The sequence below is a fragment of the Schistocerca serialis genome, chromosome 7 (genome assembly GCF_023864345.2).
Source record: "Schistocerca serialis cubense isolate TAMUIC-IGC-003099 chromosome 7, iqSchSeri2.2, whole genome shotgun sequence".
NCBI lineage: Eukaryota > Metazoa > Arthropoda > Insecta > Orthoptera > Acrididae > Schistocerca > Schistocerca serialis.
This window is the reverse complement of record NC_064644.1, coordinates 395967813-396100262: the sequence shown is the minus strand read 5'-3', so window position 1 is coordinate 396100262 and position 132450 is coordinate 395967813. Positions and strand designations below refer to the sequence as shown.

The 132450-nt window shown below is 41.5% G+C and overlaps 1 protein-coding gene across 1 annotated transcript; it reads left to right on the top strand.

The window, feature by feature from the left end:
- Positions 1 to 78706: 78706 nt before the first annotated feature.
- On the top strand, positions 78707 to 104751 carry LOC126412519 (NADH dehydrogenase [ubiquinone] 1 alpha subcomplex subunit 9, mitochondrial). Its single transcript, XM_050082148.1, has 7 exons — positions 78707 to 78825; positions 80574 to 80785; positions 84228 to 84521; positions 85277 to 85410; positions 96762 to 96923; positions 104051 to 104237; positions 104326 to 104751. Exons 1-7 carry the CDS (start codon positions 78786 to 78788, stop codon positions 104503 to 104505), a joined length of 1209 nt encoding a protein of 402 aa, XP_049938105.1. The 5' UTR covers positions 78707 to 78785; the 3' UTR covers positions 104506 to 104751.
- The last annotated feature ends 27699 nt before the right edge of the window (positions 104752 to 132450 follow it).

Sequence of the window (132450 nt, the reverse complement as noted above, 5' to 3'; positions counted from 1 at the left end):
AAAATCGATTTATTATCGACTGAACCGTCGATCTAGGTCTACCGACTACTTTAGCAATCTTGTAAGAAGATTTGCACACATTATGTAAGCGCAGAATAAGTTTTCTTTCGATCAGCGTCGTCTCACTACACTTACGGCCCATGGCGCTAATTGCACTGTATCGGTGGCATTCAGAACTACAACAGGCGATAGAGTGGGGCCGCACACGGTTGACTCTAGTGTGTGCCGTGGGTCAGCCTTATAATTTAATCACTGCGCGTAGAATTTCGGCATGTTCGGATGGTGGACGAATACTTTATGAACTAGCTCTATTCTGTTACCTTGTTGACGCTTTGGATGTATTTCTTTCCTTGCTTTTCAACAAAAAATGACTCACCAACATTCTTCTTACATGACTGGCTCTTTAGATTTTGTATACATTTCTTTTCATGTCACACCAGCTTTGTTTTCTAAAAGATATGCAGCTAGACAAATACTTTTTGGGCTCACTGTAGGTTCCATCCCTAACACATTTCTCTCCATCAAGAGCTGTGTGGAAACGGTTAAGAGAATCGTGTTAACTTCTGTACATGAGCATTAAAAGAGCGTACTCCAGATGTATCATGTATCTTGTTTAGTGATGAAGCCACGTGTACCAATCATGGTCAGGTAAATCGTTAAAACATGTACTATTGGTCCGTTAACAATCCCCATTGGCTTTGTCAGATGGAGTGTCAGAGTCCATGAAGTGTTCACATATGGTGTGGGATAGTGAACCATCAGCTCATAGGCTTGTTTTCCATAGACGGAATACTGAATATCTCCGCTGAAAAGCTAGCACATGTGCAACAGATGTTCCATACTAGAAATGGAAGCTTGTACTGTCGCTGTCTGTGGTCATTTTGAACAAATCTTGTGATAGTCAATTGTCTCAGTACTGGTCAGAATTTATGTAACTAGCGTATGCACTTGTGTTGTTCATTAGTGTGTGCTGCCTCAGGTAGCGTACAAGTGTCAGCGTGGGAACTTTTTAAAATACGATGTCTTGTAAACGATTCACACTAGAATCCTGCAACAAACACCACTGACATTTTAATTTGTCCCAAATTGAGTCTGTTAATGTCAACATGCATTGTTCCATTTAAAAAATTCAGTGTATGCGCCAAAAATACACTTTATAAGTATTATTAGAATCCGTTTATTGGGCAACAGTACGAGCCCCTGGCTACCAATCCACTCTGTGAAAGCCGCACATCAGCAGCACTTTCCATTTCTGCAACATTTGGGGTGCAGGTTCTAGGTGACTCCGTCTGTACATTCAGGGTGACCCTCCTGAGATTCGTCAGGGGCATCTTCTCTGATGTTTCGACAGGTATTTGCAATTTCGTTTTCGCAATGCGTAGCTGGAGTCAGCCCAAACAGTACTTCTGTACTCATCACGTCTTTCTTGCTACTCTCAGTGTCAACGGTTAGCGCCCGTTTGTGTCCTGTTATAAACAAAGTTATTTTTAAAACGTTATTTTATGTGCGCATTTGATAGAGCAATCCCATGTTAGTCTAATGCGACATTTATTTAATCGATATGCATTAACAGAGAGATTAAAACATGAAGAGTTGATGTGACGTGACGTGATGTCCAGTGTGACATGACGTGACGATCTATTGTTGTATATTATGTACTGGCCTTAATTCTTCGTATTGTACTGTCTCTGTTCATACAAGAATTATTCGAAAAGTCAGGCCTTTTGACGTCTGCAGTTTTGTTGCTGCAGGATAATGACAGACCACATTTTGTCACTCACACCCAAAATTTGAACATATCTTTTGGATGGGGACGGATTGTCTACTCATATTGCAGTCCAGGCTTGGTGCCAAGAGATTTTCATTTGTTTCTCGGTGGAAAGTCGTCTATAGTGTAGGGGTACAAAAGCCTGTAGAAATGTTTAAACGAATATGGAATTAACTAAAAACATTTTTTTAAATAATTGGGTCTGGTTCAGGTTCATTGATGATGCCTTCATGATCTGAACTCAGTGCCAAGACACCATATCCTCATTCCTTCACAATGTCAGCCCCTTTTCTCCCATCTGCTTCACATGGGTCTCCTCAACCCAACGTGCCACCTTCCTAGACGTTGACTTACACCTCTCTGATTGTACCATCCACATCTCTGTCCACATTAAACCCACCAGTCACCAACAGTACCTACATTCTGACAGCTGCCATCCTTCCACACCAAAAACTCCCTCCCATACATCCTGGCCAGGATAGTATGTCTGAAGTGACAAGAACTCCCTTTTCCAGTGGGCTGAAGGTCTCACCAAGGTCTTCACAGACAGGCGCTATTCCATGGACATAGTCTGCAAACAGGTTTCATGTATCCTTTCCTCACACACCCCCAATCGTCCCACCACCCCCAAGAGCCAATTACAAAAGAGTGGCCCCATTGTCACCCAATACCACCTCGGACTGGAACAGCTGAATCACATCCTTCATCAGGACTTTGATTGTCTGCCATCATGCCCTGAAATTACTGATGTCCTACACAAGGTTCTTCCCACTCCTCATAAATGGCATTCCATCACCCACTGACCCTCCAAAACATCCTAATCCATCCTTACACCACTCCCAATACATTGCCACAGGGACATGATCCCTGTGGGAGACGTAGGTACAACAGCTGCCCAATTCACCCACTGAACACTTATTATTCCAGAACTGTCACAGATTTATCTTGCCTCATCAAGAACAGGTCACATGTGAAAGCAGCCATGTTGTACACCAGCTCTCCTGCAACCGTTGCACAGTTTTTATAGAGGTATGACTAACAACCAGTTGTCCATCAGGATGAATGGCCACTGCCAAACTATGGCTAAGAACAGAGTACACCATCTTCTGGCACAGCAGGCAGTTTAACATAACATGCTTGATTTCAATGGTTGCATCACAACCAAGGTCATCTGGGACTTACCCTCCACCAGTTTTTCTGAACTAATCAGATGAGAGTTATCCTTACAACACATTCTTCACTCCAAAAATTATCCTGCCCTCAATCTACAGTAACCTGCTGCCCCCACACCATCCGCCCGATAATTTCGACCCCCTCGTCCTATAACCTCCTCCCTTTCCATACTCACTCATCCTCTAAATCTGCATCTACAGCTACATGATTACTCTGATATTCACAATAAAGTGCCTGGCAGAGGGTTCAATGAACCACCATCAAGCTGTCTTTCTACCGTTCCACTTTCGAACGGCGCGAGGGGAAAAACGAGCACTTAAATTTTTTGTTCATATGGTTCAAATGGCTCTGAGCACTATGGGACTTAACATCTGAGGTCATCAGTCCCCTAGATTTAGAACTACTTAAACTTAACTAACCTAAGGACATCACACACATCCATGCCCGAGGCAGGATTTGAACCTGCGACCGTAGCAGCAATGCAGTTCCAGACTGAAGCGCCTAGAACCGCTCGGCCACAGCGTTCAGCTTTTCTGTGCGAGCTCTGATTTCTCTTATTTTATCGTGATGATCATTTCTCCCTATGCAGGTGGGTGCCAACAGAATGTTTTCCCAATCGGACGAGAAAACTGGTGACTGAAATTTCATGAGAAGATCCCATCGCAGCGAAAAATGCCTTTGCTTTAATGATTGCCACTCCAGTTCACGTATAATGTTTGTAGCACTATCTCCCCTACTTCATGATAATACAAAACGAGCTGCCCTTCTTTGTACTTTTTCAATGTCATCCGTCAGTCACATTTGATGCGAATCCCACACCGCATAGCAATACTCCACGATAGGGCGGACAAGTGTGGTGTAAGCAGTCTCTTTAGTAGACCTGTTGCACCTTCTAAGTGTTCTGCCAATGAATCGCAGTCTCTGGTTTGCTCTACCCGCAACATGATCTATGTGTCATTCCAAGTTAGGGTATTTGAAATTGTAATCCCTAAGTATTTTGTTTAATTTACAACCTTCAGATTTGTCTGACTTATCGTGTAAGCGAAATTTAGCGTATTTCTTTTAGTACTCATGTGAATAACTTCAACTTATCTTTATTCAGGGTCAATTGCCACTTTTCGCACCATACGGATATCTTATCTAAATCATTCTGCAAGTCGTTTTGGTCATCTGATGACTTTACAAGACGATAAATGACAGCATCATCTGCAAACAGCCTAAGACGGCTACTGAGATCTTCTCCTATGTCGTTAATATAGATCAGGAACAATAGAGGGCCTACAGCACTTCCTTGGGGAATGCCGGGTATTACTTCTGTTTTACTCGATGACTTTCTGTCTATTTCTATGAACTGTGACCTTTCTGACAGGAAATCACGAATCCAGTCGCAACAACTGAGGCGATATTCCATAGGCACACGGTTTGGTTAGAGGACGCTTGTGAGGAACGGTGTCGAAAGCCTTCTGGAAATCTACAAATATGGAATCAATTTGATTCCCCTGTCAATAGCACTCACTACTTCATGAGTTTAAAGAGCTAGTTGTGTTTCGCTAGAACGATATTTTCTGAATCCTTGCTGCCTATGTGTCAATAAATCGTTTTCTTCGAAGTACGACATAATGCTTTTGTATGTTCATCCTTTTAGCAGGACGTCTCTGGGACGACGGCCGTTTACTATCGTAACAAAATTTTTTTAAAAAAAGTTGATGGTTGGAGTGCTGACACATTATCTGAGAATCCAGTAATGCTGGCAACTGATGGGTTATGCATGGGTATCGTATCAACCTGTGCCGCATCAAAACAGCCTGAAGATGACGCAATGAAGCGTTGAAACTGGTAGCGACAAAATAAAATCAAATCATAAGGACGGCTGTAGGTGTTTTCATTTTTTGTCACGATACATCATAATGTTCGAATAAAGTATATGTTCCAAAATCCTACTGCAAATCGACGTTAGTGATATGGGCCTGTAATTCAATGGATTACTCCTAATTCCCTTTTTGGGTATTGGTGTCACTTGAACAATTTACCAGTCTTTAGGTACGGATCTTTCTGTGAGCGAGCTGTTGTATATAACTGCTAAATATGGAGCTATTGTACCTTGATTGAAATTCAGGGATATTTACTTCCTCTTCTTTGGTGAAGGAGCTTCAGAAAACCGTGTTTAATAACTCTGCTTTAGTGACACTGTCATCAGTGGCTTCACCGTAGTTATCGCTCAGTGAAGGTATTGATTGCGTCTTGCCACTGGAGTGCTTTATGTATGACCAGAATCTCTTTGGGTTTTCTGCCAGATTTCGAGACGGAGTTTTGTTGTGGAAATTATTGAAAGCATCTCGCATTGAAGTACGTGCTATATTTCGAACTTCGGCAAAACTTTGCCATTCTTGGGGGTTTTGCGTTCTTTTAAATTTGGCATGCTCTTTTCGCTGCTTCTGCAACAGCAATATGACCCGTTTTGTGTACCATTGGGGATCAATACCAAATTTACGTGGTATATACCTCTCGTTTGCTGACGATACTATCTCTTTGAAATCATTCGACAACTTTTCTACGCTTGCATGATCATATCGGAAGGAGTGAAGACTGTCTATTAAAACGGTGTTACGAGAATTTTTGTCATCTTTCTTTAAATAGATATACTTTGTGTTTCTTTTTGATGGTTGTAGGAGTTGCGGTATTCAGCTTGGCATCTACGGCCTTATGGTCGCTAATCCCTGTGTTCGTCATGATAATCACTACTTGTCCAGGGTTATTTGTTGCTAAGAGGTCAAGTATGCTTTCACAACTATTTACACTTCGAGTGGGCTCATGATTTCTGAGAAAACATTCAGTATAATGTCGGATGACGTTTCATGCCTGCCGCCAGCTTTAAACGTACACTTTTTCCAGCATGTCGAGGGTAGATTAAAGTCACCACCGAGTATAATTGTATGGGTGGGGTACCTATTTGAAATGAGACTGAAGTTTTCTTTGAACTGTTCAGCAACTATAGTATCTGAGTCGGGGGGGTCAGTAGAATGATCCGATTAATAGTTTATTTCGATTGTCAAATATGACCTCTACCCATACTATTTCACTACAAGGCAAACTATTTCTGACAGCAATCTATACTCCACCACCAATTGTATTTAGTCTATCCTTTCTGAACACTGTTAGATCGTTTGAAAAAAAATTCAGCTTAACTTATTTCCAGTTTTAGCCAGTTTTCTGTACGTATAACATTTTGAGCTTCAGTACTTTCTATTAGGACTTGGAGCTCTGGTTCTTTCCCAACACAGCTATGGCAATTTACAACTACAATACCGATCGTTTCTGCAATTAACTTACTGCGTTTCACCTGCCCCCCTTTTAGAAGGATGCCCTTTCTGTGGTTCCCTGAGGCCCTCTAACCTAGAAAACCGCCCCGCCCCTTCCACACAGCCCCCGCTACCCATGTCGCCACTTCCTGTGTGTAGTGGACTCCTGACCTATTAAGCGGAACCTGGAAACCCACCACCCGATGGCGCAAGTCAAGGTATCTGCAGCCTACACGGTCACAGAACTGCCTGAGCCTCTGATTCTGACCCTCCACTCGGCTCTATATCAAAGGACTGCAGACGGTTCTATTAACGATGCTGCAAATGGTGAGCTCCGCCTTAATCTCGCAAGCAAGACTTTCAGTCTTTATCATTTCCACTAGCCACCCATAACCAGAGAGAATCTCCTCCAATCCAAAGCAACACATGTCATTGGTACCAACATGAGCCACCACCTGCAGTTGGCTGCACCCTGTAATCCTCATGGCATCCGGAAGCAGCCTTTCCACATCCAGAATCATTCTCCCCCCCCCCCCCCCAGTATGCACACGGAGTGCACTCTGGCTTCCTTCCCCTCCTTGGCAGCTATGTTCCTAAGGGACCCCCTTATACGCCTAATGTTGGAGCTCCCAACTACCAGCAAACCCACCCTCTATGAACGCCCAGACGTTGAGGGCCGAGAAGCTTCCTCTGTAACAGTGTGGATGGCTACATCTGGCTCAGAGACATCGTCAGCCACAGATAACGTCCGAAACCTGTTCGTCAAACGAATCGGGGAGGCCCTACAATCGGCCCCTCGGTAAGTTTTCCACTACCTGCCAGACATTGGAATGATCACCCACTCGACCACGGGTGAGGGGTCAATCTCAGTGCAGGCAGAACCCGGGGCGGCTACAGCTGTGGACCGAACAGGGGATACGTGGGATGTTCTCAATGTCCCTCACATCCCCATATCCGACCACTCACAGTGATGCCCCTTGGCAGCAGCCTCAAGCTGTGTGGTGGAAGCCAATACAGCCTGGAGCTGTAAATGAAGGGTCACCAACTCAGGTCACATCTGTTGTTAATTATAACATATAGACTGAATATTTTAAGACATAAGGTTAAGACAGTTCAACTTAACCTTATGTCTTTAAATATTCAGTCTATATGTTATAATTAACAACAGCACTTTACAAGTTATTTACATACATCATACTACAATATTTCCAAGTGATTACAGTACTACAAACATACTAGTAATAATAGGATTTTTCATTCTTTACATACATAATTCTCTACACTATAGAATTCTGTTTCCATCAAGTAATCCTTTTGAAGTTTCTGGAGTATCCTTTCACTTATACTGTCCTGTAGACACTTAGGAAAATGTTTCACCATTTTTACACCGGAGAATTGAGGATACTATTCAGTAGCTCTCATTCTGTGTGGTATACTCACCTAGCCTATATTTCTTGTGTCACATGAATGAACATGTGCATTTTTTCTAGTAATACAGGGTATATCAAAAAGAATCATCCAATTTGGTACACCTATATTTCTGAAACTAATAAACATATACAATGAATTTTGTTTTTTGATGATCAGGAAACTCAAAGAGTTTTTTATACCTTTTTGTAGGTGTTCATTTCACCCCCCTTGAGATGCACAATATATGCCAATGTGGTATTCAAATTGTTCCCACACTGCAGCGAGCGCATCTTGAGTTACTGCTTCCACCACTGCTATTATGCGATAGCCTAATTCATTCATTGTTGTTCATAATGCAGGAAGACAAACCGAGTGTTTCATAAACTCTCACAAGAAATAATCACATACAGGTAGATCCAGTGACCTTGGAGGACAGTAATGTAAGGCCGAATCATTTGGTCCAGTGTGATCAATCCATCATTCAGTCATCCTTTGATTTAAAAAATCCCCCACTTTCAGATGCCAGTGTGGCAGTGCCCCACCCTATTGGTGAATGAAGTCGATCGAATCAGTTTCCAACTGTGGGAAAAGGTGGTTCTCAAGCATATCGAGATATGTGCTTCCTGTAACAGTGTTCTCAGCAAATAAAAATGGATCATACACCTTCTTCCATGAAACTGTACAAAACACATCAAATTTAGGAGAGTCTCATGTTGTACAACTTCATGTAGCTGTTCTGTAGCCCATATTCTCAGATTATGAGGGTTCACCTTTCCATTTAAATTGAAGAAAACTGTCATCCTTCATCTTATCAAGAATAAATTACAGAACTCCACAAGTTCTTGTTTGTCACCTTCACAAAGAGCTTGCAGTAGCTGAATTTTGTATGGTTTCATGTGTAAACTTCGACGCAACACACGCCAGACGGATATCGGGGGCATATTGAGCTGTTAAGCTGCATGATGAACGGATTTCTGTGGACTCCTTGTGAAACTATGATGGTTGCATTCGACATCTGTGTCAGACACTAGAGGACAGACCATCGATTTGCCTTTACACAAACAACTTGTTTCTCGGAATTGTTCATTGCTCTGTGATCTGTAGGAATCAGCATGGGTTTCGAAAAACACGATCGTGTGAAACCCAGCTCGCATCATTCGTCCACGACACTCAGAGGGCCATAAACGCGGGTTCCCAGGTAGATGCCGTGTTTCTTGACTTCCGCAAGGCGTTTGATACAGTTCCCCACAGTCGTTTAATGAACAAAGTAAGAGCATATGGACTATCAGACCAATTGCGTGATTGGATTGAAGAGTTCCTAGATAACAGAACGCTGCATGTCATTCGCAATGGAGAGAAGTCTTCCGAAGTAAGAGCGATTTCAGGTGTGCCGCAGGGGAAAGTCATAGGACCGTTGTTATTCACAATATATATAAATGACCTTGTGGATAACACCGGAAGTTCACTGACGCTTTTTGCAGATGATGCTGTAGTATATCAAGAGGCTGTAACAAAGGAAAATTGTACTGAAATGCAGGAGGATATGCAACGAATTGACGCATTGTACAGGGAATGGCAATTGAATCTCAATGTAGACAAGTATAATGCGCTGTGAATACATAGATAGAAAGATCCTTTATCATTTAGCTACAATATAACAGGTCAGCAACTGAAAGCAGTTAATTCCATAAATTATCTGGGAGTAGGCATTAGGAGTGATTTAAAATGGACTGACCATATATAATTAATCGTCGGTAAAGCAGATGCCAGACTGAGATTCATTGGAAGAATCTGAAGGAAATGCAGTCCGAAAACAAAGGAAGTAAGTTACAGTACACTTGTTCGCCCACTGCTGGAATACTGCTGACCAGTGTGGGATCTGTACCAGATAGAGTTGATAGAAGAGATAGAGAAGATCCAATGGAGAGCAGCGAGCTTCGTTACAGGATCATTTAATAATCGCGAAAGCGTTACAGAGATGATAGATAAACCACAGTGGAAGACTCTGCAGGAGAGACGCTCAGTAGCTCGGTATGGGATTTTGTTGAAGTTTCGAGAACATACCTTCACCGAGGAGTCAAGCAGTATATTGCTCCCTCCTACGTATATCTCGCGGAGAGACCATGCGGATGAAATCAGAGAGATTAGAGCCCACACAGAGGCATACCGACAATCTTTCTTTCCACGAACAATACTAGACTGGAATAGAAGGGAGAACCGATAGAGGTACTCAAGGTACCCTCCACCACACACCGTCAGGTGGCTTGCGGAGTATGGATGTAGATGTAGATAGGAGGATCCACACCATACCTAGTACCAAAGTCATGATGAACCGTAATTACTGACCCACATTGCGCAGAACGTGGAACACAACACGTTTTCTATTGTCCCTACACCATTTTTACTAGAACTGAGGTGAGCACACCCTGCTGGTACCTGGCAGGAGCCATGTAAAAACCGAGAGTTTGCTCTTTCCAACAGTACATTGTTCACATATATATTAAATAACATAATAGTTGTGATTTTTTAAAATTGGATGATTCTCTTTGATACACACTATATATTTCCTTTGATTAATGAAAGTATTATTCAGTGTATGTGCATGGATTGAGAAGTTAACATTTTTGATTATGGAAGGCAGTTCTGCATGAGTCCCTTTATTTTATCTTCAAAATGGTCCTATTGGCTTTTTTAAATAGATAAATTCTTTTTGTGTTATCGCTGCTGGAGTTTTACAAAATAGTAAATCCAAGCAGAGCATGGTATACTGTACACAGGAGTCATTTATTAGTATAATGCGCGATTTGTTTCATAATAAATATTACAATGCTTAATTTTCAACAGACATTGTCTATATGTTGTGTCCATTGGAGCATATTGTCAACCATAATTCCCAAAAATTTTATATAGGTAACTTGTTCCAGTCCTGAAACTTCCCGGCAGATTAAAACTGTGTGCCAGACTGAGATTCGTACATGGGACCTTTGCCTTTTCTTGGAAAGTGCTCTACCAACTGAATAACTCAAGTATTATTCACGACCCATCCTCGCAGTTTTGATTCCGCCAGTACCTTGTTTCCTAACTTCCAAGCTGCACAGACGTTCTCACGTGAAATTTGTGGGATCAGCGCTCCTGGAAGAAACGACAGCAGAGTGTACACTGATGTAAAACTTCCTGGTAGACTGACACTGTGTGCTAAACATAGACTCGAACTCGGGACCTTTGTCTTTAGCAGACAAGTGCTCTGCCAACTGAGCAACCCAAGCTCAATGCATGACCTGTCCTAAGAGCTTTACTTCTGCCAGCACCTCGTCTCCTACCTATCAAACGTCACAGAAGTCCTCCTGTGCAACCTGAAGAACTAGGATTCCTGGAAGAAAGTATATTGTGGAGACATCACTTAGCCACAGCTTGGGGGCCGTGCTTGGCTACCTCAGTTGGTAGATCACTTGCCCACTAAAGGAAAATATCCTGAGGAGCCTTTGTCTGACCCACAGTTTAATACGCCAGGAAGTTTCATATCAGTGCACACTAGGCTGCAGAGAGAAAATATCATTCTGGAAATGCCTCACCTGGCTGTGGCTAAGCCATGTCTCTGCAATATCTTTTCTTCCATGAGTGCTAGTCCCACAAGTTCCACTGGAGAACTTCTGTGAAGTTTGCTTGGTAGGAGACGAGGTACTGGTGGCAGTAGAGCTATGAGGATGGGTCAAGAGTCATCCTTGGGTAGCTCAGTTAGTAGAGCACTTTCCCACAAAAGGTAAAGGTCCCACCTTTGAATCTTGGTCAGGTACACAGTTTTAATCTGCTAGGAAGTTTTGTGTCAGTGTACAGTCCGCTGCAGAATGAAAATTTCATTCTGTTCGAGTTTTGTTTCATCTTTGAACATATCGGTGTGATCTTTCTTTTCGCTATTCATGGACAGAATGAACATTATCTTTTTTGGATTTATAAGTAAGTCATTCTGTGTGAGCCACTGTCCTGTGTTAGTTGTCGATATAAGTATGCTTTTTTCCAGTGTTTCCAGATTTTCATCTGATTCACTAATGTCATGTCAGTAGCCCCAAGTACTTTTTGATCCTTCTCACTGCTTCAGTATTGTTTATAAATAAGTTGAACTGAAGTGGGCCAAATTACAGATACTTGATGTACACCACACTTGATATTCCTAATTTCAGATCTGAAACCAGATTCTGTTGTCACTTACCGTTTTCTGTTACTGTTGTACGATTTTCTCCATTGTTCATGGCTTTGAAGTTTTTCAATTAGTGCAGTATACAAATTGAGAGGCTGACAGACACAGAGTTTCTTTTGTGTAATACATCTATAACAGGTTCTGTTATATGTGAGATTGCTGCATCATCATGATATATTCTTAGTTTCTGAGTTACATTGTCTGGGAAATCATATAGCTAGAGAATAAGTACGAGGGTTTGCTGAAAGGTAATGCTTCTGAATTTTTTATGTGAAAGCTCTTAAACCTATTTAAATGAAACAAATTTTATTAACACTCTACATCTTGATGTTTACATATTTATTTCCCACTGTAGTGGTCCCAGCGACAAACACATTTCTCCCAATGAGAAACCAGTTTGTTGATATCATCACTGTAGAATACTTGACTTAATTCATGGAGCCATAACCTCACTTCTGCTTGCACTGCTTCATCACTATCAAATTAAACTCCTTCAAGGTGTTCTTTAAGTTTTGGAAACAAATGAAAATTGAATGGGGCCATGTCAGGACCCTATGGAGGATGATCGGGTCATTGTCATGCTGAAGGAGAGGGTGATCCATGTATTGATGAACTCTTTGAATTAAAAACTCAATTAGAGCATGCTGTTTCTCACACATCGATATAGTTACGTTACACACCACCTTGTTACACACTACAATTTGGAGCTCTCTAGTGACAGAGGCCTGATAATATGTAGACATGAAGTAAGGATGTAGACTGTTAATCACATTTGTTTTATTTTTATATTTTTAAAATTTATTTAAGAAGCTTTAAGAATTTTTAGATAAATAATTCATAGGCATTACTTTTCAGCATGCCCTCGTAGTACTGGCATGCCATTGGCTTTCCATATTTGACAGTTTGTAGTTCAAATATGCAATTAATTTTATTTCCTTCACTGGTAAGCTTAATTTTAGGGCACTGTCTGGTATAAGTCATGTACGATCTTATGAAGTCACGGCATTTTCTTCAAATCATGCACCGATACAATTTCTCCATTAATTGGAAAGATTCAAGATTCACATTCAAATGGTTTAGATAGATCTGTGGCGTGTGGACTATGGCAAGGATAACCACTGGTTTTGTGTTCAACTCTATGCTGACTTCTTTGGTTCCTCTATCTTCTCTGAATATTTCGTGCCATGCTTTGTAAAATATTGTATTATGTTCTCATGTAGAATAAATCTATCCAAATCATTTTGCGATTAACTGTCGTTTGCTTTGTCTCCGCGAAACGTTTTCGATCAGCAGCTTTGTTTACTATGCTCAATGGACCTCCATTCATTACCAACACACTTCCAAGTAGTTCCACAAGGCATTTCACACCAAGATTGTGAGAACCCAATGCAACATACAATGCAGGCAACCATTAAAATGGAACATGAATGTGCACCTGTCATTTCGCCATATCCACGTGGGCTAAACTATATGATTTCACAACAACGTGGTTTTGGCATCTCACATTCAACATCTCCGCTTGGACTGCCTCAACCTCAGTCTCACGTGTGTTTCAGACCTAACGTTGCCACACAGTGTGGCTGCAGTTTGTGTTTCTCTCTGGAACAGACGTTTTGTGGCCAGGACCACACAAACTGTTATGCACCTTATACTGAGCATGAGGCTACTTGCACTCTGCACACATCTTCTGTTTTCTGTTACCATTCTGTTTTCGTCATCCGCAGCCACGGCCATGCCTGCCACACTGGATAACCACGTTTCCACACACTAACCCCACCCCACCTCCCCCTGCACTGGGGCCTCAGGCAATGCACCACATCTCGCACTTTCACCCTAGTCGCACCTAGCGATACCGGTCGCCTCAGCCACGCCAGTCGACCTTGTTGGTTCAACACCTGTTCTGTGCCCTGCATGTTGTTACCATCAAACTGAGACCAGGAAACTGAGACGCACTCTGTGATGTGTTTGCATGCTCTCCATTGCCACATCTGATGAGGGGGTCACCTTCTACCATTTAAGTCGACCTTGTCTCCATGGCTACTACTCCCCTGGGTGAGCACTACATCATGGCGGCCAAGGGTGATGACTCCACTGGACAACCTGCTATACTCAATCAATATTTCACCTCTCAACGCCAGCCCTGCTACCTCCAGCGGTGGCCTGCTTACTCACACCACTCACTCAGGGGCACCACTCTCAGTGGACAACCCACACATTTGGATTGCTTTCATCGAGAACTTATTCAACTTGCATGCTAAATTGGATAACATACTCACTTTGTGTACCCAATCACCCATCTTCACGACCATACAGACCTAATTAGTGACTGGATGCTTTGAGCCCCTTTCATTATAAATACTCTGTCACAAAGAACACAGTTATGAAGCACCTTTCCTGTGCTCCATCGGAAGTGCTTTATCAAATAACACATGAAGAGTCTCTGGGGGATAGAACTCCTTCACAGCTGTGGCGCCATCTTCGCGCCCTTCTTGATGCCGCCTTCATGGCTGATCTGATTCTATTGACCGTCTGGTTCGTTAAACTTACATCTGAATTTGCAGCTTCATTTGCTGTCACATGTGTCAGAACCTCTAGACTCCAGATTGCGCCTCGCCGACCAAGCTTACACCTTACTTTGACACTGTCAGTTGGCCCATACTGTCACCGACATCAAGAAATGAGAGGCGGGAATTTCCGCTCCCCTCTCATCCCCCCCCCCCCCCTTGATGAAAGAGGATGTGGAAGAGTGAGCTCACGGCCCACGTGCAATACGCAGCCACCTCGCAGTAGCCGACTCTCACTGCCTGCCCCTGATCCTCTCCAAGAGCTGAAGAACCACAATCCGGCAGCGCTGCTACCCAAACCACTCTACCAACAGATGGCACATGTGCAGCAGCCAACACCACACACCAATTCTACCCACGGTGTTGTTTTCACTCCACATTCGGCGATGCTGCACGTAATTGTCGTTCGCCTTGCGCGTTACCAAACTCCACACACGGTCTGGTTAAGTCACGGTGGACTGAGTGACTTCCTCTCGACGCCTACAGATGTAACAGTCCGCATCTGTCAGGAGAACCACAAGTGCTTGGATGGTCAAAAATGGCTCTGAGCACTATGGGACTCAACTGCTGTGGTCATAAGTCGCCCAGAACTTAGAACTACTTAAACCTAACTAACCTAAGGACAGCACACAATACCCAGCCATCACGAGGCAGAGAAAATCCCTGACCCCGCCGGGAATCGAACCCGGGAACCCGGGCGTGGGAAGCGAGAACGCTACCGCACGACCACGAGATGCGGGCGCTTGGATGGTCCCCCAGCTACAATTTTCTGATCGACATGGGTGCTGACACCAGTGTGAACTCGTGCACTAGCTCTGACATAAACGACACCTACTAAATCGACATTATGTGCCGCAAATAACTCTATTATTAACGTCCTCGGCGCTCCTGGAATCATTTTTACGTGGACTTTCCATGTGGTTTATATTGACCAATCCATCTAAACATGGACTTTCTAAAACATGTCGGCTTTTCGCTGAATATTCGAGAAGCTGCCTTGCTGCATCATGCTTCAGGAACTTTAATTCCATGGTTGTTTGGCCCTCCCTTCCGCCTGTTGAGCATCCACTCACGCTATATTCGGTCGAGCGTTCATCTTTAACGGCTCGCCTTGCGACACTGCTTGCTCGCGTTTCTGCCCAGGACGCTGCAACTGACGCTCTGTGCAAGCACCCCAACTTCCTCTGGCAACGGATCGATGTGGCATCTGAAGAGTTAACTGTCACCCACACAACGATGTCACAACTACATCGCGACAGTACCGATTGTGGACCTCACAACCGCTGCCTTAACTACTCAGGTCATTAACACTACACTTTCTGGTACCAACTACAGCGTTTTCCCCCTGCGCGTGAAATTTCCGTATTAGCGCAGGATGACTCTCGCCTATTGGGAAATATTACCGTAAAATCAATACCACTGAGGGATCTCCTGTTCGCCACAAAGACCTTCGGCTCAATAAAAGAAAAATAAAAAAAATACTACTTTACACAGGTAAGTATTGCAAAGGTCTTATTATAGTTATCACACTAATAAGAAGCACATCACATGTTGTAACAAAAAGTTAATTTCATAGGGGTAATTTACGCTGCTGTATGGCAATATATTCATGAGGCAACGATTATAGGAATTTGTTAATGTGGGAATGTACTGAATGTCAATTAGTTGAATGTGCACGCATTTGGGACAATGTTCTTCTGCAGATAAGATTTATATATGACAGACTGAGTCAGATTTTTCAAACCATTGTGCTTATTTTAAAATAGTCACATTAGGAAGCTATACTAGTACTACCTACGACACAGAGAATGATTATGAGTGATTAATATTTTACTGTCCCTAAGAAAGAATGAAGATTAAAAATGTGATACCAGAATACTAAAATGAAAGAATTTAGTCCCTAAAAATATTTCAATATATGCTAAAACCTCTTTAGCAGTGCGTGTTTTGCTGGGAAGAAGTCTGCAGGTTAGTATGTCTAATTTGAACAGCAATATTACTGACACAGATGAAACATCATCGAAGAAAAAAATTAATGAAAATTTTACCAATAAGTGGCGCTGTAAGTTTTTTAACGTAAATTTGGTCGGCTATAAATGATAGATGAATCACAATATGATGACTATGATTTGAATTCCACATTACACTATCTGTACTGTTCAGTGTGTATGACTAGTTCAGCAGTCAACAGTCTTGGCACTGTTAGCTAGGTAAGCCCAACTACCATGACAAGTCGTACCACATAGCTTGGAAAAAATCGGCTTTTAATTGTTCTGAGGCCAAAAAAACGTAAATAGCAAAATGCGATCGGTTTTTAATTGTGAAATTGGCGCAAGACACGATGAATACGCTGTCCACCGTTTTCTTCCACAAGCTGAAACCGAAAACAGCATGTTCCACAACAAATGCGAGTGTCTCATGGGTCACATTCGGAGTGCGAGGCGCGATACCATCACTGGTACACGTTATGAGAGTCTTTTCACATCAATGTCGTTCGAGCTCTTCAACGGCAGTTCAGTTACGGTCGTAATTGGAGTACTGAACAAAACATCTATCAGATAACCCCCAGCCAGAAGTTATACAGATTAAGATCAGGTGATCTGGACAGTCATGCTGTAGGGAAATGACGGCTGATAATTCTAGCATTTATGAAATGTCTCTACAACAGCCACTTCACTGGGTGTGCAAGGTGTGGGAGAGCGCCATCTTGCATGAAAATGATCCTAGGCACACATCCATGCCGTTGAAGAGCTCGAACGACATTGATGTGAAAAGACTCTCATAACGTGTACCACTGATGGTATGGGTAACAGGACCCACAGGAAACAACTCCTCGAAAAAATACGGCCCCACGATAAACAAAGACGTCATCTGCAACACACAGTCACCTTTGCAGAATGAAGTGCTACCATTTGATGTGCACACGGATTTTTCATTGCCCACATTCTGCAAATCTGCGTATTGACATGACCTTGGAAATGGAAATGTGCTTAGTCTGTCCACAGAATGTTCTATGGCCATTCACTGTACACTTCCATGGGAGCAAGAAATTCCAGAGTGAACGTTTGTATTGCTTGAGGTCTGCAGGAAGCAACTCCTGAGCATGGATTATTTTATATGGAGCAATGCAGGATGTTTCATAGCACTTTGTGCACCGTGTTTTGCATGCGAATTTTGTACGATTTTATACACTGTGCTAGCAGTCGTGTCCAACGTTCAGGCAATTTCTGCAATTCCCCTTGCGCTGCATATTCGCACACCACAGCTCGACCACTCCTGCAGTACCCTGGGCACGTCAGATCAACTGCCTGCCTCCCCCCACCACACTGCACTTCACAAGAACCTGTCCTTTCGAATTTGTAATCATTATCTCCAGACCCTTAGCGGACATGGGAACAATGACTTTTCTCGTAACCTTGAGTGTCCGGAACTTCTGCAGGGCTACTGGCATACCGTCACCGTTCTTGTAAAAGAGTTTTATCAACACTATGAGGTCCATCATGGAGACAATAATGTTGGGCCTCTCGGACGCAAACTGAGGAACAGCCGTGTACTGTTCGTCTGTTGGTGTGCATATTCTGACGCTCATAGCGCCATATACAGGGTGTTTATAAATGAATATCGGCGTTTTAACGCTTTATAATATTTATTACAACAAATACAGTTATAAATGATGTTGTTGTTGTGGTCTTTAGTCCTGAGACTGGTTTGATGCAGCTCTCCATGCTACTCTATCCTGTGCAAGCTTCTTCATCTCCCAGTAACTACTGCAACCTTCATCCTTCTGAATCTGCTTAGTGTGTTCATCTCTTGGTCTCCCTCTAAGATTTTTACCCTCCACGCTGCCCTCCAACACTAAATTGGTGATCCCTTGATGCCTCAGAACATGTCGTACCAACCGATCCCTTCTTCTAGTCAAGTTGTGCAACAAATTTCTCTTCTTCCCAATCCTATTCAATACCTCCTCATTACTTACGTGATCTACCCATCTAATCTTCAGCATTCTTCTGTAGCACCACATTTCAAAAGCTTCTATTCTCTTCTTGTCCAAACTATTTATCGTCCACGTTTCACTTCCATACATTATAAATGACATGTCAAATGAAATAACAACTCAAACAGTTGTGTTTGGCACCAGTGTGCATGCACAGAGCTCAGTGTTTCCGCCGCAATCACTGTACCCAAGAGCTGGATAGGCCGCAAGGGGCCCAATGACGGGGCTTGCTCTGCATGGCCTCCACGTTCACCCGACCTAACACCATGAGATTTTTTCCTTTGGGACTTCATCAAGGATCGTGTGTACGTGCCTCCGCTACCAGCAGATCTCCCTGAATTAAGAAACCGGATTGAAGCAGTTGTTGCTACAACGACTGAAGACACACTTGTCAGCGTTTGAGAAGAACTCGGCTATAGACTTGATGTGTGCCATGTGACACATTGAACATTTATAAGGTTCTTGATAAAACTGTTTGAGTTGCTCTTTCATGTGACGTATAATTTATAACTGTAAGTTTAATATAATAACTATTTTAAAGCGTTAAAACCCCGATATTCATTTATAAACAGACTGTATTGGTCCAATTTTCGTTAATTTTTTTTTAACTGCTACGTCTCCCCCTGGGTCAATAATATGCTGTTCAAATTGGATGTCATTCTGAGCAGTGATTCTCTTTCCACAGCGCTTTGTAACTGGAACTTTAGTTATGAACACCCTATAGATGTACATACACACACATTCACTTGCAAACTTCTTCCCACTATATCCCACTACATATTATATATATATATATATATATATATATATATATATATATATATATATATATATATATATATATATATATGTGTGTGTGTGTGTGTGTGTGTGTGTGTGTGTGTGTGTGCGTGTTCCACATCTCCTACTAAACCACTGGAGTGATTTGAACCAAACTTGGTACATGTATGCTTTACTGTCAAAGAACAATCGCTGTGGGGGTAGGAAACACGTACCGAATAAGTTCAGGAGCTATGACGTCATAAAAAATTTGGTGCATGAGAAACTGCCGCATTATTCATGACGTTTAATTGTATTACTTCTGTGCTACTACCTGAATTCGTAATAAATTTCGCCGGCAGTATCAACATAAGCCGCTAAATCGACCTGCAAAAGTACATCGTGGTATCACATATAGTTCAGGATGTATTACAACATAAATGCACGAAAAACTGCTGCATCATACTTGACGTTTAAACTTATTACTCCTTTGCTATTTACTCTATTCGCAACATTTTCTCCAGACAGTATCAACATATTCCTCTGAATGTTCCTACACAAATTCATCATTGTAAGAAACATAGTTCAAGAGATATGATTTCATAAGCACTGAGGTACTTGAAAAATTGCAGCATCACGTGTGAAGTATTAATACCAGTACATCTACTCTTTACTTTGAAGACATTCGCACAAATCCGTAACGCCTAGCAGCGCTTTTGACAGCTTTCAACTGCGAAACGCAAACGGTTGCAGGCGGAAAATAGAGCTATGAATAGGCGTCGCCATACTGACATTTACAAAATCGTGTTGTACCCAGTGTACAGAAACTCTCGGGAGCATGTTTCTTAATTTGTATACCGCACGTTATCGTACATTATGCGTACGATTGTTTCGTAATTTCAAAGATGCTTTCATGAATAAAAAAAAAAAAAGAAAACCAAAACATGGAAATGAAATGATTTCTATACTTCACTACAAAAATAGTTCATATTTTGGATTCGTTTCTAATAGAAAATCTGAGTTAATGCCCAGGCAATGCTGCGTTTTTCAGCTAGCATAGACACAACAGACATACATAATGGAGACTGCCGGCCGGTGTGGGTGAGCGGTTCTAGGCACTTCAGTTTGGAACCACGCGATCGCTACGGTCGCAGGTTCGAATCCTGCCTCGGACACGGCTGTGTGTGATGTCCTTAGGTTAGTTAGGTTTAAGTAGTTCTAAGTTCTAGAAGACTGATGACCTCAGATGTTGAGTCCCATAGTGCTCAGAGCCTGTAATATATTATCCTTCACTATTTAAAACAGTCTGCCAACGTTGGGGTACCTTTTCGAAACCGCGACTGTAGAAACTATGTGGTTTTGAGGAGAAGAACTCGTCGCGCCATGTTCGAAGCAGGTTTTCATCCGGAACGGAAGTTCCTTGGATGTTGTTTGACAGACAGCGGCAAAGTGAAAATCTAAGTGTGTGAGATCAGGTGAATAAGATGGGTGAGGAATGATTTCCCAACCCATCTCCTATATAATATAATGTTTTTTTTCTTTTTAGGTATAGCAGAATGTGGGTGGGCGTTAGCCTGGAGTAGCATCACTTTACACAGTCTTCCTGATCGTTGTTCTTGGATTGCATCTGCAAGACGTCTCAGTTGTTGACTTTGACTTTAAAAGTCAGCAGTTATGGTTAAACCTTGGGGAAGCAATTTGTAGTTCATCAAACCATCGGTGTTCCATCGGATGCCTAACATTATCTTTTGTGGATGTTCACAGGTCTTTGTTGGGTAGTTGCTGTTTTGTTCCCGTTCAACCACTCCTTTTGTTATCATAAAGATACCATTTTTCGTCACGAGTAATGACATACAATTGGAATGTTCGGTGTTATTCACGAGCCAATCGGTGACAAGCAAGCAAAGGTGCACATATGGCCATGTGCTGATTTTTGTGGTTTTGGCTTAGAGCATGCGGTACCCATACACCTGATATTTGGACCTTAACTACTGCATGCAAATGTCGCACAATGGCGGAATGATCACAGTTTATCACATTTGTCAGTTCTCGAACACACTGATCGTTGTGAATTAATGCATTTAAACGATCTTCATCAAACCCAAAATTCGAGGAATCATTAATGTCAAAACGATTCTCATTAAAACGACAAAGCATTGTCTTGCCATGCTCTGTCCAATAGCATTATCCCCGTACATGGCACACATGTTTCTGGCTGCATTCGTTGCTGTCACCCCTCTATTAAACAGAAGAACATGTCGGAAATGTTCATTTGGCATCCATTCTATAACGTCCACAGCTCCATTTGCTATCTTCAAAACACAAAGTGTAAATATGTAAACCCAAATAACAACAGTGAACTACAAGTAAAAAATTCCAATCGGAAAGTAAATCCATAACAAATGGAATACCAACATTTAAAACTAAAATACTAATAAAGGTCCTTTCCACTAGTATTCTAGGTATGGACATCACTATTCTTCTCAAACTGTAATCGATTATTTATGGTGAATTTCACTAGCGAGTGTATGTATTGTGGAAATGCATTTAAAATGTCTAGCTCCTTGAAGAGGTATCTGCATGATGATAGCAGATGAACACTGTACATCATTGCTCTCATTTGGACAATCAACATTTTTTTTGTAAGTCATGAGTTTCTTTTGAAAGTTATACCATAAGAAATTATGGGATGAAAATATGCAAAATATGTGTGGAGGTTGATTTTTCCCCATAACAAGCACTTACAGGAACAACAAAAGTAGCTGAACTATTGTTTGACCAGCTCAGAATACACTACTTCCAGTTAATCAGCGTGCACACCTAAAAATTTAGACCATTCTAAACCGTTGTTTTTATTCCTGTTCAATCGTTATATCAATTGCTACTATGATTCAGTTTAATGTATGGATTGAATATAGTCTGTTTCCTTAAAATTGAGCGAGAGTCTGTTTTCAGAGAACCACTCACTAACAATTCCTTGAAGAACATCATTAACAATCTGTTCTGTCTTTGCTTCTCAAATGGAGTTTATTACAACACTACTTTTGCAAGCAAAAAGTACCAGTTGTTCTTGGTGAATCATAAGCGAAAACTCATTCACATGTATAAGGAATAGGAGTGGACCCAGAATTGAAATTGTGGCACTTGCTTTGTGATTTTTCACATCCAATAACATTTTTTCTTCTTCAGACATCGTTTGAATTATTCATAACTACTTTTACTAGCAAAAAGTATCAATTCTGTTTGGTGAATCATACATAAAAAACCGTTCACATATATAAGGAATAGGAATGGATCCAAAATTGAATCTTGTAGCAATCGCTTTGTGCTTCCTTCTCAGTTACTATAATTTTTTCTCCTTTGAACACTGACTGAATTATTTGGAACAACATTCTGTGTTCTGTTTCTTAACTATAATTCAAACCTGTGGTGTGTCATTCCAGAAATTCTATAAATCATAAGCTCTTCCAAGAGAATAACATGCTCTACACAATCGGACATGTCGGAAATATTTTATTGTTTAGGCTTATAATATTTGTTGAGTGAATGTATAAACAGCATTTTCAGCCGAAGAATCCTTCTGGAATCCAAACTATGATGTGCTAAGAAAATTGTTTCTCTATAAATGTGAGATTAATTTCGTCTGCATTACTTTTTCAAGTATTTTGGAGAAGGGCATCAGCAAGAAAGTGGGATGATACTTATTTAAGTCTTATAAAGAGCTTCAACTATTCCATGTTTTAATAGTCTGGAAATAATCTCTGTGCCAGTGATGTATTACATTTATCACAAAGGACATTATTTATTAGGTTAGAACAACCCTTAGAATTCTGTTTGAAATTCCATCATCACCGTTGAGAATAATAAGGCTGTACCAGTACTAGCAAAGGCTGCATTGTTGCCAGAATTTTAATTTTGTCATTAATGTCATTATTGTTGCCAGATTTCCCCCTATCTCTTCCCACCCCTTGCCCTCTGATGCCACGGTGGACCTAGATCAATTGGTCTATGTATAAAATGGCCATAAATTTTTAAAAATTGGTAGAAGATACAAAATAAATCAATTTCCTAAGCATAAAGTGCCAAACAAGAACATCTTTCATTGTTGTTAGATTTCCACTGATGTCATTTTTTGCTGTCACCATCCGTTTGACATCACTGCAGACAAAAGTCAATTCCCCTATTTATAAAAAGCTAGGAAATTAAAAAATCCATAATGGCGAACCTAGCCCAGTTTTCCTAAGCGCAAAGTCCAAGTTGATAGATATGCGCCACTTGTGCTGAGTATAAAATGGCAAAAAATTTAAAAAACCCAAAACAGGAAATTGTCCTATGGGGTTTTTCCTGGTCCTCTGAAGTCAGAATCCAAGATCACGGATCTATGGACACTGGCGCAACATAAATTCTTGGTTGCAGGTCACTGTCAAATCCAAAATGTCGGACCTTGGGATATTGGCACGTTCTGTATGGTTGCCAGGTACTCCCCGAACATCACAGCTCACTGGTGCTGTGTACATAGTGCCAGGTCACTTCTGGTAACTGCCAAATTGTCTTAAGTATAAAATGGTGGGAAACAATTACCCCTACCCAGCCACTTGCCCACTTGTATGTTTAAACATTTTCCACCATAAGTTACAACAGCTGACTTGCCCTAATTTTAAATGGTGTGTTGTTGAAACCTCTGCAGTGCATGTGTTGTAAGATAGGATAATTGTGTCTTTATTTAACCAAATGTGGGACAACCAGGGATGATTCCAGACCCCTGCCACCGAGAGATGGGTTCGCTGCAGCCCTCCTTAGGCCAGTGATTGCACTGTGTGTTGCTGTTGCCAGCCAGAAAAGTTGCATGCCAACAGACTCCAGCAGGGTAGGAAAAACACATCCATGGCACTGTGGCTCCCATGCCAAGACAGGACGTTATGCCACTGTTTCCCACACTGCTGCCTACAGATATCTATGCCAATCAGTCAAAGTGTGCAGGTCAGTGTAGCCAACTTACGACTGTTGACTCATCAGTTGCTTGCAGGCTTAGCTCTGCATTGCATGACATTATTCGTGTCACATTAGTGCTGACGTAAAGTCTCAGGTTGCTCACTTTCACCTCTGGAATATGGTGCAATCTAAGCTGAACAGTATCATGTCATGCAGTTTGTAATGTGACCTTGTATCTGTCACCTATTAGACACAACACTTAGTGCACCACATCACAGCCATTGTGCTATCAGAGACATTCCTAAGGCTGAAAACTTTACACTTAACTCTGCTCTAATGTATAACTATCTATTGCACTTTATAAATGCAATGGATGTTATTTGAGACAATGCTATTAGCATGCAATCACGATAAAGCACTATCTCTGATTTGAAGTTTTATCTGCATCGGTGCCAAACAAATCCTACCATTGATATGTATATGTAGGCAGGCTGCCATTGCATCGGCCAATAGACATCAAATGTTCAAATGTGTGTGAGTTCCTAAGGAACCAAACTGCTGAGGTCATCGGTCACTAGACTTACACACTACTTAAACTAACTTATGCCAAGAACAACACACACACCCATGCCCAAAGGAGGACTCCAAGCTCTGCAACCCGTGACATGGCACCTCGAACTACGGCCACTTTGTGCAGCAATAGACATCCATTGCCATACTAGAGTGAGTGCTGAGGCGAGACTCATCACCACTCCAATCACTGCAATTGTCTGCACTTCATCTAGATGCTATAACGCTCAGTAGATAATTACCCAAAACTGCTTTTCTTCATGAACTTGCCTCACTGTTAAGAACAAAATGCTATTTACTAAGTACTCTCCAATCTAGTTATAAATCTATCCTGGTATTTTGTTCATGTGATGATACCTTGGAACTTCGTCGAAAGTAGCAAACTATGCACAGGTCTCTATTACTTACAGGGTCTCATGGCCAAACAGAGTGAGCTGGATTTCACACAGTCATTGTTTATGAAATGCCTGTTGATATTTGTCTCCAGAAAGGCCATTAGACGATTTCTAAAATTTCATAGCCGACTGATGGCCGTGATATAGGCCTATAGTTGTGTGCATCAGCAAAGTGACAATTCTTAAAATGGGAAGAACTGCTGGTCCATCACTTCTACACAACACAATGTCGATTCTTAGTTACAGAATAGCATAACAGTGGGATTTCTAGCACACTAAGCATCGCTGCCAGATTTTGTCCTGCCCTCCCCAATTACATCAAATTGCATCGTTGATTATGTTACATAATGTTGCCAGATTTCCAACTTGCACCCTCTGATACAGACCACTTTCCTTACATATAAAAAGATGAGAAATACAAAAAAAACAGAAATGGCTAGAATTTCATATTAGTCAGTTTTTTCACCTACTCTAAAGACATCATTGTGAATATAGAGCAGTTATGTAAGTAACGAAGTGAGTAAACCAAAATGGTGCATTGTCCTGTTGATGTGAATTTCAGAATTCAAGTTGGTGATCCACAGTGGTTGACCTGTGATAGTAGCACAGGTGCATGGGATATTAACACAGACTGTATGATGTCTGAATCCAATATGGAGGTCCAAGATGGCTGACCAGAATTACTGGTGCAGTGTGCATTGTTGTCAGACTTACTCGTACCACTTTGGGTCTGCATGGGCGCTATTCACAGGTCCAAGATAGGCTGAACAGGTACACTGGTGCGGCTCTATGATGTCAGAATCCAAGATGGTCGACCAGAAATACTAACACATCATGCATTGTTGTCATATATTCTGTGTTTTTCTCAACCCTGGTGCCAACCTGAGGCTGCATGGGCTGGCATTCACAGCCAGGACAAATGTTATTTTCCTGTGCAGGATCACCATACCTGTTAGACAAAAGATATTTTCCTCTTGCCAGTTTGAGCCCCTTGGCTATTTTAAGGATATGTAAACATTTCTTCCCACCTAAGGGTAGTAACCAGCCTGAAGTTGCCAGCTGTTCATTGCTGAGATACTTCCAGCAACATGTTTTCCCTATTATTACTAAGATGTGTAGAGGTCTTCAGGGCTATTTAAAGTAACCACAGTTGTCAGGTCACTGGTTCTAAGTATAAAATTCAATATGGCCTCTGGGTTTTCCATGGCATCACACATACTTCTTGTTGTATGTTAAAGTCGATTAGTGCTATGTTTAAGCAATATTCCCTTCTGCCATTACAGTTTAAATAATTTTCATCACAAGCCTGAAGCTGACTTGCCTTAAGTTCAAGTCCACTCAGTATCCGCTACAGCCTCACAGTCCACACCAGACATACAAGTCCAGCTCACCAGCTACCCACGAGTCATGTGTCTGCTGGCCGATAGCCCCAGTGACAGCCAGTTGTGCCCCATTCACCCTCGAGTTGTACCACTCTGACAGCTCAGTGCGCGAAGATGTTGCACTCATACTGCTAATGCATCTGCCTCACGCGAAGTGCATAACAGTAGCACTGATTTCTGCCCCTAGTATGCTGTCTGTGATGGCACTGCAGCCACAGCCCAATGTGACCTAAACCAAAATGGTGGGGGAATTCTGGAAATTCATCGAAGTTTAAATTGAACAATAGCCGAAACATATACTGATGAACCAAAGAAACTGGTACACCTGCCTATTGTCGTGGAAGGCCCCTATGAGCACGTAGAAGTGTCACAACATCACATGGCATGGACTGAACTAATGTCTGAAGTAGTGCTGGAAGGAACTGACACCATGAATTCTCCAGGGCTGTCCATAAATCCGTAAGAGTATGAGGGGATGGAGATCTCTTCTGAACAGCGCGTTGCAAGGCAACCCAGGTATGTTCAATAATGTTCATACCTGGGGAGTTTGGTGGTCAGCGGAAGTGTTTAATCTCAGAAGAGTGTTCATGGAGGCACTCTGTAGCAAATCTGGACAAATGAGGTGTCGCATCGTCCTGCTAGAATTGCCCAAGCCCAAGTCCATTGCACAATGGACATGAATTGACGCAGGTGATCAGACGTGTCACCTATCAGAGTCGTATCTCTACGTTTCAGGTTTCCCATATCCCTCCAACTGCACACATCCCACACCATTACAAAGCCTCCACCAGCTCGAACAGTCCCCTGCTGAAATGCAGGGTCCATGGATTCATGATGTTGTTCCATACCCATACACGTCCATCTGCTCTATACAATTTGAAACGAGACTCGTCTGGCCAGGCAACGTGTTTCCAGACGTCAGCAGTCCAATGTCGGAGTTCATGGGCCCAGGCAAGGCGTAAAGCTTTGTGTCATGCAGTCTGCAAGGGTACACAAGTGGGCCTTTGACTCCGAAAGCCCATATCGACGACGTTTCGTTGAATGGTTCGCACACTGACGCTTGCTGATGGCCCAGAATTGAAATCTGCAGCAATTTGCGGAAGGGTTGCATTTCTGTCACGTTGAACTATTGTCTTCAGTCGTTGTTGGTCCCATTCTTGCTGGATTTTTTTCCGGCCGCCGCGATATCGGAGATTTGATGTTTTACTGGATTCCTGATATTCACAAAACACTCGTGAAATGGTCGTATAGGAAAATCCCCACTTCATCGCTACCTCAGAGATGCTATGTCCCATCGCTTGTGCGCCGACTATGACACCACGTTCAAACGGACTTAAAATTTTAATAACCTGGCATTGTAGCAGCAGTAACCGATCTACCAAATGCGCCAGACACTTTTTTGTCTTATATAAGCATTGCCGACCGCAGCGCCGTGTTCTGCCTGTTTACATATCTCTGTATTTGAATATGCATACCTATACCAGTTTCTTTGGCGCTTCAGTGTATATTCTGTGGGGAAATTCAAAAAACTCACGAAAGCACATTCATCCTCCCCAGGGAAGACTTCTACCGTGGCTCAAGATTGCAAAAAATAGGTTGAGGTATTATACTTGTAAAATTACCACAAAACATTTATGTGTGAGATGGATCACAATCGTTTCACTGGCAGCAACCTAGCCAGCCACCACAGCTGCATCAAACATGTCAGTTTTAAGCATTAGGCATATAACAACATTTGAGAGCTGAACATATTTATATGAAGTGAAAAAGTGAATTGTATCTACTAAAACCCCAGCAGATATGTATGAAATGAAAGAATGACATATTGATGAACATAGGGGTCTGTAAGGATTTTTATCGAGTTATTTCAGGACAAATATCTCAGTTACCATCAGCAACAGAGCACAGCACTATCGAATGGATGGAAGGTGAAATCAGTGGTCCAGAACGTGTACACAGTAGTATGTGTAAACACATTCCAAATGTACAAGTCATGCAGTCCAGATATGTGCAGGAGGGTGTGGTGTTACTCAGTAGCTCCCCCCTCCCCCAACTACACAAACTCTCCTGTTTGGATACAACAGCCAGCTGGTCGCTGTAAGTGCTAGATGTGGAGGACTACATTTATTATTACGAAATTCTAACAAACGGTCCATACATCACTATGTTACAGCAAAATTGTAGCAAACTGGCCCATATATCGATGTATGCTTTCTAACATTGTTGCTTGATTGTCATACAATGTGTGTCTGTGGGAGTACCTAAGTACTGTGAAAATATACTACAAGATCACCACTCTTGACTTTCAGGAATCTGAATTCAGAAACTTGATATATGCTAGAAACATTATCCAGCAGACAGTGTACAACTGTAATGATATGCACTCTGACATGCATGGACTTCGTGAAAATGTTTGCCATAGCCTTACAAAGCTTACCCATCAGAACACTCTAGAAGAAGTCTTAGCTGCAAATTTCGATGCATGTTGTGCTTCAGTACATAGTCTGTTTGATACAATAGTATCACTCCCGGGCATTGGTGAAGAACTACACAGATATTTGGACTTATGTGCATACCCAAAAATATTAAACCAAATTAAAAAAAGAAAAATGAATTACTATCTCTCTAAACAAGTGTTTCAACACAGCCAACCTGGCAATATGCATCTCTGATTACCAAAGTATGAAGGGTAACTTGAATGAATCACATGTTCAGCTATCTAGATAAAGAAGTAGTTCAGTCATATCTCAATGAGGAACTAGAAACATTTATCTTTCGGCAGGCTTGTAAAAGAACTGTAAATCAAGTTTAAATGAATAATTTACCATACGTTGAATATGTGTTACATATACTGAGGTGACAAAAGTCATGCGATACCTCCTAATATCGTGTTTGATCTCCTATTCCCAGCATAATGAAGAAACTTGACATTGCATGGACTCAATGTGCGTATCGCTATCTCATGACTTCCGTAAGTGTAGTACGAGGCATGTTTTTTTAAGTAAGTATCACTTTGAAATAAAAATAAAACAAGTAGACTTCTCTTAGCAATTTTATTTTTACATGAAAGCTAGTACTTTAATCTACTTTTCTACATAATTTGCAGCAATATGAGGGCACTTCTCATATCGTACAACCACACAACCAGCTTTGAATACAATCCTCATAGAAAACTGTCGCCGGAACGTAACTTTTAACAATTTAAATGTTCTGTAAAAATTGCGTAAGGCACACTTCTCGACACTTATGAGCGATTTGATGGTGTGAAAATAGATGAGACTTCTAAAAATGGCTGTATGAATGTGCATGATGAGGAATAAAGTGGACGACTGTCACTTATTACTGAGGATGCAGAAAATTAATGAGAAAGTTAGAGAGAACAGATACTTTACGATGTCAGAGTTATGTGATGAGTTTCCTCAAGTGTCAAGAAATATGTTTTATGCAACTCTTACAGCACGTTTAAATCTGGTTTAGTGGTACAATAAGTGCCTTAATATTGGTGGGTATTAGGTAAAAATATAGATTGCAGTACAGGCTCTGATGTAAAAATAAAATTGCTAAAAAAGTCCATTTGTCTTAGTTTTATTTCAAAACGGCATTTGCTTAGAAACTTGCCTCATAGAACAGCTCATAATGTGATCTTCCTGCCATGGTGTACCATCACTGTAAAAAAAAACTTTAAAAGAAATAGCGACTACTGCATGTTAGGTGTAAAATAAATAGGACTATACCTAGGGTCACAATCTTCATTAACTAAATTTAGTTATTCTTTTCATATTATATTTAGGAGATGAAGTTCCTTATCAACAATGTATGCTGCCATAATACCAGGTACAATACCTCTAGCAGATTTGCAACGATTGTCCGCTATCTGCCATCATTCCAAGTCTGTTAGGTCCAATATTACAGATTATTAACGCCACCATAATGGGTAGCAACTACAGGATCAAGTCTGTGCCTAAAGGCAGAGAAGAGGTATTACTCATATCACTTCTTACTTTAACTAACTTAAATAATTATGTGTTGAACTTTCAGCTTCCTAGCTGAGGCGATTTTTAGTTTGTGACAAGAAAGGTGCGGTTTTGTTGGAACTATGTACATATTTCTCTAGCAAATTGATTGACAGTCATTGCGAGAGGTCAGGATGAGGAAGTGTTCAGTTCACGTTCGTGACCCGTTGTCAAGGTATCGCACTAATTCAGGTTGGGAACCAACTGTAAACTCCCCTGGATACCGTGACATTTACGCTGGTATCTCAAGATTTGGGATCACCTATCTGTTTGTGTATGCACGCACAACTACTTTCCTTTCCCCTCCATTCACTGTTCTGTACTGGCCTCACCATCAGTTACAAACGTGAAGGCACCATGGACAGAGGTTATACCAATGAAGGGTACGCTGACACAAACTACATGTATGGCTAAGAGAATGGCAGTGCCCTTGGGGCTGTACAATTGTATGAAGAAGCTTTTCCTCTCTGCAACCAACTCGACAGGCATATATTTAGCAGGTTACATCAGCGTCTTAGAAAAACTAGGAGATTTGCACACCATATACGAGAAGGTCGACCCAGATCCATAACACCCGATGTTGAGGCAATGGTGTTACGCATTGTACATGAACATCTGAAAACTTCCCAAGAGTGTGTCCTGAGTCATAGCAGTGTGTGGCAGGTTTTACTTCAGGAAATACTTTATCCCTATCATCTCCAGCGAGTGCAAGCCCTCAACGATCCAGACTTACCCCCTAGAGACAATTTCTGGCAATGGTTGTAACAGCAGTGTACCCTAGATTCCTTGTTTGTAAGCAGTATTCTGTTCACTGATGAGGCTGGATTTACCTGTGACTGCCATAACTACACATTTGGGCTAATGTCCATCCTAATACACTCCTGGAAATGGAAAAAAGAACACATTGACACCGGTGTGTCAGACCCACCATACTTGCTACGGACACTGCGAGAGGGCTGTACAAGCAATGATCACACGCACGGCACAGCGGACACACCAGGAACCGCGGTGTTGGCAGTCGAATGGCGCTAGCTGCGCAGCATTTGTGCACCGCCGCCGTCAGTGTCAGCCAGTTTGCCGTGGCATACGGAGCTCCATCGCAGTCTTTAACACTGGTAGCATGCCGCGACAGCGTGGACGTGAACTGTATGTGCAGTTGACGGACTTTGAGCGAGGGCGTATAGTGGGCATGCGGGAGGTCGGGTGGACGTATCGCCGAATTGCTGAACACGTGGGTCGTGAGGTCTCCACAGTACATCGATGTTGTCGCCAGTGGTCGGCGGAAGGTGCACGTGCCCGTCGACCAGGGACCGGACCGCAGCGACGCACGGATGCACGCCAAGAACATAGGATCCTACGCAGTGCCGTAGGGGACCGCACCGCCACTTCCCAGCAAATTAGGGACACTGTTGCTCCTGGGGTATCGGCGAGGACCATTCGCAACCGTCTCCATGAAGCTGGGCTACGGTCCCGCACACCGTTAGGCCGTCTTCCGCTCACGCCCCAACATCGTGCAGCCCGCCTCCAGTGGTGTCGCGACAGGCGTGAATGGAGGGACGAATGGAGACGTGTCGTCTTCAGCGATGAGAGTCGCTTCTGCCTTGGTGCCAATGATGGTCGTATGCGCGTTTGGCGCCGTGCAGGTGAGCGCCACAATCAGGACTGCATACGACCGAGGCACACAGGGCCAACACCCGGCATCATGGTGTGGGAGCGATCTCCTACACTGGCCGTACACCACTGGTGATCGTCGAGGGGACACTGAATAGTGCACGGTACATCCAAACCGTCATCGAACCCATCGTTCTACCATTCCTAGACCGGCAAGGGTACTTGCTGTTCCAACAGGACAATGCACGTCCGCATGTATCCCGTGCCACCCAACGTGCTCTAGAAGGTGTACGTCAACTACCCTGGCCAGCAAGATCTCCGGATCTGTCTCCCATTGAGCATGTTTGGGACTGGATGAAGCGTCGTCTCACGCGGTCTGCACGTCCAGCACCAACGCTGGTCCAACTGAGGCGCCAGGTGGAAATGGCATGGCAAGCCGTTCCACAGGACTACATCCAGCATCTCTACGATCGTCTCCATGGGAGAATAGCAGCCTGCATTGCTGCGAAAGGTGGATATACACTGTACTAGTGCCGACATTGTGCATGCTCTGTTGCCTGTGTCTATGTGCCTGTGGTTCTGTCAGTGTGATCATGTGATGTATCTGACCCCAGGAATGTGTCAATAAAGTTTCCCCTTCCTGGGACAATGAATTCACGGTGTTCTTATTTCAATTTCCAGGAGTGTACAACAAAAAAATGTTCAAATGTGTGTGAAGTCCTATGGGACTTAACTGCTAAGGTCATCAGTCCCTAAGCTCACACATTACTTAACCTAAATTATCCTAAGGACAAACACACACACCCATGCCTGAGGGAGGACTCGATCCTCCACCGGGACCAGTCACACAGTCCATGACTGCAGCGCCTTAGACTGCTAATACAACACACGTATCATGATATCAGCAGCATTATTCTTTGAACGTCTGGCAGGACTGCTCGGAGACCACCTAATTGGACCACACATCCTAACACAGAGACTAACTGGCCAGCATTACGCTTGTGGATTGAAGCAGCCTTCCAGCGTTTACAGAATTCACCAGGACTGTCTGTGAGGATTTGCAACTCATTTCAGACATGAGTTCATTGTTGCATTCAGATGCATGAACAACATTTTGAACACCTACTTTAACGCTTAAAGATTCCATGTATTCCTGGACACCAATGAACCACAACAGAAAATGTGTTGTATCTCAACAATGGTTGAGTTGTGGACCCATGTTTATTGGAGCTTTTTAGCTACTTTTGGCCTGTACTTTCTATTTGTGGATTGTTGACCATTGCCCTAAATATTCTCTTTTTTCAGCTTTTATAAACTGGTTAAGCACATATGTGGTAATAATAGTTACAAAATACGTTTTTAAAATCATGCGAAACACTTTACAAGAAGACATTTGTGTTACAGTTTATAATGGAAGCAGAAAGGTGTCTACACATCATCACATCAGTGACATACTCAGCAAATCGATGAAATAAATTTTGAACACCTCGATCAAGCTAGTGACACAAAAACAAATTTTCAGAACATGAAGAAGTAGAATAATAGGCAAATTTAAAAAACAGCTTCATACGATACCTCAAGATAGGTAATTCCAACATTAATAAAACCACATAGTCATGTATAAAACCATTACATAGAAGTCAAACACAAAATAGTGGTAAAATAACACAGACAAGTACAAATCATTACATAAAATTGGAAATAAAAACAACTTAACACAATATGACAAAAGATAATAAAGTCTAATATGAATAAAACCACACTGTCAGTTGCAAATCAACTACATAAAAATCAGACATAAAATAGTGATAAAAACTGTTGCATAGAATCACACATGAAATAGACACATTAAAATTATGGTAACAAAACCCTATGCTGACAGAAAAAGCATATATATCCCTAAGCATTGTAAATTATTGTATGCAAACATAATTTTTTTTCACATTGTGGAACTCTGTTCTCTTACCTCATGAAGAATGAGTACAGAGAAGAAATAAATAATAAAACATTGAAATATTGATGTAACAACATATTTCTAGCAGAACATTACAATAGTACTTCACCACTAAAAGACAGCTTCATGGCTATAAAACTTAGGATGTCAAATGTTGTAAAACTAAATTTATGTATGATATTGACTATGAACCCAAAATACACTGTAAGTAGGCTGTTTATGTTTTCTCTATGCAAGTAGGCTGTTTATATTTTCTTGTTGGCAACGTTAAGTAGGCTGTTTATGCTTTCTCTATGTAAGTAGGCTGTTTATGTTTTCTTATTGGCAACGTTACGTAGCGCTCAATATGAAAATCACTGGCTGTGCTGTGTGCAGTCTGTGGCTGCTTTGCATTGTTGTAATACTCGCCATTGTAGTGTTAGGCAGCTGGATGTGAACAGCGCGTAGCGTTGGCAGTTGGAGGTGAGCCGCCAGCAGTGGTGGATGTGGGGAGAGAGATGGCGGAGTTTTGAAATTTGTCATGAACTGCTATATTTATATATGATGATATCAAGGTAAATACATTGTTTGTTCTCTATTAATATCTTTCATTTGCTAACTATCCCTATCAGTAGTTAGTGCCTTCCATAGTTTGAATCTTTTATTTAGCTGGCAGTAGTGGCGCTCGCTGTATTGCAGTAGCTTGAGCAGCGAAGATTTTTGTGAGGTAAGTGATTTGTGTAAGGTATAGTTTAATGTTAGTCAGGGCCATTCTTTCGTAGGGAATTTTGAAAGTCAGATTGCGTTGCGCTAACAAAATATTGTGTGTCAGTTTAAGCACAGTCTTGTATAAATTGTTAAAAGGGGACGTTTCAACACCACTCTTGCATTAGTTACATAGCTTCTAAAAAAAGTGATAATATTCTCATGCCTAGTACAGGAAGGTAAACTAAGACAACCAACAAAATTAATGGATCACAGGAATGGATATATATCATATTATGAAATCCATTGCTGACTAGTTCTGTAAAGTGCAGCACTAACCTGATTTGTCATAATATATCCTTGACTGGAATGTACACAAGTGGTGGAGGGGGTGGGGGGAGGAGGTTGGAGGAAGGAATGGATGGGAAAGAGGACAGAAAAGAGGGGGAAAAGAAACCACATTTCCTTGAGTCCTCAATGTCTCCAGCACCAGCAGCAGCAGTGGCAGTCCATCAGTCATCAACATGCTTGGGGGCTGCAGTGTTGAAGTTAACATCTCAACACCTAGCACTGTGCATGTATCTAAAGCGTCCAAGCACAACGAGCTTGTGTGGTTTGTATGCTGAAATATGGATCAGCATGGACAGATTCAATCTATGGTGAGTACATGTCAAAACATGTGATATTGTTGAGTAGGTGTTGGAACATAAAGTTTATGAGAAGGAGGAACTTAGACAAATGTTAAGTTCATGTTATTTTGTTGTATTTAAGTTTTCCAGTATTACTTCTATAAACACAAATTTCATATAAGGATGTCCAACAGGCACAATGTTTCGGCGATCATACATGTCGCCATCATCAGGTGAACTGACGGACTGAGCTTGTGTGAATGTGCCGGTATGGAGATCTGTGCGCTATGGCTGCTCAGGGGGAACTGGGTTCGGTCGCGGCGCCGGCCGATTTAAATACCCTCCGGCCGCGGCACGCTCCCTCCGCCGCCCGCGCCCCGCGCCACGGTCGCGCGGTGGAACAGATTGCGACGGCGTCTGAGATGACGTCGGTGTGATGGCTCTGTCCGCCGTGGTAGTCACAACTACACATTTGCTTGATTTACTCTTGATTAACCCAATCGCTGGTTCCCAAGTCTTGCTAAGATTATAGCCACAGTCACGGTTTATGAGGTCGTCTTTGGTGCGAATGTCGATAGCCTCTCTAACAACGCTGTCCCAGTATCTCGACGTCTGTACCAGAATCCTCGTGCGTTCATACTCCATAGCGTGGTTTCCGACAAACAACGTTCAGCGACCGCCGACTTGCTCGGATACATCAGTCGAGTGTGCCTCTGGTGTTCACGGCATCGATCCTCGACGGTACACATCGTCTGACCAATATACGACTTGCCACATTGACACGGAATCTGGTACACGCCGGCCTTCCTCAAACCGAGGTCATCTTTGGCGCTCCCCACCACAGGCGTCTAAAGCTAGCAAAATGAGGGATGCTCAACTACCGGACCTACCGATAGATGGCTCTACCAGCTGATTACTGTCGTCTGTATTGCCCGCCATATTCGAATTTGGCAAGAAGTTTCTCTCGGTCTGTACGGTGTATAAGGAATTACGGACTATCGAAATGGTGATTTCTTGTTCCGCTTTCAATTGTACGAAGCGATGGAGTAAGGAGAGTGACTTACCATTTCACAGGTAATACGACTACCGATACAATACGAAAAAAATACATACTTAGTGCGTTTGCTAATTCGATGTTTTTGAACAGGTTTCCTCTAAAGCACCCAGAGCTAGTAAAGACATGGATTACTTCCGTGAAGCGGAAAGATTTTAATCCTACGTCTTGCAGTTTTCTTTGCGGAAACCGTTTCCAAGAAGATGATTACGTAGTGAGCCCTGGAACGTGGGAGAAACGTTTCAAACTCGAAGCAGTGCCATAGTTTTTGACTTTCCGACACATTTGATGCACCAAATAAACAGCCACGACGACAGGTTGTTAGGATTTTGAGTGACAACGATGATTCTCCATTTGAAGTAGCTAATTACTTTCCTTGCTGTGTGTGCGCTTTTTACTTTTGTGAATTTATTTGGTACGCTACATAGGTCTAAGCAATGTTGTAATACAGGTCCATATTTTTGTTTTTAGTGTTCTGTCATGGAATCCGTGCTCGATTTGCCCAATGCAGACACAACTGATTGCGTGGAGAATGTTGTCAATGAGAATTCTTCCGTGGAAAGCATGTCCCACTTATCCAATGCAGAAGCTGCGAATTGTGTCGAAAACGTTAGTATAAGGATGTTTTCACACCCCCAACGTTTTCTTATAATATTTTTTCATCAAACCTTGAGTTATTTCAATCGTATATAACGAAATTATTTCCTTATTTAGAGTGCAGTTGGTTCTTCAGTAATTGATTGTGGTATACAGTCGAAAGTATAAATGGAAGGCAAGGCGACCGAAACTTGCTTTTTTTTTTCTCAGACATTGTGCACGAATTAAAACGTAAACTGAAGTGTGTCCGTGAAAAAATTCGAAGAAGAAAGTGTTTCCTGTGGATGACATCATAAGTTCATTGAAGGAGAAGGGGCATCTTCCTGAGAAGTTACATAACTTCCTCAATCATCAGAAAGGAACACAAGTGGAATTAGTGTGCAATTTAGTGAACAACTCTCTCTCATCAAAGGGTAATAGATACACAACAAATGTGAAAATGTTTGCGATGACTGTGTACTTTTATTCACCAGCAGCATATGAACACATGAAAAAATTAATGCCTCTGCCCCATTGATTTCAAAATGGGTGGCAAGTGTAGGCTGTGAACCTGGCTTCTTAAAAGACGTTTTCAAGTACATTGTAAGGGACCAGTTCAGCCATTCATGTCTAATTGTAGACAGTGTGGCAATTAGGAAGCAAGTAGTTTGGGACCAAGGAACTAAGCAGTACACAGGTTTTTTAGACTTTGGTGGGGAAGTGCCTCAGTAAAAGAAGTAATAGAGCCATCTGAGGCTCTGGTTTTCATGCTTGTCTCTATTAAAGGCAAATTTAAATGCCTGATTGCATACTTCTTTATCAACGGTGTACACTCAAATAATCAGGCCACACTGATAAAATCTGCTTTAGAGAGGCTGCATAGTTCCGGCATTAGGGTTTGGTGTGTTACATGTGATGGCTGTAAGGTAAATATAAGCACTTTATGTTCACTTGGCTGTACTTTAAATTTTTACAACGGTGATTTTAAAAGCTACTTTCCTCATCCTGTGGAAAAATACAATGTTTAGTGTATCTTGGACATGTGCCATATGATTAAGTTTGCCAGAAATGCTCTAGCAGAAGTATCTGCTATTGAGTCTCCAACTGGCATTATTAGATGGCATTTCATTGAGCAATTGAACAAGGTACAACAAGAAGAAGGTATGACATTTGCCAACAAACTATCAGGACAACATATAAGTAGTGTAAATAGAAAAATGAATGTTTCATTAGCTGCACAGACTTTGAGTTCTAGTGTGGCAGATAGTATAGAGTTTTTGAGGAGGGTTTTGATCCAAATTTTAAAGGAAGTGAAGCAACAGTAGAATTTTTGTATTATATTGATAGTATTTTTGATATTCTGAACTCTAGAAATCCATTAGGTAAAGGGTATAAGAGCCCCCTGAGACTTGACAACAAATCTTATTGGCTTGGTATTTTCAGACACTGAAAATTATATCAAAAGCTTAAAAATCATTGGTGTTCCATTCCTGCTCCATGCAAGAAATGTTAAATCTGCATTAGAATGTATTTATCTCTATGCTTTTCCCAATATGGCCAATAAAAATGCATTTGTAAATTTTGTTAACTGGGGAAAACTGTTTAAAACAAGTGACTGTGTGTACTCTGTTGTAGAATACTCAGAAACTGTTTCAGATGTTTGTGATTGCTGGGGATATGCGACAGAAATATATACAGGCCAAGATTTTGTATTGTGTTAAAATTAAATTCGTAGATTACCCATTTCCTGCTCCTGCTCTTGGTCATGATTACCATTATGAAATTGGGATTGAGGATTTACATCAGACTCAACTTGTTTGTAAGATTGCATCCCTGTACTCCTGCACATGCTTAAAAACATATGGAAGAAAAAGCCTGCTGAGAAAAGTTTAAACAACAAATCACGTATAAGGCAGAAGTTAAATAAACTCATATTGTTTAATCATGTATAGTGCTCAAATTGAAAAGATTATGTATTGGGACATTTCATGCAGATGGGTGTGACATTTTGACAGATTTTTTGAAACTATTTTGTCCATAGATTTGTTGTTGTATAATGATGAACTTCAAACGATGAATCACATTGAAGTAAAATTAACTCTTTACATCCTGTGTAGATATTGTAACAAAATTATAATTATTTATTATATAAGCTTATTTTAAGATGTTAGGTGTTACAAAATATGCACTTGCATTAAAAACAGGTGATTTGTGTGAAACTGATGAAAAAAAAAGTTCTGAGACTTATTTGACAGATAGCTTTCAGTGTGAGAAAATATTTCCCTCAATAACTATGTTAACTTGAATTTTTCACTTTAAGAAAGCAGTTTAATCACAGAATGGGTGTGATCTAATGGAGTATGCAGTGGCCCTATGTTTCAAACAGTAATGTTTGTGGATACTCTGCAACATAAGAGCAATAAAATTGTTACTCTCTTAATTCTTGTTTTAATACTTCTTAGAATGAACACAATGTTCCAATTGATTGTAAGCATTCTTATTACTTTAGAACCATTCTAGAATAAGGTGGCCTGATTCAGGCAAAACCTAATTTTGTCTTTATTTTGCTAGGAGGTCTTTCTATTATATTTTCCTGTGCTGAGGGAGGGGGGAGGGGAAGAGAATGAAAATAATCGTATAGAATTATCTTTCTAGCACTACAAAGTACTGAATACAGTGATTACAGTTACACTTGGAAATCTAGGAAATTTCAAAAAATGGTTCAAATGGCTCTGAGCACTATGGGACTTAACATCTATGGTCATTAGTCCCCTAGAACTTAGAACTACTTAAACCTAACTAACCTAAGGACATCACACAACACTCAGTCATCACAAGGCAGAGAAAATCCCTGACCCCGCCGGGAACCGAACCCGGGCGCGGGAAGCGAGAACGCTACCACACAACCACAAGTTGTGGATGAGGAAATTTCAGTATTCATGTTACATGCCTAATTTTCATCAACATTTATCTTAATTATACAGTTACACTTTTTGCTGATTTGAACTGTGTACTACATGTTAAAAAGATTTTGTTTGGTCATAGTAATAAAAGCATTTCATTTTTTTAGGTCATATGTCCCATATGGAACTGAAATTATCAAGTTACAATGACAAAGGAAGGAATTAACATTAAGGAATCTGACTTCACAGAAATTGTGTACAATGGTTACACTTTTTGCAAGTTAACTTTAACATACCCCATTTAGTTTTCCATTAAGAGTGAAAGCAGTTGCACGAGTCACGTAAACAACAAAGTTTCCCATATGGAACTAAAGTATTTTACGTTTGACTTATTGCAGACCCAAAGTATTGTGATCTTCATATTTCTATTTTAAAAAGTTTGTAACTCAAATTCACAGACATTTTGGAATCTGTACATACATGTGTGCAACAAGGTACTTTTCATGTGTCATGTGGAACCTTTAATTTTCTGGTTTAAATATAATTTATTTCATGAATCACCTTTAATACCGACAATGTCTGAATGCAATATTTACCATTTAGAAGAAGAAATATTAATGTACAGAATAACAAACCTCATGAAAAATGCGAGAGATTGTAATGTACTGAACTTGGAATGGCTCTTTATCAATAGCAGGTAAAATAAAGGCTTCTATTAAATGTTCAACGAAACCAGTCAGTACCTCTTAATTCACCATAGAGGTGATACAGTAATAAAAGAATTTGCTTTTTTCAGAATTTCTGCTAAGTATTAAAAGTGTGAAGACCTATTCAATAAGTATTTGCTTTACCAATAACTTGTAGTACAAGCACAAGTATAAGCAGGTAATTAAGGGAGTCAAGACTTATGTTAAAATACTGACTGGTTAAAGATACTGACTGGTATTACTTGCTCACAAAACATTGTAGTTGCTGTACAGTTTATGCTGTAAGTGGTGTACCCAATGTGATTCCTGGAGGACATAATATTCTGTTATCCTATGGGAATGCAATGCTACCACACCTGTTGAAAGCAAGTTTTGCTGTGGAATAGTTGTATCAGACGTCTGTATCAGAAAACAAATTTCCACTGTGACACCCTCATGTTCTTGGTATGCTATTAGCTATAATTACAGGAATACTCTTCACATGGAGGAGGGAGGGGGGGAGAGAGAGAGAGAGAGAGAGAGAGAGAGAGAGAGAGAGAGAGAGAGAGAGATGGGAGAAAATCATGTTCTTAGGAGGAGCAAGCTTTACAGCAACATATGCTGTTAAAAGCATAGTGAGATTTTCTTTTTCATCATTTCCAATATTGTACACAACTTTCTTGCACTTTTATTTTATCACATTTTTCCCTTGAGAATGGAGAAGAGAGAGGAAGAAGAAAAAAAAGAAAAAGTAAGCGAGCTTTCATAAGAACTGAAAACTCTACTTGTGTCATTTGTTATTTTCAAAATGTTACTCTCTTTCCAAATGCTGTTCTATTTCTTCAAACCAATTCTGAATGTCTCAGGTTATTACATGTTATTTACTGTACATTGTCCAGCAATACTTCTGTTGTTACTGGATAGTTTGTAATTTGGCACTACCTTTGTACCACTGGTATTGTCTAGTGTACTTTTGCAGATAAGAAAATCGATTGGACTAGAATGTCCTGTCAGTATAGGACAAATTCAGACAATATGGAACTTTTTACACTAAATTTGCAATATAATGTCACCCTTGTCTAACACAGATTGTAGCAGCCATTGGGGTGCCTGTCTGGCCAGCTTCTACAGCTTTCACTTTCAGGTTTGTTTTTGGCACTTATGCAGTTTAGCAGGTACGGAAAAAATTTTTCATTTTTTTTCAAAATTTGATCGATTATAGTCAAATTTGATACGCTGATTAGGAATACGATATTTATTTTCGCCCCAGTCAGTTATTTACATCAAAAAAATTGTTTTAAATTTTTTTTATTTTTCAATATTTTGTCGATTACTTTTCAAATCATAGGCGGCCGCTGCCGCGGCCGCATTCCAAAAAAAAAACTCCCAACCTAACCTCAAGTGGGCTATGCTACAGATCAATTTATGCAGTTTAGCAGGTACGGAAAAAAATTTTCATTCCAAATGTATCTGGCTTGGAGAGCTTTGTGGGTGAATATATAAAGTTTGTTGGTGATTGTACTTTGTATTTTCATAAATAAAGTGATCCGTAGCGTAGCCCACTTGAGGTTATGTTGGGAGTTTTTTTTTTGGAATGCGGCCGCCTATGATTTGAAAATACTGATTAGTTAGTGTATTACGCAATGTTGCGTCATCGGCAGCGCCGCGCTTATCGGGCAGAAGATATCGCCGACGGTCAAGGGAAAATGAAAATGGATGTTATATTCGAAATCAGCGCATCAGAATTCACTATATCGACAAAATATTGAAAAATAAAAAAATTTTAAAAAATTTAAAACAATTTTTTTGATGTAAATAATTGACTGGGGCGAAAATAAATATCGTATTCGTAATCAGCGTATCAAATTTGACAATAATCGATCAAATTTTGAAAAAAATTGATAAATTTTTTCCATACCTGCTAAACTGCATAAGTGCCTTGTTTTTTGCTTGGGCCATATTATGACAACCAGTCATTCCAGTGATTGACACCATGTCAAAGACTGGAACCAAGATTCACAGAAATAAAATTCCATGGTTGTAATTCATAGTCTAATTAATTTTGCTCACTGACATGTTTTGAATTCAATTTTAAAATAAAACCATGGTACCAGCCATTATTTGCGTGTCAGACTGGAAAATTACAGTTTTAAGACACTCCAACCTTAAAATTAACAGCTGTGATCGATGTTATTTTCAACAAGTTCTTTCACTTCCTACATCATCATGGATCAGTCCAATATAATATTATTACTACACTTAACTTCCAAATGATACGAGTTATGCATTTAAGAGGAGCCTTAACGTTGGCCTTTGTGTTTCTCATTTAAATGTATTTCTTGTCTCGTATCGAAGACTGAAGCACTGTCAAAAACTGGTGCTTCTACCTTATCACTCAGTTAAAATACACTGTGTCAAGTACAGGCGTTAATAAAACTAAGGCATTTAAATTTATGATCAAAGAGAGAGCCAAATTCGTAAGTGAATGTTGCAATTACAGTGTCAGCATATATGCAGATCGGTAATGCATCACTTCAGATAAAGAAAAATAACAGTTTTTCCATTTATAACTAAGTAATACTTTAATAGTTCAGTTGTAATTTCTGCTGTCAGTAAAGATACCCCTAAGCAAACGATGTCAACTTTTTTTCAAGACACGTCTTCACAGTTTTCCACATTTGATTTTCCGAATTATACCTGTAGTTAAAAGCTTTGGCAACCAAGGTAATTTGTTGAGCTCCACTGAATCTTAAATAGTATTTTAAAACGGGCAAATAAGTAAAGCACTCATAAAATTAATAGTAAACAATTTATAGGTCAGCTTGTCATACTTCCAAAACACACTCGAATTTAGGAATTTCATAGCAGAACTGTCACTGTTTTTTCTCACTAGATTAGAAACACTTCATTATGTTGATGTGTAGATATCTAGAACATCCAATATAAAAGACTTATCAGGGCGCAGAACGAAAAACATTTTCATCCGTGTTTTGACACTTCGTTTTTCGCCAAATTCAGATATGGCGGACACTCAATGATATAATCTTTAGCCGGCACGCGCTAGAGCCATCTATCGGTAGGTCCGGTAGTTGAGCATCCCTCATTTCGCTAGCTTTAGACGCCTGTCTCCCCACCAGTGCACGAGTTTTATTCGGAGGACAAACCACAGTTCCAGCACGGTGTTTCTTCAAAATGCGGGCGATTTTCCCCTAGAGTGCGCCTGTATATGGAATAAACGCAGTGCCTACCTCCTCCCTCGTGATTTCATCCATCTCCACAGGTTGTGCTGTAGTGGTTGGGCGGAGAGCACGTTGAATCTGCCACTCTGAGTACCCATTTTTTCGAAATACAGTTCTCAGATGTTCCAATTCCTGGGGTAGACTCTTTGCATTAGAGATAGTGCGCGCCCTATGTACTAGAGTTTTAAGCACCCCATTCCTCTGTGAAGGTTGGTGGCCGCTGTCTGCGTGCAAATACAGATCAGTGTGCGTTGTCTTCCGATACACCCCATGACCTAGGGTGCCGTCAGCCCTTCTCTTGACCAACACGTCAAGGAAAGGTAATTTGCCCTCCTTTTCAGTCTCCATAGTGAATTTGATGTTGGGGTGTATGGAGTTTAGATGTGTAAGGAAGTCCAGGAGTTTATCCATACCATGTGGCCAGATGACGAACGTGTCGTCCATGTAACGGAAAAAGCAAGTAGGTTTCCATACGGATGACGACAGGGCTTCCTCCTCGAAGTTCTCCATGTACAAATTCGCTACCACTGGTGAGAGTGGGCTACCCAAAGCGGCTCCCTCCGTTTGTTCGTAGTATTCTCCATTAAAAAGAAAATACGTGGAAGTCAAGACATGAATAAAAAGTTCAGTGGTCTTCTCGTCAAACTTCTGACTAATCAATTCTAGCGACTCTCGCAGGGGTACCCTCGTAAACAAGGAAACGACGTCAAAACTCACCATGATATCTGACTCATCCAACCTGAAACTATCAAGGCGTTTAACAAAATCCACGGAATTACGGATGAGGTGAGGGCATTTACCCACATAAGGACTTAATATTCCCGTCAGGTATTTGGCCAACAGATATGTAGGTGCCCTGATGTTGCTGACAATGGGACTTATGGTACCCCCTCTTTGTGAACCTTCAGGAGTCCATATAGTCTAGGCGGTACCAGACCTTGGGGTAACAATTTCTTAGCGTCACCCTCCGGCAAATCTGCCTCCTTGAGAAGCGACCTCGTCTTGTTCTCCACCTTCTTTGTAGGGTCAACGCTGATCTTCCGGTAAGAATCGTCATTTAGCAGGCTCTGCGGGAGAAAACAACTGTAGCATTGCCTTTGTCAGCCGGTAAGACAACAATTTCAGAGCGCTCCCTCAGATCACGAATTGCCGCTCTCTCTTTACTGGTGATATTTGACTTCATCAGCTTGAATTTCGTCAACGCACGGTAAGTTTCACGACGTATTTCCTCAGCTGATTCAGGCGGAAGTCGAGCTGCAACCTGTTCAACAGCACTAACAATTTCTGCGACCAGAGTGAACTTGGGGTGGGAGTGAAGTTGAGACCTTTCTGCAAAACCGAGACCGCATCATCACTCAACACCATGCCACTCAGATTGATGGCAGTCTTGCACGGAACCTGCAGAGATGGTCTGTCAAGGAGACGTGAGAACTTAGCTGTTTGACGTCCCGTTGCCCTCTTATGGGCGGAATCAGCTGCAACCCAGGTGACACTATCAATCCAATCCCAGGAAAAAGAAGTGAAATTACTAGCCAGTTGCAAATGTAGTTTGAGTAATTCCTGTGAGATAAACTCTAGGCTCCGGCGGGTGAATTGCACTCTCTCACGTACCAATGCGAGGCTGGCTCGTTTCTTGATTCTCTTAGCTGCTGCAGAATCGATGTGGTGCATAACCTTATCAAAATTTGGAACAACATTCTCGGAACGACATCTCTTTAGAAAGGCAAAAGTACTTAGCAAACGACATCTACAGTGGCGCAACTTTTCAAATTTCTTCAGGCTGCGATACATCTCCTCCCCATAAAGGTGTATGATGTGATTCTTGAGTTTCTCCCAGCGTATTTGATAATCAAAATATCCACGGGTGTACTGCCGGACTACAGTGTCCAACAGGCACAATATTTCTGCGATCATACATGTCACCATCATCCGGTGAACTGACGGACTGAGCTCCTGTGAAATACGCCAGGAGAAACTCAAGAATCACATCATATAAGGATAGTTTACAAATTGCACACCTGCATTTGTTAGTGCTCGAAATTGTTTGAATCCAATATAAACTGAATTTATAGAAAAAGAGTTATTTGAAAAATACTGCAAAGTGACAACTGACATTGATGTAGAAAAAAATAATGAGTATGTTTTAACAATAGTGATTTATTTTCCGTAGTTACCAAAGTACAAACTGTACATTAACAATGAATAAAATTGTTTTAAAAAATAAGTAATAATAATTAACATTTCACAAGTTGCTATATCTTTTATTCAATCACATGTATTTCCCATGATACTTAACACTTGACTTGCTGGAGAGAGATACTTAACAGTTCATACATTCGCAATGTCAGAGAGAAAGAGTTTACAATCAGATTGTTATTATGTTGAAGAGACTTAGCACATGAGATGAAACTCAACAGTTCAGGCGTTGCAATGACAGAGAGAGAAAGAGATTTAAAATTTTATACATTTTCAGTTGCTGTGAACTTGAGCAGAACAGACAAAAAATGTGTGGTCATGATAACCCAGCTAGTTAGAGGGAATGATAACCATTTTATGCATCAGTGTCAACCAGTTATCTTGAGTTTAGTGGATAGTAATGGAGTTAACCTACTTTTTGCTTAAGAATGTCTCAACTCAATGGCTGAGCTATAGCACCCACACATCTTTATGACACTTTTCCATCTTAAGCTTACTGCAGTTAAATAGTACTTTCCCCACACACATACTGTGCAATGAACTGCAGAAGTTGCAAGTGTCAGACACTGACAGAGCAGTGTTCTGTGTGGCTGTGTGTGCAATATGTCGGACCTAAGCGAATTCGAATGTGGGCAAATTGCTGGTGCTCATACAGTGGGTTCTTCTGTAACCAAGATAGCTAAAGTGTTTGGTGCTTCAAGAGGCACCACCTTGAAGACAGATACTGCATACAGTGACTGTGGGAGCAACATCATCCACTAAGTCACAAAGTGGACGAACGTTTGTGTAGATTTATCGTGATGGACAGTCATTAAATACGACTATGACGATAAATAAGAGGACAACAGCTACAAAAGACACTGCATAACTGAATGTCTCACTCTAAAACTCTGTCAGCAATGAAACAATATGAGTGGAGCACCATAAAACGGGAAGTTGAGGGTGAGCTGGAATTCGAAAACAACACATCAGTGATGCAAACGTCCTTAAGAAAAAAACGTGGTCACTTAGACATAAAACCTAAACTGTGGAGCAGTGGAAGAATGTCATTTGATTGGATGAGTCTTGATTAATGCTATTTCCTACTTCTGCCCAAGTTTATATCCAAAGAGTAAAACATGGCATGGGTCTGGTGATAGACTGGGCACTCACATCGTCATATTCCATGGGCCCCATGATGATTCTGGAAGATCGCATTACTGTCAAGAATTATCAGATCATTTTGGCTGATCAGGTCCATAATATGGGTTAATATTTGAAACTTCCTGGCAGACTAAAACTGTGTGCTAGACCGAGACTCGAACTCGGTACCTTTGCCTTTCGTGGGCAAGTGCTCTATCAACTGAGCTGCCCAAGCACGACTCATGCCCCGTCCTCAAGCTGTGAGGACGGGGTGTGAGTCGTGCTTGGGTAGCCCAGTTGGTAGTGCACTTGCTCACGAAAGGCAAAGGTCCCGAGTTCGAGTCTCCTATTTCATCTTCATCTACATTCTCTTCCATTTCTATAATGTTGTCCTCAAGAACATCGCCCCTGTATAGACCCTCTATATACTCCTTCCACCTTTCTGCTTTCCCTTCTTTGCTTAGAACTGGGTTTCCATCTGAGCTCCTTTTATGATTCTTGAACCAAGTGTTAACTATGATTAAGTTATGCTCTGTGCAAAATTCTACCAGGCGGCTTCCTCTTTCATTCCTTGCTCCCATTCCATATTCACCTACTAAGTTTCCTTATCTTCCTTTTCCTACTATCGAGTTCCAGTCACCCATGACTATGAAATGTTCGTCTCCCTTCAGTATCTGAATAATTTCTTTTATAACATCATACAGTAATCTCTACGCCATCTGCTGAGCTTGTTGGCATATAAACTTGTACTACTGTGGTAGGCGTGGTCTTCATATCTGTCTTGGCCACAATAATGCGTTCACTATGCTGTTTGTAGTAGCTTACCCACACTCCTACTTTCCTATTCATTATTAAACCTACTCCTGCATTACCCCTATTTGATTTTGTATTTATAACCCTGTATTCACCTGACCAGTAGTCTTGTTCCTCCTGCCACCGAACTTCACTAATTCCCACTATGTGTAACTTTAACCTATCCATTTCTCTTTTTAAATTTTCTAACCTACCTGCCCGATTAAGGGATCTGACATTCCACGCTCCGTTCCGTCGAATGCCAGTTTTCTTTATCCTGACAACAATGTCCTCCTGAGATTACCTTTCAAATTGATAATGGAAGACCGTGTTCTAATCTTCTTTGATACAGAGAGTGTTCGACTGTTGCTTTGGCCAGCACAGTCTCCAGATCTCTCACCCATTGAAACATCTGCTCACAGTGTGTTGAGCATCTATAATGCCATAAGTTGCCAGCCACTACGACTAATGAATTTTAGCATCGAGCTGAAGTAGCACAGAATGATGTCTGTTTGCAGGAATGGATTTTGGGCAACTTTCCAATTGAAATGGTAATAAGCAATACCTATTACGGCTAGAAGTGTGCTAGCAGCCGAGGTTTGGTTTACTACAGCTAAGAATTAGCGTTGATGATTGTAACATCTTTACACATGATCAAAAAGGTACTCCATTGATATGCAGCCATTCTGTGCAGATAACATCTGATATTGGGAGGCGAGTGAGTTCAGGTCTAAAGTATTATTAAAGTAAGTCACGTTTTCAACAGGCAAGATCTCTAAGGTTAGGCAGGGATGGTAAATTAATGTGTGGATTATATTTGAGGTGGTTGGGGAAAATATCGTATTGTGTGCAGTAGATAGAAACCCCTTTACCCTATAGATCTGTATCCTGCTAGCCATTGTAACGTCCTTACCCATAACAAAAATTTAATGGTACAGTTGATGTCTTACTGCAAAATGCCTGCACTGTTACCATAGAAAAAGAAATTACCACTTGGAATGAAAGTAGCAAATTGCACACCATATGGGCTTAGGTCTATAGATAAGTGATGAAGTAGCAGTGAATTATGTTTAATTTTCTGTTGGGTTTCCTAGATTAATATAATTTGTTTTAGTTTGCTATAGTTGTTTCCTATGAGAAACTTCAGGATCTGGCGCAGCAGATGACAGAGATAAATCCCCAAACATTAGTACGAAAGAAAAGAAGTTGGTTAGATGCTTGTGGGAAATTATTAAAAACGATATTAAGGATAGTAAATAACTATGAAGTCGCAGATTTAAACAATGCGGTATGGACAGTACAAGAAATGGCAAGAAGCACAGAAATAACAGTTACTTGTACAGCACAAATTACAAATATGAAACAAAGAGTGCTGAACATAACAAAAACTATGTACGAAATAAGAACTAAGTTACATCAGTATACGAAAGGAATGATACGAACATTAAACAAAGACTTAAAAGAGATACAGAAAGAGTTGAAGGCTTCAGATGAGAAGCTGATAATATCCATATTCCTACAAGAATAGCTTGGGGCATATGAAAAATAGAAACTGAAAAGGTACAAGAAGACTGTGAAGTGCAACATTGTTAACACCATAGCAGTTTTTATTGGGATTGTAACAAGCAGAGAAAGAATACCCAGCAAGGAAAAAACTTGTTGTATCATTACTGAGAAGTAATAGAGAATTCTCCGTTCATGTTTCTACAGTTAAGGTTTACTCAGATCGAGCTAAGGCGCATATTAACATACAGTTTCTAATTGGAAGTTTAAATTCTCGTTACTAACGTTTCATGGTACATCCATACCTGGTCAAATGGAAAATCATTGTTAAATGGGTACAAGTGCAAACTAATGAAGTGTTACTTGTGTTAGAACAAAGAGATACACATGTTGTTACATTAGTAGGAGACCTTAGGAGTTGTGTCAAGGAATTAATCACCATTTGTCCAGCACAGGTGTTCGAACCAACAAACAATCGCATGAAATTTACTTGTTACTAGAAAATAAAGAAGCATCAGTGTGTAAAAAGGCAGTATCAATGCTGCAACTACATTTTCAGGGAATGGTAGGCGTTGGTTCTGTTCTATGTTTTCGCCAGAGACAGAAGTAGTGAGTTGCTACAGGGATGACAAAACCAGAGTCAAAACAAATTGGATTATTAGTAAATGGAACCAAGAATGAATTAGCTGGAACAAAGGTTCACCTTCCTGTTATGGTTACAGATACCACGATAAGTATGGGAAATCAAATAGACAGAGAAAACTTTTAGCATATTACCCATGCAAAACCTAACCTCCCTTAATAGTACTATACACTACACTTTACTTATGGCAATAGATGAACCAGTCATTGCATAAAAAGGACAAATATCTGTAGAGCAACTGTTATAGCTTGTAAGGAAATATCAAGACAAGCATAAACAAAATGTCATTGCGATCAGTGTCTCAACCACTAATGTTATGGTGATACTAGGTGTTATTTGTGCAGTCTACTTTTGTCTCAGAAAGGGAATGAATCCAACAAAGGAGACAACCATTCATGAAACTCCTATGGAATGGATTCATACCAGTAAGTAAGATATTTTAGAGTAAAATGTGAAAAGAAGCAAGCTATAAAAATAATGTTGAGCACAATAAGATTTTCTTTTCAATTAAAGGAAAAAACGTTCAACGTAGATGTAAATATTTAAGATAGTTAACCAAACAGACAGATAAAAGTAAAATTCAGGACAAATTGTGTTAAAGTGAAGGGGAATGTGCCTCGACAAATTAGTAAGGAAATGGCAGAGTAAAATTTTCCAAGCTCAGGCAGCCAGTGTTAATCACATGCTAGCCAGGAAGCACAAACCTTTCAGCACTGTTACTCGGTCAGGAACACAGCCACCTTGACACTCTTGAGTGAGACTGCGAGGGATCTCAGCAGGCCACCCGGAGTGGCCAAGCGGTTCTAGGCGCTACGGTCGCAGGTTCGAATCCTGCCTCGAGCATAGATGTGTGTGATGTCCTTAGGTTAGTTAGGTTTAAGTAGATCTAAGTTCTAGGAGACTGATGACCTCAGATGTTAAGTCCCATAGTGCTCAGAGCCATTTGAACCATTTGATCTCAGCAGAAATTCGTGAGAAGAACCCAGAGCAAACTGCCTTTGTAACATTATGTATGAGGCATTAGGTAGAAAGCAACATCGTCTAGCAGGTGTTTGACTAAACAATAAACACACTGTAACAAATTCGCTAAGTAAATATAGTGACAGTGAAGTTCAATGCCGGCCGCGGTGGTCTAGCGGTTCTAGGCGCGCAGTCCGGAACCGCGCGACTGCTACGGTCGCAGGTTCGAATCCTGCCTCGGGCATGGATGTGTGTGATGTCCTTAGGTTAGTTAGGTTTAAGTAGTTCTAAGTTCTAGGGGACTGATGACCACAGTAGTTAAGTCCCATAGTGCTCTGAGCCATTTTGAACCATTTTGAAGTTCAATGCCGACTGAAGAAGAGCAGAACCTATTTGGGTATTATGGCATAGAATGGAACCTCTGCTCTACTACATAAGTACTCCATCCCCACTATCCTAGAGTACACGATCAGTAGGACTGATGGTGTTCATTTTGTTCACACTCTGTTCTCTGGTTATGGTATGGTAACACCTTGTGTTTGAGATTGTTCTAGTGGTCTTACACTTGCTACCTTACAAGATCAGTGATTCTTAGCCAAGGGTTATGAAGTCCAGCATTCTGTACTGAAGCCAGCACAGTAGTCACCACTGATGGATGGTCCAGGGGTCTATCAATATGGATCCAGCCCAGAGGAAAAGCTGCAGTATAACTCCTGTGTCACATGAGTCAGATGGCCTGCCATACTTGTGGGCCAGGTTCAGCTCAGCACTCAACTCGACATCACAGCATCCAGAATCGCAATACTCCTCAGGGGACAATGCAGGCCGTGATCTGGGAGGAGTAAGTACTCCCCAAAATTGTGAGTAAGTGAAACACACGTCACGGTCACAGTCGTCTCCAAGCAGAGCTACTGACAGGTTGTGTCTATCTCGCCAGTGGGCGGCAAACGCCACACCAGGGTGTCATCGACATCCACTCTGAGCTTATGCAGCATCGTCAGCAGCTATGATTCCACTGTCAGAGTCTATGGATTCCTATCTGGATTATGTAGCCACCAACCATCGTAGAAGACATGCAACGACTTGTATACTGAGTAATAAATGGAATAATCTTGAATACTGTTTTACTGCATCTAACGGCCTTAAGCAGGTCCATGGTCTGCATCCTGACAAAGCAGTAGGGGTTTCCATCCTGGCAGTGAGCAACTCCTACAATTTGTATGAGAGATACTATGGCAGTAAGTGTTTGGTCACAAGTAACACTGAGATATCTAGCAACTGGATGCTTCTTTATTATTACTTTAGTATGCTTAGGGCATTACCGAAAGCAGAATTTGTAAGTTAAGTTTTGGACGATACTTACAATACCTCAAATGTACCCCAGAAAGCAATGATGTTTATTATATCAACATTTATGCTTTACTTTTAGAATCAGTGATCTGAGAAGTAACGGGTACTGTAAATATAAATTTTCTGTACTTAATTTTTTAACCAACCTTGGAACTATTTTGAAGACCTAGCCGTCTTTTAGTGATTCCCACTATAAGAATGCTACTTTATTTATAAAAAATTTTATTTAGATCAAGATTAGCTTGAAGTCGTTTAAGGCATACATATATATCATTGTAATATTCAGTCTGAATGACTAAAGTAAAAACTTATTATCATTATCCAGGTTTCAAAATGCATTGGTGATATACATAGTTCTGCAGTAATGTGAACAGCTGGGAGTCTACATTCTCAGTTACAATACTTCTGGCATATATTGTGTTGCTGTGCTACTGTGTGAAAAAGAAGTGAATATAATGATTTTCTCAAGGATAGCATGAAATTCTTACCACATTGTTTAAGAACATTTTGCCACTTTAGAAAGTATTCATTTACTTAGTTGAAGACAGAGCCCATTTTTTGCCATGATGCATACTGTTCTGTACACAACAAATGAATGATGATGTGTGCTGTCAAATGAATGATAGTAGATTGAGAGGGAATACATTATGCAGCAGTTTCTGAAGCTATTGGATGGTAGGGGGAGGGGTAGGTGCATGAGGCCAGCAAGTTAAACAGTTTATAACTTTTATGACTGTCATACTATCTGGTACGACAGGAAGCCAGCAGGAAATTAATGCAAGCCAGTTGAATAGCCAGTGCTGTGGTGAAGGAAGGTGAGAGCACGTTTTCATTGACTGTGGAAACGAGACTGAAAGCCCAGTTCACACTAGATTACAACAGAACAACAGGCAACATCACTGTCAATGGTGCTCTGTTCGCACTGGATGAAACATCAACACAATGTCAGTACTTTGCTTAGTTCAGTACTGAAAGTGATAAAAAAAGTCATAATATATTATCAGAATGAAGGAAGTAGCAATGATACAGTTGAAAAACTTTATAAGCGATGTTCTTTTTAAACTCTGAGTGATAAACTACTGAGAAGTGAAAGAACAGGAAAAGTGTCGTCCAAACATCTCCAAACATCGATATTTATTTTCTAGCAAAAATATTTGCAAACAAATATATTACACAATATTTTAAGGCAATACATAGAACCTCTCTACGTTATTTATTGGGTTTTTTCTTTCTAAGTACCAAATAAGGTAAAAAGACTGTATTTTCTACTTCAATGTAACAAACTTACTTCATTTTTTAAAATGTCATTAAATGAGAGTTGTTTCATCAATTTATGTTCTGATTTATACACAGTGTAGGCTTTATTTGATCTGGGTATTGTAAAACAAATCGTTTTTGCTTTTAGGTATATAGCTACATTCATAGAAGGATAGTCAATGGCAAATACAGGGTGAGTCACTAACTATTGCCATCAAGAATAAGTCCAAAAGTATGATAGAATCTTCAGAGCATGTGCTTCGATAAGTGTCGAACTGATAAGGAATACCACTTGTAAGATGGCAAGAACTATGCCCCTTATATGAAGTCATTAAAGAACACCTAACTCACATTGACCGAACAGTAGGGCTGAACAAAATGACTGACAAGGCACAATGCATCTTGTAGAGGGTATAGTATGGACATAGTGGAATAATTAATGTCGGGTGATGGTTATAAAGTAATTCACAAGACATGGAAATTTTGTGGAAACGAGTCGCTTTACTGGACGCTAGTTTACCCCAGGGAAGTATTTGACCGTGGCCGGCTGGGGAAGCGGCTAAGGTAAGCGACAATAGGCAGCTTAGGGCGGCTCAAGCTCTGAGAAAGTGGTAACGGTGCGCAACCTCCAGCCACCTTAAGATGAGTGACAGTGAGTGGGTGGTTGACCCCGACTCCATGCTGATGTACCGGGAAACAGAAAGATAACTTGTACACCTGTTGATAAATGTCCGTCGTTCCGTTTTCTGTGAAACACGCGAGAAAGCCGTGCAAAGCTACGGTGGAGCAGTCAACAGAAGTCAAAATATGCGTGTTAGTGACTATAGCAACTTCACGCTGAATTCACGGTCCGCAGAGCCTGATGTAAATGCGGTGAAGAGCGACAGCATGAAATACACCGGCCTCCGATGGGAACGTAGGACCAAGGAATTTGAAGTACTCTCCTGGGAGTCAGAATTCCGGAAAATTTTGTGTTTGTACAGACGCTAACCTTGATGGGTGGCCTGGGGGGGAGCTAAACAGAAGCAGTTTAGAGGAAGGGAAATTTTGTGGGAATTTGATCACTTCCCAGAGCAGGCATTGGTCGGCGCTGGGAAGCGATGCATAATTAACGCGACTTGCACTGCAGTTGGCGTAAGTGATTTTGCTGGAGGGGAAACCGAGGCGAAGAGCAGACTGGCAGAAGTCTCAGTAGAGGTCTTCTGTTCCCAGCTTGCCTAGAGTGCAGATGTGGCGTTCTTTACTCAGCTTGTCTGAGAAAGAGTGAGCATCTCTGCAGTTTAGGACTTAGCAAATGGAACGATTGAGCTTGGAGATAGAAAGTTTTGGTTCAGCTATGTACTGAGCAAGATAGCTAGGAGTGAATAGACGAGCGCAGCCTTGCAGCACCATGAGGTCGGCCGACGTCCACACAACGACGCCGCTATTCGGCGATATTGCGCCCGCTTCGGCCACTGATTAATTTGTTGGATCACGTCGGCAAAGTTTCCATGAGGGTTTTATGGGCCGTGTACTGTAGAATTCTTCTCACACTTCGCATTACGCCTGGGTCAGTCGACAGAAATTACTTTTGAGTTATCGAGCTTTACTCCATGCAAACGCAATTTATTACCACTGCCTGGTAGGAGAGTCATGTAATGTGACGATTGAAGGTCGTGAGTTAAAATAAATTTGTGGTAATCGACTGCATCTGTTTTCAATCAAGTAGTTGGAATCCCAAGTCACTTTCTTAATTAATTTTATGTTCAACATTTGCATCTGGTGTTCAATAGCTGCATATAACATCAATGTGCACCCCTTTTTAATTAAAAGTGATCAATTCTGAATCAATTAATGTCAGCACTGCCACCGCAGTTCAATCAGGAGTCACAGGGTCTTATTACTTTCTTTGTGTTATCCGATATTGCGGCAGTTTTGCACCCTCTGTTGATCTGTTAGTCAATTAGCTGGGGTGAACACACGCCAAAACCAGATAAGTGACAGGTGGGGTGTTACACACTCAATCCATGACAAGAAGCTTGCAGCACTGCATTGATACCAATGGTCACCACTTTGAACACCTTCTGTAAATGGACGTTGATACCACCTTCTTGACCTTCATTGACCTTCAAAGACCTTACTGTTACACATCATTGGATTCGTGTCGATAGCTGCTATCAGAAAATAAGTACCAAACTATAGCATCCCATTTAAAAAACAAAGTTGACCTTCATATCTCTGAAGTGGCCTCACCTAGCAACAAAAAACCAATATTATGGCTCCCATTGTCTCATGCAACATTTGTCCCACAAACATTTCAGCAACTATTTTACTTTTGGAGTGGAAACGCCATGTGGCTAGGGTCTCCCATTGAGTAGGATGTTTGCCTGGTGTAAGTCTTTCGCGTTGGCGCCACTTCAGTGACTTGCGTGTCGATGGGGATGAAAACATGATGATAAGGGCAGCACAACACCCAGTCCCTGAGCCGGGAATTGAACCCGGGCCATAAGTTATGACATTCCGTGGCACTGACCGCTCGGAGTTAGTCTAGGTGGCAATAGACAGTGACTCACCCTGTATATCAGAGCAGTCTCGAAACATTTGTAATGTTTTACAAATACAAACCAAAATTAGCAAACATAGCTCATGAAACTGTAACAAAGACAATATCAAAAGTTAAATTTACAGGAGAACTATCCCAAATATTTAAAATAAAAGCTGATATTAGATAAGGGGGCGGTTTATCACTTTTTATCACTTTTACGGTTTAACTGCATTTTACAAAAAATTGTAAGGATATGAAATTTGGAGCTGAGGAATCACAAAATTGAACCAATAACTCTGGGAAAGAAAAAAAATGGAATTTAAGTAAATTACCTGGCATTTGCAGATGATTTTGCTTTCAGAAAATCTGACAGATTCAGTTAATCAAATAAATCTTTTGAAAGAAATAAGAAATAGAACTGGTCTCAAAATTTCAGCTGAAAAAACAAAATTCATGACAAACCTGAAAATGCACAAAAGTTAATAGAAACAGAAATAGGGAAAACAGAGCTGGAGAAACTACACAACAGAACTGATTAGAAAAAACTGCAGTAGACGCAACAATTGATAAAATGGAGAATATTTACAAAAAGAAACCTAAAACATTACACTACAGTGGTACGACTAGACTGTTTATATGGACAGAATAGAGGTATTGATAGGCAGTTAGTCAGAAAAATAATAGGTGCAGTAAAAACAACAGATGGCCAAAAAAAGAGAAGTAATGAGGAGATCTACAGAAATATAGAGAAAATATCGGAAGTAATGGCTAAAGGAGATTAAATAAGGAAATAAGAAAAGATCTAGGAAGGAACAGAATCAAAGAACCAGCAGTAACAGACCGAAATCTTTTTAAAAATAAAATACTAAATTTAGAAGGCAATCATGCAGAAAGAATAAGAAACCAGGAACAACATGAACAGAAGAAAAGTGAAGATAACATGGAGAGAAGGTGAAGGAGTACTGCAAAAACAAAAAAAGACAGGGAAAAAAGAGGAACTGAAGTTGTTACATGATACTTGTTGGTGAATATGAAAATAAAAAAAAGCAGAATAACCTTGACTTTAATGGGACATTCTGCCTCATTCTGTTCTGTCTCGTTCCATTCTGTTCCATCACATTGATGGCCTGTACAAATGCCAAACTTTGGAATGTTTTGAGATTCCTTTCCATTCCAAAGCTGTCTATACACAAGACAGAGACATGAGAAGTGGCAGTACTGTGAAGACAGCTCACTACTGATGCAGTTCTGTATTTCTGTGTATACAAATTGCGAATATTTTAACTTAAATTGTTGTGAAATGTGCAAAATCTGGTAAAATGTTCCCTTAGACCTGCATAGACCACTGATTTGTTTGTAAAGAAGAATTTTCTTATTGCTTAGTTATTACAGGCACAATATTTAGAGGCAACATGAGAATATAAATGCATGTAATAAAAGACATAGATGCAACTTGTTATTATTGTAAAATGTGGTGTGTTGTTAACAGTAAATATACATTATTATTAGTTAAATGACATTCCCAGATACCAAACAAATAATATGTCTCAAAATGTGAAATCACTTATCTTAAAAGTGCCAATAAGAGTAAACCATGGTATTTTGGTTCACACAAAACTTTTTGAAGAGGAGGGCGTTAATAACAAATGATATTTGCAAAGGTTTACAAGGAAATGTGGAGAGGTGCCCACGATCTGGACCAAAATTACTTGAAGTTGCGATGACAAGATTAAAATGAACGAACTCTTAAGCAACAGGAAGATCTTCATAAGAGAAATTATGAGTATCTTGCAGAAAATGTGATTACAAGCTTAATGCTGTGTGTGATAATGTAAGAAGTGTCAATATTGTACCATACTGTAATAAACCATTTATTATGCTTCTACGGCTTATCAGCACAAGGAGTTCAAAAATTGAAGCTAGTCTACAGATTGACAGTTGTAAACCTGATTGATTGACTCATTCATTTAGTCATCTCTAGAACAATACACATTGTATGAGTGTCAGAAAATATTTGTACAATAATTCTTATTAAAACAAAGTCCTCTTACAATATTTATAGTTCCTATACTTAATTGTTAGTTTTACTTTTCTAAAGGTTCCATAAACTGTTTCATAGTACAATGTTCATGAACATTAAGTTACTATCTATAGCTATTGTAAATATTCATTTACAGTGTAGTATCTATCATTTAGTAAAGGTTTTTTAGGCTTTGGCTAAACGTGTGGGGAACATTTGCATCTCTTATTTCTTGTGGTAGTCTATTGTACAATTTTATTCCTTGGTATAACACACTATTTCATCTTATTTACAGATTCTTTTGTTACTTCTAGGTAGAACAATTACAAATTTAAAGTTGAATAACAAGTACACAGTTTTTGTTCTACCTATTTTTATTTATTTCAAGCTAGTTTCCAGATCATGGTCATCTTCAGGAAACAACTGATTAGCATCAGAAAAAGACACTAGTTCTTAGTTTACCAGACATTATGAGAAAACATGCAATCCACCTACATAGAGTGTTGCACATTAAACTTATTTCTTAATGTTGAGATTACAATTTACATAATGGACAACGTTAAGCACAATAAATAATTTAACTACACAGTTTTACAGATTAAATGATTATACACTCCTGGAAATGGAAAAAAGGACACATTGACACCGGTGTGTCAGACCCACCATATTTGCTCCGGACACTGCGAGAGGGCTGTACAAGCAATGATCACACGCACGGCACAGCGGACACACCAGGAACCGCGGTGTTGGCCGTCAAATGGCGCTAGCTGCGCAGCATTTGTGCACCGCCGCCGTCAGTGTCAGCCAGTTTGCTGTGGCATACGGAGCTCCATCGCAGTCTTTAACACTGGTAGCATGCCGCGACAGCGTGGACGTGAACCGTATGTGCAGTTGACGGACTTTGAGCGAGGGCGTATAGTGGACATGCGGGAGGCCGGGTGGACGTACCGCCGAATTGCTCAACACGTGGGGCGTGAGGTCTCCACAGTTCATCCATGTTGTCGCCAGTGGTCGGCGGAAGGTGCACGTGCCCGTCGACCTGGGACCGGACCGCAGCGACGCACGAATGCACGCCAAGACCGTAGGATCCTACGCAGTGCCGTAGGGGACTGCACCGCCACTTCCCAGCAAATTAGGGACACTGTTGCTCCTGGGGTATCGACGAGGACCATTCGCAACCGTCTCCATGAAGCTGGGCTACGGTCCCGCACACTGTTAGGCCGTCTTCCGCTCACGCCCCAACATCGTGCAGCCCACCTCCAGTGGTGTCGCGACAGGCGTGAATGGAGGGACGAATGGAGACGTGTCGTCTTCAGCGATGAGAGTCGCTTCTGCCTTGGTGCCAATGATGGTCGTATGCGTGTTTGGCGCCGTGCAGGTGAGCGCCACAATCAGGACTGCGTACGACCGAGGCACACAGGGCCAACACCTGGCATCATGTTGTGGGGAGCGATCTCCTACACTGGCCGTACACCACTGGTGATCGTCGAGGGGACACTGAATAGTGCACGGTACACCCAAACTGTCATCGAACCCATCGTTCTACCATTCCTAGACCGGCATGGGAACTTGCTGTTCCAACAGGACAATGCACGTCCGCATGTATCCCGTGCCACCCAACGTGCTCTAGAAGGTGTAAGTCAACTACCCTGGCCAGCAAGATCTCCAGATCTGTCCCCCATTGAGCATGTTTGGGACTGGATGAAGCGTCGTCTCACGCGGTCTGCACGTCCAGCACGAACGCTGGTCCAACTGAGGCGCCAGGTGGAAATGGCATGGCAAGCCGTTCCACAGGACTACATCCAGTATCTCTACGATCGTCTCCATGGGAGAATAGCAGCCTGCATTGCTGCGAAAGGTGGATATACACTGTACTAGTGCCGACATTGTGCATGCTCTGTTGCCTGTGTCTATGTGCCTGTGGTTCTGTCAGTGTGATCATGTGATGTATCTGACCCCAGGAATGTGTCAATAAAGTTTCCCCTTCCTGGGACAATGAATTCACGGTGTTCTTATTTCAATTTCCAGGAGTGTATATAAATCATAATACTGTAAGATTTTGTATTATAGTTACTGTGTATAATACTATCCATTGCCTAAAGTTTAGTTTACAATGTTAAACAACATGTTCATTGCGCAACATAAATGAAAAGCTTTCAGTTTAATAGTTTCTCAGCAATGTCAACATCTACAAAATTTAGCATTATAAAAAGTTAACCTGTAATATTGTGTAGTTTAATTATTTATTGTGCTTAACGTTGTACATTGTGTAAATTGTAATCTCAATGTTAAGGAACAAGTTTGATGCACAACACTCTATGCAAGGGGATTGTATCTTTGCTCACAGTGTTTTGTAGCCTAAAAACTAGTGCCCATTTCAGTTGTTTCCTGAAGATGGTCCAATAGGCTGAAAACTAGTTCTGAATAAACAATAATCAGCAGAACACGTTGTTGCACCTAAGACAATATTTTGACATTTTTTGTTCCATAGTCATGTATTATGCTGTTTGTGGTGTACACATTAAGATTTTTTCTTATACACATTTTTTGTTATACATGTATTCACACAGAACTGTCAGAATTGTTAACTTTATGAATAATTCTTTACAGTGTGCTTTGTTACTAATATTCGTTACTATTCATACAGCTCATTTCTGTTTCTTGAAGATATTATACCTTTTCCCAGCACATATTCTCCAAAACATTATCCAATAACTGAAGACAAAATGCATATATCGAAGAGGCTACTTTGAGGCATGAAGTAGTGCACACTGGTGCAAGGTTCCACAGGGAATAGCACACTGCAGATAGTGTCTTTGCCAAAATTCTCATATGTTTTGTCCAAACAAGTACTGTACCAAGAGAAACGGGGAGATAGGACCCCATCAGAATACTGGCGTCATTTACGCAGCCTGGTAGATAGTTCGACAGTCTCTGATAGACTGTTACTCCACGTATGGCAACAACAGCTACCAACGCAAGTAAGAACTACACTAGCTATATACGACGAAAGATCAGTTGACAAACTGCTGCTCGCTGCAGACAGAATCTACGAGACAGACGAGCCTACTGCAACAGTCGCAATGACGTCGACAGATCCCACGTACGGTAACTACCATTACCAGCAAGACCAAAATGACGATATAACAGTAAACTGTGCCGCGGTCGCAACGCGACAAACAACAAGAAGTTCAAACGAAATCAGAGATTTAAAAACTGCAATAGAGGATTTGCGAGCGCAGCTACGCACGCTACAGCGACCACAAGTTATCTGTAAGCGCAAGAGAGACCGGGCTGGGCGTGAAACACGAAGTCAACAAGAGGATGAGCGTAAGGTGTGTTGGTACCATACACGTTTTGGGAGAGATGCTATAAGATGCACATCACCGTGTACCTACTCAGACAACCAAGGTATGCACAGAAACAGTGCAGTCTTTTCACGGCAGCGACAGCAATCGTCAATACATATGTCTCCTGCTTTGAAGATTGTATGTATCAGACGTACTTACGGGTACAAGGTTTTTGGTGGATACCGGGTCAGACATTAGTTCGCTTCCTGTCAGCCATGCGCCACACAACGAAAAAGACATACAGCCACGTTTGAAGACAGTGAATAACTCGGTGATTAACACGTATGGATGTAAAGTGTGCAAGATTGATGTGGGTTTTTCCAAATAGTTTACCTGCTCTTTTGTGATAGCTGGTGTATCAGAACCTATTTTGGGCGCTGATTTTCAGGCACATTTCGAGTTGGCGGTCGACTTACAAGGAAAACGTTTGTTAAATCTGACAGGCAACAATGCAATATCAAGCACTAAAGGATATACAATTTGTGAGAAGCTACAGGCGATGGGCAACTCCGTAGCCGAAGAGCTACATGACGAAGAGAAGAATCGGAGATGTTCTGACAGACAGACAAAAGAAGTTAAACATAGTACGGTTCACTATATTCGTACCACGCCAGGACAACCAGTTTCACGACGAGCACGTAGAATCGCACCAGAGAGATTGCAGAAACAAAGGCGATATTCGAGGAAATGTTACAGTCGGGAATAATTCGCCGTTCAGACAGTCCGTGGTCTTCACCCCTACACTTAGTACGTAAGAAAGATGGATCATGGAGACCATGTGGGGATTACTGAGCATTAAACTCAAGAATCGTTCCAGATAGATACCCAGTACCTAATATACAGGACTTCACATGTGCTTTGGCCGGCGCGAAAATTTTTAGCGTCCTCGATTGCAAGAAAGCATACAACCAGATACCGGTGGCTCCAAGAGATGTTCAGAAGACAGCAGTGATTACACCATTTGGATTATTCGAGTTTTTATTTATGCCTTTTGGCCTTAAGAACGCAGCACAGACTTGGCAGCGTTTTATCGACGAGGTGATATAGGGATTTTGCTATGCTTATCTTGATGACACCTTGGTTTTCTCTCCGGATAGTCAAACACATGAACAGCATCTGTGTCGACTTCGCAAGCCTCTATCTGACTACGGAGTCGTTTTAAACGAAAATAAATGCGTCATGCACAAGAGCCAAGTCACTTTTCTCGGCCATATTGTGTCATCAGAAGGTATATTGCCTCTGCCAGAGAAGATCGCGACGATACAGGCCCTTCTGAAACCGACAAACTACCAAGAGCTATGACGACACATGGGAGTGATAAATTTTTATAGACGTCGCCTGCCAGCAACGGCTACGGTGCAAGCACTACTCACTGATGCACTCAAGGGACGCGACGCCACAGGTCGACGAGTAATTAAGTGGACACAAGAAATGGACAAAGCATTAATTGATCTTCAAGCAAGCCTCAGCAAAGCAGTGTTGCAGTTCACTACGTTCATCTATTGTTGTAGACGCGAGCCAGTCAGCAATAGGGGCGGCGCTGCACCAGCGTGTAGAATGGCAATGGCAACCACTACGGTTTTTCTCTAAAAAGTTACAGACTGCACAACAGAAGTGGAGCGCGTATGACAGAGAATTGTTCGCGATCTACGAATCAATTCGATACTTCCGCCCACAAATAGAGGCTAGACCAGTGACTGCGTTTACAGACCACAAACCCATAACATCGGCTTTTAAAAACACCAGTGATAAGCGCTCACCAAGACAGTTCCGTTATATTGAGTTCATAAGTCAATTCACGACAGATATACGCCATTTAAGAGGCGCAGAAAATTTAGTGGGTGACCATTTTTCACGATTTGCGGGATTTCAGAAATTATAGACTATGATAAACTTGCAGTGGAACAGACCAAGGATGCAGAGCTACGACAGCTGTTAAACGACCCGTCTACAGGTCTGAAGTTTGAGCAAATTCTGGTGCCTAACTCCAAGCGGAAGCTGTGGTGCGACTTTTATCAAGGCAGACCGAGACCATTCATTTCAGAAATAATGCGTAAGACGGCATTCGACAGTGTCTACACACTACCGCACCCAGAAGCCAACGCTACAATCAAGCTGCTGACAGACCGCTATGTGTGGCCTTCTATGAAAAGAGACTCGCGCCTTTGGGTACGTTCCTGTATTCCTTGTCAACAAAGTAAAGTAGGACGACTTGTACGTGCTGATATTGGAGATCTTCAAGGTACCTCTGCTAGATTCGCACACGTTCACATGGACCTAGTTGGACCTCTCCCACAGTCAGAGGGTTACATATATTTGTTTACGGCCATAGATAGGTGAACAAGATTGGCAGAAGCAACTCCAATAGTCGATATTTCAGCCGAAACTACTGCGAAGACGTTTCTGTGTACGGGGGTTGCCCGTTTTGGATGCCCCCTTCATGTCACAACTCATCAAGGGCGTCAGTTCGAATCTACGTTCTTCCTCGAGCTATCCAAAATGTGCGGTTTCCAACGCCACCACACGACTACCTATCACCCTGCCAGTAATGGTATGGTCGAACGATGGCACAAAACACTCAAAGCAGCATTGATGTGTCACCATGAGAGATGGACGGAAGCATTAACAGGCCTGCGGACAGCTCACAAATCCGATGTTGGTGCATCAGTTGCCGTGATGGTGTACGGCCAGCTGCTACGGATTCCTGCAGATTATTTAGTACCAACCTCACTACCTGGATCAGAGGGCCTCACACACTGGGTGCAGCAGCTAAAACGTCACTGCACAAATATATGTTGCCCGCCACCTTCTCGCCATGGCAACTGTAAGGTGTTTGTGCACAAAGACTTATACAATTGCTCTCATGTAATACTGCGAACAGACTCAGTCAAATCGCCTTTACAACCACCATATATGGGCCCTTTTCAGGTGCTGAGTAGAAATAAGCATACTGTAGACATAATGTACAATGGTGTTCTGACAAAGGTATCAATTGAACGTGTCAAGCCAGCATGGGTGTCTACACACCCCACTCTCCGACCTCTGACACCACGCCTGTGCATCAACACATGATGGACGCAGAGCATACCAAAACACCGCTCAGTGCATCGTCCGAGACAGGTGAATCACCACCACAAACAACAACGTCACCGCCCCCAAGACACCCGGCGCACACCAGAGCTGGACGTGGAATAAAATTCAAGTATCAAGATATCCCTGGGACTCCGCACTTTAAGGGGGGGGGGGCTGTGTGGCAGTGATATTTTTCATGTCTGGTGCAAAGTGATATCAAAAGTGCACGAGAGTTTTTTTTGGTCATGTGTTGTTTTTTATCTTTGCTATAAGACTATAGAGTCTCCTAGTTTTTGTTACTTCTCTGTGTTTTTTTAGTTTCTTCTCATTGTGAGTTTTTGCGAATAAATATTTTTTCATTAACTCGTTATACCGGATGGCTATGCAATTATTTGTTGTAGGCAAGTCGCCTACATGTTTTTCATTATTTACTATAAATTGTTCCATTTCGCTATTTCTTTTGTAAACATTTATAGTAAATGGCTATAGATTAATTGAAGCAGTGAGACAGCAGACTGAATTGTACATGAGCATACTAAATTACTTGCCTTCAACTACGCTTATTAAGTTTATTTTCATAGACATCGGTACCATATTTAATATTTTACAATGAAACGGATTATTGCATGAAGTGAAAAAGTTGTGTGGGTAGAATCAGACTGATTAGCGCGTGGGATTTATTTCTATGTCGTCAGGCATTTGTAGTGTTACATAAAGAAATGCACAGAAATCTTCAGAAACTGCAATTGTTTGTTTAAATACGTATTTGTGGCAAAGCTATTTATTGTTAAGCAGCTCTCTGAATTGTGTGTGAAACAGTTTCGTAAGCATAAGTGGTCAATACATCTACCTCTACATCTACTTCATATTTCGCAGGCCACCTAATAGAGTGTGGCAGACGGTACTTTCGGAACCACTGATCCCTCCAACCCTGTTCCACTCGTGAATAGTGCGTGGGAAGAATGATTGCCGGTAAGCCTCTGTATTGGCTCTAATTTCTCAAATTTTCTCCTTGTGGTCAATACGCGAGATGTATGTGGGGGGAAATAACACATTGCCCGACTCCTCCTGAAAGGTGCTGTGCCAAAATTTCAATAGTAACTCTCTCTCTGTAATGCAAAACGCCTCTCTTGTAACGCCTGCCAATGGAGTTTGCTTAGCATCTCTCGCTAGCTAAGCGATCCTGTGACGAAACGCGCCGCTCTTCGTTGGATCTTCTCTATCTGCTCTATCAGTCCTACTCGATAGGGATCCCAGAAAGATGAACAATACTCAAGAATTGGGCGAACAAGCGCCTTATAAGCCACTTCTTTCGTGGATGAGTTTCATTACCTTAACATTCTTCCAATGAATCTGAGTCTGGTATCAGCTTTTCCCACTGTCTGTTTTATGTGGTCATTCCACTTAGTGTCGCTCTGGATAGTTATGCCTTGATATTTTACGCCCACCACTGTCTCCTGCTGTTTGTCATCAATAGTGTGGCTGTGCTGTAGTATGTATGCGCAATATGTTACATTTATTTACGTTCAGGGCCAACTGCCAGAGCCTGCACCATTCATCAATTCTCTGCAGGTTTGTTCTGCAAATTCTTACTATCTTCTGGTGTTGCTAATTTGGTATAAACAACTGCATCTTCTGTGAATATCCTTAAAGAGCATCCTACTACATAATTTATACATATTGTAAACAGCAACGGTCCTATCACACTTCCCTGTGGTACTCCAGATATTACCTTTACAACAGTCGACTTTGTTCCATTAAGAGCGACGTGTTGAGTTCTATCTGCAATAAAGTAATGAATACAATCACAAGTCTGCCCTGATACTCCATAAGATCGTGTTTTCTTTCATTAAATGGCAATGCGGGATGGCGTCAAATGCCTTGCTGAAATCAAGGAACACGGCATCAACCTGAGCATCATTGTCCACTGTGCTCTGGATCTCATGGAGGAAAAGAGCGAGCTGAGTTTTGCAGGATCTCTGTTTGCGGAATCCATGTTGATTTTTATAGAGGAGATGTTGATTTTCCAAAAACGTCATGAATCTTGAGCATAAAACATGTTCCATAATTCTAAAACATATTGACATCAACAATATGGGTCTATAATTGTGTGGAACAACCTGCGCTTTTTTCCAGTCGTTGGGTATCTTTTGTTGCTCAAGCGATCTACGATAAATTACTGCTAGAAGGGGAGAAAGTTCTTTCGTATAATCTATATAGAATCTTATAGGTATCTCATCTGGTCCTGACGCCTTTCCACTACTAAGCGACTATAGCTGCTTTTCAGTTCCGCTATCGGTTATCTCAGTATCTGCCATTTCGACGTTCACATGACGATTGAAACGAGGGACAGAGTTACGATCTTCTGCAGTGAAACAACTTCAGAAGACCAAATTCAGTATTTCGGCCTTCTGTCTGTTATATTCAGTTTCGGTGCTGATGAGGTCGCTGGGAGAATGAATAGATGATTTTGACCCACTTACTGATTTTACATACGACCAATATCTCTTAGGGTTTTTATTCAGGTCGGTTGACAACGTCTTACTTTCAAAACCATTGAACACTTCTCTCATTGCTCTCATCACGCTCATTTTCGCTTCGTTCAGCTTTTGTTTGTCAGCTAGGTTTTTACTTCCCTTGAATCTGAGATAAAGTGCTCTTTGTTTACGTAGCACTTTGGTAACATGGCTATTAAACTATGGTGGATCTTTCCAATCCCTTAAAACCTTACTCAGAACATACTTGCCTAGGGCATATTGAACAATGCCTTTGAGGTTTTCCATTTCTTCTCCACATCTTCGTCCTCATCACTGAATATTTGATGCTGGCTGCTGAGATGTTCTAAAATTTGTGTCCTGTTACCTTTGCGCAGCAAATATATCTTCCCAACTTTCTTAACATTCCTTGTAGGACCCGTCATCACAGATGTTGTCACAGCACTATGATCACTGATACCTTCCTCTACGTTCACTGATTCAATAAGTTCAGGTATGTTTGTTGCCAGGAGGTCTAAGGCGTTACCCTCACGAGTTGGTTCTCTAACTATCTACTCAAGGTAATTTTCGGAGAAGACGTCCAGAACGATGCCTCACGAATCGCTGTCTCCGGCACCAGTTTTGATGGCGTAACACTCCCAATCTACACCTGGCAAGCTGAAGTAACCCCCTCTTACAACGGCATGATCAGGAAAATTACTAATAATATTCTGCAAGTTCTGTCTGAAGCGTTCTACATCTACTGATCCTGACCCAGGTGGCCTATAAAAAATCCAATCACCATTTTTGACCGTTCTTTGATACTCAATTTCACCCAGATTAATTAGCATTAGGAATCCATGATAACCTCGCTAGATTTTATCGATTTTTTTACTGCAATAAACATGCCGCCACCATTGGCGACTAACGTATCCTTACGATAAACATTCCAATCTGAAATTAGGATTTCGTTGTCATTGATGTCTAGTTTCAACCAGCTTTCTGTTCCCAATACTATCGGTGCATTATACCATTCAGTAAGTGATACTAATTCTGGGGCCTTTCCTTGGATGCTCCTGAAATTTACTAAAATCGTATTAATCTTTTCTATCTCTGATTTACGTGGACCAACATTATTTGAGGTCACTGTGGCTGATTTAATAGGCAAATCGTTTTTGATCCCAATGAAGGGGTTCTCTAACCGAAAAAAGCCCCATGTGCACGCAACATGGTATTTGAGAGTTGTAGCATCGCGTTTTAGTACCTGAATAGTGTAAATTCGCGTAGTCGTCTGTCTTCTGTTTTTGATTTGAACGGCCAGTGTCGGTTGGTCACAACCAGTGTGCTCCCTGCCGCCGCTAGATAAGCAGCTGCAGCGGCAAGTCGTATACTCTTAGCTCACTTATTTGTTACGTAGTTTAATTCTTAATTTCTTTGCGTGTTTTTGGTATTTGCGTTGTTTAATTCATAAATTTCGGGCCTATTGTAGTATTTGTGAGGTGTAGCATCGCGTTTTAGTACCTAAATAGTGTAAAATCACGTAGTCTCCTTCCGCCGTCGAGCAGTGTGTCAGCAGTGCGCAAGTAGCAGCATTACTGCATTTACAAGGCGATCTTGTATTTTAATAACCGTTTAAATTTTGTGTCGAATTGTTTGTGCTCTCTGTAGATTAGTTCAGACGTTCTTTGCGCAACAGTTTTTAGCATGGATAGGGACTGCAACTGCTGTGTTCGGATGCAGGCTGAGTTGGCATCCCTTCGCTCCCAGCTTCAGGCAGTGTTGGCTTCGGTCACACAGCTTGAGGCTTTTGCCAATGGGCATCACTGTGGGGGTCTGGATGGGGGTTTGTCGGGGACGGCCAGCTCGCCCCATGCATCCCCCGATTGGACTAAGACTGTGGCTGCCCTGGATACTGCCCACATTGAGGCTGATCCCTCACCTGTGGTAGAGTGGGAGGTCGTCTCAAGGTATGGCAGGGGGCGAAAGACATTCCGGAGGGCTGAACGGAAGGCCTCTCCAGTTTGTCTGACGAACCGGTTTCAGGCTGTGTCTCAGGCTGATACTGATCTTCGGCCAGACATGGCTGCTTGTCCTGTTCCAGAGGTTGCCCCTCAGTTTGCAAGATCCGGGCGGTCGCAGAGGGTGGGCTTACTGGTATTTGGGAGCTCCAACGTCAGGCGTGTAATGGGGCCCCTTAGGGATATGACAGCAAGAGAGGGGAAGAAAACCAATGTGCACACCATGTGCATACCAGGGGGAGTCATTCCAGATGTGGAAAGGGTCCTTCCGGATGCCATGAAGGGTACAGGGTGCACCCATCTGCAGGTGGTCGCTCATGTCAGCACCAATGATGTGTGTCGCTATGGATCGGAGGAAATCCTCTCTGGCTTCCGGCGGCTATCTGATTTGGTGAAGACTGCCAGTTTCGGTAGTGGGATGAAAGCAGAGCTCACCATCTGCAGCATCGTCGACAGGACTGACTGCGGACCTTTGGTACAGAGCCGAGTGGAGGGTCTGAATCAGAGGCTGAGACGGTTCTGCGACCGTGTGGGCTGCAGATTCTCGACTTGCGCCATAGGGTGGTGGGGTTTCGGGTTCCGCTGGATAGGTCAGGAGTCCACTACACGCAGCAAGCGGCTACATGGGTAGCAGGGGTTGTGTGGCGTGGACTGGGCGGTTTTTTAGGTTAGATGGCCTTGGGCTAGTACAGAAAGGGCAGCAGCCACAAAGGGTGCGGGGCAAAGTCAGGACATGCGGGGACCAAGCAGCAATCGGAATTGTAATTGTAAACTATCGAAGCTGCATTGGTAAAGTACCGGAACTTCAAGTGCTGATAGAAAGCACCGAAGCTGAAATCGTTATCGGTACAGAAAGCTGGCTGAAGCCAGAGACAAATTCTGCCGAAACTTTTACAAAGGCACAGACGGTGTTTAGAAAGGATAGATTGCATGCAACCGATGGTGGCGTGTTTGTCGCTGTTAGTAATAGTTTATCCTGTAGTGAAGTAGAAGTGGATAGTTCCTGTGAATTATTATGGGTGGAGGTTACACTCAACAACCGAGCTAGGTTAATAGTTGGCTCCTTTTACCGACCTCCCGACTCAGCAGCTTTAGTGGCAGAACAACTGAGAGAAAATTTGGAATACATTTCACATAAATTTTCTCAACATGTTATAGTCTTAGGTGGAGATTTCAATTTACCAGATACAGACTGGGACACTCAAATGTTTAGGATGGGTGGTAGGGACAGAACATCGAGTGACATTATACTCAGTGCACTATCCGAAAATTACCTCGATCAATTAAACAGAGAACCGACTCATGGAGCTAACATCTTGGACCTACTGATAACAAACAGACTCGAACTTTTCGACTCTGTATGTACAGAACAGGGAATCAGTGATCATAAGGCCGTTGCAGCATCCCTGAATATGGATGTTAATAGGAATATAAAAAAGGGAGGAAGGTTTATCTGTTTAGCAAGAGTAATAGAAGGCAGATTTCAGACTATCTAACAGATCAAAACGAAAATTTCTGTTCCGACACTGACAATGTTGAGTTTTTATGGAAAAAGTTCAAGGCAATCGTAAAATGCGTTTTAGACAGGTACGTGCCGAGTAAAACTGTGAGGGACGGGAAAAACCCACCGTGGTTCAACAACAAAGTTAGGAAACTACTACGAAAGCAAAGAGAGCTTCACTCCAAGTGTAAACGCAGCCAACACCTCTCAGACAAAAACAAGCTAAACGATGTCAAAGTTAGCGTAAGGAGGGCTATGCGTGAAGCGTTCAGTGAATTCGAAAGTAAAATTCTATGTACCAACTTGACAGAAAATCCTAGGAAGTTATGGTCTTACGTTAAATCAGTAAGTGACTCGAAACAGCACATCCAGACACTCTGGGATGATGATGGCATTGAAACAGAGGATGACACGTGTAAAGCTGAAATACTAAACACCTTTTTCCAATGACGTTTCACAAAGGAAGAACGCACTGCAGTTCCTTATCTAAATCCTCGCACAAACGAAAAAATGGCTGACATCGAAATAAGTGTCCAAGGAATAGAAAAGCAACTGGAATCACTCAACAGAGGAAAGTCCACTGGACCTGACGGGATACCAATTCGATTCTACACAGAGTACGCGAAAGAACTTGTCCCCCCTCTAACAGCCGTGTACCGCAAGTCTCTAGAGGAACGGAAGGTTCCAAATGATTGGAAAAAGAGCACAGGTAGTCCCAGTCTTCAAGAAGGGTCGTCGAGCAGATGTGCAAAACTATAGACCTATATCTCTGACGTCGATCTGTTGTAGAATTTCAGAACATGTTTTTTGCTCGCGTATCATGTCGTTTTTGGAAACCCAGAATCTACTATGTAGGAATCAACATGGATTCCGGAAACAGCGATCGTGTGAGACCCAACTCGCGTTATTTGTTCATGAGACCCAGAAAATATTAGATACAGGCTCCCAGGTAGATGCTATTTTCCTTGACTTCCGGAAGGCGTTCGATATAGTTCCGCACTGTTGCCTGATAAGCAAAGTAAGAGCCTACGGAATATCAGACCAGCTGTGTGGCTGGATTGAAGAGTTTTTAGCAAACAGAACACAGCATGTTGTTATCAATGGGGAGACGTCTACAGACGTTAAAGTAACCTCTGGCGTGCCACAGGGGAGTGTTATGGGACCATTGCTTTTCACAATATATATAAATGACCTAGTAGATAGTGTTGGAAGTTCCATGAGGCTTTTCGCGGATGATGCTGTAGTATACAGAGAAGTTGCAGCATTAGAAAATTGTAGCGAAGTGCAGGAAGATCTGCAGTGGATAGGCACTTGGTGCAGGGAGTGGCAACTAACCCTTAACATAGACAAATGTAATGTATTGCGAATACATAGAAAGAAGGATCCTTTATTGTGTGATTATATGATAGTGGAACAAACACTGGTAGCAATTACTTCTGTAAAATATCTGGGAGTATGCGTGCGGAACGATTTGAAGTGGAATGGTCACATAAAATTAATTGTTGGTAAGGCGGGTGCCAGGTTGAGATTCATTGGGAGAGTCCTTAGAAAATGTAGTCCATCAACAAAGGAGGTGGCTTACAAAACACTCGTTCGACCTATACCTGAGTATTGCTCATCAGTGTGGGATCCATACCAGATTGGGTTGACGGAGGAGACAGAGAAGATCTAAAGAAGGGCGGCGCGTTTCGTCACAGGGTTATTTGGTAACCATGATAGCGTTATGGAGATGTTTAGCAAACTGAAGTGGCAGACTCTTCAAGAGAGGCGCTCTGCATCGTGGTGTAGCTTGCTCGCCAGGTTTCGAGAGGGTGCGTTGCTGGATGATGTATCGATTATATTGCTTCCCCCTACTTATACCTCCCGAGGAGATCACGAATATAAAATTAGAGAGATTAGAGGCTTTCAGACAGTCGTTCTTCCCGCGAACCATACGTGACTGGAACAGAAAAGGGAGGTAATAACTGTGGCACGTAAAGTGCCCTTCGCCACACACCGCCAGGTGGCTTGCGGAGTATTGATGTAGATGTAGATGTAGATGTAGAACATGTACTCCGCTACCCTAGTAGCCGCTTCCTGCGTGTAGTGCACGCCTGACCTTTTATGGGCAACCCTACAATTCTGCACCCGATAGCGGAGGTCGAGAAATTCGCATCTGATAACGACGCAGAGTCGTCTGAGCCTCTGTTTTAGACCTTCCATTCTGCTTCAAACCAGAGGACCGTGATCAACCCTGGGTACAATGCTACAAATAGACAGCTTAGCCTGCACCCCACGTGCATTACTAGTTGCCTTCATCAAATCAGCCAGCAGCAGAAAGTTGCCAAGGATGGCCTCAGAATCCAAGCTGCAGGCAACATTCGTGCCAACATGTGCTACTACATGCAGCCGATTGCACCCAGTGTGCTCGATAGCTGCCGGCAGGGCCTCCTCCACATCACAGAAGGGAAACTTGGAAACCATACCGAATGCACACTGGAATTCTTTCCCGCCTTGCCTACTATCTCTCTGAGGGGCTCCAGCACCAGCGTACATTGGAGTTCCCAATGACAAGTGTACCCATTCTCTGTACCTGTCTGGACTGGGCAGGAAAATCGACCTCTGGCCCAACAGGAGAGGCGTCCCATGTTGGCTCACCAACACTGGGTAGCACCTTGTACCTATCGCTAAGATGTAAGGAGCCAGCCGCACGGCCTGCTATCTCTTTCGCCTTCTGCCCAGTGACATGCGAACCCACCTCTGTCTGCCACCCACTCTGGAGTGAGGTCGGACTGTTTAGATGTTGTGTATCAGAAGCCGCAGTGACGTCGGGGTCACCAGGGCATTCCAGTGGCACCAAGGGTGTCGCAGGTATCATCATTGGCGCCCCGACGTCACCGCAACTTAGAGCATTGACTAGAAACTTGTCGACAGTAGTCAACGCAGCTTCCAGCTGTTTTCGGACAGCAGCCAACTCTCCTTCTGTCCGCTCACAACAAACAGAGTCCCTAGCCATATCGTCCTGCGTATAAAATATATATAAGGTCTCAAATGGCGCTACTGAGTTTGAAATGTGTACAAAATATGCCAAAGGAGAATAAAGTAACACCAAAAGTTGCTGTGCAGATTTCTCACTGTACTCTAAGACTGTGAGCTATTAAACAGAAATAAATTTCTCTATTGAAGTTGATGTATCTACAGATACCTGTTATTAGAAATCCTATTTACCGAAAAGTTACTGCATTAGTTAAATATTCAAACTTGAATACACTGATTGAAACTGTATGCTGTCTACTAGGGCAAAATTAAAACTTTGTGGCGTGAGGAAGTTTCTGGCGAAGGGAAAATTTACACTAGGAAGCTGCCCTCCACAAGGATATTCACAAGACTTAAGCAAAAACAAGAACTACGATTAATTTTCTAGCCACTAGTCCACACAGTAAAATACACATGTGTAATTCACTTCTTTGTGGAAGCACATGAAAAAAAAGACTAGATTAGTTTGCTATTTATCAGACAAGTGCTTCTACTGCTGCGCGTCTTCTCGGCTCGGCGGCTGCCACTATACTGATTTTTACTTGGTTTCACTAGCTAACCCCAGTTTATTTTATTTAATCGTATAGCTTGGGCCCCCGTCGGGCAGGCCGTTTGCCGGGTGCCGGTCTGTCATTTTCGTACGAATGTGGACTACAGCATCCATTTATATAAGCCACCGCGTCGGCTATGTGTACTTCGCGCGTAAAAACAGTTGAAAATCATAGTGTGAAGATTATAGACCATATATAACATAGACGACGCATGACCCTATCTTTGACGTGTTAGAGACTGGAAACCAACATTTCAGTCCCGTGACTCGGCGCAGGAAGTCGAGTTCTTGTCTTTAAGCGCTGTGTGAAGTGGAGGTGACAGTTACAGTTCTTCCCATTTATAGCTGAAATCAAACACTGATTTTGACAATTCTATGAGCCATCATACTACTGTAACACATGTAGTACTGCAATTAACGTGGTTTCTCCGAAATATCTGATAATAAAGCAATGGTTATCGTTTTTACACGTGGTCAGATTGAAAGTATTGACAGTTCTTGTTAACAAGAGACAGAATAATTGTTGTTTATTGAATACTCTTTTTTGGCATTGTGAATTCTTGTAGTGCATCACGTCCACAGGAATGGAAGACAAAATAATAATTCGGCACACACCATTAGTTTTATAACGATTTCACAAGAATGTGTGTGAAATGTTATATATTTCTGTAAGAAAGGAAATTCGTTTATGTGCATAATGTAAGATATTTACAATAAATAAGTTCATATATTTTCTGACTTTTTCTCAATCCAGTACAAATACCGAAACGATATCAAAATAGGAAGCGTAATATATTACAAAACATTGATTATACTTGTGTAGTGAGCTAGATATTACCAATACGTCATCTTAAAATCATAGTCATTCATCAAATTTTGCATCCAAGGACCAACATCCATCTTAACTTTCAACTCACGGAAATACCTCTGCAAGTATTTTGAAATAGTTCCCTTTCAAAACTGAAATTTTCATCCGTTTGTGAAGAGCGTAGGTTCAAAACAAAAGTTTTCTGGGGATATATTCCATGAAGAACTGTAATTTTGTTACTTGTAAACAGAACTGTCAGTACGTTTCACCAGGCCACATGCAGAAATGGTAACTATCTCATTAATGTTAGGAATTTCGAAGAAATCTGATTAAATGCATTACTACATTTGCAACAGCACTAAGGCAAATTATTTTCTTGCTAAAATCAATGCTTCATTTCAGCTATAAATGAGAAACACTATGTCAGCTCAACCTCACACAGTGCTTAATAGCAGAAACTCTGCTTCTTGCCCTGAGTCTTGTGACTTATATGTTGGTTTCAGTCGAGGCCCTCGAGAAAGACAGGCCGCGACATGTACATCACGAAGACAGGCCAGAGCCTGTTCGCTCGCTTGCTTAACTCTGCAGACAAAATACGTTTCTAAATCTGTTAACTGGGTATGTACGTCCTAATGAGAATGGCATCTTCTACTGGAATCTGATGTTATAAAGTCTTACTGATTGCTATTTGCACAACAAAATTTAAAATCAGTTCTCGATATAAATGGTATAACGGCTTGTTTGTAGCATTTAGTCTCTTCTGCATTACAGTCCTCATTAAATGCAAGATGTGGTGCCTCATGCAACTGATAATGATTTTGACATGATTTTAATTTTATTGTGCAGCAGTACAGCTGTGACAAATCATTACTAGGCCCATGCATTTTCTATCATTGCAGGACTAATAAGAGTAAAATTCCATAATAGTGGATTCCAATAGAAGATGCACTTCTCATTTGTACTTACAAACCCAATTCCGAGTTAAAAGGTGTAGAAACGCAGTTTTTCTGCTGAGTTGAGCGAGCGAGCTCGGCCTACCTTAATGGCGCACGCGCCGCGGCCTGTCTTTCTCGTGGGCCTCTGTTTCAGTCACGGCCGCCTGTATTAGAGGCCGTAGTTGTCAAGCTGACAACGTCGTAGCCTGTGACGTCAGTAGGCCGGCTAGCGTGAGCAGCTAGGCCGAAACTGAAGTTTAGATTTCGTCGATTGCAGACGACGTATCAGATATAAATACGCAATCACTTTCTTTTTTTTGTAGATTTGGTCCCTATAAGTAACACAGTAACCTATAAAAGCTAATTTCTCGCAGTATTACGCCGACTTTATGTCGGAATTACGCATTTTATTCTCGTTTCCTTGCAACGATGAACTTTACAATAACTCACATGTGCTTCATAGCAGTATATTATGACGTTTCGTACCCGAGATTTGGAGATACAAGTTCAGCAAACAATTTTGTGAGATGCCTACTAACATTATTTGCAGACTTGCAATTATTTCAGTCTGTTATTTGAAATATATTATCATGTTCCTTCCTATATAAATGACAAACTAATATAAGAGTTTCTGACAGCTGCAACATATCTTTCACACCTTTATATACGAGGGTGGCATAACAACAATATTTTTAACGAGCGTTTTTTTGTGTATTGTTCATTAGTAGGTTAGATTTTTTTTTAATCACAGGTCATACACAATCTACACATCTTTCTGAGTCAGAATGAACTGGGGACCTTGCTGTAGGATTTACATAAGAAGCATGACTGAAATTTATCAGTGCATTAAAGTTTATTTCATAGTGGCCACCTCCTCCTTGCCAGTACTAATCAGAGCATTTAAGGACTGAGGTTATGGGTAAGAAAAAAGTTTCATAATTTTGTGTCAAAAGTTATGTAATGTTTTTAATTTTCTATTAACTTCTTCCTTCTTGGAACATATTAAATGATCATTTTGGAGTTTGGTGTAATTATTTAACAATATGTTACACATAATGGAAACCAGCTTTTTGTAGATATCAGTAAGTGGCCTTCCACAGAGACATTAATCTGTTAGGGAATCAGTAGGGAATCTGAACACTGAGATGTAACCCTCTTCCTTGCTGGATTTGTAGTTGCTGTTGCAACCAGGAACACATTTTTCTGGCATCTGCAAATAGAATGATGCATTAATTGCAAACATCTTAAATCAACATACTATTATGTAAAAATAGCAAATGAGAATTAGGGTGGACTGGTTTTTTCTACTGCTTGGACATCACGAAACACAAGTCTACAAATAGAATCAAATGTGTAGAAATATTCATAATATTAACACAAAATCACTTAGGAGAAGATTCTGATACTAAACTTATGAATTCAAAACTTTATTTTCAAATTATATCTAGAATATAGTAGAACTTTTGTTGCAGTTGTATAGACGAAAGTCGATCACGTAGCACAATTGCACATATACATGTAAAAACGCTACAAACTTCACAGAATTGTATACTTACATTGTGTTATATCTTCGACTGTAGTCACGACTACTTGCTATAATTTTTGCAGCGTCCAGTATAGCATAATTACACTGTAATGTCGGATAAAACAGACATCGCAAAAGTATGTAAACAACTGCTTCCGTTTGCTACCTTATAGCCACAGCCATACGGTAGGCCTTAACGTAACGTTGCCACATTTCAGTCCTCCGGCCTCTAATACAGGCGGCCGTGTTTCAGTGTAAGGACGTCACGCCCAATATATGTTATGTTTGGTCTGTGGTGAAGATCGTAATTTTTGCGAAAAGAACAGTTGAGGACAGCATTGAGAGTTGAAATCACGTGACATGAATCGACGCGCCGCGACGTGGCGAACAGTCACTCCATTTACATGGGGCTCCCAAAACCGGGTTTCGTAAACAGATTTCCCAATACTACTTCTGGGTGGTCATGTAAACAGTTCAAAATCGATTCTGGAAATCCGTTTCTGATTGCCTATTCTCCAATCCGTAATCGATTTTCGCCTCCATACAAAGCCAACCGGTTTTTGAAGCATGCTCAGGTGTCAGATTTCGTTTTGTTTTTAAAAATTTTCGGCTAATTTGTAGGGAGTGGCTTTCTGTACAATGAAGGATCAGAAGAAATGTTGGACTAAAGCTATGAGTAAATAGCGAGTGTGCTGGCTAAGTCATAAACTATGTCAGCTATTTCCCGGCGCCATATTTAATTCGGCTAGCATCCCCCCTTCAGATCTTAACAAGTAAACACGACAGCGGAAAACGGTTTGCGAAATGCGGTTTTCGTCGTTCAGAAGATGTCACCTGTAAACGTAGTAAGTGCGAATACACATTGACGTGACGGTGTCGTTGACGGACAGTATTACTTAGTCTTAATATGTGTTTCGAGATGTTTTTGTCCAACATTTACAGTTTGTTTGATTGCGTTCCAGATTACTTTCTTAAACAGTTTAGTTGAAATAAAGTCAGTTGCACCTATATTGCTCTCATACATGTGATTCTAGTATTTACCTGTTGATTTTTTTGTTTAAGAAGCTCAGGTGATAAAACGGCAGGTACATACAAATATTAAACATCACACAAAAACTAATCTTACCACAAAATTTTTAAAACAATGACTTAAAGGGAAGTTCTGTTCACATTGCACATTTGTCCTGTTTTTTTCTAATTTCTATTAGATTTTCCTTTGAGTAACGGAATTTTTGTCGTAGCATGACGAATGGACTAGTGTGAATTGAAGTTAATAGGCAGATAACTTGGTCGCCATGATGAGCGAGTCGATAGCGATACGATTCTCACACGAGAAGGTTATCTTCCATACCGCGCTGACCCACGGTGTCTTTGACAGAAATGGCAGGGTTTGCCGTGCAGACGGTTCTGCTGAGCGCAAGTGAGTATGGGCGAAAATAAATCTGTGCTCATTGGTTTGTTGACATAATAAATGACCATTTGTAAACACGTAATCACGCTTGAGAAAGGTACAGGATGTTCACCTTTGAGCATAAAAGTAGGCGATATGGGGAGATTTTGTTTATGGTTATTCCTTTCCCTTTCCCATGAACACGACAGAATGTAAAGTGCGACAGTAGTTGGAGAGTTACACGAGCTCCATTCCACTGTTTACGCTTCCGACCAACGTTCTGATGGTACAAGAAATATATGATCAGGTATCATACATTCATTCCGGCCCAGGGAAACACCGATTTATAAATTTGCTTTACCTTAACACATGAGGTGTGCATAACTGTGTTTCAGTTCAGTTTTCCAAACAGCGCGATGTAGAAATACATATGTTACATACTAACAACGTAGAGAAGTAAGAGGTGTGTGTACAGTGTCTACACATACTGTAAACTTGTTTCTTCCACTTGGTTTCGGACATGGGGGATACATTTTACATTTGAAAGACACATTTGCTAGAAAACAGACTTGGGGATGTGGGGGAGCTAATCTGCTATTATTGATAGCCCTAATTCCAATGCGGAAATAAAATAAAATTGTAGCAGTTGTAGCTTAAAACTATCAGAGTCAGCCATATAGGCTGACAGAATGTGATACCCAAGGATTTTCCTAATCGTAATATATTCCTAGGCACCCAACATCAAAATTACAAAACTAATAAAGTACGTTTATCATACTATAATGTTTCTTTCTATCTAAATTCTTGTATATATTTGAACTCTGCAGATGGATTGTTCTGTTTTGTTAAGAGATCATATTTTCTCAAAATGTAGGTAAATAGGAATTACCATTGCTACATGCAAATTATCGGAGTGCATTCTGAAAGCTTTGAGATGAGCCCTGGAGTATAGTTTGTTTGTAACAGTATGTGCTTAGAAACTTCATGTCATAAAAGTTTTATTGGTTTTGATATTTCCCCAAGTCAAACAGCTGAGCTGGCAGATATTACAAACATTAACAGACGAGACACTTGGTGATATATTTCCTACTCAAGCCCCATGGCAATCCTAATGCAAAAAGGTATTTTACAAAGGTGCATAGAAAATGTAATCCAAATTTTCTTTTTTTATCTTAGTGACACTTCTGCTAACAAGATGTTAATGATAATAAGCACAAATATTCCACTTTAATAAACATGCTATCTTGGTTGAGAATGTTACAAGAGAGACTGGATGCTATATGACTATTGGCATGTTCTGATTATAAGATTAATTGGGGAAAGTATATACCATGCAGAATTCCAATATTGGTATTGCTGTTTATTTTGTATGTCTGTATGGGATGCTGAAGTCATAGGCATTATTTCTGTGAAAAGTGATGAATGCCTTAAAACATTTCAAATTTATTTTCGTCAATTAAAAACCCTACAAAGGAAAGGCAGTGCAGTTCATAGATGCACATAAAAATGAAATAATCGACTGGTTTTTGAACTTTTGTTTTTTCTCTGGATGCAGTAAAAACACTTCCTCAAATTTTTGAAGCTGAAGGTTATTTAAACTTTGTGTGTGCACACACACATTCAATTTGTTTTACCTGCAGGTGAGCATTTACCTGTCTCAGCTGGTTTTAATGTGTTTTCATCCTGAGATTTCCGCTATCAAATTGCATTGTTTGCCTTGGATTTTATGATTGGCATTACATATCCACTAATGGTATATAATTTTTTTTGTTTTGTAGGGCATCAGCTTGGTGCAGCAACATCGGTGAACCTTGTTCATGTGGCTTCATACAGCAATGATGTCCATACAATAAAGAATCCAAAATTATCCCAACTGAAAAGAGGAACTGGTGGGAGATCAAGCTTCAATGGAGTTGTAGCAACAGTGTTTGGAGCCAGCGGTTTTCTAGGCAGATATGTTTGTAATCGGTTGGGGAAAATAGGTACACAGGTATATATTTTCCTTCTGTAGCCTACAGTACCATATTATTTCAGTATATTAGTTACTAATCTCTCATTTGTTGATTATAATCTTTTTGTCGAACTCTTTTATTAGTGTAGTATAAATAACCAATAATATGGGAATAGCAAGTGATGAGAGTAGGATAATTGCCAGCCAGGACAGCTTTTACCGCATCGAGGATGACAACACATTTGTTACAAGAAGGTGAGAGAGATCAATTTCAGAGTAACCAGTTAGAGGCATGGTAAATGCAACTTTTGTTTCCGTCAAAATTATAAGATTGTCCAGAGTCCATTCCATGTTCTCCACCATTATTTAGAATATGTTGACTGGCCTGAAGTTGTGATTATATGGGGGACAGGAGAGTTCATTGCAGTGGATTGCTGACTATTGCTTTATTCAAATCCATTGCTTACCCCTGGGTTGTGTTATGGTAGAGAGAACATATATTGGCATTTGACAGGAGAATATGGGCTTGGTACCAGGAACAAGACAGGAGATAGACTAATGGAGCTCTACAATAAATTTCAGCTAGTAATAGTGAATACTCCGTTCAAGACTCACACGAGGAGGAAGTATACTTGGCAAAGGTTGCAAGACAGAGGAAGATTTCAGTTGGATTATATCACAGTCAAGCAGAGATTCCGAAATCAGATACTGGACTGTAAGGTGTACGCTGGAGCAGATATAGACTCAGATCACAATTTAGTACAGATGAAAAGTAGGCTCAAGTTTTAAAAGGCTAGTCTGGAAAAATTAATGTGCAAAGAAGTGGGATATGGATGTACAAGTACTAAGGAATGAAGAGATGCACTTGAATTTCTCTGAAGCTATAGATATTGCAATAATGAGTAGCTCAGTAGGCAATTCAGCTGGAGAGAAATTGACATCTCTAAAAAGGGCAATCACAGAAGTTGGAAAGAAAAACGTTGGTACAAAGAAGGTAACTGGGAAGAAACAATGGATTGCAGAAGAAATGTTTTGTTGATGGATGAAAGGGGGGGGGGGGGTATGAAAATGTTTTAAGGAAATTTAGGAATACAGAAATACAAGTCACTAAGGAATGAAATAAATCCGAAGTGCAGGGAAGTTAAGATGAAATTACTACATGAAAAATGTGGAGAAATCGAAAAAGAAATTATTGTTGGAATGACTGACACGGCATATAGAAAAGTCGAAACAATCTTTGATGAAATTAAAAGCAAGAGTGCTAACATTAAGAGTGCAATAGAAATTCCCTGTTAAATCCAGAGGACAGAGTGGATAGATGACAAGAGTACATTGATGACCTCTATGAGGGAATAGACTTGTCTGTTGACACTATAGAACAACAGGAGTTGATATAGAAGAGATACGGGATCCAGTATTAGAATCAGAATTTAAAAGAGCTTTGGAAGATGTAAGATCAAGTAAAGCAGAAGGGATAGATAACAGTCCATCAGATTTTCTAAAATCTTTGGGGGGAAATGGCAACAAAACAACTATTCAAATTAGTATCTAAAATGTGTGTATCTGACGATATTCCATCTAACTTTTGGGAAAACATCATCCACACATTTCCGAAGGTTGCAAGAGCTGAGAAATGTAAGACTTATAACACAATGAGCTTTAACGACTCATGCATCCAAGTTGCTGACAATAATAATATTCTGAAGAATGGAAAAGAAAATTGAAGATTTGTTGATGAAGATCAGTCTGGCTTCAGGAAAGGTAAAGGCACCTGAGAGGCAAGTCTATCGTCATGGTTGATAATAGATGCAAGACTAAAGAAAAATTGAGACACATTCATAGGATTTGTAGACCTGGAAAATGTGTTCAATAATGTCAAATGGTGCAAAGTGTTCGAAATGCTGAGGAAAGTAAGGGTAAACTATAGGGGAAGTCGGGTAATATACAATATGTGCAGGAACCAAGAGTTAACAATAAGAGTTGGAGACTAAGAGTGAAGTGTTCAGATTAGAAAGGGTGTAAGACGGGGATGTAGTCTTTCGGCCCAACTATTCAATCTCTACAGCGAAGAAGCAGTGAGAGAAATGAATTAAAAAAAAAAAAAAACGTAAGATTTGCTGATGACATAGCCATCCTCAGTGAAAGTAGAGAACTATGGGATCTGATGAATGGAATGAACAGGCTAACCAGCACAGCATATGGATTGAGAGTAAATCGAATAAAGACTAAAAGTAATGAGCATAACAGAAATGAGAACAGTGAGAAACTTAACCTCAGGATTGGTGATCACAAAGAAGATAAAGTTGAGGAATTCTGCTATCAATGAACAAAATAACCCATGGCAGACAAAGCAAGGACAATACATAAAGCAGACTAGCACTGGCAGAAAGGCCATTCCTGGCCAAGAGAAGTCAGCTAGTATCAGACATAGACCTTAATTTGAGGAAGAAATTTCTGAGAATGTATGTTTGGAGCACAGTGTTGTATTTTGGTGAAACATGAACTGTGGGGAAACTGGAAAAGAAGGGAATTGAAGTGTATGAGATGTGGTACTGCAGAAGAATGTTGAAAAATAGGTGGACTGATAAGGCAAGGAATGAGGAAGTTCTCTGGAGAATTGGCAAGGAAAGGAGTATAAGGAAAACACTGACAAGAAGAAGGGACAGAATGGCAATACGGCTGTCAAGACATCACAAAATAACTTCCATGGTAGTAGAGGAACCTGTAGAGGCCAAAAACTGTAGAGCCAAACAGAGATTGGAATACACCCAGCAAATAATTGAGGATATATGTTGCAAGTGCTACTGTGAGATGACGAGAGTGGCACAGGAGAGGAATTTGTGGTGGGCTTCATTGTACTAGTCAGAAGACTGGTGACCCAAAATTTGTCACTGTGAAATATGTGTAATAGTGTACATAAAATCAATTATTGGCACACTCTTCTGTTTTCCTGTCACAAGACCTTATTCTTATAGCACATACAAGATGGAGCCATGATTGCAGTAACTACTAGATTTGGCTGTTTTTAGATTAAATTAATTGTTAAATTATGTATTCTCCAAAGAATAATTGTGATGATTGCATTTTTACTCATATCAGTGAGTGAAATGAAGAATTGAGGGATTAGTAATAGCTAAAACTGGACATAATAAAACATGAAGTTTAGTGCTCCAATTCATCATGTAGATCTGTTTCCAAAACAAAACGCATAACTGAGCAGTTGTATTCATTAACTGATGTAACTCCTAAATGCAATATCTGACAGGTTATGTGCACTGAGACATGTTGCTTGTCATTTCACTTTGTTTCCCTTCATGTGTGGGTTAGTATAGCTTTCATTTAGTTCGTGGTAAGCAACAGCTTGCCTGTTCTACAAACCAATGTATGGTTTTCTTCACAGTATTTACTTATTTAAGCAATCCCATGTGAAGATAGTCCTTTGTGTCAGATTTGTTTCTCATAATTCATGATTTTGTCACAGCTGATAATACCATATCGTGGGGACCACTATGATGTACTAAGGCTGAAACTTGTTGGAGATTTAGGCCAAGTGCTGTTTGTGCCTTATGATCTCAGAGATAAGGAATCTGTCTTCAAAGCTGTAAAATATTCCAATGTGGTCATTAATCTTGTTGGCCGTGACTGGGAGACAAAGAATTTCAAGTTTGATGACGTTAATGTGGAAGGTGCCAGAACTATTGCAAATGCTGCTCGTGAAGCTGGAGTAGAAAAATTGATCCACCTGTCTGCACTGAATGCAATGGAGAATCCAGAGGTACGTTAAATATTCAGTAATAACGTATGGTGGTCATATGATTTAGTTATGTTATCTTCCACAACAGACAATGACGATGATGATGATGATAATGATGATGATGATAGTGTTGACAGACATTACCATACTAACTGTGGTCTTCCACTAGGGAAATGTTGGTAATGGCAGCTAATAACTTTCTTTACAGGTGCAATCATGAATGTTCTTTTTTGACCATGCTAATTTTCATATTAACTGGTAACTGCATGCTGCATGATGGGAAGTGAACACAATGAATTGTCATATTTTTTGTGTTGAGATTTTTTGTCTGCACCAGCTCAAAACCAAATTATCACATCCAAGCCTAAGCTCAGTCTCAGGCTTTGTTAAAGGTCAGTCTGTCACCACATCTTCTTTTCTTCCATTTACATTTATTGCCTTTGCCAACTCTCAACCAAACTGTCACATTCCAATCTAACTTTGGCCTTGTGCTTCACTACAGTTCAGTCTGTCACCACATCTAGTTTTCTTCCTGCTCTCCATATTGAATACAAATGCTGTTGTCCACTTCCCATAATGCATCATGCAGTTACCAACTGCAGCACATTAAAAAGACACCATAAATGCACTTTAGCCGAAAAGCCACATACACAATTCAGTCCACTTTTACATTATAAAGTGCATAAATAGATTATGGGGCTAGCAGAAACAGCATAACTATTCTGCTAATAAGTAGTCAACAATTAACACAATATATTTATCTCTCTTTGTTCTAGCCTATTGTTATCCCAAAAGGCTCAAAATTTTATCAGAGCAAATGGAGAGGTGAATGTGCTGTAAGAGAAGCATTTCCTGAAGCAATAATATTTCGTCCTTCAGTCATTTATGGTCAAGAAGACAGATTCCTCAGGTATTTGCTTTTCTTATTACCAGATTGAAATGACACTATAATTTTGTTCATACTTGATGTCTTGAGCCATTTTCTGTCATGTTTAAATTTGTGGCAGTAATAAGGCATACTAATTTATAGCTAGACCATTACCTCTGTAATTTAGATGAAAGTGATTTTGAAGGTCATTCATGTTCGTAGTATAAATGTTGAAAACTATAGTACATTTGTCCACATACTTAAATTAACATAACATACCTATTTTTTTGTTTTTCTTAATCGTTTTTGGTGATGCGTTGTGTTGTTCTCTCTAGATTGTGTTCATTGTCACATGATAGAGATATGCCATAAGATAATTGTGTGTGCTGTCACTGGATATCAAAATAAATGGCATTTTCTTTAACAGTTAGTGACTGAAAAAACTAACAAATCATTACAGTTCCTTATGTTGAAAGTATTCTGAAAAATATCTATACACAATTATAGGCTTGGCTTTTCTTCACCTCCTGAAATGCAAAGATTGTCATAGGCTGGCAGATCTCCCATTAGTTAATTCCAACAGAAACAGAAGCTGTAATTCAGTAAAAAAATTCTGAGTATGGTGTGACTTGAGTTCAGGAAAATGCTGATAAGAGACATGGCATTGCTTGAAGGTTGCCAGATCTTCTGTGTCTGTATTACCTGACACTGTTTTCAGTTGATGCCCCTACATGGCACCTGCTGAACAAACATGCCAGTGCTGCATTTCAGCCAAGTTGTGGTGGAGGTTGTGTCTGGTGGGAATAGGTCCAAGGGGAGAGAGGCAGGAAGAGGGACTGGGGGTGAGTGGCTAGCAGCTTGGAGGGAGGCAGTCTTTTGCCAGCTAGGAATGTGGGGAGGGAGAGGTGGCAGGTACACGAGCTAGGCATGTGATGCATGGTTGTTGGAATTTGTGGGAAGTGTCATACGCTGAAGGTAACAGGATGTGAATTTGGAGGTGGTGACAGGATGGAGGCAGGGAAAAGTTTTGGGTGGAGGGTGTAGGGACATTTGGTTACCAGAGATTGAGGCCAAGCCAATTACAGGGGCAGAGGATGTGTTGTAAGGATAACTCCTGTCTGCATAGGTCAGAGAAGCTAGAGATGGAGGGAATTATTGAGATGGCACAGTTCATGAAGCAGCCATTGAAACTCAGCATGTCATGCTGAGCTGCATTTTGTGCCACTAGGTGTCCAACTTTGGTTTTGGCAACAGTTTGGGGGTGTCCATTCTTCCTGATGGACAGTTAGGTGGTAGTCATAATGCCATAAGAACATCTGCAGTGTTTCCAGCAGATTTGGTTCATTACATGACTGTGTTCACAGGCGGCCCAGCCTCTGATGGGGCAGAATAAACCTATGACAGGACTGGAGTAGGAAGTGCCGATTGGGTGAATTGTGACAAGGGAATGGGAGTGGCATAGGGATAGACTAATACATTGTGAAATGGGTGGCAGATGTCAAAATGCAGGTACTTTTTGTGGTTAGTGGGTTTAATGTGTGCAGAGCTGTGGATGAAGTTAGCTGAGAAGTGGATGTCAACATCCAGAAAGTTGCCACTTTAGACCAGGTGAAGTGGATGAGAGATAAAGTATTGAAGTTGTGAAGGGATGAAGATAGGGTGTTGTGGCGCTGAGTCCAGATCATGAAGATATTGTCAATAAACCTGAACCAGATTATTGGTTGGGTGTTTTGGGAAGCTAGGAAAGTTTCCTCTACATTATCTGCAAAGAGGTTGGCATAGGAGAGTGCCACATGGATGCCCATGGCTCTGCTGCAGATTTTTTTGTGTACCTTCCCTTCAAAGGAAAAGTAGCTGTGAGTCGGGAGGCATTTAAAGAATGAGGTGGTGTATTTGGAGTCTGAAGAACATTGGGAGAGGTAATGTTCAGTTGCAGCAAGGCAGGTTCATTGATGATATCTTCACGATCTGTATTCAGGGCCATGACACCCTGTCCCCATTCCATCACAACCTCCACACTTTCCCTCCCATCAACTTCACTTGCCCCTCCTCAACCCAGTGTGCCACCTTCGTAGATGTTGACCACCTGTTCACTGATGGCTCCATCCCCACTTCTGTCAACATTGAACCCACTAACCAAACAGTACCTTCATTTTGACAGCTGCCATTCATTCCACACCAAAAAATCCTCCCATGCAGCAACATACTGGTCCTTCCCATGCCATCCTAGCTCTTTGCCACAGGTATCGTATCCCCATCAGAGGTCAAGCCACCAGGCATGTCGTATACCAACTCTGCTGCAAAGACTGCCCATCAGGATGAACAGCCACAGCCAAACTGTTGCCAAGATGAAGTTGACCACATTGCACAGATGAGAACAACAGGCCCAATTTCAGTGGCTGCTTCACAACTCGGGCCATCCGGATCCTTCCCTTCACCACCTGCTTGTCTGAACTATGCAGATGAAAGTTACTCTTACAACACATCCTTCACACCCAGGACTGGCTAAATCTCCAGTAACCCATAGCCCCCACACCCGACCCAACAATTTCCCCTTCCTCCATTCTCTTCATACAACGGTTTCCCTTCCTCCGTCCTGTCACCCCCTCCCAATTCACTTTCCGTCACCTTCAGTATGTGCCCATCTCCACCAATTCTGACCCCCCCAGGGGGTCCTCAACTCTTTCGTGGATACGTGCGTGGCGAGCACGGGGCCCCGAGCCATTGCAGCCTTCTTTCTCTCCCGGGCTGCATTTCCTTTCCTTTCCCTTCCCCTCCTTTCCCCTCCATACCCCTTTCCCCTCGCCCTCTCCTCTCTCTCTATTGGTGTCCTTGCTTATGTTGGCCCCCGCTATCCTCCTGGTTCTGTTGGTTCTACACTCCGGCTTTTTTTGCGTAATCATCTCCTCCTTTTGGCGTTCCTTGGTCCCCCTCTGGGGTTTGACCTCCATTCCAAAATTTCTCTTCCGTAGTGTGAGCCATTTGGGGAAGAGCACCTTACCTAGTGTCTCCGACGTGTGCCCTCATAGTACATTCCACCTTTTCTTTTACGTCGTTGTCTGATGCTAGGGTGCATAGCCAGCACGGTAGCCAGCCCGTGTGGTGGGGTCGCTATGTACCCTTTTGGTTGAGCCCCCTGAACACACAGGGATCACACTTCTGATACCTGAGCTGTGACCTCCTCATGCATGCCTTGGAGTGGTTGCTCGTCATCCTGGAGCATCGGAACTCCCGGCAATGGCCGCCGTGCCAGACGGCCCTTGCTGTGGCTGGGTGGCGCCCGTGAGGAGAGCCCCTGATCGGAGTGGGTGGTATCAGGGCGGACGCTATGCAGATGAAACGCATACGGGTCCAAACCTCTGGCCGCTCTTCTGCGGCCGTCTCTCTGCGTGGTACTGATTCCTCAAGTGCTGCTTCTCTTGCCCCTTCGGCCTTCCCTTCCGTGGCTACCCCCTGGGAGGAGGGTCAGGCGCGTCGTCTAGGGGCAAAACCTTTCCCCCGTTATCTAGTTTGCACCAGGACTGATGGAGATACTTTCACCAGTGTCAAACCATTATTCTTTGTGGAACACATTGAAGACAAGTTCGGCGAAGTGGACTCCCTGAGCAAGATGCGGTCGGGTTCGTTACTGATAAAAACTGCTTCGGCTGCCCAATCTGCGGCCCTTCGTGCCTGTACCCATCTTGGCACAATTCCCGTGTCCATTACCCCTCACCAGTCTCTAAATATGGTGCAAGGTGTGATTTTTCACAGAGACCTCATCCTTCAAACTGATGAGGAACTTCGGGACAATCTCGGACGGCGGGGTGTTCACTTTGTTCGGCGTGTTCAGAAGGGTCCTAAAGATAATCGTATTGATACTGGTGCCTTTATCCTGGCCTTTGAAGGGGATACCCTTCCTGAGAAAGTTAAGATTATGGTCTATCGCTGTGATGTGAAGCCGTACATCCCACCTCCTATGCGGTGTTTTAAGTGCTTGCGTTTTGGCCACATGTCTTCTCGCTGTACCCAGGACCCTCTCTGTGGTGACTGTGGACGTCCACTCCATGAGGGGAGTCCCTGTGTTCCCCCTCCTGTCTGTGTAAATTGTCGTGGTAGTCATTCTCCTCGTTCAGCAGATTGCCCCGTCTATAAGAAAGAAAAAAAGATACAGGAGTATAAGTCTCTTGATCGTTTAAGCTACACAGAGGCCCGTAAGAAATACGCACGATTGCACCCTGTGTCCATGACATCTAGTTACGCCTTGGTTACATCTTCATCCCTTCCTCCCCCTTCCTTACCCCCATCCCAGACCCCTCTCCTTCCCCCCTCCCCTGCGGCTCCCACCCCTTCTCCTCTGGGCGCTGCTCCCCCTCCCCAGCCGGAGAAGTGTCCCACTCCTTCGGCGTCTGCCGGTCAAGGGCGCCTCTCCCGGGATGCCCCTTCCCGGCACCTTCCAGGTCAAAGGTCTGCTGCAGCGCGGCGACCGCGAGAGCCGCGGTCTATCGGCCCCCCGGTCGCCCGGTCTCTTTCTGTTCCTGATCTTGCTGCAGCTGGCTCCATTATGCCACACAGCCCTCCTCGATCTCAGCCTGAAAAGAAGAAGAAACATAAGTCCCGGGACAAAGAGCCTCTGGTGTCACCAGAGGTCCCTTCCCCGGCTTCACAACCGGATTCTGACCTGTCGTTTATGGATGTCGCCCCCTCCTTGTCGGTGACGGGTGGGGACCCGGCGGTATGACTGGATTTAGCGTGTTCAGCCCTCATTTAAACCATCGTTCTGTGGTTCTCCAGTGGAATTGTAATGGCTACTATCGTCACCTTCCGGAATTGAAATCTCTTCTTTCGTCCTACTCAGCAGCTTGTGTGGTTCTCCAGGAATCTCATTTTACTGATGCTCACTCACCGACCCTCCGTGGGTTCCGTGTTTTCTGTCGAAATCGGGTCGGACCCTTGCGGGCTTCTGGTGGCGTTTGTACGTTGGTCCGTACAGACATTGCTAGCACGTGGATTCCTCTCCACACTACATTGGAAGCGGTTGCTGTTAGGGTCCACTTAGACTCTGCAGTCACAGTATGCAATCTTTATCTCCCTCCTGACAGGACTCTTACACCTGCTGCCTTAACCACCCTTCTTCAGCAACTTCCTCCTCCCTTCCTCCTCCTTGGGGATTTTAATGCTCATCATCCTTTGTGGGGCAGTGCCTTTCCATCTAGACGAGGTCTTCTTATAGACCAATTTATTGCAGACCACGACCTATGCCTTCTTAATGATGGCTCCCCTACTCATTTCAGTGCTGGTCATGGTACCTTTTCTGCCATTGATCTTTCTCTTTCTTCTCCCTCTCTCCTCCCTTCATTACACTGGTCGCCACACGACGACCTTTGTGATAGTGACCATTTCCCGTTGATTATCACGCTCCCTTCCCGCTCCCCGATGGACAGGTTACCTCGTTGGTCTTTCCACCGCGCTGATTGGCCTCTATATACTGCACAGGTCGAGTTTTCTCCCTCTTTGTCGGGTTGTATTGATGACGTCCTACGTGACGTGTCTGCCGCGATTGTTCGCGCTGCTAACCTTGCTGTCCCGCGCTCATCTGGACAATTTCGTCGTCGGCAAGTCCCGTGGTGGAGTACGGCCATTGCCATTGCCATCCGTGATCGCCGTCGAGCTTTGCAACACTTTAAGAGGCACCCATCTGTAGCCAGCCTTTCTACCTTTAAGCGCCTTCGCGCTAAAGCCCGTTATTTAATTAAACAGAGCAAACGGATATGTTGGGAACGATTCGTTTCTTCCCTTGGTTCCACTGTCCCTCTGTCACGGGTATGGGCTACACTTCGCTCTCTCCAAGGTTGCCATCGGCAGTCCACCCTCCCAGGCCTTCACCTCCCAGATGGCATTTGTACGGACTCATTAGTTCTCGCAGAACATCTTGCGACCCATTTTGCAGTGGCATCAGCGTCGGCCTCCTATCCAGCTGCTTTCCTTCATCAAAAACAGCAGGCTGAAGCTGTCACCTTATGTTTCACCACTTGTGAGTCAGAATCTTACAACGAACCTTTCACTGAATGGGAATTTCTTTCTGCTCTATCTTCTTCTCATGATACGGTCCCTGGCCCAGATTCCATTCATAACCAGCTGCTTCAACATCTCAGTGCTCCACAACGGCACCATCTTCTTCGGGTGTTTAACCGTATCTGGCTCCAGGGTGACTTCCCTTCTCAGTGGAGGGATAGCATTGTGGTTCCTGTCGTTAAGCCTGGTCAGAACCCCCTATCTGTTGACAGCTATCGGCCAATTAGTTTGACCAATGTTGGTTGTAAGTTACTTGAACGGCTGGTAGCCCGTCGGCTCACTTGGGTCCTCGAATCTCGGGATCTATTGTCCCCTTACCAGTGTGGCTTTCGAGAGGGACGATCTCCAATCGATCATTTGCTTCGCTTGGAATCCGCAGTTCGGCAGGCTTTTTCCCAGCGCCGCCATTTGGTTGCAGTGTTTTTTGACCTTCGCAAGGCCTATGACACGGCCTGGCGCCATCACATCTTACTAACCCTTCATCAGTGGGGTCTTCGGGGCCCACTCCCGATTTTTATCCGCCAGTTCCTGATCCATCGGTCATTCAGAGTTCGAGTTGGTACTGCTTTTAGTTCTCCACGGACCCAGGAGACGGGCATCCCACAGGGTTCTGTCTTGAGTGTCCTTCTTTTCCTCATTGCTATCGATGGACTTGTGGCCTCTGTCGGTCCCTTGGTCGCCCCTGCCCTGTATGTGGATGATTTCTGCATTTGGGTTAGTTCCTCCTCGATGCCATCTGCAGAACGGCAGCTCCAGGTGGCTATACGGCGTGCCTCTGCATGGACCCTCTCACACGGGTTTCAATTCTCTCCTTTAAAATCGCGGGTGGTCCACTTCTGTCGCCGTACTACGGTCCACCCTGATCCAGAGCTCTATCTCGCTGCACAAAGATTGCCTGTGGTTCCACAGTTTCGTTTCCTAGGTCTTCTTTTCGACAACAAGCTCACTTGGCTGCCCCATATCAGACTCCTGAAGGTAGGATGTTTCCGAAAACTCAATGTCCTTCGCTTCCTTGCCCACTCCTCTTGGGGTGCGGACCGTTCCCTCCTCCTCCGTCTTTATCGTGCTCTAGTTCTGTCACGTTTGGACTATGGTTGTCAAGTTTATGGTTCAGCTGCTCCTTCCACGCTGCACGTGCTGGATCCAGTCCACCATCGTGGTATCCGTTTGGCCACCGGTGCATTCCCTACGAGCCCTGTTGATAGTCTCTTGGTTGAAGCTGGGATCCCCCCCCTTTCTGTTCGGCGGTCCCAGCTTCTGGTGTCTTATGCCCTTACTATCCGTTCTTCTCCCGCTCATCCTTCCTATTCTATCCTATTCCCAGACCATGGACGTCGCCCGCCTGACTCCCGCCCTCGGGCGGGTTTACCGGTTGGGCTGCGCCTTGCGTCTCTTACCCGTGATTTTCGGCTTCCTTCTTTGTCCTGTCTTCCTCGCTCCCTCCCCTCCACCCCTCCTTGGTTAGTTCCTCGGCCTCGAATTCGGATGGATCTCCGCCGCGGTCCGAAAGATTCCATCCCCCCGGTGGTGTTCCGTTCCTTTTTCCGCCAAATTTTATGGGAGTTTCGGGATGCTGTTGTTTTTTACACTGATGGCTCTAAATCTGCTGATCATGTTGGGTATGCCTTCACGTCCTTTGTTGGAACGGAAAATCATCTACTGCCACCCTCATGTGGGGTGTTTACTGCGGAATTGATGGCAATTTCCCGGGCCCTTACCTTTATTAAACAATCCCAACACAACCGCGTTTTGTTATGTACGGACTCGATGAGTGGCCTTCTTGCTATTGACCGGTGTTTTTCGCGCCATCCCTTGGTCTCTGCCATCCATGACCATCTCGCTGATCTTCACCGTGCTGATTGTTCCATTGATTTCCTATGGGTCCCGGGCCATGTGGGTATCCCGGGTAATGAGCTCGCTGATCGTTTGGCTGGGGGAGCAGTTACTTATCCCCCGTTTTCTGTAACCCCTCCTGCAGCGGATTTACGGCTTCACATCAAATCCCACTTTGCACAGTCATGGGCCAATTCTTGGGAGGCTACTCCACTGTCTAATAAACTTCGTGCCATTAAGGTGAATCCAGGCCCATGGCGTTCTTCCTTTAGCCTCTCCCGCAAGGACTCGACCACACTGTGTCGTCTCCGCATTGGCCATACCAGGCTGACCCATGGTTTCCTTTTGCGTGATGAGCCACCCCCGCTATGTGGTTGTGGAGCCTTCCAGTCAGTGGCCCACATTTTGGTTGAATGCCCCCTTCTTTTGGCGCTGCGTGCTAAGTACAGACTCCCCCACACTTTACCTTTGATGTTGGCTGACGATTCCCGGATGGTCTCTCTGGTTCTAGGTTTCCTCCGGGAGAGTGGTTTTTATTCTCAGTTTTAAAGTTTTTAATCTCCCTCTGGTGTTGGGGCAGGGCGGTGAGTGTTTGGGTGTCTCCCACTGTAGGCAGTGTTCAGAGATTCCCGATTCACCTCCCTGACCGGAATCCTCTTTTCTTTCCCTTTTACTCTGTTTTTACCCCTTCTTTTTAAGGCTTGGTTAGTTTTTCCATTCCATCCGTACTTTCTGCATTATAGCAGTTGTACCTTTTAAGTCACAGGTGGTCTTGCCTATGCTGCTTCAGCATAGTGTTGGGTCCGTTCTCTTGCCAACTTCCCTCATTTGTTTTTACTAATGACAACGTGACTGCCCTTTTACGTTTCCCCTTTTTCCGTTTTATTTTTCTGACTATACTGAGATGTCCTGTTAGCAGAATGGAGTCTATTTGAAACAAGGGACTGATGACCTTGCTGTTTGGTCCCTTTAACTTCAAACAACCAACCAACCAACCAATTCTGACAACTGTACATTATATGCCTAGCCCATGTACCTGCCACCCCTCCCTTCCTGCACTCCCAGCTCCAAACTGGCTCCCTGCTTCCGAGTCGCTAGCCACTCGCCCCATATCCCTCTTGCTGCCTATCTCACCTCTGTCTCCCTCTACCTACTCCATCCAACACACCCCCATCACAACCTAGCTCAGCCTCAAACCCTCCCCCATCCTCCCAACTCCTACCTCCCCCTTCTGACATAACCCCCGCCACAACCTAGTCAACCTGCTAAAATGCAGCAATGGCACTGTTCATCCAGCTGGTACCATTTAGAGAGGTGTGTGTGTGTGTGTGTGTGTGTGTGTGTGTGTGTGTGTGTGTGTGTGTGTGCGCGTGCATGCGTGCAAGTGTTTAAATTCCACCATGTACTAAAACAATTTAATTCATCATCACGGTGAAATGGTAGGGAGGTCATGCAGCTGATTAAATCTGGTAATGGAATGAGGAAGGGCAACTGACAGCTCAGAGTGTATATGTATCTCCAAACAACCATTATTATATCATTTATTTATGGCTTAACAGGATTGGAGAGTTCATCCCTCATTCTCAGATGTAACAAGGAGCTCTCAAAACTAGTTATATCCAAAATAAATGGTATAATCGTGGCTCTCTGGAGATAATTTATATCAAGTTTCCAATGTTGTATGTATCTGTGAAGTTGCTTCCTTTTTTTTCCCTTTTTGTGTAAAGTAGTGCTTAAGAACCCATAGTTTATATAAATCGTCCTTTTAATTCCAGTGATACTGTTATGTAATGAAGGTATGTTTCAATAATTCGATTTTCTGCATCTGAAATAGTCATTTGTATTGTCTACAAAATGAGAATGCAGATACATTTGTATTGTCTACAAAATGAGAATGCAGATAATATTTTACGTCAAGCTTTTTCAGTTCTGCTTCTTAGTTTGTGGTAAATTACTTTATGTTTGGTCCCACTATTTTGGATGGTTGTTCGAATGTCGTCATTTCTTTGTCAACACAGTTGACTATGTACCTTCAGCTTTCTTACTGGATCACTTTTTCCCAAATGGACCATATTTAAAGTGTTTCAGTGATGATATCATTTTTTGTGCAGCATGAAAGCTCTAGATCTTTATTAACGTCTTCTGATTCGTTAGCAGAAAAATATGTATGTCAATCTAATATTTTATTACATTTAGTCACTTGACAACCAGATTAAGAAAATGTAATTATTTACAAAAATTATTGGGTAGATTTAAAAAAAAAAAAAAAAAAAACAACTATATACGGCCCACTGCCATTCAAGGCAAGCAAATTATAAAATTAGAGTCAGGTAATGTGCTGATTTTATATTTTGCAAACTTGTAATGAAAAGGAAACCAGTACATAGAAATCATTTAATTACATCGTGGTACATGGAAAAATACTTTCATACAGAGGACGTTGTGCACTGTCTAGCATACTCCAATATGATATCTTAACAGATATTTCAAAAAGTATCTTTATGTATTTTGCTGTTGTGTTTACCTATAGTGACTTGACAGTATGTATGAATAACATGTGGAAATCAGTTCAAAACTCTGCCATGATGTATTTTATGTAGTACGGGTGTGGTTGATCATCTTTTACTCCTGTAACTGATTCATCAAATTCTGGAGCAAGTGACTGGGGTTTAGACACATCTGCATTGTGCCAAGGAGGATTACTTCATCATTGTGGCAGAATTAATTGTGGATCCTTGACTTTTGAGTTGTCATGAGATGAAAAAACTACTGACCTGTGTCTGTAGGTGGACAAAGGTCTCACCACCCTCATTACTACTTGATGTTTCATCAAGTTGTGTAGATTTCCATTCAAGTTGAATGGCTTCTCCAGCTCATGATACATCTCATCTCCGTACACTAACAAAAAATTTTTACTTTTTTGTCACCAATCAAGTTGTTATTCTTTTGTTAATACTATTATTGTTGTGTGTTGTTATTATTGTGTCTACTTCACTTACCACCACTCAACAGTAGCAAAATGTACCAGTACTGATAACAAATTACTGCTGAATATTTACAAATGAACAAACAGTTTTATGAAATACAAATCCACTGTCAAATGTGACACACGTTAAATACTTGTAACAAAATATTGGAAAGTGCTGTCTTAGTCCTTAGTGCTGATATTCCATCAGCAGTCTGTTGACAATAAAGTAGCATTAGTTCAACGTAGTTAAGACATGAATAAAGACACACACTTACACGTTTTCAACATTTTTTTGCTTTTCTTCCACTGCAGATGTTATGTTAACTATAGCTGATCTCAATAACTGACCACTCAGAGTGCTGAAACTTGTGATGGTAGGTCATGGTATCTCACGGAAGGTGAGCAAACTATTGGCATGTGTATCTTGCTCATTACATGGTATCTGTACGACATAAACTAAGAGTTCTGCGTGTCGTATATGACGTGTGGGGTAGAAGAGATTAAGTGTACTCATAAGTTGTTGGATTTCCTGTTGTAGGTATTATGCTCATGTTTGGAGAAGACAGTTCCAAGCTTTACCATTGTGGAAGAAGGGTGAGCACACGATAAAGCAACCAGTATTCGTCAGTGATGTTGCAGCTGGAATTATCAATGCTGTGAAAGACCCAGACGCTGCAGGGAAAGTATTCCAGGCTGTTGGGTAAGTATATTAATTGCAAGTTCAGTAAGAGCGTATTCTAAATGTTACGAGCCCATTGACAAAATTCAGCTGTCAGCACAAGGCGCGAAGTTGTGGTGTAGGTGGCCTTGTGACAGTTCAATGTTAATGCTCTGTTTAGAATTGTAGTAATCGAGATGCATGAAGAATTTGTTCCCAAATGTATTAATTCAGTTCATTCTATTTGTGGAAAACTAGAATTTTAGTGTTTTATTGAATATGTACTTTGTGATGAAATTTCTGTAGTAGTAAATTGCTTACATTGCATTTTGCAGACCAGGATGATTTCATTTCAAATCGTACAGGCCATGTCAACTCGTGGCCATGAATTTCTCTGGAAAAAATATATATTAGACCTCTATATCATTAGTGTTAAGAAATAAAGTATTTTAATTTTATCCTAATTAACTAATAAACCGAAAGTACTGGAAACTTGGCCGATGGTTTGAGTTAAAGCTCCCTCTTGGCGTGTTAAAATTTAGTTGACACCTGCACACTTATGGGTTTCCTTTAGCTCACAAATTTAAGACAAAACTATGAAATTTAAGTTAATTTTTCTACTTAATAATTTTTTTTTTTTCTAAGTTTGGAAAGCCGTAGAACACTATCTGTTCTATCATATTACCTGATGCAGTATCTTCTCTGCTCCAGCTGTCTGTATTATGGACATATTTGTTACAAAAAATGTAAAAAATTGCATTTTTATGAGTTTTTACGAATTATTTACTTGAAAACCCCCATCCAAAAACTTTTTAGAACTACACAAAATATTGTTTGGCTAATATGTTATTAATCAGTGCGAACACAGTGGGCAATATTTTTCTGTGCAAAATCTTAAAAGTTTTTCAACATTCTGCATATTTCGCGTCACTGAATTTCTGGTGTAAAATATGCATGTTGGCAACACTGTTTCCAGCAATCTTCTGTTTATAACAAACAAGTGAGAACTTATACGTAAACCATTCTGCAGCGAGTTTTGTGTTTGGTTTGTTAGACACAGTGTCAATGAGGAAATACAGTAGTGAAAGAATGAAGTGTGTGGACTATAAAAAAAGACACAAGAAGGTGATGTTCAAGAAAAGTGAAAAACACTTAAGTCGTTGGAAATCCATCAGATGTATTGCAGAAATATCTTTGTCCTCAATTAACGTTATTAGCATCACACCATTGTGCAAGAATTGCTACACTCATTACAAGAAGAAATTTAGTGACAACCCGCCTGAATGATCTCCAACACCCGAATGTGAAACTGAAGAAGACAATGCAGATGTTTATATTCCTGGGTGTGAAGTTGTTAATACATTGAATGTAAGCATTTCTGCTGCAACCCCTATTATATATCCCCCCATAAATCTCCAGGAAAAGTAAGAATCACAAGAAGAAAACAGTATGTAAAAAGAAAAGTGGAAGAAATTGAAACAAGGTTTACACAAGCAACATCTTCAAAACTTTGTGAAGTGTATAATGTAGATGCACTTGCTGATGTGATGTGTGCACGGAATGTAATGTGTGGTTTCAAAACCTAAATACTGCTATCTCAGCAGCTACCTATACTAAGAAGGCACAGTTACTGACACTGATACCAGGTAGTTACTCTAAGCAGCAGATACAGAAATACATATCCATTTCCTCACGTTATGCAAAAGCTTGTGAAATAAAGAATGTGAAAGGTATTTGGGTATGCCCAGATTCTTATTATGGGCATCCATTGCAAGATGATACACTTACTATTGCTCTGGAATATCACCCAAGTGATGACAAAGATTGCAGCAGGCAAAGGCCTAACCAGGCTGATGTTATCTCTGTTGGTGAAAATGGTGAAAAAGTTAAAAAGGTAAAAATATATGTACAAGACCAATACGAGAAGCATATCTCCTAATGAAAAAGTAGAAACCGAATTTAAAAATTGGTCTCAAAAAATTGTTCTCCTTACGACCAAAATAGGTAAAATGCCAGTCATTGAAGGCAGTATGCTTATGTATTTGCTGCACTAATTTGAAACTTGTTTGTTTCGCTATAAGCAGTGTCATAGGAGAATAGTACACCGAGATGGACCTGATGCTTTTGTGTATATGTCAAGAACCACAAGACAAATGCTGGTTGCCGGAGTGTGCAATGTGTCCTGGTGCTGAAGTGATGACTGTTGAAGCAAGTAACCTATGCATTGCAAGAGGGAGGATAGTTTGTGAACTGATGACCTTAGCAGTTAAGTCCCATAAGATTTCACACACATTTTTGATAGTTGGTGAAGAAGACAGTAGAGCCAGAGAAGTTTGTTACATATGTTAGGCATTGGGTCATGAAAGGAATAGCTCACCATCACATCTGGAGGAGTCAGAAATAGGCCATACAAGAAGTGAAATGAGTCACATTCCAGAATACTGACACATTAATTGTTCATTTCGACTTTGCTGAGAACTGGTCTGTTTCTTTGCAGAATGAATTCAAAGTTACCACTGGCATACATCACAGGTATCAATATCCACGTGTTGCTCATTTCCGTGGAACATCATACTGTTTTGCTATTGTCAGTGATGATTTCATTCATGAAGTGTATGTGACTGATGGTGCAACATCTCATTTTAAAACCTGCTGTCAGCTCTATGAGCTTGATCAACAATGTAGTACAGGAATTAAGACATAAAATGGATATTTTCAGCAACATGTCAGGGAAAAAGTGCATGTGGTGGGGCATGAGGTATCTGTAAACATCTTGCAACAAGATTTAATCTTCAGCATGAAACTGTTGATACTATAAGAGATGCTACTGAATTTATACACACCATATCAACATTAGTAACAAACAAGAAACTCTAATTCTAAATGAAAGTACATAAAGGGAATTATGTTTAAAAAAGAGAGAAGAGTGGTCTGCTATGAAGTCTGTGGTAGGGAGTCAATCAAATCACCAGTGGGATGCATCCTGGAGTGGCATATGCATTGCAAGAACAGTTCTCCACAAAATGCAGTCTGTTACTGTGTGTGAAATGCAGAGACCACATTATACATTAGAAGACTTTGTAATGAGACACTTTATTTTTTGTATGAGAATCAGTGGTGGGTGGGACAGATAATAAGTGCCTCTCATGAGCTGCAGGATACAATTGCCACCTTTATGACACCTCATGGTCATGCTAATGCTTTCAAATGGCCATTATCAAAAGATTAGTATGCAGTTCCCATTTCCCAAGTACTGCTCTTTTTGGATCATCCTTCTTGTCCATGTGTAAATTCAGCTCGGCTATACAAGTTCAATGATAAACAGATGAAAAAACAGAATGAACTTTTTTTAATGGTGCAGTGTTGTCTGTTACAGTGTAGGCAATTTTAATTCATAGAAAGTCATGAAGAAGTAAAATCATGACAGAAGACAATAATAATTTGTGAATAATATCATGAAAAGAAAAATGAGTATAAATATTGTATATATCTCATTTGTGTAATAGAATGCTTTCAAACAAGATTATGAATTATTTTCCCACTCACTTATAACATTGTAAAGTAATTATTTTGATTCAGAAATACCAATTTTGCATGACATTTACTTAAAATCAGCACTCAGTTTAAATATTTGTCAATTACTTTTTTGACCTTCAGAGTAGAGCAGGTCTACTTAAAAAATCTCTCAAATTTTGTACAGACAAGTATTGCCCATTCTGATTGTACATGCCCTTATGCCCTTAGAACAATGATCAACTAACATACAATGAAATTTTTAGAACATTTAGGATGGGGGGGGGTTGGAGAAAATAATTTCTAAATAACCAAAAAATTTCAGATTCTTTCATCTTTATGTACAAATATACAAATATTTTGATAGTTTAAGAATTTCATGCATTAATGTCATAGCTGACAGTGAGCTGTCATTCCACTTCACCATTTCTCAAGACAGTTGACACCCTATGACTACTCATATTTTCAAAACATAATTTTGAAATTCGCAAAAAGTTATACATTTTTATAGTTTATTAAAAAAAAAACTTTATTACAATTTTTCAATTTTCCCTTCGTTATGACATTTTCACAAATAATCTCATTTAGAGAGAGGTGTAGCATTTTAACAAATCATCAGAAAATCAAAATATTGTAGTTTTGGAGAGGTATCCTTTGGAACTTCAACACACATTTTTTTCAGTAAACATTCACTCTTGGTCTGTATGATTTGAGATGGAATCACCCGCCAGTTAAAATAACTTCTGGTAATTTACTAACACTGGTACAATCTAAGTCACACAAGTCAATAAAAATATGACATGAGAAACATTACAATGTGGTAAATATTTGTTTAATGTAACATTAACTAAGAACAAAGCAACGAGAACTGTATATGAAATGCACTATTGCTAGTACAAGATTGGTCTGTTAGAGCTTTGATGAATGATGAACAGAATAAGTACAGGGTGCACATAATTAAAACACTGCTCAGAATGATGTCAAATTTGATCAGCATATTATTGACACAAGGGGAAATGTCATAGAACACAACAGCTTAAACGAAAATTTGACAAACATGTGGAACTATAAGTGTCAGAATATGCGCATCACAGATGCACAGCACACAGCTGTTCCTCAGTTTGCGTCCAAGACGTCCAACATGACTGTCTCCATGAAGAATTGCGTGCTGCTGGTAAAGTTATTTTACGAGAAGAATGAATGTGTGCTAATAGCCCTGCAGAAGTTTCGGACACTCAATGGTATGAAAAAAGGCATTGATCCAAGATGTGATAAGGCTCTGGAGAAACTGATTACAAAATTCGAAAAGACAAGTTGTTGTGAAATGCAATGTGGCGGAGGAAGGAAAGCAGTTGATCTATCATCTGTCGAAGATGTTTACACAGTATTGCAGGATGGGTCAAGTGGTGGTGTGTAAATATGCAGTGCACAGGGAATTGCCAGAACTTTGGACATACCTGCTAGCACAGTGTGTAAAATTGTACAAAACATCCTGCAGCGTTATCCAAACAAAATCACGCATGTTCAGGAGTTGCTTACTGCAGACCTGCCAGCAAGACAAACGTTCGGTCTGGACTTCACGTGGAAATGGATAATGGACAGCTGTGAATTATTTTATGGACAGTTGAAGCCCATTTCCATCTCTGAGGATGTGTCAGTTCACAGAATTGCAGAATAAGGCAATGGAAAATCTTCACACACATCAACATGTACCACTTCATTCTACAAAGGTGACTGTATGGTGCCGGCTGATGGCATCGTTTAACATAGGGCCATATTTTTTCGTGGAGACGAATCCTTTTACCTGTACTGTCACTGGTAAACTCTATGAGAGTCCTTTGCACAGCAATGTCATTCCAACGCTTAAACAGCAAGCATGTGTGTGGGTAGGATCGTTTTTATGCAAGATGACACTCCTCTGGACATTGCACAGCCAGTGAAGCAGCTGCTGCAGAAGCATTTCAAAAATGCTAGAATTATCAGTTGGCATTTCCTTACAGCCTGGTTATTCAAAACACCTGATTTTAATCCATATGACTTCTGGCTGTGGTGTTATCTGAAAGATCAGTGGTTCTCTTTATACAGTGGTTTGAAACTGGAACGTCAATTATGAACACCCTGTGTCATGTTATTATATTCGAGATGACACAAAACCGTGGATATTAGTATGAAAACTACTAAATGTTACGCTTATATTTCCTCAAACATTGAAGTAAAGTATCAGTTGAAATACATAGTAGTGACTGTAATAATTTTGAATATTGGCAAAAATATTCTGAAGCCATAACCTTCTAGTGAAGTGGTTCCATATCACATGTAAGAGAAGTATGGTGTAGAAAGATCTGAGAGCTGTGTACAGAGGAAGAAAGCAACCTTACGTGAAAGTGTCTAACTCTGCTTCTAGCCTCATTAAAAATATTAGAGCATCAAATGGTGCATCCCTGCAATGTAGCAGCTGAAGTCCACTTGTATCAGTGTCACTGTTGCTGTTTGCTTTCCTGTTACCCTCTACATCATCCCTATCATATGTGATGGTTGTGACTTTCACTGTTGTTAATACTGTTACCCCCGTAAATTAATGTGAATTGTTTTGTGTCTCATTAAGATGATATACATCATGGTACTAAATGTGACTTATCTAAAGCCTACTTGCCTTCACATACCGTACAAAACATTTCTTATACTATTTTAAGTGCATTGTCCATTGCAGTTGTTATTTTCTTTATGCATAAGTGCAGGGTGTGTCTCAATTAATGGCATAAACACATACAGGTGAAGATACACAATGCTAAATGCAAAAAAGTCTTAGTATTTTTGAGTAATTCTGAATTACTGATAAATACTGAAATTGTTTCTTGTGAATGTCTTCTTTTTCCTTCAGTAATATCTTCCCATTTATTATTTTACAGTCTAATTTCTAAAATGGTGATAGTCATTCATAAAGTAGCTGCCTGAAATTTTATGTTCTCTTTTAAAACTGGAAGCAATGTTCTCACAATGTGCATTCACCATTAATTCTAGATTAATCATGTATTCTTGATGGAAAGACACATTTATTCAAATCACCCTTTCAGTTTTTATCTGTTTCCTTAAACATTTTTTATTTGCTGTGATAAATGAGCCAGCTGCCATATTGACCTGTAGCTCTCATGTACAACACAATTGAAGCTACCTGAAGAACATCTGTAGTTAGTGTCAGCAACATTCAACTGAATGGTTTTCAAATTAGTAAGTGGTTAAGACCAGTCATGTTCTTCATGAATCTGTAAGCTTTTTACAAATTTTCACAGCTCTGCCAGTGCACAATTTACTTACACCTACTTTCATCAGTGAATAAAGTGTTCACAATTCTGTTAGTATTTCCTGAATGGAGTCTAACTATGAGAATACAGAGATTGTCCCTGTAGATGTGAACCTGCTCCTTCTCTCATGGTCAAAACCATCATATATTTACTGTGAATGCTACTATAGCAAGTGCAAGGTAATAGAAATAGTATGTTAAAGTGTTCTGAAAAATGGAAGAAATCAACTACATGTTGTTGGTTCTTTTACGTGTGTGTGTTTTTTGTTGCTTAGTTATTAAGTCAAGTAGCAATACGCTGATGCCAGGGATAAAAGTACATATTCTGAGATATATTTTTCTTGACTCTTTACAGTCCAAAACGCTATTTGCTGTCTGAGCTGGTGGACTGGTTTCATCGTGTAATGCGACGCGACGAAGAGTGGGGCTACTGGCGATATGATATGCGATATGATCCTCTGTTTTCACTGAGAGTAACTTTAACAGAAATGTTGTGTCCTAGTTGGCCAGTGGGGTATCTGCATTGGGAGGGTATTGAAAAGGTGAGTTGTGATTCCATGTTTGTACACGGCCTTTGCTGATCATTCATATTGAGATTTTCTTCTGAACTGTATTTCTTTTCTCCCCTAGGAGCATACAACAGATATTTTGGAGAGTGGGGTTCCCACTTTAGAGGATTTGGGTGTTACACTGACACACATGGAAGATCAAGTTCCATGGGAGTTACGACCTTTCAGAGCTGGAGCTTACTACCATGAAGAATTGGGTGAATTTGCCCCTCCTGCTCCTCCAAATTCTATACCTGTGTAGTGCTCTGCCAGAACAACTTTTAACAGCATTTAGACTGTATCTAGTTCTAATTTTGTAAATTATTTTTGGTCCTTCTGATTGGAGCCATGGTATTTAACACGTTGTGAGCATTTGATTTTTCACTTTGAATTTTCTTGGAAAATCTACAGAAGTTTCTTCCAAAATCTAGTTTTGATTCCACAATATAATAATCTTATGTTAATGTTGTGATATGAAATGATAAATACAAAATGATGTATATAGTAACACATGTCTTGATCCCAAAGAGATTGAGTTTTGTTAAGTAGTGACAAGAATTGCATTAGCTTGCTTGGCATGCCATATTTCACTTGGCATTTTGAACAATGAACAAGGACAAGAGAAAAAAAGCACTATAAAAATAAATTTTCTGTTACTTTGAAGAAATCACTGGTTGAGAAAAAAGTGCATATCATATTTACCTCGTTATGTGACAGTTTTTTCCCCAGATTTGTCATTCAGAATGTACAGGATCATCACACATTTGCAGATTAAGCTTTATTTACAAAGGTCAGCACTTTTATTTCTGCAATAGCTGAATGTAGCATTCATGTTACATTCACAGTTTAAGCTTTGGTAGTTGATGTCATGCACAGATTTAAATTGGCGATTTCAGATTGTGGAGCAAAGGAAACAGCTGATCCTAGCACTAGGACAAAGATAGTGAGTGGAGTTGCAGATAGTGAGTGGAGTTGCAGGTGAATAATAAACTAAGTCATGTTGACAGCTGTAGAAATATTTTTCTGTACTGTGCTTTTTATGAACATCTACCATGCTTTAGCAGCTGTTCGCCTGAATCCAGAAGTAATCAGAATTGAACTGGTGTTACAAATGGACATATACTCAACAACAGCATACAGTGTGTGACAAATTCTTATGTAAATAAACTTGCACAGAACACTTGATACATGGCTCAACAAACAAAACATGAGGTTCAACAACATCACTAAGGCTGCTGCCACCCCACATCTTTGTTGATTTTCAGTGTTGCCTCAACAGCCAGACTGGTCATATGTGTAAGAGTTGCATTTGTTATCCCCGCCCCCCCCCCCCCCCCCCCACCTCTCTGATAAAGGCCCTGTGGGCCAAATGTTTACTTTCTGACAAGTCTTTTTGTTTTGCCAGTATTTGATTCAGCATATCTGTTATATGTTGAGCAACAAATATCCTTCTCATAATATTCTGACATTGTTTGTAGGCTTTCATAGCTGGACAGATTTTATCATTGCTATCAAAACTAAAGTGTAGACGGATAACCTGTGGACAAGTCAGTGTCTACTGTCTCAGTGAAGTGGGGACCTATTCAATGGGTCCATAAGGAGGTGCAAAGGCATTTGGAGCCCTGATGTGCAGTATGCAAAGTGCTATTCCAGTGCTGCATACAGCAAAACCCAAACAAGTAGTTTGAAGCATTGCTGGCAGTTACAGTGGAGCAGGTATGGTAAGTCACAAGGACACACTGATAGTTGCACGGATTCACATATCAGTATTGGAATTGATAACTGTTACTCATATGTTGTTGACTGGACCGAAAAATGGAAACTAGAATTGGGGAAGGGTTACCGGCACTGGGGAACCTCTGGAAAGTGTCCCAGAGTGGACTTGTGTGTTCATAGGTGGCTGTGTTATATGTGAATAGTGTGGCTACAACTTGTTTGAAGTGATGGAGTGACTAGTGTACAAATGAGCTGTGGATGTTTCTGTGTGGCCAAGATGAAAGGTGGTAGGGCAGATCTTAGCTTGAAGACGAATTGGAGGTAAGTGCTTGGAGCATCTCGGGGACTCTGTGCTAGATGCAGGCCTGTGGAGGGTCATTGTAATCAGCAACCACGTATCTACCCTAGGTAAATGAAATACACTTAAATAGTGACACTGGACCACCTCGTCATAGGCTGAGGGATGTAGAGCCAGTAACAGTGTTACAAATGAACTGCAAATTGAGTGGCAAGCTGCAGGGTGTTAAAGGTTCACCACATTTTCACAAAGATGCAGAGGTGTTTGTCAACTGTTCAAGAACATTTTCATCCACAAGTGATGTGGTGTCCATGAAATTGGGGAGGCGCATGAATGGTATAGTAATATGTCCTTTGTTGTTCGAGCAATTACTGATTTATTATCGATAGACTAGTTTAACATAAGCCTTTTGCTTGACTATCCACCTGAGATACTGTTCATACCTCACAATAGATCTTCGGGGAATATATGACGGATACTGCAACAAGGGAGGAATGATACCTCAATTATTGGCTGATGCAGTAAGAAAGAACTGGTCTGTCAGTGATGTAGCCTAGGTCAATCCAGACTAGCCTCTCTTTGACAAATGGCAAAGGACAAAGTGGACTTCAGTGACATGGCAGTAGAATAAGGAATGACAGTAGAGGACTCAAAAATTAACTGCAGTGACATGTGACTACAGACTGGGGCTGTACATTCTGCCTCGTCAGTAGCATAAGAAACTGTGTCATTGTGAGGCTATCCCTATTCACGTCTATGTGAATTAATCAGCAAATAATTATGGTAACTGGGGTCGATGTGATCCTCTGTGATTAGCTGATACAGTAGCAAGTCAGTATGTCTTGATCCATCTTGTACCTCTACTCACAATTCAGGTATAGTGTTTTAACACTAAAATCATGACCACTAAACCGTGCAATCTTTATATTAAAGGTAACTACTGTCAGATCTTGTGGAAAACCTGTCTCTATCACACTTACACATCCGAATGGTTGCCGTATGACCGAAACTGCTGAAAGGAATAGTGTGACATCATGTGTCAGAATGTATGTATCTCCTGGTACCAGAATAGAAAGGTTGCAGACACCACTGTATTGCATACAGTAGGCATTTTTCCCAAAGGGATGTCAAGTAGTGATCACTTAAGTATTCACAGCAAAAGAGGTGAAACCACAATCAGGAGGATGTATTGTAAGTATCAAGTTCCCCACTATTTCACTGAAACAATTAGTAAATTATACACCTTATCTGACATCAAGGATTCTTCCTTACATTTATTAACTTCTGTGAAACCTAACTTTCCACTCATAGTGATATTCATGGCACGATACAAAAATATACTATAACTCGTTGTCTACTAGTTATGGCTAGGCTTAGGGGAGAGGGGCTGTCATCAATTTATCCTTAATAAACATTAAATACTTTGTAAAAAATGCAGCAAAATTGTATACAAAATAAGTGTATAGCTCAGCAGTCGTACACTACAACGAGTGCAATATATATGTAAATATAACATGCATTGTCAATAACCAGAGCAGTGGCGTGAGCAGTTAGCTCACCATCATTAGTTTCAGATTAGCCATTATCACTAATTCCTATTTGTCTTAAGATAGTGAAGGTACATTAGGTGTTTGACTCATGTTTGTGAGATGACTGGTACCTTAACATCTCTTAGAATGGTCTGAAATTCAGTGTTACCAACTTTGCTACTAACAAGGGAACCTCCCCATCGCATCCCCCTCAGATTTAGTTATAAGTTGGCACAGTGGATAGGCCTTGAAAAACTGAACACAAATCAACCGAGAAAACAGGAAGAAGTTGTGTGGAACTATGAAAAAACAAGCAAAATATACAAACTGAGTAGTCCATGTACAAGATAGACAACAACAATGCTAACTTGAGCTCAGAAGCCCCGTGGTCCCTTGGTTAGTGTGAGCAGTTGCAGAATGAGAGGTCCTTGGTTCAAGTCTTCCCTCGGGTGAAAAGTTAAATTTTTTATTATCAGTTTATGTGACAAACTGTTATGTTTTCATCACGTTTTTGGGAGTGATTATCACATCCACAAGAAAACCTAAATCGGGCAAGATAGAAGAATCTTTTTACCCATTCGCCAAGTGTACAACATATTCCTGTCATGTGACGCACATGCCGTCACCAGTGTTGTATTCCTGTGGAGGAATCGGTTGACCTATGACTTTGCGATCAAATGTTTTCGATTCCCATTGGGGAGACACGTCCTTTCGTCTACTAATCGCACGGTTTTGCGGTGCGGTCGCAAAACACAAACACTAAACTTATTACAGTAAATAGAGACGTCAATAAACGAACAGACAGATCATAACTTTGCAAAAATAAGGATAGTAAACTTTTCACTGAGGGAAGATTTGAACCAAGGACCTCTCATTTCGCAGCTGCTCATGCTAACCACGGGACCACGGCACTCCTGAACTCTCACTATCCTTGATGTTGCCTATCCTGCGCATGCACTACTCAGTTTGTATATTTTGCTTATTTTTTCATAGTTCCACACAACTTCCTGTTTTCTCGATTGATCTGTGTTCAGTTTTTCAAGGCCTATCCACTGTGCCAACTTATAACTAAATCTGAGGGGGGTGCGATGGGGAGGTTCCCTTGTAAGAAACTGTCTGTACTGACTTCCATGACTTTAATATCTTTAGTGACTTTTAAATGCCTCCTCTTGATAATGAACGAAGTCACCAATACTACTGAATTAATGTATAGCTCATCTCTTTGGTGAGTCACCTGTGTTTTATAATTCAGTCCTTAATTGTGTATTTTCATAAGTTTCCTACTGCCGTGCTCCATTTTTTATCATTCTGGGTTGGCGATCTCCATGTGCAGCGGTAGCATTCTTCTGATGGCAAACTTACCTGTGATGCTCTTGGATTCAGATATAGTACATTAGGCGAAAGGTAGAGAGCAATATATTTTTAATAAAAAATGTGGTATCTTCCTCAGAGGGGTATTGGCAAGAATGTTCATCATTATTTTTGTTAGTCTTTATTTTGTTTCAGTGACTATTGATGAAACTAAATGACTAAGTTGAAACTGTTCTCTTGTACACTTCGCGTGAATAGGCAGTGCCCGATGCAACTGTGCAGTGGCCAGCTTCCAGACGAGGTAGCCTGAGCCAAATTACACTTTCTGGTACTGCCACAAACTCATTATACAGGCAGTAGCATATACACTTGCAAATTGCCTTGGTCTAATTCGTGTAACATCTTGGGCAATATCCTACAGTGTGCAGCAAGCAACAGACACATGAACATGAATATGATTTGTCCATGTGATGGTTGAATGTAGCTACATTCAGTGTCTTGTTATTAGTATTGCACTTCTTTTTTTTTTACAATTATATGAGATACTGTGAGTAGTACCACTGTCCCCACATGTAACTAATACTTTTATGGTAGTTACTTTAATGCTATATTGGTCTTGGAGCTCCATGTTATGTTCAACATTTTAACATGAGGTACACACAGCACTGTCCCCAGATCTTGAAAGGGGGAGGGGGTGGTTCCCTACATACCAGGAGATCTGATACCGGTGTTAAACTGCAGAAAAACACAGGGGGCCTCTTTCACAAAGAGGGGCCAACTGTCTCATCTCATCTGCGCAGTTGTGCTGCTTTGCATTTCATCTAAACAACTGGCAGGTGGCCCTCTCCCTTGGAGGTGGGTCAGACGAGGTTGGCTCAAAGTCTATGGCATGTGCGAGGCTAACTGGTGTTTGCCTACACAGAATCACTACAAAGTTGTAAAATTCTTGCTACAAGCTAAGAGAGGGAGGGTGTTGTAGTTGAGGGTAGTTGGACCAGTAATGAATACAGAGCAATGACTGTCTAGTTATGTGGACATATGGAAATTTTAACAACTATAGGTTCTTAAGTGAATCGTACAGTGTCTTATCATCAGTTTGCAATGTGATTCTGTGGCGCAATGTGTCACTTACCAGGACACAAGAATACATGGCTCAGCACCGCTTCACGATGTGCCTGTGCCGCACCGTCTGTAGCTGTGATCTTGCTGACACTATCTCATTCAACAACGGAGGACCCATACTTGTTCGTAGTAACAAGCAGAAATTATTCGCTTAATTCTCAAGCACAATTGTGCTTGAAAGTAAGACATCAATCTTCAAAAGGTTCAATGGCATAATTCTTAACTGCAGCTAAGGCATTATGGTGGAGCATATGGATATTTCCTTTCTGAGTGTTCAGTGCTCACAAAGCTAGTATCCCTAATGGAACAACCAAATTTCTATTGATCACCTAATGGAAATGTACCAGTCCCAAATATTTGACAAGATTAGCATGAATAAATGACAGACCTCACTTTGGTATGGCAGATTTCCCATTTAAATCCATAAATTTAGATGAAAATTTTGAAGTGGTATTAGCGTATTATTGGACAGAGTTGCAGGTACAACTACAAATTTCTATGGAAGGAATTTTACGTGGCATCATAACTTCCACGCAGGGTCTAGGGATTAGCCTTTCTTCATGCATAGCATGTGGACTTGCAAAAATACATAATGTAGTGGCAATTTTCACTGACATATGGACCTCTGCTAAACTCCTGGTATGGCTGACAGATAAAGCATGCTGAACTTGCAGAATTGTGAACATCTTTTAGTCCCAATAAGGATCAACAAAGTTGTCATCATTGTTACGAAAGTTGAGGAAACCATACTCTTTGTACATATATTTTGAATAAAATAACAAAAATAAAAAACTATTCTTCTTCTAAAGGTGAAGGAAGCACTGTTTCTAGAAACAAGGAAGTGAGAACAAAGCGTGCCGTGATTGCCCTCTAATACAGAAACAAAATTACTGAAATAAAACCATGTTGTGTAAAATATCTGTTATTTGAATCATTTTAAATAAGTCATTCAGGTAGATTATTGGGAAGGGTATACAAGCTGATGTCACAATAAGCACTGAATAATCCAGGGATCAGAGGGCAACCAGTTAAATTGGCAAGTAGGTATCAGCATGAGATATCTGTAAGGGATGACAAATATCTAGAAAATATGCAAGTATTGCTGTCAGAAATTCATATCCTTACAACATCACCATCAATTAATAAAGTGATAATCGAAGTGGTGGTTCAGCCTGGCGAGTCATGTACTCAGAGCATAGGGCAGGGCCAGACACTAGCACACACTATTGTGCGTGTTCTGGTTGGTGGAGCCACTGCTTAAGTACAGTGGCACTGAACAGCTGTACAAAACCCATGTGCTCCAGGCCATCATGTCACTTTGACGTCACCACAAAGAGGCTCACTCGTGATGTCTTCAACCTTCCAATTTGTGTATTTGTTTTCCTTTTGGAACAGAGTAATATTGAATTGTTTTGCTGGGCATACCAGATGAGTTCCTAATTACATGGTGTGATTCACCAAACTGTTTTCATTAAACACTTCACTCTACTTTTCACTAGTAATGTAGACAAACACTTACGTTGGTTGATAGTGTAGTGACATAGTGACTATATATCATGTCTAACTGACAAAATAAACATCACTGCCCTATGTAATAGAGTGAACAATAATACCTGTGACAGTTTAGCATGTATCAAACGTCTGACTATTGTGGACCACGATGTAATTCAGTCGAGCAAATAAAGTAAGGATTTGCTTACCACACTCCATGTACCGTTTATTACATATGCATTGCTGCTGGCACCATATTTCTTACAGTGGGGACCCCATCTACTGTGCCACATCATGACTCTGTGTAAATCTGCCTTGCTGGTTGGGTACCAGACAATGCTGCAATTGTTTGCTTCACCACATTAATGACGACATTTGAGCTGGACTATAGGAAAGTCAGTGCAGTGATTTAGACAGAAACAATGTCGAATAGAGCAACGAACAATGATATCCTATTTATTCTGCAACTGTTACCTCGTGTTCCTAGTTTTTCCTCTGTTTGGGCTCCTGCAGCTACCCCAGACTTCCTAACCTTTCCAGTGACTTCTTGAGTGATATTCTCCAGCCACAATGCCATACATACACACCTAACAGCACCTTTCCAACGTATCAACAATAGATTCTGTCAAATACTCCTGTCATTATCTCATCTACTGCTTCGGTGCACAAACAGCAAATTACAATGGTCAATGCTGCAGTAGTGTCTGAGTTACTTGTGACAACTATTTCCATACTGTTCATTCTGCTAAAAAGTGATCCTGGTGCATTGAACAGTGACATCACACTTGTTCCTGCTGCACCTCCTGCGCCGCGTACCATGTTTTACCTAACCATCGCCACACACCTCTCAGGTGCATTCTGCATACAGTGCTAAATGCTCCACAGGTCAGAAATTCTGCAGCATTCACCAATTCAGGTTTTATCTACTTTATGCCAATCCATGTTTGACGTCACATCTATGCAGTGCACTTTTGACATCTCGTATGCCGCTCACGGAGACAGGACGCATCTGTTTGATCAACCGAGCATTATACAACCCGTGCTTGCTACTTCAGTTTTTGAGCCACACAACACCACACTTCTGCATTCACCCCTTCAGTATGGTACGTCGCCCAAGGTCTATGCTATGTAAAATGTGACATCTGCACCATCCATGTCACATGCTTCCACGTTGCTGCCGACAGGCACCTCCAAGTGATGCAGCAACTGCAACCACATACTATATGTTCTGTTGCTCATGTGTGAGTCATTGCCATGCTCTGGCCGGTCCCGCATATGCAACCCAGGCTCCACACCACCCAGCCTCATTTTCAACTGCCCCCCTTCCGTACCGACCTACCAGGTATATGGTTCACTCTGTGTGAGTGCTTGATGTCCACCCATGGGATCGTTGATGATAATTCAAGATTCATGACCTTACTCAGCCACCTCTGCGACAACGCAGTCCTGATCGGCTACCAATTCTTGGCATAATCTACTCATAAAAGCACAAGGCAACTAACACATTGCTGCTCCAGCACATCTCACACTCTCCAGAACAGCAACTACACGTAGTTATGCACGAAGAAACCTTCAGAGACAACCTCACATCCTTACTCTGGTGCCACCTATGGACACAGATTGATCCTACACTGAGCCCTGACTGCATGTTCTGGACAGTCTAGCTATTGAAACTTCCCACACATGTCCAGACCATAATGCTGTCACACAATGATGACGCCCTTGATGCCAGACTTCGCCTCACAAACTGAATTCTACTTTCAACAATAGCTACTCTGACATGATTGACGATAACAGACTACAGCTGAGCCGGCTCAAGCTCCCACAGTCACCTGGCAGCCATCACTGCGTCTGTTCCATGCAGCCATGGCACATCCAAGGTCAGCTGACTGGTCGAACCGACCCGGGCCCCCTCCCAATGTCACGCTGTGCGACCTTCACAGTGCCGACACACAACAATCGCTGAACGATACAGTGAGTACGCTCACTTTCCCAGGCTGCTGTCCCTCCCTCCTCCCTGTCATTGAGTACAAACAGATGCCACTTCAGAGAACACCACCACCTGACTTCACCCCTTTGATGGCCAAGTGATACTGTTGGTTCCATATCAGATTTGATCAGGATGCTAGCAAATGCAGCGCCTTGTGCTTACCCAAACAAGCAGTGGCCTGCTGTAGGCACATCAGGCCATTCTACAACCACAAGAAACCTTAATCAACCACACCTGCACAGTTCTGCCACCTCAAATTGCCCTTTCAATGGCTCGTGCTTATTTGTTTGTTACTGTTGAACCTACTTCCTCATCGACATGGGCACTGACATCAGCATCTTCCTGCCAGCTCTAGCGTCGATTACTCTCTCGCCATCTTAGCTCCAATTACAAGCCACGAATGACACTGTCGTCATGGTCACCAGCACTGCCTCAAACAATTTGGACTTGGGGGCAGATTCATATGCACTGGACCTTCCTTGTCGCTGAGATGGTTGAGCTGGTCCTGGGAGCAGACTTTCTGCATCACTATCACCTGCCTCCTGACCTTGCTCATGGTTTGTTGTTATGCCATAATGGTCAGCAGCCAATCGTTGGTGTTATCAGCGAAGTTCTCACCAAACACTGCTGTCCACCTCCCACCACTTAATCACACTGAGATAAAACACTGGACCTCCTCATAAACTGCTCAGCTCTCGTCAATGAGCTTCACTCTCAGATGTCCAACCATTCTTTGCTACGCATCGCAAATGACGTTAGGAGATGCAAACACATGGATCTTCAGTAGTGCATTGCTGACATTGCATCATCATTTCATGCTGTCAAGCACAATTTTGCTGATCTACAATGTTTGCAACAGCCATACTGCACATCTGTCTCTTTGGAGGATGCCAACATACTACCAGAGCCTATCTGCAAGAAATCTGAGCAGATTAATGAAATGCTGTATTCATCTTCAGTGCGTGACTCTGACAGTGTACTCACTGCTCCGCCCAGTGACACTGCTCTACATTTGGCATGTTTCTGGCAACAGCTGTGCACCCTACTATCAGGCCAAAAGCAGTTTGTGCTGTTCGCAGTGGTACTGTTTATCATATAAACAGTACACCTGGCCTGCCTGTCTGACATAGACCTCGATGCCTCCCTCCCCACAAACTGAATAGAGGCAACAGCCGTTGTGGACAAACTAATAGAGGCAGGCTTTGCCTGTCATTCAGACAGTCCCTGGGTGTCCCCTATAAAGACAGATTGTGGCACCTGTGTGGCGACTACTTGTGGGTCAATGACCAACTATGATTGACAGTTATCCAGTCCCTAACTTATAGGACTTCACTCAAATGTTAGCTGCCACCAAAACATTCAGTGTTATTGACTGTAAAACAGCATACGTCCTGATTCCCATGGTGGAAGATGACATACCAAAGACAGTGATCACTACACCTATCGTACTCCGATCTTACTATAACAGCAGACGAGAGTGAGCTCGCTATTAGTGCCATGTTAAGACAGGAGATAACCAGTGTACCCCAGCCTCTGCGGTTTTTCCCTCAAACTTTCAGACATGCATTGTAAGTGGTCGAGCTAATCACCATACGTCTTACTGTTTACATGGATCACTGTCCCCTGGCTGACATATTACACAACCCATCTGAGGACTCCTGCACCAGGCATTTTCAATACCTTTGTTTCATTTAACAGACAGCAAAAGGTCATTATTCGCAATGTTGAGCATGGCTGTGATGTGAGGTCTGAGTGGGGTACAATCAAGTGGGGGTGCTCCAGGGATCAGTATTGGGAACACTCCTGTTCCTTATTTATATAAATGATATGCCCTCTAGTATTACGGGTAACTCTAAAATATTTCTGTTTGCTGATGACACTAGCTTGGTAGTAAAGGATGTTGTGTGCAACATTGGCTCGGTTTCAAATAGTGCAGTTCATGACCTAAGTTCATGGCTTGTAGAAAATAAACTAACGCTAAATCACAGTAAGGCTCAGTTTTTACAGTTTCTAACACACAATTCGACAAAATCTGACGTTTTAATTTCACAGAATGGACATATGATTAGTGAAACTGAACAGTTCAATTTTCTAGGTGTTCAGATAGATAGTAACTGTCTTGGAAAGCCCACTTTCAGGATCTTATTCAAAGGCTTAATGCTGCCATTTTTGCTACTCGAATGGTATCTGAAGTAAGTGATCATATGACACGAAAATTAGTCTACTTAGGTTATTTTCATTCGCTTATGTCATATGGTATTATATTTTGAGGTAACTCTACCCATTCTAAAAGGATATTTTTGGCTCAGAAACGGTCGGTTCGGGCAATGAGTGGTGTAAGTTCACAAACCTTTTGTTGACCCCTGTTCACATGTCTGGGTATTTTGACATTGGCCTCTCAATATATATATTCCTTACTGTCATTTCTTGTTAGCTTATTCCCAAGAATAAACAGCTTTTGCTCAGTTAATACTCGGCAGAAATCAAATCTGCATTTGGATCGGACTTCCTTAACTCTTGTGCAGAAAAGTGTTCAGCATACTGATGTATCCATTTGCGATAAGCTACCACTCGAATTCAAAAATCTTAGCTGTAATCCATGCACTTTCAAATCGAAACTGAAGAATTTCCTCATGGGTCACTCCTTCTATTCTGTCGAGGAGTTCCTTGAAAAATTAAGCTGATTCTTGTTGTATTGTTGATTGTGTTTACTTAAACGTATGGACTGGGGTTCATAAACATTTATTTTTATCTGGTATTACTTTTATGTTGTAATTTCATGTGCTGACACGTTCCATGACCGTGGAGATTTGCTCCTCAATTTGTTCCTACGGAACATGATGTGTAATAAATAAAATAAAAATAACTGATGTGCTATACAACAAAGTTGCTAACAACATTGTTGCTGACTATTTATCACCATTGCCTCTTCTTCTGCCTGGCTCAATTACAACTGGATTGCTGAAGCACAAGACTCAAATCAAGACTCACAGAACCTCCTTCGTGACCCAGACCCAGACACAGGCCTCAAACTTAAGCAACATATCTTCCCTGGTTTGGTGCGATGTGTATTATGGGACCCAGTCATCCTGAAAGTTTTAGTAAATAATCTTCGATCTCATCCACAATATCGCTCACCCTGGGTTACGGGGGGAGGGTTGTATGGCAACATAGCAACTATGTCGCCTCTGACTGACTGACTGACTGACTGACTGAATAAACACCGCTGCCCTGTGCGGCAAAGTGAACAGTAATATCTGTGGCAGTTTAGTATGTGTCAATCCTCTGACCAGTGGTGACCACAATGTAATTCTGTCCAGGAAATAAAGTAAGGATTTTTCTACCACACTCCCACTGGTACCATATTTCTTACACCCGCTTAGCTTACAAGAGCTGTATCATCTAATGACAAAATTGTTGCAAAACAGCAACAAATGTTGCTTGTTAATTGTGTGAAAGCCTGATTATTACTAAATTGCTACCTATGTGGTATGAGTTGTTTATCATTTGTAAGATGTCGACACAACTTCGAAATAATGTTGTTTTATCATCTGTTTGTAGACTGTTCAAGTAATTGTAATCCTCCCATGTCATTTAGTCATTTGGAAGTTGACTTCAAATGCCTATTCTAACAGTTCTCTGGCCATCACAAATGAGTTCACTTATGATGTGCGGAGGAATGAAATTGGTAACTATGTCTACAAAACTTTACTAAGCAGCACAAAATTTTTAAAAAACTAACACCTACATTCAGTTAAATCATACAGTAAAACTGTGTTGTACAGTAACTTCAAATACACCATATGAGCAAGTAAGAGACATAATAGTTCAATCTTTTGTCCACTATTGCGTTCACATGCTTAATAAGTACCTCACTTCTCTCTTGCCCAAAAGAAAAGAGCAAATCCTCTACTTGCTTTTCTGTTGTTTCAATAATAACCTTTGTTAGCAAATTTTAGCAATATGCCATTTTTTCCATGTGTATGCAGACATTTATAGAAATCTTCACCAAAAACATTTATACTCATGTACAAACTGACCTTCAGCAGGTACCTGAGAGGCACACTACTACATTTCCCAATGACTATCCATTCTTAATGTCATTCAGTGGACTGGCAAGTAAAGAATTCTACCTCGAAGCTATAAGCTATATTTCACAGTAGTTAGATATTGGTTAAAACGTGGCCTATAACAGTGTGAGGGAGTTCAACAGCCTATCTTTCATAATGTGCAGGTCTTTACTGAGCGCAACATGAAACTATTTGGTATCCAGTGTATTACCTCAGTGCACCATTTATTTGAAAGCATTTACATTTTTACTGGTTCTCATCTAGCTCACATTCATGTAATCTAGTAGTTTGTCCAGGATTCATTCTTTTTCTTTTTTACTGGTAATGATATTGGTGTCATACAACTTAATTAACTCCTATTACTTGGTTGTCCATGGCTTAAAACAATTACTTCTAATTACCACATTGCAAACGTACATTATTACATTCGCACAAAAAATCGGTAAATCAATCTCTCAAATTATGGTTCCAACCACCTAATATAAGGTCATTCTTCTACAATGCCAAACACAAAATGACAATTCAGAATTCTAAACTAGCAACCATACAACAGAAATAAACACATGACATCTTGAAATAAATTCATTCATTGAACAAAGCTTCAGAGCATAGGGATGCTTGTTTCTTAGAGCATACCCAAGGTGTGATGGCAGTAACTTATCTTTCTTCTTCCTAACCTTCTTTACCGCAGCATCTTTACTGCGTGGTGAAATATTTTGAAGTGGACTTGTTGGTACTGCAAGGGGTGGTGGAACTTGGCCGCAATACAGCTTTAATCAATCAATATGTACAAACACTTTACAATTAGGCAGTTGGACCTCCGCATTAGCGGAAGAAGTGATTAGTATGGTGGGATATGAGCCCTGATACTGCGGCATGAATTTTTAGTTTTTCCTTTTGTAAGTACAGGATTACAAAGCAGAACTATATCTCTGGATTTGTGCTGGAGGAGCACAACTCCTTTATTGCTTCATTGCAGTTGTCTCTGAGTAGCGATGGGATCATTTTGCTTAACTTGTTTCCAGATAGCCATAAAGCAATGTGCCAACAGCTTAACTTCAGCTGTATCAATGCCAGGTGATAATTTATCCAGTTCTAATGGGAAGCTCATGGGTCCTCTATACACTGCCTCGTAGGACTTATACCACTATTGTACTCAGCAGCTTCATAAGCAGTATACCGGTCCCATTTGGTGTGTAATCTTCGATGTAATAAGACAGTATTCGAATGATTGTGTTATGGTCAATTCCGAGATGATCATTAGCCTTTGGCTAAAACAGTGTTGGTCGCCATTTTTTTTATTCTCAATAATTTTCACAATTGTACTAAGGGGGTGGACATGAAATTAATTTCTTGATCAGTCAAGATAGAATCCAGACTTCCAAATGGTAACATTAAATGATTGACAAAGGCACATGCAACCGTTTCTGCAGTCACATCTGCAAATAGTACTAGAATTATGTACCTGGAAAAATGATTGTTGATAGATAATATGTATTTCTTATTCTGTGTGCTCTGTGGAAATGGCCTAATGATATGCAGAGTGGCATTTTGAAATGGTTTAGTTTCTTCTGGGAGGGTTTGTAAGGGAATTTTGTCAGTGGTGTGGGTGCCCTCCAGGCACAGTAAGCAAGTTGTAAAATTTGAAATTTTCCCGGCGAATCAACTGTTCAAAAAGATTTCTGGTTTGCAGCTGGTCGTCGTAAACTTCATTGCACGATATTTCGGCTGGACAACTGCCAGCCATCTTCAGGTGAGCCGAATGAGGACTGACGAAGACGTTCTCCGCTCGAGCTTATATAGTGTGCTGATAGTACTGCCGCGCGTGCGTTGCAATTTCAGAGACAGAAGGGCCACACGGTCCAACGGCAGCGCCCTCGCCGTTGGGACTCCAGTACTCAGCTGCCGTCGGTATTGTCACTGGCCGCAGCTATCGATGTCTTCTGGTGTCTTCGTCTCGAGCAAATTTCGGAGATGATGGGATTCCATGCATTATTCAATTGGTAACCACTGACACGGTTCATTAGATTTCCCGCAATGCGTATTTCAACTGATTCTTTGATAATGGAGTCCCAAAAAGTTGTTGAAGTGGCCAAAATCGAAGTTTTGTCATACTCCATTGAGTGTCCGTTAGAAATACAATGTTCCGCAACTGCAGACTTACTGGGTTGCAGTAGGCAAGTGCAACGTTGATGTTCTTTACAACACTCTTCCACTGTATACGTTGTCTGTCCTATATAGGCCATACCACATTGACAGGGTATTTTGTAAATTCCCGCCTTCCGCAATAACAAATCATCCTTCACCGATCCCAGCAAATCCGAAATCTTAGAAGGCGGACGAAAAACCACTTTCACATTAAATTGATTAAGAATCCTTGCTATCTTGAAGGCGGTATTTCCGACAAAGGGAAGAAAAGCTAGGGGCTTGGCTTGCGCGTCCTCCTCTTTATCCACTTCCCGGATTCGGGCTCTAGTTGAGAAGGCCCTGTTAATTCTCCAGGTAGAGTACCCATTGTCTCTGAACACCGTCCCCAAATGTGCCAGTTCCTTAGGCAAATTCTCTGCATCTGACACTGTGTGTGCCCTGTGTACAAGGGTTTTAAGTACACTCATGGTCTGGGATGGGTGATGGCAACTTGAAGAATGCAAATACAAATTAGTGTGAGTGGGCTTGCGACAGACAGAATGTCCCACAGTACCGTCACTTTTCCGCTTAACCAAGCCATCCAGGAATCGAAGGCAGCCATCTTTCTCTAGTTCCATAGTAAATCAAATATTCTCATGGATGGAGTTAAGATGATGAAGAAACTCCATTAACTTTTCTTCTCCGTGGGGCGACACTATGAAAGTGTCATCGACGTATCTCCAAAAAACAGTTAGTTTACAGACAGCTGAATCAAGTGCTCTCTCCTCAAAATCCTCCATAAAGAGGTTAGTCACCAGAGGAGACAAAGGACTGCCCATGGCGACACCGTCAGACTGTTCAAAATATTCCGGGTTAAAAATAAAATAAGTTAAGGAAAGAGTATGTCGAAACAAAGCAGTAATATCCGATTCAAACTGTTGACCAATTAGAATCAAGGAGTCTGCCAGAGGTACTTTTGTGAAAAGGGAAACTATGTCAAAACTCACTAGGAGATCCGAGCTACTTAAGTGGAGAGCCCCCAGTCTGTTAATACAATCAGCAGAGTTCCGTATATGGTGTGAACATTTGCCAACAAATGGTCTCAACAAAGAAGTTAGATCTTTGGCTAAATCATATGTGGATGCATCAATATTACTCACTATAGGCAGTAAAGGTAGACCTTCTTTATGCACTTTAGGAAGACCATACAGTCTCGGTGGTATGCTGCTATGCGATCTTAACCGCTTGATGGTCTCTGGAGCTAGTGAGGAAGAGTTCAAAAGTGCACACGTCTTCCATTGCACACATGCTGTTGGATCTTGATCAATTCTCCAATACATAGTATCACTAAGTAGACTATACATCTTCTCCAAATACAACGCACGGGGTAACAAAACGGTAGAGTTACCTTTATCAGCCTTAAGCACCACTATTTCCGGATCTTGTCGAAGGTTCTGTAGTGCAGTCCTTTCTTCAGCGATTATATTACTGCGTTGGGGAGGAGCTTTCAGAAGAACCCGACCAGTTTCCCTTCTTATTTCTTCAGTTGCGTCCATAGGAAGGCACCATACAGCTTGTTCAACATCACTTACGAAACTTATAAGAGGTACTGCACTTGGTGTCGGTGCAAAATTAAGACCTTTGCCCAAAACCGACAGCGTCGCATCGTCTAAAATCTTCTACGTGAAATTAAGCACGGAACGTTGTGCAATTATTTTCTGTGGCGTCAGCTGTTGTGGCACCAAGCGATCAAATTTTGACATATGCCGGGAACTAGCAGCCGTATATACCCAGTCAAACTTGGCTGAAGTAACACCATCCACCCAGTCCAATGATATAGGAGAAAGAAGTGCTGGAATTTTCAAGTGTAGATGGAACAATTCTTCTGAGATGGCATCCAACCTTCATCTCGTATAACAAATTATCTCCTTCACAATAGCGTGGCTCGCCTTATCCATTATTTTCTGTGCAGTGGTCGTGTTAATAAAATGTCACTTCTTTCTCCTATATCATGGGAGTGGGTGGATGGTGTTACTTCAGCCAAGATTGACTGGGTATATAAGGCTGCTAGTTCCCGGCAGATGTCGAAATTGGATCGCTTGGTGCCACAACAGCCGACACCACAGGAAATAACTGCACCACGTTACGTGCTTAATTTCATGGAGAAGATTTCAGACGATGCGACACTGTCAGTTTTGGGCAAAGGTCTTAATTTTGCACCTACACCAAGTGCGGTACCTCTGAAAATTCCGTAAGTGATGTTGAACGAGGCTGTACAGCGCCTTCCTATCGATGCGGCTGAAGAAATAAGAAGGGAAACTGGTCGGTTTCTTCTGAAAGCTCCTCCTCAACGCAGTAATATAATCGCTGAAGAAAGGGCTGCACTACGGAACCATCGAGAAGATCCGGAAATAGTGGTGCTTAAGGCTGATAAAGGTAACTCTACTGTTTTGTTACCCCATGCGTTGTATTTGGAGAAGATGTACAGTCTACTTAGTGATACTATGTATCGGAGAATTGATCAAGATCCAACAGCACACGTGCAACGGAAGATGTGTGCACTTTTGAACTCTTCCTCACTAGCTCCAAAGACCATCAAGCGGTTAAGACCACATGGCAGCATACCACCGAGATTTATGGTCTTCCTAAAGTGCATAAAGTAGGTCTACCTTTACTGCCTATAGTGAGTAATATTGATGCACCCACATCTGATTTAGCCAAACATCTAGCTTCTTTGTTGAGACCATTTGTTGGCAAATGTTCACACCATATACGGAACTCTGCTGATTGTATTAACAGATTGGGGGCTCTCCACTTAAGTAGCTCGGATCTTCTAGTGAGTTTCGACGTAGTTTCCCTTTTCACAAAAGTACCTCTGGCAGACTCCTTGATTCTAATTGGTCAACAGTTTGAATCGGACATTACTGCTTTGTTTCGACATACTCTTTCCTCAACTTATTTTATTTTTAACCAGGAATATTTTGAACAGTCTGACGGTGTCGCCATGGGCAGCTCTCTGTCTTCTCCGGTGGCTAACCTCTTTATGGAGGATTTTGAGGAGAGAGCACTTGATTCAGCTGTCTGTAAGCCAACTGTTTTTTGGAGATACGTCGATGACACTTTCATAGTGTCGCCCCACGGAGGAGAAAAGTTAATGGAGTTTCATCATCATCTTAACTCCATCCATGAGAATATTCTATTTACTGTGGAACTAGAGAAAGATGGCTGCCTTCCATCCCTGGATGTCTTGGTTAAGCGGAAGAGTGACAGTACTGTGGGACATTCTGTCTGTTGCAAGCCCACTCACACTGATTTGTATTTGCATTCTTCAAGTTGCCATCACCCATCCCAGACCATGAGTGTACCTAAAACCCTTGTACTTAGGGCACACACAGTGTCAGATGCAGAGAATTTGCCTAAGGAACTTGCAGATTTGAGGACGGTGTTCAGAGACAATGGGTACTCTACACGGAGAATTAACAGGACCTTCTCAACTAGAGCCCGAATCCGGAAGCGGACAAAGAGGAGGACACGCAAGCAAAGTCCCTAGCTTTTCTTCCTCTTGTTGGAAATATCTCCTTCAAGATAGCAAGGACTCTTAATCATTTAATGTGATAGTGGTTTTTCGTCCGCCTTCTAAGATTTCGGATTTGCTGGGATCGGTGAAGGATGATTTGTTATTGCGGAAGGCGGGAATTTACAAAATACCCTGTCAATGTGGTATGGCCTATATAGGACAGACAATGTGTACAGTGGAAGAGCGTTGTAAAGAACATCAACGTTGCACTCGCCTACTGCAACCCAGTAAGTCTGCAGTTGCGGAACATTGTATTTCTAACGGACACAATGGAGTATGACAAAACTTCAATTTTGGCCACTTCAACAACTTTTTGGGACTCCATTATCAAAGAATCAGTTGAAATACGCATTGCGGGAAATCTAATGAACCGTGACAGTGGTTACCAATTGAATAACGCATGGAATCCCGTCATCTCCGAAATTTGCTCAAGGCGAAGATGCCAGAAGACTTCGATAGCCTCGGCCAGCGACAATACCGACGGAAGCTGAGTACTGCAGTTCCACCAGTGAGGTCGCTGCCGTTGGGTGGTGTGGCCCTCCTGTCTCCGCAATTGCAATGCATGTGCGGCAGTACTATCAGCGCAATATATATGCTGAAGCGGAGAACGTCTTCGTCAGTCCTCGTTTGCCTCACCTGAAGATGGCTGACAGTTGTCCATCCGAAATATCGTGCAATGAAGTTTATGACGACCGGCTGCAAACCCGAAATCTTTTTGAACAGCAAGCAAGTTTGTACAAACATCACTTCGTCTGCCCTTAACATTGAAGCTTGTCTGGCGTTCATGGCCCTTCATTCATTATGACATGTCTGCAAACTATCATGACACTCAGCTGTTATGTGCTGCTGCTGCTGCTACTCTTTAGGAATTATTACTCCATTATCCAGGGGTGTCTTATGATATAGAATACCACCCTCTATAACAAAATCTGGAAGGGAAGTGTATTGGTAACATTCTACATGTCTCTCCTGTGCTTGTCTGAATCACTGTGACTAACAAATCAGCATTCTGGTGTAAACGCTCTTGTTTGTAGCATACTTTGTAATCATATTGTAATAATTTTAATAGCCAACAAGTTAAATGACTACTGGGGTTTTTCAAACTCAGCATTCACAAAAGGCCACTGTGTTCAGTGAACAAATAAATTTTTGTTAATACAAATAGCATTGAATTGAATTAGTTCAGTCCATAAATAAGTGGTAACAGCTCCTTCTCAGTGTTACTGTAATTAATTTCTGCTGGGCTCATCTACCGTAGAAGCATAACCTACTGGTCTTTCCTCACCATTACATTCCTGTCTAAGAATAGCTCCAACAACATAATGTGAGGTCCAATGTGTTGGTAGAAAGGGTAACTGGTCAAAACATACTTAATTTTCCCCATGGATGTGGAGAAGGAGCTTCACAAATTGAGCAAGTAGTAACATGATGGTCCACTTCTCCACTTCTGGCCCTTATACAGGCAGTTATTCAGCTTGGAATTGATTAATAAAGCTGTTGAATGTCATCCTAAGGGATATAGTGCCAAATTATATCTGATGGGTGTGTTAAGTCATCAAACTCCCGAGCTGGTTGGAGGACCCTGCCAATAATGCTCCAAATGTTCTCGATTGGGGAGAGATCTGGCAACCTTGCTGGCCAAGGTAGGGTCTGGTAAACTTGAAGACGAGCATAGAAACTATCGCTGTGTGCAGGCAGGCATTATCTTGCTGAAATATAAGCCCAGGATGGCTTGCCGTGAAGGGCAACGAAATGGGGCGTGGAGTATCATTGATGCACTACTGTGCTGTAAGGATGCTGCAGATTACAACCAAAGGGGTCCTGCTATGAAATGAGGTGGCACCCCAAACCAACACTCTGGTTGTCGGGCCTTAAGGCCGGTGTCAGTCAGGTTGCTATCCAACTGCAGTCTGGGGTGTCTCCAGACATGTCTTTGCTCGTCATTGGGGCTCAGTTCGAAGCAGGACTTATCACTGTAGACGATTCTGCTCCAGTCAGTGAGATTCTAGGCCGAAGTTACAGGAATGTCGGACTTCCAAATGTTAAAGATGTGATAAGTGTAAACACATAGGATCCCAATGTAGGGAAAATCTGAGAAGGAATCTGGGAAAAAAGATGAAAAATTAAATGTGTTGTAGACTGTGAAGGAGAGAATGTAGTAGTGAAGGTGAATTGCAAAGAATTATGTAAAGAGTTTGATTTTTTTCTGTTAGATACAGTAGCACATAACAGGAAAAAGCTATGAATGTACATATACTAGTTAATAGTTGTGAGGTTTAAAGATTGCAAGGAGTCACACGTGGAACAGTGAGCATGTTTGGGATGATGATACTCAAGTTAAGTATAGCAGGTAATGTTTTTAGGAGAGCATGCGTGCCGAAAGGAACAGGCACAGTGGCAACTACAGCCGTTGCGAAATACATAAAATGTATGCACAATAGTGAATATGCACAACTATCAGCTGTAGAGTGGAATGACAACAATGAAAATCTGTGCTGGATCAGGACTCAAACCTGGATTTCCTGCTTATCACGAGCAGTTGGCTTACCATTTGGCTATCCATGCATGACTAATGGCCTGTACGTGCACATCCGTTATGTATATTCCCGTACAGGTGAGACATTTTACTTGGAAGTCACTTGCTCATGTCGGCAGATAAATACTATATTTCAGTGCCTGTATTATTCTGAATTACAACACAAAGTTCCTTTGGACATGCATGTAGATGCATGGCTGATGACCTATGAAAGTTTAGGTCTAGTTGTGAGTCATGCACAGATAGCGAAATGGTACGGCAACTGCTCATGATAAGTGGAAAATCTGAGTTCAAGTCCTGGTCTGGAACAGATTTTCATTGTTGTCATTCCAATCGACTGCTGATTGTTGTTCATATTCGCAATTGCAAATACATTTAATGTATTTCATAATGGCTGTAGTCACCACAGTGCCTGTTCCTTTGTGCATATATGCATGCCCAAAGGAACTTCACATCGTAATTCAGAATAACACAGGCACTCCAATATCATATTTGTCTGCCGACACTGGGCGAGCAACTACATCTACATCTACATCTACATTGATACTCCGCAAGCCACCCAACGGTGTGTGGCGGAGGGCACTTTACGTGCCACTGTCATTACCTCCCTTTCCTGTTCCAGTCGCGTATGGTTCGCGGGAAGAATGACTGTCTGAAAGCCCCCGTGCGCGCTCTAATCTCTCTAATTTTACATTCGTGATCTCCTCGGGAGGTATAAGTAGGGGGAAGCAATATATTCGATACCTCATCCAGAAATGCACCCTCTCGAAACCTGGCGAGCAAGCTACACCGAGCGCCTCTCTTGCAGAGTCTGCCACTTGAGTTTATTAAACATCTCCGTAACGCTATCATGGTTACCAAATAACCCGGTGACGAAACGCGCCGCTCTTCTTTGGATCTTCTCTATCTCCTCCGTCAACCTGACCTGGTACGGATCCCACACTGATGAGCAATACTCAAGTATAGGTCGAACTAGTGTTTTGTAAGCCACCTCCTTTGTTGATGGACTACATTTTCTAAGCACTCTCCCAATGAATCTCAACCTGGTACCCGCCTTACCAACAGTTAATTTTATATGATCATTCCACTTCAAATCGTTCCGTACGCATACTCCCAGATATTTTACAGAAGTAACTGCTACCAGTGTTTGTTCCGCTATCATATAATCATACAATAAAGGGTCCTTCTTTCTATGTATTCGCAATACATTACATTTGTCTATGTTAAGGGTCAGTTGCCACTCCCTGCACCAAGTGCCTATCCGCTGCAGATCTTCCTGTATTTCGCTACAATTTTCTAATGCAGCAACTTCTCTGTATACTACAGCATCATCCGCGAAAAGCCGCATGGAACTTCCGACACTATCTACTAAGTCATTTATATATATTGTGAAAAGCAATGGTCCCATAACACTCCCCTGTGGCACGCCAGAGGTTACTTTAACGTCTGTAGACGTCTCTCCATTGATAACAACATGCTGTGTTCTGTTTGCTAAAAACTCTTCAATCCAGCCACACAGCTGGTCTGATATTCCGTAGGCTCTTACTTTGTTTATCAGGCGACAGTGCGGAACTGTATCGAACGCCTTCCGGAAGTCAAGAAAAATAGCATCTACCTGGGAGCCTGTATCTAATATTTTCTGGGTCTCATGAACAAATAAGGCGAGTTGGGTCTCACACGATCGCTGTTTCCGGAATCCATGTTGATTCCTACATAGTAGATTCTGGGTTTCCAGAAATGACATGATACGCAAGCAAAAAACATGTTCTAAAATTCTACAAGAGATCGACGTAAGAGATATAGGTCTATAGTTTTGCGCATCTGCTCGACGACCCTTCTTGAAGACTGGGACTATCTGTGCTCTTTTCCAATCATTTGGAACCCTCCGTTCCTCTAGAGACTTGCGGTACACGGCTGTTAGAAGGGGGGCAAGTTCTTTCGCATACTCTGTGTAGAATCGAATTGGTATCCCGTCAGGTCCAGTGGACTTTCCTCTATTGAGTGATTCCAGTTGCTACCAAGTAAAATGTCTCACCTATACAGAAACATGAACAGTGGATATAGAGGTACAGGCTGTAGACACATGGTTGATGACATAAGGAAATTTGGGTCTGGCCATGAGTCGTGCATGGATAGCCAAATGATAAGGTGACTACCCATGATAAGCAGAAAATCCAGGTCCAAGTCCCAGTGTGGCACAGATTTCCATTGTTGTCATTTCATTCTACAGCTGATGAATTTCCATATTCGCAACTGCAAATACATTTAATGTATCCCTTATAATGGGTTGATAGGAAGGGATTTTGTAAAAAAAACCAGAGAGTGATTGTTAGCTATAAGTCCAGAGGGCTAGAAGTCAAAGAATGGGACCCTCCATTGTTGATGGTGCCCAAAAGTGAGGCACCAGTAGGACCAATGGAACCATGAGAGGGTATTATTGTGGAATGGTTATGTGCAGGATAGGTGAAAGGGACATCATGATGATAAGTGCGTGATTAATAAGACACCAAACACAAACAAGGGGAAGAGACAGTTGAACAGTAGGGCCAAAGGAATTTGTTATGGCAGAATTTTGTCAGTGAAAGCACAGACTGAAGCATTGGTCTGGTGAGAGAGAGTAATATGGGATGAGGCACAGTAGGAAAAGTGAACTTCACAACTGGAAGGGAATGTTTGGGCCACCGGAAGAGAAAGTCATGAGACGCGAATGAAGAAACACGGGAATATTTCTGATGGTGAAGAAATTATAAAGCCGGAGCAAGAAGCACTAAAGGGAACATACATTCCATAAATACATTCTAGTATGTAATACACAAGGAGAGTGTGTTATCAATATCTTGAATACAAATGAAGAAGAGTATGTTGTACACTTAATTACGGAAGTATTATGCAAAGCCCAACAGTAAGGAGGGCATGAGAAACACTGGAATATGCACAAGAATATAAGAACTGTGTTGTGCAGGTGCAGGTCTGTGATTCTTTCCAAATAGGGCACTTAAATGAGGAAAAGAAAGTGATACAATGTTGACCAGTTTGCACAGCTTCTCTTCAGGAGCAGTGTTCCTTGTTGTCAAATTTAGGTTCCATTTAGTTCAAATACAATAAGCCTGGCTGAGCATCTCATAAATAATCATCCCCATGATTATTTATGAATGTTTTTACTCATCTGTATGTTCTTCACATTTCACCAAACGCCCATTAAGTGTGAGGTCCTGTAATGGTTGATAATTGACTTTGTTAGTAACAGAAGTTTTAATGATAAAAGCTGATGTCTAACCCCTGCAAGCTAGTTGCATGGACTGACAGGGTCTACAATGCAAGGAATTTTTCTCTTGCAATGCAATATGTTCCCTTTTGGTGTCCATGTACAATTTATTGGTTGCAGCTAGATAATCATCAAGGATCATAAGTGCTGAAGATTGCACGCAGGGGGTTTGAATTCTTCTGTGGATTATGGAACAGCCTGGACCGAAAGGCTCCTGACTGAACATTATCAATAGATGTTCTGTTGAAGAGCATTCCTTTTGTCAAATCGGGACACAAAGGCACAGAAAATCAGCCTTTAACAGGGGCTCATTAACATCTGCCTGCATGAAAGTCCATTTGAAAGTTCACCATTTCCGAAGTCAATGTACAGTAGAACCATACATCATAATAATCAAACCATTTGCCATATTTAGTTGTATGAGAGATCTGCAGCACTAGGAAGGGCAGTGGTGTTCGGGATGATGCTGATCTCAGAAATTGAGTCCACCAGAATATATTAGTAGGTACTACTGTCAAGTATATAGTCAGCCATTGCAGTCAGATACTGGAAGCAATCTAATTTGATTCACATGGTTCCAATTTTGGCATACTTTCACAACGTCTCAACCTCTGACACCTAATGGTGCAGCATTTGAGTGCTCGCATGGAAAGAAGCACTTACATATGGTAGTTCCAAAAGCACGTGTGGAACCAACAACTTTGTACAGTCGTTCAGCATTAGGTAGTACCTTGAATGATTAGTGGCACTACTAGGTTTGTTGTAGTCAGCTGCTCACGATGCATCTCAGTCACCAGGAGGCACCACATGTGGAGAGAGCATTGGGAGTCTGTCGATGTGTTTGTTTCTTCTCGGCCGCTAAAAGCCATAGTGAAAACCAAAATGGCTGCAACAGCTTTGTAGGTGGCATGTTGTGACACATCAGATGTGATCAGCTCTTCTCGATAGCCATGTGCTACATCGCAGCACAATACGGCTGCATACTTTCACAACGTCTCAACCTCTGACACCTAATGGTGCAGCATTTGAGTGCTCGCATGGAAAGAAGCACTTACATATGGTAGTTCCAAAAGCACGTGTGGAACCAACAACTTTGTACAGTCGTTCAGCATTAGGTAGTACCTTGAATGATTAGTGGCACTACTAGGTTTGTTGTAGTCAGCTGCTCACGATGCATCTCAGTCACCAGGAGGCACCACATGTGGAGAGAGCATTGGGAGTCTGTCGATGTGTTTGTTTCTTCTCGGCCGCTAAAAGCCATAGTGAAAACCAAAATGGCTGCAACAGCTTTGTAGGTGGCATGTTGTGACACATCAGATGTGATCAGCTCTTCTCGATAGCCATGTGCTACATCGCAGCACAATACGGCTGCTGAGTACATGTCTCACTGGTGGGTGGCGGGTAGCAAGGGCATTCATCTTGTAATGCAAAAACATGGTGTGCTCCTATAAGTTAACCTCTTGTGAGCAGTACTTCATTACAAATTAAGGACACTTGAATCCTATAAGGCAATTTACTTGCTCAAATGGCCCACAGTGTTTTGTGTAGCATTAATGTAGCATCCTTAGAGTTCATACATAATTGCAAGAGTGTCTGCACATTCAGACACAGTCTGCCTGTGTCTGTATATGTGCGAATGGATACGTGTGTGTGTGTGTGTGTGTGTGTGTGTGTGTGTGTGTGTGTGTGTGTGTGTGTGTGTGGGCGCGCACGCGCGCAGGAGTGTATACCTGTCCTTTTTTCCCCCCTAAGGTAAGTCTTTCCACTCCCGGGATTGGAAGACTCCTTACCCTCTCCCTTAAAACCCACATTCTTTTGTCTTTCCCTCTCCTTCCCTCTTTCCTGATGAAGCAACCTTGGGTTGTGATAGCTCGAAATTTGTGTGTGTGTGTTTGTGTGTTTTTTATTGTCTCCTATCAACATACCAACACCTTCGCTTGGTAAGTTACAGCATCTTTGTTTTTAGATATATTTTTCCCACGTGGAATGTTTCCCTCTATTATACAAAAGTATACAATAATTTACACAGAGAATGAATTTACATTTGCACAGCATGCTCTATGTACCAAATTATAGGCTGTCACTGACACCCAAGTCACAAAGACCTAAGTCTAAAGTTCTGTAATAAACTGCCCCAATCAGTCAAAACCCTCACCCTAAAATTTAAGTAGGTATTAGACACATGGTTTAAAAATAAAGCATATACTCAGTTTAAGAATATCTTTGAAGTAATTTGTAAGGAATGTCTAAACAAGAATGTAAACTGTATAATGACTGTTACTGAAATCTTCTGATTAGTAAGAAGTTTATATATTTATGTGTATTTATGTATATGTAAAATGATGATGTGTGCAAAATGTAAAAAATTACTAACTACTAAGAAGATGTATGTATATACAGGCATAATGTAAAAATTAATAACAACTATTATGAATATGTAAAATGCATTTTGAAGAAGCTAATTGCATGGTAAACATGTTGAATGGCTAATAAATAAACATATGAAACAATAATGAAACACCAAAACAAAGACAATAATCAACAGAAAGAGAGAAACTCGTTCATTTTCTTAATGTCAATTTTGTGTGTATATCGATTGCCTGCCAAGCTCGGTGCCATCACACATCTTACAATTCGAACTACCCTCTAGCATGTCATAAATTTCCATAAAGGAATTGAAGACCTTGCAAATCAAAATGGTTTGTATCTTACTTGTGTTTACATTATGAAGAAAAGGTGTTCTTTGTTATGACTGCCTTTTATCGTGAGTCTGTCACAATAATTCAGCAAGTGAAAAATAGCACACCTGCAACCTGCCAATACATGCAACATCTGCTTGCCAATCAGTAGAAAGCTAGACCTGCTGTACTTCTAATTACCACTTCTATCAGATTCCTGGATTGACAAGGAAATTCACTGAGAGGTCATGAAAAGATCATTGGAAACCTCATTACACTTTGCAATGAGATGAAGGATGACACTAAAAATGAAGATGTTGTTGAAGTGCTGCGACAGTTGGTTGGCACCGATACAAAACGAAATAGTGGAAATTATGGCTCACATGATACACTGCATTTCAAATACACTCCTGGAAATGGAAAAAAGAACACATTGACACCGGTGTGTCAGACCCACCATACTTGCTCCGGACACTGCGAGAGGGCTGTACAAGCAA

Coding starts and splice junctions, on each gene's coding strand:
- LOC126412519 (XM_050082148.1), top strand. CDS start 78,786: ATGGCAGGGTTTGCCGTGCAGACGGTTCTGCTGAGCGCAA. Junction 78,826..80,573: donor GACGGTTCTGCTGAGCGCAA/GTGAGTATGGGC, acceptor TTTGTTTTGTAG/GGCATCAGCTTGGTGCAGCA. Junction 104,238..104,325: donor ATTGGGAGGGTATTGAAAAG/GTGAGTTGTGAT, acceptor TTTCTCCCCTAG/GAGCATACAACAGATATTTT.